Source organism: Archocentrus centrarchus, chromosome 1 (genome assembly GCF_007364275.1).
Source record: "Archocentrus centrarchus isolate MPI-CPG fArcCen1 chromosome 1, fArcCen1, whole genome shotgun sequence".
Classification (NCBI taxonomy): domain Eukaryota; kingdom Metazoa; phylum Chordata; class Actinopteri; order Cichliformes; family Cichlidae; genus Archocentrus; species Archocentrus centrarchus.
Window position 1 is genome coordinate 2689263 of NC_044346.1, and position 139460 is coordinate 2828722.

General features: G+C 41.7%; 5 protein-coding genes, 1 long non-coding RNA gene and 1 pseudogene across 9 annotated transcripts in view; 3 read left to right on the top strand and 4 right to left on the bottom strand.

Annotated features, from left to right (window-relative positions):
• Positions 1-1577: 1577 nt before the first annotated feature.
• LOC115789572 (equilibrative nucleoside transporter 1-like) lies at positions 1578-23666 on the bottom strand. The gene is made up of 13 exons (XM_030743049.1): positions 23346-23666; positions 16202-16372; positions 12260-12341; positions 11950-12122; positions 11622-11761; positions 11404-11538; positions 11192-11289; positions 8950-9028; positions 5983-6041; positions 5611-5719; positions 5361-5446; positions 4613-4812; positions 1578-3007 (listed from the first exon to the last, which is right to left on the bottom strand). The coding sequence occupies exons 2-13, from the start codon at positions 16225-16227 to the stop codon at positions 2896-2898; spliced, it is 1299 nt and encodes a 432-aa protein (XP_030598909.1). The 5' UTR covers positions 16228-16372; positions 23346-23666; the 3' UTR covers positions 1578-2895.
• On the top strand, positions 20561-22493 carry LOC115789693 (uncharacterized). Its single transcript, XR_004020717.1, has 3 exons — positions 20561-20660; positions 22177-22276; positions 22422-22493. It is a non-coding gene; the product is annotated as an uncharacterized LOC115789693 (long non-coding RNA).
• Positions 23667-24176: 510 nt separating the features above from the next.
• Positions 24177-34950, bottom strand: LOC115789641 (VIP peptides-like). The gene is made up of 7 exons (XM_030743146.1): positions 34919-34950; positions 32266-32373; positions 31918-31998; positions 30068-30172; positions 28728-28859; positions 26693-26798; positions 24177-24476 (listed from the first exon to the last, which is right to left on the bottom strand). Exons 2-7 carry the CDS (start codon positions 32361-32363, stop codon positions 24468-24470), a joined length of 531 nt encoding a protein of 176 aa, XP_030599006.1. The 5' UTR covers positions 32364-32373; positions 34919-34950; the 3' UTR covers positions 24177-24467.
• A 13913-nt stretch (positions 34951-48863) lies between these two features.
• On the top strand, positions 48864-93805 carry LOC115784908 (ral GTPase-activating protein subunit beta-like; annotated as a pseudogene).
• Positions 93806-108677: 14872 nt separating this feature from the next.
• On the bottom strand, positions 108678-116260 carry pgap4 (post-GPI attachment to proteins GalNAc transferase 4). 3 transcript variants are annotated; one of them, XM_030742620.1, is made up of 3 exons: positions 116145-116217; positions 115877-115978; positions 108678-113471 (listed from the first exon to the last, which is right to left on the bottom strand). In XM_030742620.1, the coding sequence occupies exon 3, from the start codon at positions 113237-113239 to the stop codon at positions 112049-112051; it is 1191 nt and encodes a 396-aa protein (XP_030598480.1). In that variant the 5' UTR covers positions 113240-113471; positions 115877-115978; positions 116145-116217; the 3' UTR covers positions 108678-112048. The 3 variants fall into 3 exon arrangements, with proteins under 3 accessions (XP_030598480.1, XP_030598396.1, XP_030598315.1); XM_030742536.1 differs by lacking the exon at positions 115877-115978 and having other exon boundaries at positions 116145-116260; XM_030742455.1 differs by having other exon boundaries at positions 115877-116170.
• A 9916-nt stretch (positions 116261-126176) lies between these two features.
• On the top strand, positions 126177-131087 carry LOC115784531 (myelin and lymphocyte protein-like). Its single transcript, XM_030735793.1, has 4 exons — positions 126177-126456; positions 127454-127621; positions 129113-129241; positions 129820-131087. Exons 1-4 carry the CDS (start codon positions 126367-126369, stop codon positions 129892-129894), a joined length of 462 nt encoding a protein of 153 aa, XP_030591653.1. The 5' UTR covers positions 126177-126366; the 3' UTR covers positions 129895-131087.
• Positions 131088-132952: 1865 nt separating this feature from the next.
• LOC115783825 (galectin-related protein-like) overlaps positions 132953-139460 on the bottom strand; it is a 14123-nt gene continuing 7615 nt past the window's right edge. For both annotated transcript variants that reach the window (XM_030734845.1, XM_030734842.1), the window contains 2 exons: positions 134456-134639; positions 132953-134247 (listed from right to left, as the gene is read on the bottom strand). In XM_030734845.1, coding sequence (XP_030590705.1) covers positions 134104-134247; positions 134456-134639 — 328 coding nt within the window. In that variant the 3' untranslated portion in view covers positions 132953-134103. The remainder of the gene's footprint in view (positions 134248-134455; positions 134640-139460) is intronic.

The following is a 139460-nucleotide window of genomic DNA, read 5'->3' on the forward strand; positions in this document are numbered from 1 at the left end:
GTGTAAATGATTTGTTGGTGAGTGACCACATCTGGCGCACGCATCAGGCTAGCCTGGCGTTAGTTAGATGGAGTTTGTGAAGCACTTTAAATTGCAGCAGCCAGTGTCTATCGCAAATAGAAGATGAGTAAACCCTATTTAGTACAAGAGACCACTGTTCATCAGAGATGGACACTGCCAGGTCATGCTCCCAGGTGAGTTTAAGGGCATTTGTTAGGCCAGCAGTTGGAGAGCTGATGATGGTGTAAATCATGGAAATCAATCTCCTTTGAGCTGGTTCACAAGCAAAAAGTCGGTCGAGCATAGACTCAGGAGGGCAACCGGGAAAGTGAGGAAAAAGGTGATGTACAAAATGTCTGATTTGGAAGAAACGAAATTAGTGGCTAACTTGAACTTCTCCATCAAAACTGGGAAGGATGTAAAAACTCCATCAATGTAAAGGTCGTTGATGGTCGTAATGCCCCTCTAAATTTGATATTCTAACATTAAACAATACGGGACAAAATTCATCTATGTAATGTGGGTCTAGGCAAAGCATTAAAGTTATTAAAGTTCATTTGTAGTTCTAAACATATTTAGGGTGTTTTTTCTTCACTTTTTGCCTCTCCAAAGAGGTTTTTCCTCTCTCCCTCAGCCTGGTAAAAGTCTCATTGAGCTTAAAATCTCTTTTTTCAAGAGAGACCTGGCCAAGAGGCCAGCAGAAGTTACAACAAATACAACACATAACAATTTAACAATTAAAGAAACAAATACAACTAATATTCTGTACAGACAAGTGAACATAATCATGCAAATCATGTGCAATAACAGATTATTACAAGATTAAACATTAAAAGCAGTCACATTGACCATAAAACCTGTTCTCTCGCTCCTTTGAAATGGACTCAAACTCCACCATCGTAACTACTTCTGACAATCTCAGCTCCAGGAAACAGAAGCAGTGTATTTGAAAGCCTTTTTTCCCCTAATTCCATTCTGACTCTGGGGACAAGCATTTGCATCACATTACGAGATGAAGTCTATACTGGTTGTGATTTTTACACACGTACACACAGATAAGAAGGAACCAGCCCAAGCAGAGATTTATAGATTAAAACTAACCAATGAGAAAGTCTGCGCTAGTCTACCTTAGATTTAATATTTCTGGCTTGATCCCAGGCAGCTTCTCTTTCTTTGAGGAGACTGGACAGCTGAGGAGAAATCCAAGGACTGTTTCTGCATTTTACTCTAAAGATGTTATAAAAGTACTTCCACAGCAGTTCTTCATCAGCAATGAGGTGGATTCTATTCCAGTTACTGTCCCATAAAGCAGTAAAAAAGCTCATAAACTGCATAACACTGAAAATGGGTCCAACAGCACACAAAGAATAAATATACAGAGAAACAGCCGCATCAATCAGACTCGGGTCAAACAAGAGAAACAGAAGAGGAAGTAAAACCAAAACATGACACATGAGAAAAGTCAACTTCAAAGTAAAACAGGAAATAATTAAAAGACATATCGATAACCCGGAGGGATGAAGACTAAAAGGCGATGACAGACAGAAGGAAAAACAAACCAATAAATCCAGAACAAGTTTTCTGTGAAGGTTTTTCATTTTTCAATCAAATAAATTCTAACATGAAATGAAAAGTTCAGCAGGTGATGCGATCAGACAGGTGAGACTAGGAACAAGAACCGGCAGAGAACCATGTGCCCGACCATGACCATGTATTCAAAATGATCACTAAGCATTCATGTTAAAGCTCTCCGAACAGGAAGCAGCTGCTGTAATGTACACTTTGACCTTTGACAGACTTCAGTTTGAAATGTTTTGTGTGGAAAGTATAATCAACATTATTTTGACATTTGACCCATTTCATTCGAAACATATGTGAAGAGAATCATTATCATTTACTCCATAAGCAGCGCCACGGAAGAGACAGTAAAGAAGCTGAAAACTGGAAAATATGTGCCAGAGTAATTAAAGGATGCATTCACTGACGGGGTGAGCTCGGTAGACCTTTCAGTCGTGCTTAAGTCTGTTTATTTCAGCTCTCATTTTTGACACATGAGCTCACCCCAAAAACGGTTTTATTATTGTCCTTTATTTTATAATTTGTTTTTTTTAATTATAAAGACTTCCACAGATACACAGTGCAATTTTAATTTATTAGGATCCACATTAAACCCACAGCTTTTCCTCATTACAACATTAACATGATAAAAACAGAGTGAGCTAAATCAATGACGTTGTGGTTCCTTTTAATACTTTACTGTCAAATTATTACTTTGCAGTTTTCACTGGTAAACTATATTTTGTTTTTTATTATTTCAGTGTAATCTGATTACTTACATGAGTGTGTGAATCAAGTAATTTCTCATTAATGTCAGTAGAGAAACCCTTTCATTCAAATGATCACAAGTTAGTCTTCTTTCATTAAAACCCTGCAATCTGGACAACACAATTGTTCTATGCTGCATGCTGGTCCCTGGAGGAACATTGTTTTGTTTCATTATGTACTTCATTATGTACTTGTAAATATCTGAAATAACAATAAAACCTCTCAACTCAACTAAACCCAGTTTCTGTGGAAATCCCTGATGCTAAAGCTCTAAGACCTCCGTGAAGAAGATGAACGTGAAAGTCAAAGATCTTTTAACCCGTTAAACTTCATTAAATGTCTCTAATGAATCCATACAAATAATGTTCATGTTTGTGCAATAAATAGTGAAGAGCATCCTGCAGCACCTCCATCAGGACAAAATAGAAGATGATGAAGATGATGCTGTTGAGCTACAAGAGCTGTCAACCACCGAGTGAAGGTTTTCTCCCAATCAAACCAGCGCACACAGCTCCTTTTGATTTTCAGTTTTCCTGCAGTAAAAGTGTTTGTTCCCTGATATTTTCCCAGTTAGACCAGAATTCTAACAAGGAAGGAGAGAGCAGCTCCTGAAGCCAAGCCCAGAGAGAGAAAGAACGCCATGATGGCTCCAGCTGTTTCTGCCTCATGAGGAAGAACATTCCTGTCGAACAACCAGAGAAATGTATTAGAATAAGATTATCCATCCATCCGTCCGTCCGTCCGTCCATCCATCCATCCATCCATCCATCCATCCATCCACTTATCCTTTTCAGGGTTGCGAGAGGCAGGGTACGCCCTGTACAGGTCACCAGCCTGTTGCAGGGCCAACACAGAGAGACAGATGACCATTCACACTCACATTCACACCTTTGGGCAATTTAGAGTGACCAGTTAACCTAACCCCAGTAACTGCATGTTTTAAACTGTGGGAGGAAATCCATGCAGACATGGGGAGAATGGAAACTCCACACATTCGAACCAGGACCTCCTAGATGTGAGGCAACAGTGCTAACCACCATGCCGCCCTATAATATAATATAATATAATATAATATAATATAATATAATATAATATAATATAATATAATATAATATAATATAATATAATATAATATAATATAATATAATATAATATAATATAATATAATATAATATAATATTAGGTCTGAAGATATAATACTGATCACAGCAGTCTAAGCAGACTCTCAGGCACCTCCTCCAGCTCCTCTGGAGGGACACTGAGGTGTTCCCAAACCAGCTGAGAGATACCATCTTTCCAGCATGTCCTGGCTCTGCCTCAGGGTCTCCGCCCAGTTGGACACCTCACCTCGGAGGTGTCCTGTTCAGGTGATGAACCACCTCAGTTGGCTCCTTTCCACATGGAGGAGCAGCTGAGCAACTCTCTACTCTGAGCTCCAACTGAATGACCAAGCTCCTCACCCTATCTCTGAGGCTGAGCCCAGATGTCCCCCATCTCATTATTTTGGTCACTGCCCACAGCAGCTCCTCCTTGACCCCGAATGGGCAGTATCTTGCCCAAGGATACTTTGGCATGCAGACTGGAGCAGCCAGGGATGCAGCCACATTACATGCTGACATGAAATGCAAAACATTATTTAAAAAAATGGCAATCAGACAAAGGACAAGGGGAGACAATAAATACAGAAGAGGGTGACTAGGGAAGGTGGAGATAGCTGGGAAACACACTGCTGAACTAAAATCACAGTGGATGAGACCGGGAAGAGAGGAAGGACTGACAAAGTAAAACAAGAAACACTGAACAAGGAGACGGGAATGCAGACATGACAGCCCACAGGAAGACAGGCACACCGAGAAAACAGACACCTGAATGAACACAACACAGGAGGCCAGATACAGGAGGAAGGAACGCAGAGGGAGAAGCAAGCTAAAGCACTAGGAACAGGATGTCATTAAATACACTCAAAGGGAAACATATAAACAATGTAACCATAACGTAAACCAAGAGTCTCAGAACAATTAAATAAACCAAACCACTGAGTCCAAAACTCAAAAATGCTGGGGAACAAGCCCGGGACCATGACAGATTTGGCACCAAGAGATCAGATCACCTCCACCTTCGACTGGTGCCTGATCCATAAAGCACTGGACCCTACAGCCCTCCTGCAGGTGGTGGGTTCACGGGAGGCTCTTTTGGACCCAGCCATAACACAAACTACTGGTTTAGTATCTATAAATCAAGGGTAACTTTAATGCACTGGAGTGTTTACTGTCAGCAAGATTCTTACTTTGGACCGTAGCACATACAGAGGCTTGCCAGGTACCCATTACTGAAGGCGAAGAGGATCATGTAGAGGATAAAGAAGCAGTCATGATGGAAAATGACTGGCAGGTAGGCACGAGGCTGAACGTTGCACAGCATGAAGAGAGGGATGAAGACCAGACGACACCCGATGGCCACAGGAAGTATTGCACTGTCTTTTCCTGGCTGGAAGCAGACGATGACTCATCAATTCATCATGTGAGGAGAAGGATTTTAAATTGAATTCTGGATTTAACAGGGAGCCAATGAAGAGAAGCCAATATGGGAGAAATCTGCTCTCTCTTTCTAGTCCCTGTCAGTACTCTAGCTGCAGCGTTTTGGATCAGCCGAAGGCTTTTCAGGGAGCTTTTAGGACAGCCTGATAATAATGAATTACAATAGTCCAGCCTAGAGGTAATAAATGCATGAATTAGCTTTTCAGCATCACGTTGAGACAGGATGCTTCTAATTTTAGAAATATTGCACAAATGCATAAAAGCAGTCCTACATATTTGTTTAATATGTGCATTGAAGGACAAAAATGACTCCAAGATTCTGCACAGTGTTACTGGAGGCCAAGGTAATGCCATCCAGCGTAAGTATCCCATTATCAGCTGCACAATGCAGTGGACTGTATGAGGTGTGTGGAGACAGATTGTGCAAAGCAGAGGGGGACCTGTTTGAGGCTGCTATTGGATGTTTATCATTGAATTGCTGACAGAAATCAAACTCACCCACATACAGATGGCTGTTAAGCTCCGCCCACTCCAGTCACACAGGTTAAAGAGCAGGAAGCAGCTGACAGGGATGAAGTACTGGTCTGTAAATCAAACACTCATTTGAATGCTTGCATGTAACAGTAGAACAAGAAAAATCACATGAGGCAGCTACCAATCACACACAGCTAAAGGTGGAGCAAACACCACCGAAGAAGGAAGGTTAACACTATTCGTTGCTCAGACAGGACATGAGGTGTTGACTGACCCCAGGAGCCGCCTTCAGCAAGTGTGGATTTGGTGTCGGCGGTGATGGCGGGAAAGGTGCCAATTGTGACGGTGAAGGTAAAACAGACTGACAGTGCCAAGATCCAGATCTGAGGGTCAAAGGTCAAAGGTCAGACACTTATTTAAAGCACAAAACTGCAGATTGTCGCGCAGGAAGTCACAAATGCCATAAAAAAACAAAACCATAGATTTATTTATTAATGATAAATTATTGATTCTGATTTATGCTGAACTGATAGGTTTGTTACTGCCGCAATAGAAACATTTCAGTCAGGCACTGATCATCTTCACTGTAGTTATAATTGATTATTGATTGTTTTCTGATCAACAAGATAATGCCAGTGTATCTGACCTTTTTAAAGATTTTCACCATGGAGATGTCCTGAGACTTCATCTGATCATCTGCTGCATCTATACATAAACAACAACAACAACATAAACAACAGGATAAACGACAACAAAACAACATAAAAATCAGGGTGAATGACAAAAAAACTACACAAATAACAGGATTCAGAACACCATGATAACAGGGCCCTATTCCTTCCTCCTAGTCTCATCCTCCCAAAACTGTACTGAAATATTTAAAACCTATAAAGCATTCGTTATGAGACATTATATCATTCTACATGTTTGCCTTTATTGGTAAAACTTTACATTCATTACAGACTTTGAAAGCTGCTCTGAATGTTTTCAGCTAAATATGAAACTATGACTGAACTCTGACCTTTAACAGTAACTCAGTGAAACATCTCTGCTGTGGCTGTCAGAGAGCTGTCACCTATCAGTGAAGCTGATCTTAGATCAGATTAGAAACAATTAAACTGGAAATATTAAAGTAGTTTTTCTGTAATTCTCACTACTCATTTTTATCCAGTAGTAGCAAAAATAATCCACCCTCCCAGTAGGGTGGAGTTTTGGTTCCTGCTCTTCGGCTGCTCATTCTCCTCATCCAGCTCCAGTACTTAAGGACCAGTGGTGCCATCCATTCTCCCCCAGATAGTCTGTGTTCCACAGTGGTAATCAGGCCAACCTTTACTCTCTCTCTGCGACCTTGTTTCTAGTGCTTACCCATTTTTTTCCTTATTCCAGGAAATCCTCCCCATCAGCTGAAGAGCCTCCATGTCCTCACCCTCCGTGTCATCACTGAGTGTCACTATTCTTATCTTACCTGTTTGGATCACTCGCCACCTGGACTTCCAACTGTTCATCACCCTCATGCCTGCCTGCTCGCCCTCCGACGCTTGTTAAACTCCAGACTCTCACAGCACCCAGTTTCCCCCTCTCCCAGCAACCACCTCCCAGAGACCAAGTAAGCCAGAGACATTTCTGATCATCTACATTGCTTAGGAAATATAGTTGAACAGACTTTAATTTCCCCTCTCTCTCCTCCTAGTGGCTCCCTGTTCCCTGGACCTTCCCTGCTCACTGTCTGACACAACCCAGTGCATATTGCCTAATCTTGTATTAAATAAAGGCTGTTCGCTGCAGAGCTGTTTTTGGGTTCTGCATTGTGGGTCCATTTAGTTACTGGCTTATGAGCAGTGACAAAAGTGAAATGAATGTGACTGATTGAACAGATATTCTTGGTGTGTGTTCTGTGTTTCCAGCAGTGTCAAAGAGACTCAGCAGCAGATTAGAATCAATCATTTAGACATTTTCTGCATCACCAAATGAATACATGGTGACAATGCAAAGTACAGTTTGAGCTGCTGTATCTTTACAGCTGGGCTTCATTCAGTGGTTTCAGTAAGAAGCTGCACATGTAAAATGTATTCCACCAGCAGAGTCTGTATCACAGTGAGGACATCCATCCATCCATCCATCCATCCATCCATCTATCCATCACTTATCCTGGGCTGGGTCACAGGACAGCAGCCTAAGCAGAGAAGCCCAGACCTCCTGCTCCCCAGCCACCTCCTCCAGCTCATCCGGGAGGACACTGAGTCATTCCAAAGCCAGCTGAGAGATATAATATGTCCAGTGTGGCGTGTAGCCCAGCAGGTAGAGGAGCTTACCTACTAATTGGAAGGTTGGTTGTTCAGTTCCTGTCTACTCCAGTCTACATGTCAAAGTATGCTTGGGCAAGATACTGTTGCTCTCTTTCTTCTCACCTCAACTGGATGGGGAAGAGCAGCAGCTCTATTCTGAGCCCACTCCAAATGACTGCACTCCTCATCCAGACCAGTAAAGCGTCTGTATTCCTACAGATGCAGCCACAATCCATCTGTCAATCTCCTGCTCCTTCGTGAACAAGACCCCAAGATACTTAAACTCCTCCACCTGGGGCAGCAACTTGTCCTTGACCCAGAGTGGGCACCTTTTCTGGCTGAGGACCATGGCCTCAGACTTAGAGGTGCTAATTCTCATGCCAGCCGCGTCACACTCGGCTGCAAACTGTTCCACTGCGAGCTGGAGGCCACACCTGATGAGGCCAACAGGACCACATCATACGCAAAAAGCAGTGATGAGATTCTGAGGCCACCAAAGTGAACACCAAAGCCTTCCACCACTTGGCTATGCCTAGAAATTGCCCATAAAAATTATGAACAGAATCAATGACAAAGTGCAGCCCTGACAGAGTCCAACAGCCACGGGAAATGAGTCTTACTGCTGGACGAAGCTCTCGCTACAGTTGTCCAGGGACTGACTGGCTGGCAACAATGGGCCAGGCACTTCATACTCCTGCAGCACCCTCAACAGTTAGGGAATGCTTTCTCCAAGTCCACAGTACACATGAAGACTGGATAGGCAAACTCCCATGCACACTCGAAAATCCTTGAGGATAAAGAGTTGGTGCAGTGTTCCATGACCAGGACGAAAACCACATTGCTCCTCTTGAATCCGAAGTTCGACTATTGGATGGACCCTCCTGTCCAGCACCCTGGCATAGACCTTATCGGGGAGACTGAGGAGTGTGATACCCCGACAGTTGAAGGACACCCTTCAACTGTCCCCCAGTTCCCCATCTTTAAGATGGGGGAATGGAGGGATTGGCACCCCAGTCTGCCAATCCAGTGGCACTGCCCCAGATCTCCATGTGATGTTGCAGAGGCATGTCAACCAAGACAGCTCTACAACATCCAGAGCCTTCAGGAACTCAGGGCGAATCTCATCCACCCCAGGAGCCCTGCCACCAGGGAATTGTTTAATCTATATTTTTAAAAAATGACAGAACTTAAACTGCTTAAAAAAGCTTTAGGACACACACTTTAGTTTTGATAAGATGGAACTGCAGTCTGTAATGATGAGTCATCAGTCAGACAATAACATGTAGAAACAACATGTAGACAAACATGGAGTTCTGTTTGTTTTGCACCTCTGTTCACCAGGCTGATTGAATTCGGATCCTCAGAGATCTGCTTCCGGTTTCTCTCCTGATAAAACTGGAAAAACTCCTGAAAACACAAACAAAATAAAATGTATTAAATTCTCACTCATGCCACCATGAAAACTATGTTGAAACGGGGCCAACTGAGGTCTGGACAGATTCTGGAGTTTGGATTTTGGAGATCAGAAGGAAGTAAATACGGAGCCAGACTGAGCTTGAAGTCAGTTTTCTGTTTTCTGTTTACCTGGCTAGATCACCAAGGTAACTTATGCTGAGCACATCATCTGGTCAGCAGCAGGTTATGTTTCTGTCATGGTCCACGAGTCTCTCTTTCTTTTTTGGTTGACAGGTTGTTAATTCCCTTTTGTGTTTCCAATCAGTCCCAGTCTTGTCTCTGCTTTTGTCCTTAGTGTCTCCTGTGTTGTGTCAGTCCTGTCTTCGTACTGTTCGTCTTCTGTCTCTGTGTCAAGTTCATATGCCTTAGTCTCGTCTGTGTTAGCTGTATTTCCTGTTTTATTTTTTAGTCTTTGTCCTGTGTATTTGGTATCACTCACTTTAGTTACATTGGCCATTTAATTTATCTTGTGATTTTATGTATTCTCTGTGTTTTGACCTCTGTAAAGTGTTTGGGTGTCTTGAATGGTGCTTACAAATAAAATGTATTCTTCTTCTTCTTTTTCAGGTTTACTTTCCTGATTTCAAATGTCTCGTTGTCCCAAAATGATCCTGAAACATGTCAGATGTATGTGAGCAGCACGAAGACGGCTCCGTAACAGCTGACACATTTCTATTAATGTGTTTGCTTCACGCATCAAACTCTCATTCATTATAAATTTCTGACCTCTGACCTTTAACAGGAACTCAGTGACGCTGACATTATATTAGAAACGCTCACAGTGGGAACATTAAAGCAGAGTTTTAATTCAGTAATGGCAGAAATAATGAAATCCTCTATAAAAATGAGGCTGTTACAGCCCAGCAGGACATTCAGGGTTTATTGAATCGCTGAAGAAAAGAAATGCTCACAAACTGCTGCACAGACAGTTTTTATTGGGTCCAAACTGACCCAGAGTCTGCTGCTATCTGGGTCTCTGATAGACGGTCCATCAGTAAACTGTGTCTGAGCTGTTTCTCCACATTTTTATCTTCACTTTCTGTCTCCTACATTTTGTCCTGTCAGGTTACAGCTGAATAAGGGTTCAGGTCAGAAACAATCCCAGGTTTCTTTTTAGCACTGCAGCCAGGCTGACAAAGAGTCAGAGCTCTGCTGAGAGTAGTCCTTTTTACCTTAACTAGTAATGACTCCATGAATTTCTTCCCAAATAAAAATTTTAGCCATTAGAGAAAAAAGATTACAGCCTTCCCACAGTCGCTGAGTCATGCAGCAGCCGTCAGAACTGCTGATATTTATGTGTAAAAGACCTAAAGAGCTAAATTTTTACTTCTAAATCCACAAATTGAAGTTATTCCATTTGACCCTCAGAAATTAAGCCTATGCCAAAGTTCTGTAAGAAACATCTGTATTTGCTTGCCTGCCTGCATTCCTGGGTGTTTGGGCCGTTCTTCACGTCACTTCCACTTTCCCACGCTGCTAAACTCAGTGATGTCATCGGTTCTCTGGTCCAGTGTGATTCAGCCATGAAGTGTCAGATCACAGAAAGTTACAGAGCGGGCTCTTCAAGCGCTGAGGCACACAGTGTGTAAAAGTCAACACTCTGCTGACTCAGTAACTTCATGAGCATTAAAAACTGTGTGCCCAGTAGCTTCATGGCTGGGCGGCTCCTGTATGTGTGATGTGTCTGTGGCCCGGGACCTCTGTATATCTCAGGTATGTGTGAGAAGGAATAAATGTCATGGTCTGTGGGTTTTCGGTTTCCTTGAGAGTCCTTTGTTTTGTATTTTCTTGCAGCATCATTTCCTGGTTTGTTTCTTTATGTTTTCAGGTTTTAGTTTCACACGTAGTTCTGTTCTTGGTTTGTTTGTGTTTTATTCCTTGAGTCCTTGTTTATTCCAGCCTCCCTTGATTTTCCATGTCTGGTTTAGCGTTTTGTCTTTTTGTGTCAAGTTAGTCATGTTTCCCAGTTCTGTTGTCTCTCTCTTCCTGATCTGTGTCTTGTGTTGCTGTGTTCCCCACCTGCTCCCAGTTCCCTCATTACCTGTTATATAAATTGTCTTTGGGTCCACGTTCTGCCTGCCACACTGTTTATTGATAAATAAATGTGTGACTTACCAGTTTAGGCAGCAGGATGTAGGAGAGAATGGACAAAAAAATAACAGCACAGGCTGTGATGAAATATCCAAACGCTGCATCCTGAAGCTCAGAACCACCTGTGGCCAGAAAAGAAGGAAAGAAACATATAAATGCCAAGCGTTTTATTTCTGTGTAGTAACTGGAAACTATCATGGTGTATTATTGAGGTTTTGATAGGATACTGATCAGACTTGCTATGGCGCAGATCATGGCAAAGGCAGCGAAGGTCCCAGCGAGTCCCTGACCGCTCATGATGGGAGTCGTATATGAAGTCGGGAGCAATCCAGCCATCCCGAACAGACTGCCCTGCAGCACAGCCCCAAAGGCTGAACAAACAAACAGATTAACAGACTGCCCTGCAGCACAGCCCCAAAGGCTGAATAAACAAGTAAACAAATGGCAGACTCACAGTTGATGATGATGATCTTCACCATGGTACAAGAGAAGAAGGTGAAGGGCTCTAGAGGAACTTTCACAAGGACAGCGGTGATGATGAAGATGAGCATGATCGCGATGAGACTGCCCATCACACGCAGACGCTGCGAGATTCTGACAGGGGAAGAAGGAAAGGATCGATTCAGAGAGAAGCTGCTCAGAAACAGGGATGCTGACACAGAGAAACACATTTAATATTTCCTTAATTTTTTTCTCTTAAAGTGATTGGGAAAAAGTTTCTGATTAAAAAGACAGACAGACACTCTTCTTCGCTGGTGTCAGTAGAGTGGTATTTTGCTTACAGTGAGAGCAGGAAGGAGTTGAGACACGCGCAGATCAGCAGTGGTAACATCGCACAGAGCGTCATCACGTTGTTGAATATGGCCTCAAGTACAGTGCGACCATCACCAGCTGCCTCCGTCTGATTGGCTGAAGAAATAATCGATGAAGAATCCTTCAGACGGCTGGTAAAGTACTGAGAAATAGACAGAGCATAAATCTGCAGTAAGAAGACTTCCACAAATACATTTAAGTCCAAAGTATGGCATCTTTTTTTGTTTTGTTTTGAAGAAAAAAATAGCACGCAAGTGGAAACAGGAAGCGATGTCGCACCTTGGTGGCAGTCATGAAGAAGTTCCACGGCAGCAGTGTTCCCAAACCAAGCATGAAGAAAATCAGCCATACCCCGAAATACCTGCAGAAAGACATTTTCAAAATAAGATGTTATTCTGAAGCTTTCATTGTGAAACACAAAGAGTCAGAGGCAGATGTGAAAAGTGGGAAAACATTAATAACAGATATAGGTTGATATAGATATTTCAGTGAATTCAACAGACCTGAGTTTAGATCTGTATCTGCAGAAAACTGTCAGAGTAATAAAGGTTTTCTGCTGGTGTATCAGCTGACTATCAGTTTAAGGTTGAAAAAACAGGATCTAACCAGTTTAAGGTAATGACTTTTTAAAGTAGCAGTTCTTTGTTAATTTTCTGCACCTCTGTGGTGCCCCCACTCAATGAACCTCCACCACATGTGTGCCCAGAGGTACAGTGACTCCATTTCAAACTTAATTTAATTTAATTACAAAACTTTATTTAACCAGGCAAACAAATTAAGAATAAGTAACTGTAGCCTGGCAGAAGGCAAAGCCTTTTAAGGGAAAGGGGATAGGGAGAATCAAACTAAAAATACAGAACAATGCATAAACAAAACAATACACAAAACATAAAAAACAATAATCATAAAATCACAGTACCCACGCTAAGTAATAAACACCCACATCATCTTCATTATCCATAAAAAGCTTCAAATGACTCATATTAATGGGAACTAAAACAAACGTAGACCGTCTCAATGTTTTCTGAAACAAGTTCCAGTTATTCTGAGCAGCAAACACAAACACCATGGAGCCAAAACGAGACTTGGTTCTCGGAGTCTTTATGAATAAATATTGTGAAGAACAAGTGTTGAAAAAACATTTTCTGAAGAATGGGATGAAGGCTGGATTGAAACTAAGTAAAAATAGACCCTGTTTAGGTGAGTTCAAGAGTTGTGAACTATTATTTAAACTTGCAGATACGGAAGCAGAAACACAGTAAACCTTTGTAAAAAGAAGCTGAAGTCTTATTCTCCAATTGCTTTGCCATTTTCCAAAATAGCTGCGGATCAGAGGCTGATCTTTGAAATAAATAGACTTTGATTGATGCGTTACTTGTGTTGCTGCAAAGGTGACAATAAACAAGCCAATTATTCTCTTGCCCCGTTTGCTGTGCTTTAGCCACGCAGCATTTTTTTGCTGCAGTATGATTGAAAACTCACGAGAGAACCAAGGATGACTCTGGTCTTTTCTCCATAGTCGATTTATAGGAGCATGGTGATCAATCACTATTTCAAGGTAGTGTCTAAACAAAGACTATGCTTCCTCCACTGCAGGGTCAAGGCCAATTCTGCCCCAATGAACTTTTGCCAAGTCATGTAAAAAGTCTTGGTCATTAAAGGTTTTAAGACTTTCTGAGTAATGCGCCCAACAGACCTAACACTCTATTTGCAAATGCAAGCAATAAAGCAGTGATCACTTATATCACTACAAAAGACACCAGAGTGATACATATGTGGATAGTTAGTAAAAATCACATCAATTAAAGAGGGCTTAGCTGTCTTCGTAGAATCATATCGACTTGGTTGGGATATGCGTTGACACAGATTTAAAGAATCAATTTGTTCAGTAACTGAATCAGGTGGGTTCAACATATCCCAAATCACCTAGCAAGAGAAATTCAGATTGAGTGAATGGGGCCAAGGAGGTACTTAAAGATCGCAGGGAACAGCTTGGAGCAGAGGGGGGGTGATAACAACCTGCTATTGACAAAGAAAAGTTTTGTGACAGCTGTACTTTCAAAACCAATAAATCACATTGTTTGGAATAGATTTTTCCAGAACAACAGAGCATTGCAAATGCTCCTTTGCAAAGATGGAAACTCCTCCACCCCTGGTTAACCCACCTTGCTGATAAAGAGGGCACCCGGACAAATGCAAATCAGGTTAGACAGTAGATTTGCACAGGTCTAGAGCTGGGCCATTTTAGATAGATTTCTTGCATTAATATGCATGAGAGCAGAAGTCATCATAAGAAAGGTCCATTGATGGTGAAGAATTATTTGCAATGTTAAAGTTACTACATGGACTGGGGTGAACATTGATATTTCCTGAGATCAATAAAAGTAATAGAATAAGTGCACGACTAAAAATAAAAAAAATCTTCAAGCAACTAAGTTTCTTAAAAACAATATTTCATAATGGTATAGCAATTCTTTTATTTTTACAGGGCCAAATCACAACAAACAGTCGCCTCAAGGCGCTTTATATTGCAAAGTAAAGACCCTACAATAATTACAGAGAAAACCCAACAGTCAAAAATGACCCCCTACGAGCAGCACTTGGTGACAGTGGGAAGGAAAAACTCCCTTTTAACAGGCAGAACCAGGCTCAGGGAGGGGCATTCATCTGTTGGGGCTGAGGGGAGAGAGACAGGACAAAAGACACACTGTGGAAGAGAGACAGAGATAAGAACTAGTGCATTTACCATAGGAACCCCCCAGCAGCCTAGGCCTATTGCAGCATAACTAAAGGAGGGTTCAGGGTCACATGATCCAGTGTTAACTATAAGCTTTATCAAAAAGGAAAGTTTTGAGCCTAATCTTAAAAATAGAGAGGGTGTCTGTCTCCCGAATCCAAGCTGGGAGCTGGTTCCACAGAAGAGGGGCCTGAAAGCTGAAGGCTCTGCCTCCCATTCTACTCTTAAGTATCCTAGGAACCACAAGTAAGCCAGCAGTCTGAGAGCGAAGTCCTCTATTGGGTGATATGGGACTATGAGATAAGATGGGGCCTGATTATTCAAGACCTTGTATGTGAGGAGAATTATTTTAAATTCTGGATTTAAGAGGGAGCCAATGAAGAGATGCCAATATGGGAGAAATCTGCTCTCTCTTTCTAGTCCCTGTCAGTACTCTAGCTGCAGCATTTTGGATCAGCTGAAGGCTTTTCAGAGAGCTTTTAGGACAGCCTGATAATAATGAATTACAATAGTACAGTACTTTTTACATGTTGAGAATACACACTACACTTTAGACCAATAAATCATTAAATTGACCTTGAACACCTTGGTGTATGTGAGCCAAGTTTTAAGAGATACAATGACCCCATCCTACACCCCTACGAAATTTTATCAGAATTCATTCAAAAAAATTTCAGCTATTGTGTTTACAGTCAGAATGACATGCAAGAAAAGGGAAACTGCAAAATGACACAGTTTACACCAGTGAACATTTGAGGAGTGGGGATTGAGATTGTATTAATCTACAAATACCACCAACAAACTGAACTGGTCACATAACACAGATGTCTTGCATGAAAAGGCCCAAAGACCTTGTAAAGGACCTTCTACAACACTTTGGTAGCATCTGCAATCCTCAGGTCTGCACTTACCCATTCATATGAATTCTGGGTAAGTGTGCCTAAACTTTTGACTGGTATTGTATGTGTGCAATATCCATATTTATATACAACAGTTTCTGCTGAATATTTTGTGTTTTCTGTATGTGTGTGTTTTCAGTGTGTGTGCAGGGTGTGTTCTAGGCAATCAGTTTATCTTTGTGCTGCAGTCGTTGCTTATCTTTACACTGCAGCCACTTTTCACTCAGTTCACAAACGTCAACAATTTCAAACTTATGAAAACATTTAAAGATGAGAAACTAAAACCTAAACTAACTAAAAACAGATTTTTGGTTAAAAAAAACTGATCATACGAGTTAAACCTGTTCCTGTTCACGTGTTTGATTACAAGTTTTTTTTTTTTTAATGAAATATTAAAAGTTTAAGAACTTCTGATCATCTGTAACATTTGTTGTATTGATTACGAAATTTGTAATAACTCATCAACAACAGTGAAGCCTCCTTCAAAGAACGAATCATCTTGATCATTGCTGATTATTATATTGATCATTTTATCTCAGTGCTTTGTCCATAAATGTGAAAATATTTTTTGTTTGTTTCACTCACTTGTCTTTCGGTGAGTTGGTGGTCATTTTCCTCCGAAGAATCAATCAAGTGATCAAATAAAACTGATCAGCTGATCAACAGATGGACTGAATAACCAACAGAGCGAGGACTCAAAGGTCTAATGTGAATCTTGTCTGGAGGTCTGAGGGTCTGGAGGAAGAGGAGGAGGAGCTGTGGGTGACAGATAAAGAGAGTTTCAGATGCTTTGGTTAATGGGTTGATGTTCCATCCATCCATCCATTTTCTTCCATCAGTCAGGGGGGGGCTGGAACCTATCCCAGCTGCCATGGGGGCGAGAGGCGGGGTACACCCTGTACACCCTGTACCAGCCTGTCGCAAGGCTAACACAGAGCGACAGACAACCATGCACACTCACATTCATACCTACGGGCAATTTAGAATCACAGATTAACCTAATCCCAGTAACTGCACGTCTTGGGACTGTGGGAAGAAACCGGAGTACCCGGAGGAAACATGCAAGCTCCACACAGAAAGACACCGGCCAAGGTGGAATCGAACCTTCTTGCTGTGAGGCAGCAGTGGGTTGATGTTAACTTTATTTATTTATTTTTAATTGAAACATCACATTTTAAATTCCTAAAGCTGTGATGTCACAGATCTGGAGGCTTACAAAATAATAAAAAAAAACACTCAAACACAGTTTGGTTCAAAGTGAATATTGAGAACTTCTCTGGTTTCAGATATGAAACATTTTCCTTTGTCAAACTGACAGAATCATCTGTGACATGAAGCAGCAGACTGAATACTGCTTGGTTCACCCCATGGACAGAACAAACACCATCACCAATCTGACCAAGAGTCAGCAAAACAAATGTACCCTGACTATTTCTGTCACACTGCTCAAAAAATTAAAGGAACACTTTTTAATCAGAGTTTAGCATCAACTCAGTTAAACCTGTGGGACATTGACCTGGTCAGTTAAGTAGCAGAGGGAAAGGAGTTGCAGAGATGCATGGTAATTAGCTGGTACAGTGTGAGAATCCACGGTTGGTAAGTCACCGAATGTAAATGAGCCCACCATTTATAAAGTGAATAATTGTACACACACGAGGGAAATTCAGTTAAGTTTATTAGAGAAACCCCAAATTCTTGGGATGTTTAAAAGAACTCAGGTTAGCCTCCTCCCATTATAGCCACACACACTAGAGAGATGCTACAATCAGGTATTGCCAGACCCTAAGCTGGTGCAGTGGGTCCTGAGTTCTTCCTGGTGTACGACAACGCCTGGCCTCATTTGGCAAAAGTAAGCAGTTTCTGGAGGATGAAGGAACTGACACCACTGACTGGCTGACTAAATCCAACAGAACACCTCTGGGACATTATGTTTTGGTCCATCTGATGCCGCCAGTTAATAATAATAATAATAATAATAATAATAATAATAATAATAATAATAATAATAATAATAATAATAATAATAATTATTATTATTATTATTATTATTATTATTGTCATATACAGGTAACAATGCATATCACTACCAGCAATGAAATTCTTAGGCTCAGGCCTCAATATTTCACATAAAAACAAAAACAAAGCAATACTGTACAATAACTAACACTTAAATCAATACAGTAAATTATATTAAAAAAAGACTAGAGAGATAGAATAAATATAGAAGTAAAATGTGGAGTACTAAAAAAATACTGTATCGGCTGTAGTGCAAACAGTCCAGTATTTCAGCAGTTCAGTAGTCTGATGGCTTGCAGGTCAAAATTGTCCCTCAGTCTGCTGGTCTGAGTCTGGATGCTGATGGCAGGAGAGTGAATAGCTGGGGTGGCTGGGATCAGGGAGGATCCACTGGGCCTTCCTCCTACAGTGCTGTCTGTAAAGGTCCTGGACAGCTGGCAATTCAGACCTGTTAGTACATCGAGCTGATCTGACCACCCTCCGTAGAGCTTTGCGATCCAGAGCACTACTTGTACCAGGTGGTGATACAGCCAGACAGAATACTCTCGATGGTACATCGATAGAAGTTAGTGACTATTGTGGAGTCCACACCAAACCTCCTGAGCCTCCGCAGAAAGAAGAGCCGACCAGCTCAGATCCTCGCTGATGTTGATCCCCAAGAACCTGAAGACTCGCTCCACCTCTGTCCCCTCGATGTGAATAGGGGCGTGTCCTCCTCCCTGCAGTCTCTTGTAGTCCACGATGAGCTCCTTGGTCTTGCTGACACTGAGCAGCAGGTTGTTGTCCTGACACCATGACGCCAGGCTCTCACCTCTGCTCTGTAAGCAGATTCGTCTCCATCTGAAATGCAGCCGATGATGGTGGTGTCATCAGCAAATTTAACAATGGTGTTGATGGTCCCCATTGTGGCTGTACGCTCATGGGTGAACAGGGTGTACAGCAGGGGTCTGAGCACACAACCCTGGGGGGCACCGGTGCTGAGCGTCAGTATAGATGACATGACTCTGACAATCCGCACCACCTGTGGTGCTCCTGTCAGGAAGTACAGGATCCAGTTACATAAGGAGACACTGATGCCCAGATCCCGAAGCTTCATGATAAGCTTGGATGGAATTATGGTGTTGAAAGCGGAGCTGTAGTCAACAAACAGCATCTGGATTTACGGTCCAGGTGGGAAAGGGCGGTGTGCAGAGCCAGTGCTATTGCATCGTCTGCGGATCTGTTTGGCCCATAGGCAAACTGAGTGGGGTTGAGTGTAGCAGGCAGTGAAGATGTGATGTGAGCTTTGATGATAGCACTTCATAGTGATGGGCGTGAGTGCTACTGGGCGATAGTCGTTATGGCCGCACACATTTTGTTTTTTCAGGACAGGGATGATAGTGGTCTTCTTGAAGCATGAGGGGACTGCAGATAAGAGGAGGGACAGGTTGAGCTCATGCTTTGAGAGCACAACCTGGGAGCTTTCCATGTGTCTTTTTTAAATTAGTCACACACATCAGCCTGAGGGATCTGAAAAGGACAGCTGTCCAGAAACTCCAGTTTACTGTGCTCCTCAAAGCGGGCATAGAAGGTGTTCAGCTCCTCAGGTCGAGAAGGAAAATGGCCTCGCTTGCTGCATAATTTTTTCGCTTTGATTTTCTGGGTGTTTTTTAATTCAGCCCTCTGTGGGTTGGTCATTTTAATTTCCATCAATTAATGCAGGATCCTTTCATTCCTAACACATTACCCAGTCCATATCAGTATAGATATTGGGCATGATTTTTTTCCCATTGAGATCCGATGCGTTTTCATAATGTTCCTTTAAGTGTTTTGAGCAGTGTAGATTTGAGTTGGAGTTTCTGTTATTTATATGGATGGATTCTGGTTAGATTTTTATTTAATCACTATTGTGTTAAATTGGGAGTTTAGTTGCTGCTTTGGTTTCATTGTTATCCCCTCATGTATCTTTTATTGAGATATTTCCCTCTGTCTCATTTCATTGTTCGTTCCTTTGACCTTCTGTGGTTTCTTTGTCATCTTGTTTAATGTGCATTCTTGTTTTTGTGTTTAGCATTTTGTTTTTTGGTCACTTCACGTTTCACTTTAAATGTTAATCTTCTTTTGTGTCCCATTTTAATTTTACTTCCCATCTTTATCTTTCCTTTTATTTCCTCACCTGTTTTAATTATTTTCACATGTATTCTGCTCCTGTGCACACTGTGTTCTTAGGATTATGGCTTTGGTTGTATTTTTTTTGGGATAAAGGTTTTCCTTGGGGCAAGATTGTGTGGGGTAAGTTTAATTGATGGTTCTAAAGTCCTCCTGGGTGCAAATTTTTGTCTTTATCTCTGTATAATTCCTTTTTACTGTATAATTCCTGCGACAGGCTGTTCCACCAGCCTGTCGCAGGAATTATACAGAGAAACTCAAGTCAAACTCAAGACCTGCGGGACAGATGTGGCCAGCGGGCCTTGAGCTTGACACAGATGAGGAAACGCTGTGCAGCAAAGTCCTGAAGACAGAACGTGTCACAAGCACCATAACACAGACAGTGAACTTTATAAGAGGCAAAGGTTTAAATTACCAGCAGTTTCAGAGGAAATAGTGCACTAGAGGTAAGATACCAGTAGCCTATATCTGGAGGACATTTCATCTTAAAGGAATAGTTCACCCTATAATGAAATGCAGTCATCCTACTTACGTATAATCTCCTTTAAAAATATTTGTTGCAGATGCATTGGACCTGTAAGCAGTACCTGTTTTCTGCAGACAAAAAAGGACAGTTGCTAAAACACTGTTGCCTAAAACATGGATGTTTTACTCCGCAACAACCTATACCATGTCTTCATATGGATTGTAAATGTATTTGTCCACACTGCCCCAACCCTGTTTAGTAACATGTTTTTCGCTGTGTGTTGTAGGTGTTTGTGGAGTTCAATAGAATAGTCACCAACAACCTACATACAGTGCTTTATCAAGATCTTCAAGGAAAAGAAAGGAAATGTGGGGACAGACCCTGGCAGAGTTGATGCAACAAATAGATGCAGTGGTAAGTCTAGTCTTCTTTTGTCTTTATTTACCATGCTAAGATGACATCACATAGTTATTGCTGTTTTGCTGCCCTTTCATGCAGAAACAATGGTTGGAAAGAATTGCTCACTTTCTGCAGCTTCCAACAGATCCTGTGGCTCTCATTCGGCATAGCTGCAGGATCTGATGCAGGCTGCAGGAAGAGAGCAAACACTATGATGTCAAACATGCAAAGTGTGAAATTACATATTTATTACATATTTAGAAATGATGTGACTCATCATTGAATGACATATCTAATTACATATTTTCAAAAAATATTTGCAGTTTCACCACAGTTTCACCACAGATTTGACTTTCTTGACTGAAAATGTATGTTTTAAATTATTAGCTGATTTTTAATTGTTGTCACAACTCAAAAGAGACCAAAAGATAGTATTTTTCTCCTCATTCACTGCCATTCATATTTTTGTCTGCACGAAGGTCTCATGAGGTCCACTGGAAGGGTTGTGACTTAGTTAAGCTAATTACTAATATGGTAGTACTGTACAGTGCTAATTAACTGTTGCCTCTGCAATGTAAAGCTTGGGCCACGAAACAGAAGGAATGTCCTTTGGTCTGAGTCCAAATTTCAGATTTTTGTTTCCTTGCACCGTGTCTTTGTAGGGTGGACAAAAGGTGAGCAGGTGGTTTTTACATGTGTGTTTCCCACTCATGGTGGAGGAGGTGTGATGATATGGGGATACTTTGTTGGTGACACTGTTGGTTATTTATTTAAAATCCAAGGCAAACCTAACCAACATGCCATCCACAGCATTATGCATGGCCATTTCAACTGGTTTGCACTCAGTGGGACCATCATTTGTTTTTCAACAACAGGATAATGATCCTACACCTCCAGGCTATGTAAGGGATATTTGTCCAAGAAAAATAATTGATCTGCTGTGTCAGATAACCTGGTCTCCAAAATCACCACAACCAAACTCAAATGAGATGGATTGGGATTTGAACTGCAGAATGAAGGAAAAGTGCTCTGCACCTCTGGTAACTCCTTCAAGACTTGGAAACTAATTTTAGGCGGCTCTGTCATGAAGCTGACTGAGAGAATGCCAGGAGTGTGCAAAGATGTCATTAAAGGTGCGACATGAGTTCCTGCATGGTTTCAATGTGATCACAGGCATCTCCTCTTGATCCGCTAGCTGCTTGTCTCCAGAATGCACTGAAATACACACAAATCTGGTCTTGGGAGACAACACAAGGGCAATAAACGTCAAACAAACACAATGGGCATAGGCTGTGCACCACAATATAACAAACCAGGTTCCAGCCAAAGGATGGGAGTAAGTTTCTGACTCCCAACCGTCTTGTCAGTGATTGGCTGGAATATGGGTTGTTACATTTGTTTGTTTGTTATAACATAAAATAACTTCTTCTCAACGCTAACACTTTTGACTGGTACTGGATGTGTTTAGAATGTTGTCATGTCTTTTACAGTTTGTAAACACTTGAGATTTATTTGTCACATTACTTTGCAGATTAAACTCTGCAGAAATTTCCCAACACCGACATAAAACTGCTGAGGGGAGCCGCCAGGAACAAGCTTAATGAGGAAAGCAAGAATTTCAAAAATATCCGGTAAGTTTAAGTGTATTTAACATTACTTTCAACAGTGAACACACGCACACATTCAGTTTGCATGCAATATCATTGTTGTTTTGGTTTTTTGCAATTAATCTTGAATATCTGTCACTCTTCCTGTTCCTGTTTCTTACACATATAGAGTTGGAGCTGGACCTGCAATCCCAGGAAATGAAGACTGAATTACATTTATTAATAAAAATATAAATTATATAAAGATTTAATGATTCTCTGGTTTTTGATTATTCTTATGTGGCTTTTTTTGGTAGCTAGATGGAAGTATGAAGTAGGATTTTTAATTACATTTGCTATTGCATTAGAATTAGCCTATTCATTGTTTGATGTATGTATTATTGCACTACAGTTTTGTGAAACAGATTAATGGAGCTATAGATTTAATTAAGAAAACCATATTTTGTAAAAACCATGGTAAAGTCATGGTTAGGAAAGACCATGGTTAAAAAAAAAAACCATGCTTTGGAAAAACCATGGTAAAATAAAACCATGGTAAAAATCATAGTAAAATATAAACCATGGTAAGAACCATGGTTCCCCCAGAGTTTCATCTCAGTGTTAGAAACTCAAAGTTAGAGCGTCGCTTCCTGTGCAAAACAATGAAAACATAAACTGAAACAAGTGCTGCCAAAACAGAAACCTTACTAGAAAACAAAAAGAGGTAGAAACAGAAATCAGGCTCAACATTAGAATAATAAAGAAATAGAAACAGGAATCCAAAAATTCAGAGCTTCAAACAGTAGAATAATAAAACACAAACTCAAATATATTTAAAGGAATCAAATACATAATCACAGAAAAACCCCGGGACAGGCACAAACTGCTTCTCCACAGGTTTTTTTCTGGTCCTTCTTGTGTTCTCCATAAAATGAGTTTGATGCCCCAGGGGACCTGCAGGCTACATACCACCTTACTGCTAGAGGGTCAAAGGTTCAGGATTTTTAAATTTGTCACCATTCTGTATATTAATGATTTAAAGTCAGAAAAATTGTACAAACTCTTAATAGGAAGTGTCTCTGTTTGAGGAAATAAAATAGCTGCAGGATTTTACCTTGAATCTTTCTGTAGGACAGCAGCTAGATGTTCTTTCAGTGTTTCCTGGAAGGAATGATAATGTTCAATTGATTTTTCCTTGTCAGTCACTTTTTCTTCCTTCTGTCCAAACCGATAAAAACCACCACTATTCTCGCTTTGTTCACTTTCGTGCCTCTTTTTCTTGTCTTTAGCTTTTCTCTCTAGACTGTTGTGAAATATTTCTTCCTCTTTGTCATGTTTTTTTTTAAATCCTCTTTTCTTTCTCACAAGTCTCCTCGGCTCAATCGTCTCTCCTCTTTCTTCAGCTTCAGCAGAATCACTTCTTCAGTCACCTTTGACCTTTAACTTCTGATATCAGTCAGTGCAGTGGACTTTGTTTCTGTGCAAATAATGAAAACATGATAGCAGAGCAGACCAACAAGACAGATACTGTGAAAAATATCTGACTCGTTATTTATGCTGAACCTGCTTTTGTTCCCGGCACCACAATGCAAGTTCAGCATACTCAGGATTTCTGTTTCCTGTCTGACTTCTCTTACCCTAACATCATCACATGAGGGTGGTTATTAGTTTGATTAATCAACCCAGGGTTTATTAATCTAGCTATGAGCATGTTGACATAGCATGTGACAAATCACATAAAGGAAGATTAAACCTATATTTTCCAAAATAAAATAACAAGGAAAAGCTTAATAAAAAATTAATAATGCATGGACCAATATTTTTAAATATATTAAATGTAAACATGAAGCAGCAGAGAAATTAAATATTTTATTGTATGCAGCAAAATGGTAGGTTAAAACATTTTTATTTATTACAGACTTCAGGTGTTTAGTTTAAGTCAGTTAATTAAACTTTACTGCAGCTTATTGATCAATAATTAACAGCAGCAGAGATCACGGTCAATCAATGACAAGGTGAAGCTCCACCTTAAACATGAAATGACCCAGTGATTTTTTTTTTTGCACAACGTGAAACACAATCATTCAGCACACGAGGATCAATACATCTGGATCAATAACAAAAACACAACACTGACAAAGGTCAGTAAAGAATGACCTCCAAAAGCTGAGAAGATGAAAAAAAAAACATGGCTGATAGGCTGATGACACAACTTCCTGTTTCTGGACTGCAAACATCACAGACCCTGAAATAAACAAGAGAGATAAACAAACTGATCAGAGATCAACAAACTGATCAGAGATAAACAAACTGAACAGAGATAAACAAACTGATCAGAGATAAACAAACTGAACAGAGATAAACAAACTGATCAGAGACAAACAGATCACAGATCACTGAAATATGATTTTTTAATCCAGGAAGCAGGTTTAGCTACAGCTCTGAGTTTGTTAACCATGAGCTGAGGTTTTCATTTCCAGAAAGAGAGTTAACTTCATATCTCTGTGAACTATATAATTATTCAAACAATGAAATGGTCATAAAATAGAAACGCTGCTCTTTATTTACCTTTTGCCATGGTGAATGATGATATCAGAGCTGCACGGATGATCCCTTTCTTTAGTCAAGCATCTACTTAATTCAGGGCAAACATACTCAGGGTTGATTGAACTAACTCTGATCAGCTGTTCGGGAGCAGGAAAATCAGAATTGCTGATCTCCATTTATTTTCAAACTCTGTTTGTTGAACATGCTTCCTGGAATACAAAGAAAGTTCAACATACCCAAGGTAACTTTCCGTTACCTGGATTCTCTCACCCCAACACGCCGATCACAATAAACGTCAAACAACGATGGTTATCAACTCATTAAGTTAACCCAGGGTTTCCCCTGAGTGTTCACATGCCACCTACTCCAGAGACATTATCAAATGTCCAGAGACATTTGATAATGTCTTGATATATCAAGCGATATCTTGATATATATATATATATATATATATATATATTGTGTCACAAAAATAGTAAAATTTCAAATTTTTTGGCCGCTTTTTACTGCCATGCCTGCAATGAATCATGGGACAGGGTAGACCACTGAGGATAAACGCAACCTGTCCTTAATATCTGGGGAGAATGAGGCTGCATTTGGAGGCATCTTCCAATTGGCACAGCCTTTATTACCTCACTGTGACCTAATTATCCTTAAATGCAGGCTTAGAATTCAAATGCTTATTTTACATCTATGTGTCATAAATCACAAGATTAACAATTTGCATGTCCATTTTATTAACAGCGCTGCATTTTACTGGTATGTTCTTTTTTTTTTTGGACTTTTTACCTTTTTTGGACAGGGAACAGTGGTGACAGACAGTAAAGTGGGAAGAAAGAGAGATAGGGGAAGATATGCAGCAAAGGGCCACAGGTTGGACATGCCTGCACCATAACCATGTGGCATACAAGATTGCCTACTCTTACACTGAGCCACCACAGCACCCGTATTTTTATGTTCTTTATAGATTTTTATTTGATAATGTCTCAGGAGTAGGTAGCATTCATATGGATAATTTTCTGTGAATAAATACTCATCTAACCCATGAAACGCCCCTTTTAGATTTGTCACATGCTGCCAACACCACCTCTTTCACATGAACACGCAGGGGAAACCCTGGGCTAACTTTAGCCGTGTTTCCATTAGTATCTACTCAGCGCGGCTCGACTCGACACAGTTTGAAGGTGTTTCCATTAGTACCTGGTACCAGGTACTTTTTTAGTACTCACTTAGCCGGGATTCCAAGTGATCTGAGGCGATCCGAAAATGTGATGCAGAAGAACAGCATGGCACCGATTGCCCAGGGAGTGTAGCTGCTAGCGGAGTCATGAGAGCAACTCCTTCACCAGAATCAACCCTGCCATTTTTAAAACCCACAGCAAGAAAAGCCGCAAAGCACCGATTGAATGCCCAGACCAGCAGTTTGCAGCGGTAGTTTTACAACACGAGAGCTGGTTAATGTGGCTGATCAAAGGAACTTTGAATTACCGTAATAATGCGACCGTTTGTCCTATCAGAAAAATTCAAACGGTTTCTGAAAGCTGAGAAACTGCAGTTAACAACCAGCATAGGATTATTATGGTAATTGTTGCTGGAAATCCACGGCGGCACTTTTGAAATAAGCTGAGTCGATTATGACATGTTCGGTGGTATAGGGTTATACTTAATGATAAACTTCATCCATTAAAATATTGTACGGGGGACTTATGCATGATGATTATATTAAACTATCAAACTCTAAAACTTTTAAAGTTTCAGAGTGCAGAGTTAAAAACAAAATAAAACATTTTTCCTTAAGTGAAAGAAAATTAGAGTAACACTTCTAAAATTTCACTGCAACTCACTGACTCTGTTACTGCAGTGTGCTTTGTGTGCTCAGCTCTTTCTCTGTATATAAACGTCCACATGACCTACCAGAGTCAGCTGATTGGTGATATCATTGAATACAGAGTCTTCATTGGTCTGGGATGAGGTGGCATCTGGACTGATGGAAACCTCCAACAGGGTTACATCGTCCACACTGCAGAAAAAAAAAAGAAGAAACACTGAAATGATCCCAAAAGCTTTTAGAATAAACAAATCTAAGGCAATAATAATCCATCTATTTATTTTCTTCTGATTATCCTTTTAAGGGTCACTGAGGGCCTGGAGCCTTTCCCAGCTGTCATAGGGCGAGAGGCGAGGTACACCCTGTACAGGTCGCCAGCCTGTCACAGGGCCAACACAGAGAGACAGACAACCATTAACACTCCCACCTGTGAGCAATTTAGACTCACTAATTAAGCTAACCCCACTAACTGCATGTCTTTGGACTGTGGGAGGAAACTGGAGTACCTGGAGAAAACCCACACAAACTCCACACAGAATGGTGAGTCGAACCCAGACCTTCTTACTGTGAGACAACCGTGCAAACCACCACATCACCATGCTGCCCGGCAATAATGATGTCAAAGAAATTTAAATCAAGTTCAAATGAAGTCTAAGTTCATTACACAGTGTGAAAATGAGAAAGATTCCATTTTAAGAAAACAGATCACATGGCTCAGATGGAAAATGAAATTAAAAAGAGGAAGTGAGAGAATCACACGCCTTTACAGTGTAGTTACATTTCATTTCAGATTTTAGGGATGAGTCCCTGTTATTAAATGAGTTAATGATTGAGCAACATATTAATTTATTCTGCCTTACATGAACCTGGCTACAGCAGGATGATATGAGTGAACATGAGTCACACTAACTGTCAGAATGGCTGAAGCACAGACCGAGGAGGAGGAAGTTTCATGGTCCTCAGTTTTTGGCCCTGTATTTTGAGTTTATTTGCCTTGGTTAAGCGTCTTTTCTTATTTAGGCATTCTTGTTATATTTTAGGTTGTATGTTAAGGGTGTAGCTTTGACAGGTGATGTTGGTTATTGGACTGTCTGATCATTTCTTAGTAACATTTACATTTACTTTAATGGATTACACAGCAGTGGGGAATACGTTTTATTACAGTAGAAGTCTTTCTGAAAGTGTCTTTACTATGCTCTTCAACGCCATGTCCAACACAGTGCAGAGCAGCTACCTAAACTCTGCTCCCAGTGAGGTCGATTATCTCGTCAATAGTTTTACATCCTCACTGTGTACGACTTTGGATACTGTGGCTCCTCTGAAAAGGAAAGATTCAAATCAGAAGTGCTTGACTCTGTGGTATAATTCACAAACGCACAGCTTAAAGCAGATAACCCGAAAGCTGGAGAGGGAATGGCGTCTCACTAAATTAGAAGATGCTCATTTAGCCTGGAAAAAGAGTTTGTTGCTCTATAAAAAAGCCCTCCGTAAAGCTAGGACATCTTACTATTCATCATTAATTGAAGAAAATAAGAACAACCCCAGGTTTCTTTTCAGCACTGTAGCCAGGCTGACAAAGAGTCAGAGCTCTGCAGAGCCGAGTATTCCTTTCACTTTAACTAGTAGTGACTTCATGGATTTCTTTACAGATAAAATAAAATAAAAGTTTTGCATGGGAGAAGAAGGATTTTAAATTCAATTATGGATTTAACGAGCAACCAAAGAAGAGAAGCCAAAATGGGAGAAATATGCTCTCGCTCTCTTTCTTACAATATTTCTCAATCAGGGGACAATATATTTGCGTTCTCTCCATCTCAATCCAAATATTTTTTCTTCCCACTTTAACTGGGAATTTGACAGAGAAATAAACATTTGATAAACTGACAGATATAAGTATATCTGTGATCAAGTTTATCATCCTCAGCAGTTTTAGCTGAAGCTCTGAAATATGCAGGTCAGACAAGGTTTCCTGCATGTGTTTCTAATGTGAAATGTTTGCGCTCCATCAAAACCACCTGACAGCATATTTTCAGGTGTAACACCTGGCACTTCCTGTTTGCAACTCTGAACAAAAAAACTAAAAACTTCTTTACAGTTTTGGTGCTGTGTGAGTGGTTCTACCTCCTCTTTCCTTGTAGCATGGAGTTCAGGTATTTCCTGGCCGCCATCTGGTTGCGGAAACGGCTGTAGCTGTCTGTGAAAATAGCATCAGAGTGCCGTTTGACCGGAAACTGGTTTTCTGTCAGGTCACCACTATGAAGAGAAACATTCAGAAGTAAGAAGTGGAAGCAGTAAACTGTAAAACTTATTTGAACTTATTTATGTGGCCTGAAAACAAACATGACCAAATTTTTATCTGCTGCATTTGAAATGCTCTAAACTTCAGAACAAAAAGGTTTGATGATTTCTGCAAAGAGGCTTTCAGGGATGGACAGAAGAGTTTCATATCAACACAGTTAAAAAAAAAATCCTCCCAGTTCTTTGACTTTATTCACAGATCAGTGTTGAAATAAACCCTAAAGTGTCTTCAAGGGAATACTAAAAGCCTATTTGTACCTAGAACCACCAAGGATATTATTCTGACCATCATAGAAATCAATATAAAATGATGCTGTAAATCATCGCATGCCTGGTGGCCTAGCATCACATACTGGTTACACACATTCTGATATGAAGTCTCCTCTAAGAGCCACAGTTATCTAAAGTCAGAAAGGACTTCATTTCAGTGGACTCTGCAGTTCCATGAAAACCTCAGCAGCTCTCAAAAGAAGCTCAGTAGCTGCTTGTCATATTTGGCAGTGTGGCAGGTAGGATGTTGACCCAAACGCAGCACTATGAGGCAAAACAAACTTGCCTCCTAGAGGCAAGACGGCAGTGTTGAGGAGGATGAGCAGCTGGGAGGGGAGAATCCCAGAAACTGGGCCAATGATTCCTCTAGCATGAGCAACTGATGAGAGGAAGAGCCTACCCACTCTGATCCCTGGGGGGCTCATGCGAAGGAGAGACAGCTGTTGAGCGATACAGCTGCTGTAACGAGGATTGGTTATGATTCTGATACAGAGTGTAGAAGAACGGGGCAGAGTGGAGGCTCAGCTGGCTGTGCAGAGTCACAGGGGAACCGTAGCTGAACTGAGCAGAGTCCAGAGGGTGGAGCACTCTCTGAGCAAATAAAGAGTCAAATCTGGAGCAGGGCAAAGCTGAGGAGGTTAAAGGCTGCAGACCAAGGTGAAGCAGTGTGGAAGTTACATCACTATAAGCATAAAATCATTTAAATGAAAAGTACGAATAAAAAGCACTGATCTGAAACTAAAATGCTATTCATTTAAACTAATTGAAACTGTTACTCCAGACAGTTAGAAATTATGTTTCCTTCAAAGGATGTCTAACAAATCATCATTTAAAAGAGTCGGGTGGATTAAAAATATCAGCCTCTTTACTGAATGATGCAAACAGTTTCATACTTGACCCGTTTGTCCATCAGTGACTCCAGATAATCTTTAGCTGTAAGCTGACTCAGCAGTCTGCTGTAACCGCTGGTGAACAGCCCATCCGCATGACGTGAAGATCTGCACAAAGAACAGCAGCAAGGACTCAGAGTGCTAACTCCAGTTTATTAATTTAGTCAACCATTCGATGAACTCTGACTTTAAATCCTCAAAGATTATTAAATGTGAAATATGCTCTCTGATTATAAATGTATGTAAATATAATACACATTCCAAAAATATGTTTTCACTATTAACAATACTCATTAAATCCATTCTAAGCATTAAGCAATTTAAAGATGATCACACATTGATATTCTGTGGTCATCTTTAACATTTCTACAAATACATTTTGGTACCACATCCTAGAACAGACACAAAGCATTTCCATGGTAAACAAATTAGATAAAGTACATACTGCACTCTGGAACAAGGGTGTAATAGATTACATAATGTATTTTTATTTCTATAATCTACAACAATAAGGGTACAGGAATGTTACTACATAATGCAGCTGTACTACATAACCTGCTGATATCGGTGCATTATGTATAGCATGACTATAAAGATGGGGTGGCTGTAGCTCAGTAGCTCAGTAGGTAGAGCAGGTCACCTATTGATCGGAAGGTCAGCGGTTCGATTCCTGGCTACTCCAGGTTACGTGCCAATGTGTCCTTGGGCAAGATACTTAACCCCAAGTTGCTCTCCGACCGTCCTGTCGGAGTATGAATGTGTGTGAATGTTAGCTAATTAAAAAGCACTTAGCTTAGTAAACATGGAAGTGCTTGTATGAATGGGAGTGCATGGGTGAATGTAAACATGTTGTGTAAGCGCTTTGAGTGCTCTGACTGAGTAGAAAAGCGCTATATAAGAACTAGTCCATTTACCATAAGGCAACCATGTTGTTTACATGTGAGCAATATTGCTGAGCAGTAGGTATGGCTTTAATATTGCTTAATGGTGAGTCATTGTCTTTACTATTTATGGCCATGAGTCATCCCTGACCAACATGTTAGCCGATGCTAAGCCAATAAGAAGTTGGCATCACAGGCTAATCAATAAGGCTGCAGCCAAAAACTGAGGTTGCTATAAACAGACAAGCTCTTTGGAGAAATTTGGGAAGTTGGTATAGCCAATCACACAGCATAATATGATCTAATCAGGCATGAGAACTCCTCAACTTCTTGTGGTTTTGGAGTCTGTAGACCGGAAAGGTAAAACCTCCCGGACAGACGCCTGGACGGGCAGATGGTATGACAACAATATCATCCCGCTTAATTTTTCATGGGAGGATAAAAAGTGTCAGTCAGTGAAAATAAACCCAAATTGAGATAAGTGGTTACCAAAAAAAACCCCATAAAAAACATGACTCAAAGATTTTATTATTCCTAAAATATTAAGGCTCATACAGTGAGAAATGTTTTTGGTTTCTGAGAATCAGTTTTTGATGTGAATGTGACTGACTGCAGATCACAGAGCCCGTTCACACTCACAGCAACAGTAAACTGAGAGGCAGGAATCAAACCTGTGGGGCAAATCAGACGTGAGAGCTGTGAGTCAGAAGTGTCACTCTGAAAAGGTCACAGCTTTATTATTAGTCCAAAATGTTTCAGCCCGTGGCTCCTTCATGGCCTGTATGAAAGTTTGGAGAAGATTTTCTTTCCACTGCTGAAGGTGAAGCTGAAAGAATCTAATCAGCTTTTATTTTGGTAGCGTATGGCGCACGAGCCAGTTGTTGATGAGCATAAACGTACATAAATATTCAAAATGTAAAACCTGTGATATTTGCAATAGGATAAAATGATGCCTTTCACGTTTTTGTTTACCTGGTTAAATCAAAGATGAGTTTCAGGTCTTCCACATCATGGACAGATGGATGTTTCCTGTCACCGCTCTCTGTCTGAGCTCTGAACAAAAAGCCAAGAGGTTGAAGGCAAAAATCTCAGATTCTTTTTAGCAGTGATTTAATTTAATAAACACAGACTGCCCATCACAGCCTCTTCACTCCTGTATAAGCAAGCTAAAGATAACTGTCTCAGAGAAACTGATGTGATTCTTAAATGTAAGAAATTATGCAGAAAATGTGATCAGATCTAGGATCAGTTCCTTTAGGTGATTTCACGTGGGTCTCTTTGACATGTCATAAATTTCTGCAGTTCAGGCGACCAGCTTACCTGGGGTAAAAAGCTGCTGGAGGCAGAGCAGCACACATTAAACCACAGAGGAAGAGGAGATGGAGACACATCATTGCACGTGTCATAGTGAAACACATCAATAACTTCCTGCCAAAAAACATAACAAACACCAAGAAAATCAAAAAGCTGAACAAACTTTGACAAAGACTTCAATGTTAATGCCTAATGATTATAAAACATCAAAGAAGAAGCACTCAGAGTGCAAACCTCCACTCTCTGGGCAGCATTTTTTTCCTGAGAGGGAATAGCATTGTACACTGCTCAAAAAAAATTAAAAGAACACTTTTTAATCAGAGTTCAGCATCAAGTCAGTTAAACTTCTGGGATATTGATCTGCTCAGTAAGTAGCAGAGGGGGTTGTTAATCTGTTTCAGCTGCTTTGGTGTGAAATTATGAAATGAAATTAACAACAGGTGCACTAGAGGGGCAACAATGAGACAACCCCCCCAAACAGGAATGGTTTTACAGGTGGAGGACACTCACGTTTTTCCCTCCTCATCTTTTCTGACTATTTTTTCACTGGTATTGCATTTGTCTTAGGTCAGTGGCAAATCAATATGCGCCATTGCCAGAAGGTTTGCTGTGTCTCCCAGCACAGACTCAAGAGCATGGAGGAGATTCCAGGAGACAGGCAGTTACTCTAGGAGAGCTGGACAGGGCCGTAGAAGATCCTTAATCCATCAGCAGGGCCGGTATCTGCTCCTTTGTGCAAGGAGGAACAGGATGAGCACTGCCAGAGCTACAACATGACCTCCAGCAGCCACTGGTGTGAATGTCTCTGACCAAACAATCAGAAACAGACTTCAAGAGGGTGGTCTGTGGACCTGAAGTCTTCTAGTGGGTCCTGTGATGGGTCAGCAATGGTCTGGGGAAGCATATCCATAGAGGGACGCACAGACCTCTACAGGCTAGGCAACAGCACCCTGACTGCCATCAGGTATCAGGATGAAATCCTTGGATTCATTGTCAGACCCTACGATGGTGTAGTGGGTCCTGGGTTCCTCCTGGTGCACGACAATGCACGGCTTCATGTGGCGAGAGTATGCAGGCAGTTTCTGAAGAGTTTCTGTCCCCCACGCTCACCTGACCTGTTAGGACTGGGGTAGGCTGGGGTGTTGTGTTTTGTCTTTGCTTTTTAGGTGGAGGTGTGGACATCCAGTGTTGCCACCCATGGGTGGAGTGGATGTTTCCCAGGTTAATTGTGCACACCTGCAGTCCATTATGACCCTGTGCATTTAAGGACTGACAGTAGTTGTGTATCTCCCCCAGATTGTCCTGTCCACGACTGTCCTAAATCAGCCTCTTAGTTTGCTCATTTTGCACTTCATGCCTTGGTTGATGGAGGCACTCTTTTTTTTTTATCGACTCCTTAGTTCACCCGGAGAAACTGTCATCCATGTCAGGACACCCACCTGCCATTCAGTCTAGAGCAAAGATGCAACTATTCATGCCTGGGAAAACTATGCAGATTTAAGTGTTTTTCTGTGACCTGTCTGCCTGCCTCTTTCCACCATCAAGACCTGGCCTCACACCAAACTCAGCCTCCCTGCTGACAGACCCTTTTCCATATAATCTCCGACATCTCTCACACCTTACCGGACCACCGCCTCAGTCTCTCGCTGCCCACTGTCATTACATCAGGTTATAGTAGTCAGTTTCATTTGTGCAAATAAACCTTTCACACTTCACGCCGGCTGTTTGAGTCTGCTTTCTGGGACCAGCCATAAGCAAATCTTGACGTGACCTAAATGACCCGATATGTTGTCAATAAAAACAGTGGCAGAAAGTAGCATAGTTTTTTTAAGCTCTACACAGATGTAATGTCACTTTGACCTTCTGATAAATTTATTGACCTTGAAGGAGAGGTCAGAGGTCAAATGTGTAATTTCTATATGTTGACAACACACTCCACACTTGTAAAAATCATAGTTTTTGAGCTTTAAGGCTTTTTGTCAATTTTGGATCAATAAATGATGAAGTAGACTTTGGTGGATGTAAGCAAGATTGTTAACATGACCCCACTCTGCACCCCTACAAAGTTTTTATCAGAATTCATTCAAAACCTTTTGTTTTCAGACAGAACGGCATGCAAACTGTACCAAAAACACAACCTCTGTGGTGGCAGTAAAAATGCTATAAAGGTTTTATTGTACAGAACAAATGTTTTATCTGTGAAAGAAAACTCAGAAATATTCTGAAGTGAAAACAATATTTTTGAAATTTCACAGTAAAAAAAAAAATTCAAAAAGACAGAAAAGCTGTGAGAAGAAAGTAAAATCTAAAATAAACCAAATATCAGCAAAACTAATTTAAATATTTTCATAAAATTAGATGAAATTAGATTTTATAAAATTATTTAAGTCAGGGAAGACTTAATGAAACCAAATTAGAGTCATAATTTAAGGGAAACATTTATATTTAAATCTGAAGCTTTTAAAACTGAAAATAAAGATGAGCTAAATCACAAGAATTAAGATTGACCTAAAATTACAAAAAAGGTCAAATAAAGAAAAAAAAAAACGTTGATGGTGGAGAATAATTGAATCAAGTTGATTAAAACAGCAGTATGGTTTAAAAAATATGATTCAATAAGAATTAAAATACAATGAGAGGGGGAAAAAAGCCGACTTACTGAAGCCGAGGAAGAAGAGAAGCTGCTGAAGGTCGAACTGATGCAGACTGATCCACTCAGACAGCCCGCTGCCCTTATATATGATGCAAGCTGGACTTGATTTATAGAGTTTATACACACACTGATGCAGCCGATGCACAGATTTGATTCAGATGGAAAAGATCTTCAGTTCATGTTTGTTTTCTCAAAACCAGTTTCCAACATGACTGAATATGTCATTTATATCTCTGCAGAAGTTTATGTAATAACACAAAATGAACTGAAGACAAAACTACGAACTCCAGCTGAGAAATTTCAAGCTGTAATTCACCCTCGAGTTAAAATAAAGTCAGATTGAATGTAAATGAGAGTCCTCTGACTCATGTATTCTGAATGCTTCCTTATAATGAATGTAATGAATGTGAAACCAGACGTCCTGTTGATGAACTCAGCCTGTTAACTCGCTCTGCTCAAAGCTCTCATTTCCCATCATCGCAGCCTGATGGACCAGGTCGTCCTCCACGAACCCTAAATCTGATTTATTTCAGACATGATGAAGATGTTGATGAGTTCAGTGGAACTCTAAATGCCCATGGGTACCCAAACTGGTTTTCCATCATCATTTGTTTCTGAAATATATATAAAAAATCTCTCCACCCGAAAGACCCTGACACATAGAAATGACGTGCATTCATTTCACATCCATGCACTGTGATAGATGGATAGATAGATAGATGGATAGATAGATAGATAGATAGATAGATAGATAGATAGATAGATAGATAGATAGATAGATAGATAGATAGATAGATAGATAGATAGATAGATAGATACTTTACTGATCCCACAAGGGAAACTATTGTGTTACAGCAGTGAGAAAATAGAGTAGAAGTGCCACGAGTGCAAAACTATACAACAGTGATAAACACAAAATAAATAAAATATTAAAATGTAGGTAAAGAAGAGTAATAACAAGACTGACATTGTGCAAGAGAGTAGTTCAAATTGCATTAATAAATAATCTGTACACTAGGAATCTAATGACCGCTGCAAGAAGATATAATACAGAAACGTGTGTGTGGGATCTAATGTCCTGATAGGTGTGTTCACCTGTCACACAAAGAAGAGTTATTATACAGTTTTATAGAGAATGGCAGGAATGATTTCCTGAAGCCTTCTTTATGGCAGCGAGGTTGAATCAGTCTGAGGGAGAAGGAGCTCTGCTGCCTCATTAGTGTGGAGTGAAGTGGGTGAGATGGGTTGTCCATGATGGAAAGCAGTTTGTTCAGTGCCCTCCTGTCCCTGACGACTCAAATGCCTCCAACTTCTGACCAATGATGGTTCCAGCCTTGTGAATTAGTTTGTTGATCCTGCTGGCGTCTCTGGCACTGAAGCTTTATTTACAGAATAGTGAAACCACTGGGGAAAGGGGGGACTGGGCCTGACCTCGAACGGGGAGCTGGAGTGGTGTCTGTGGAGAGGGAGAGAATCAATTAAACAGAGCCAGGTTGAGATGAGAAGGTGCAGGTGTGTATGGGTGCAGGTAATGGCCTTATTTAGGTGTGCAAACGAGCAGTTTGAGGGGAGACTCAGGGAGGTGAGCAGGGGTCTGAGGCAAGCTGCTCGGTGTAGGTGGAGAGTTTGCAGGTAGGTCACAAATGAACTGATTCCCCACAGGTGTGACCCTGACTGCCCAGGAGGACATCAAACCAGCTGATGTTGTCACCTGAAAACACAACACATGAATAAAACCCCACACAAGCCCCAAACCCTGACAATACCCTCACAACTGGTCACAGCATATGACTGCCCCTCCCTGAGCCTGGTTCTGCTGGAGGTTTCTTCCTGTTAAAGTGCTGCTCATAGGGGGTCGTGTTGACTGTTGGGTTTTCTCTGTTTTTGTAGGGTCTTTACCCACAATACAAAGCGCCTTGAGGCGACTGTTTGTTGTGATTTGGCGCTATATAAATAAAATTTAATTGAATTGAACTTTACATATGTGTGTGTGTGTGAGAGAGAGAGAGAGAGAGAGCGATATTGGAGGCAGCTTAGAGTTAGGTTTGAGTGTGACATCACTGTTCTGTGGTAATTGTTCTGTCTTCTTCACCTCAGGAAACAGAAAACATCAGAAGATGTTAATATGATTTACAACCACAATATATGCGCGTGCGCGCGTGTGTGTGTGTGTGTGTGTGTAAGGTCAGTGAGTAACTACATAGAAAACAGGAATAAGAACAACCCATAGAGAACATGAAATGACTAAAAACATAAAATAAATCAGTAGCAGGAAACCTGTTAGCAGATCGTTATGAACTTACTGAGTGAGTAAACACTGATCCTGATTACAAATACAAATGAATACATGTTAACATTTTAGTACCTCAAAGAAATATCAGTAAATGATCTAAATGTGTATCACATGTACGTGTGCATTGTGGATAAAACTGTTCACGTGTAGCTGTGGAGAATACTGAGCAGCATGTCATATTCAGGAGATCAAGAGGACCAACCAGACCGAGATCATCGAGAAGTCCAAAGAAAAAGAAGCTCAGGCCAGAATAGAAGAACCAAGAAAGACGTGAGAAACAGCTTATGTGGCTCAATATTTTAATTCTGTTGCTGTGAACAGAATTGACATTAAATTCAATTCAATTTTATTTATATACTGCCTCAAGGTGCTTTATATTGCAATAATTACATGACATGTTTATTTAAATATTTGCTGAGGTTCCAGGTTTGTGGCATGTTTGCATTCTTTCTTGTATTCCTCCTTGCAGTGCATTTATCTCTGTTTTCAGTTCCAAGTTGCCTTCGAGTGTAATTCCTCCCTCCTGTGTCGAGTCCCTTGTATTAGTTCATTTGTGTGTTTCTGCCTTCCTCATTCAGTTATCACAGCTCCTGATTTTGATGGGTAGTGTTCTCGTGCTTGTTTTTTAGTTGTGCTTCCTTTGTCTCGTCTGCTGTGATTTGGAGCCTGTTTCTCGTTCTTCCTGATCTCTCCTCTTACCCTAATTACCCTTTTGTATACATACTGCGCTTGTCCTTTTGTCAGAGTGTCTGTTCTCCTTCCTCAGCCCCACGGAGTTAATGCTGGCATGTTCTCCAGTTTTGTTTCAGTAAATTTATAGTTCTCAGTGTCTTAATTTATGTTCCACATTTATGAACCCAGCCTTCAGCCCACAGTAAATGGTTTTCCTTCAGTTGAACTCTGCCTGCCTTTCTGTTCTGCATTTGGGTCCTCACTCCTCACACACTCAGCCCATAACAGCAGCAGACGGGCGACCCGTCCAGGCTGATTGGATTTGGATTTGTGCAGATCTAGAACTGCTAATTGAAACATAAAAACTTCTACTGTTGAGATACGATGAGATCCAGTCAAGAACCTGGCCTGTTAAACCAACTGAGTCACAAAGGGTTAAAATGTACTGATCCACAGTGTGGAAGCAGCAGTGAGACTGAAACTGTGAATCACAATTTTCACTGGATCTAAGTTATGTTTGAGTATCGGTGTGATTGCAGCACATTTGAGAGATTTGTAAAACAATGAAATACAGATTTGAATGGTTGGTGGGGGTGGGTGGAGTAAAGAGGTACAAAACTGTAATAATTTCGTCTGGATATTTAGAGTTTATGGGTGAGAATGTGGACAGCCTGTGGCAGTAGTTTGGTCAGAATGTGAGGCAGCATCAGATAAATCAGTATGAGTGATATTTCCTCTGGTATAGAAACTTTGTTCTTGCAGAAAGAAGAAAAATTGTCACACTTATTTGTTTAAAGAAATACTGTTGGTTTTAGAGGAATTAAGTCATTTATCAGTGGATGAAAATAGAAAAGCAGAATTATACTGGTTATTGTTAATCAGCTGAGAGATGCAGGATTGTCTGGCTGATTTTATTTCATTGCTGTAGCAGCAAAGTTTATTTTTTCTGTATTTTCTCTCAGCTCTCCTACATACATACAGTGATATTCAAAAGTTTGGGCACCCCTGATGATTTTCCTTTGTAAATCATTGGTTGTTCGGATCAGCAGTTTCAGTTAAATATGTCATATAGCAGATGAACACAGTGATATTTGAGAAGTGAAATGAAGTTTACAGGATTTACATCTCTAGTTACATTCTGACTAGTCGAAATGACGTCAGATTTACCATTGAGCTGAATGGAGGCTTCAATTCAAGACATCTTCAATGAATTACTGACTATCTGAAACACCTATTTCAGGTATCTACAATTGAATTATGACTAGTCAGAAAGTTAATTTGAGATATCGCGTTTGTTATTCTGACTAGTCATAACTCTAATTAAAGACATCTTAAATGACACCATATTTCAAGATATCTTAAATGTATTTTTCGATAGGCAATAAATAGTTTTGACTAGTGCAAATTAAATTGTAGATATCTTGAAAGCAAATAATGACCAGGCAAAACTAAATTAGAGATATCTAGAACTGTAATTTTGACTAGTCAAAATGCCTTTTAAGATATCTCCAAATGAATTACAGATATCTTGAATTAGACGGCTTTTCTATTTAAGATATCTTAAATTAACATTCTGACTAATCAGAATGACGTTTGAGATATCTTGAATTACGGAGCATTTTGTTTGTTAAAACGGCCTGCCATAAAATCAGAGATTCTGTGCAGATTTCTGAAGCAGTCTTTAAGTACACGATATCCCATACTGAGGAGCTCTTTCTGTATTGTTGCATTTTATTACAATTTTGTCCACAACGGCCACCTGAAATTCTGCACAGGCAATTGTTTGGACAGCTCAGTACAGCACAAGGGGCCTTCATGCAATCGCTTAATTCAGATATCTAAAACGTAATTTTGACAGGTCATAATTACGTTTGAGAGATCTTAAATTGTAATTAAGGATGTGTGACCCATCAAATGACGTCATTTGAGATATGTTGAAAGGAATTTCGGATCGTGAAAATGTAATTGAAGATATCTTGAATTATTATTCTTACTAGTCAGTAATCTTAAATTACCATTCTGGATAGTCAAAATGCAGTTTTGACTAGTCAAAATGCAGTTCTAGATATCTGAAATGTAATTACGGATAGTCAGACGAAACGGATTTTATGTTAAAACGGCCTGCTGTGTTCTGTGTTGTAACCTTTCTGGCTCCTGGTGATGGGCAAAGCGAGGCTTGTATCGAGGCTTCAAAACAATCTGAAACCCATCTCCACAGTGACACCTGCTGGCCTATTTAGTTAAAGCTGCTGGTTATACCTGACTATCGATAATTATGATCAACACATGTTTAGGAGAAACAATGACTGTTAAAGACATCAGGCTGTGACTGCAGTGAACAGAGCACTTCAACAGACACTATTTTAACATTTGTGAGGCTGTTTCAGGTGGAACACGCAATAAACCATTTTATAAAATAAAACATACTGAGAAAAGATGCTATGTTTAGTGTGATAACCACTCAGCTGTCTTTGGGCTCCGTTGGCTTCGTTTTTTCCAGCTTTAGAATAAATAAGTTTGGATGTGTTTGGTTGACTTTTAAGCTTTCTGGGACTTTGTGCCATCACATTTGGTCTACACACGGTCAAACAAAGCTAGAAGCTGGCGTAGAGTTTGGCTTTATCTTCTATTAATTCAAAAATAAATGTTGAAATTAAGAAAAAACTCTTTTCCTACTTTTTATTAAATTTTCAGGGGTTAATTCTGACCAATCACAACAGTCGTTTTCACATCTTCACACTGACCAACACCTTCATAAATCTGAGGAAACACGTCATCCTCCGCTGAGCGACCTCTGAACCATGAAGAAGCTTTACTTTATCTGCATCCTGAGCTGCTGTGGATGTCACATCGGTGATGTGGTCGTGATGTTTGATTCAGCCTGAGGCTTTGAACCTGCAGCCTTTCTCCTGCTATTTATGAGACACCAGAAACCTCAGTGGGAATTAAAAAAACTTTTTTATCATGAGAATTATTAAGAAATAGAGCCTGGATGTGGTTTTTATTGATTTTTAAAAATTTTTTTTATGTATTAATTAATGTGAATGCTGAAAGTTGACTACATGACATCATCACTCACTGAAGAACATGAGCCACTCTAAAGGCCCTCCATAGAAAACCATTGGTATTTCTGAAATTTCATCAAACTTAAACTGTCACTCTTTAAAAACCATAAAGATATCAACAAACTGAGTGGTATCTGAATATCTTCAAGGTCTTGGGACCCGTTTAAAGTTTGAAATTTTTTTTCTAGCTTAAAATATGCCGAACTAGTTAAAGTGCCAAAGTAAAGTGGCTTTGAAGAGGATTTCAAAATTTCCCTATTCATTTCAAATGGCAAAAATAAAACTCATAAAAAAGTTAAATATTTTAAAAAGCATAAAAGTTGCAAAAAAGAAAAGTAATAGATTAGATTAGATTAGATTAGATTCAACTCATTGTCATTGTGTGCACAAGGCATACAGTGAAATATTCGGTCCAGATCACTCATCCAGAGACGAGCATCTGTGGTCATGCAGCCAGAGACCGGCGCTACTGTAGCATAATTCTAGCATAATATATACATATATATATATATATATATATATATATATATATGTTCTAGCATAGCATAATTCTCCAGAAAAATATGTTTCTGTAGCAACAAAGCCTGTAGAAGGAGTTAAAGACTGAAAGACGTGCAGAAGGATAACAGCAATGTGAATGCTTTACAGCTTTAAAACCATCATCTTAATAAGAACATTACAGTGACAGTAACGGTTTCTCTGGATGCTTTAAGACAGGGGTCTCAAACTTGCAGGCCGCGAGTTTGAGACCCCTGCTTTAAGATTTCTGAGTAGATTCTTTGCTGTTGTGTATTTTGAATGCAGCTTGCAGCACCATCTGTAGGTCAGAAGTCGTGCTCCGTGGTGACATCGACAGCTACGTCGTCATAGTCTTCGCTGAATTCCCGAGTTTCCTCATCATGCAGGGCTATCTCCATGCAGACAATCAGCGGGCGTCCTGCAGATGAGTGAAGACAGACTTAACACGACCACTTTAACCAGCTGCTCACTCCCTCAAAACCACCACCCAGCACCAACTACTCTCTCCTCAAAGTCCAGTCCTAGTCGAGAACTAACTTTAGCTTTAACTAGCCCAGTATGGCACATACTGATTCTGTCGGTGCTGTGAATGTTAGCCTGGGGTTTGTTCAGGGCTCCTGTGGGTGGAGCCCAGGGTGGTGTTCGAGCTGGTGCTTTGGATCGGGTCACTAATGAAGCCGTCATGTTGTGTAACTTTGAGCATCCACAATGCCACGGCTCTTCTATCAGATTGAACAGGTGATTCTGTGCATTCAGTTTTTATATCCAGTGAACTTAAAGTTACAGATCCACCCATGTGCACACCCACTTCAACAAAACTGCTTAGATTTGACCCAAGATGGCTGCTGAGTTGTGAGGCTTGCTTCTAGAAGAATGTGCTTAGCTCCATTCATTGAGGATGATCTGATGAGCATTTTCTCTGCCTTCAGATCTTTGGTTACTGAAAGATATATCTGAGAGCCGGTTTTTAGAAGTGGTTCCTAAACAAGAGCACCTGGTCTGGAGACTCCTACCTCAACCACTGTAGCCCCAATAGCTGACAGAAAAAAACAGGTTCTGCTACCAAAGGTCAGAGAGTGAATCGTACCTGCTTTCAGTCTGCTCGGAATTGACACCATGAGGATAGTGGAGATGGCGTATGGAAAGAAGACCACTAACTGGAAGATCGGCCGGACTGGAGGATGAGGAGGCACGTAGACTAGGACTGAATGAGACAGACAGACAGACAGACCAAATGTATTTGTGTTCTTGTTGCAGTTTCACTGATTGTTTTCACTTCCATCAACTCACCTGCAGAAAGAGTCAGTGCAGTCAGCAGCAGCACACACACACCTGCAGCAGGAGGACAGAGGTCACTGAAGGTCAGAAGTCACTGAAGGCTATTTTTACCATTTTTTTGCCTTTACTGGACTGAAAGCATGATTTGTCTTTTTTAAAAACAAACAACATTAGCCCCCCCCCAGGGCTAATGTGGCCACATGCAGTGCTGCTCAGTTGAGCCCCAGTGTGGGCTGCCCACACTAAGCAGAGAGGGCTCCACAGTGGGACCCACTGTAGACCTGCAGGGTGCCCACAGTATGGTCACAGGGCTGCCCTGATGGGGTTCCACCTTTCCACTTTCTCCCTCATATCTCAGGTCCCTGGCATCATATTTTATTATTCTCTTAAATTCAACTCACAGATCAAATCAGTTGTTAAGGGAAACTTTTTTCAGTTAAGACTTTTAGTTCAAGTTAAACCATTTATTTCTACCAGCGACCTTGAGAAGGTCATTCATGCTTTAGTCTCATCCAGGGGCAGGGGGAGCAAACATCACAATTGCAGCTGGTTCAAAATACTGCAGCTAGACTCCTAACAGGAAATGTGATCATCACCTATTCATAAATCATCGGGTTTCCTGTGACACACAGAATTGGTTTGAAAATGTTGTTGCTCACATGTAAGAGCTGTCATGGGTTTGCTCCAAGTTATTTAGATCCTTTACAATTTACGTCCCACCCTGCTCACTTAAGTCTGTTGATCAGCAGCTTTTAGGAATTTCAGAGTCCCAATTGGGCCCTCTCCGTTTCAACTCCAAATCTCTGGAATCATCTCCTTCAGATCACGTCTTCAGATCTACCTCAGGCTTCAAATCCCAGCTGGAAATCTCTTCTCAGGTTGCGTCTGGTCTTAACATATAGTGTCCCCAGTGCATCTCTTTGATTATTAGTTTTTTATTTCTTTGTCACTTTTATTATTTATGTCTCTATTTGCATCTTTTATTCTTATTATTTTTAAATAGTTATTTTAAGAAAATTATTATTGTTTCTATAGTTTTTCTTGCTGTGCAGCAATTTGGTCAGCCTCCGCTGTGTTCAGATCTGCTGTATAAATAAACGGATATTTGAATGCCAAGCTCAGTCAATTGGAGACCTGGCCCCACACCATTGAAAATACTCCTATAACTAGCAGGACCCCAGCAGTGTTAATTTTGACAGCAAATTTTGATTTAGTTTTAGTCATAATTTAGTCATTTGAATAGTTTTAGTTTTAGTCTAGTTTTAGGGGACGAAATTATCGTAAGAATAAAATATAAAGTTATTGTCTCGTTATTGTCATGAAAAAAAAGGGTCACTTATCCCCGGTTAGCTGTCCCCGCGCATGATTGCATGATTGCATGATTGTATTCCAGGAGCCAGAGCAGGCGACACAGAGGGAAATGCTGGCAAAGAATAAGAATCATAATGCATGTCGGCAGTAATAACACCCGTTTGCACCAATCAGAGGTCACTAAAGTTAATATTGAATCAGTGTGTAACAAAAACAATGTTGGACTCTGTAGTTTTCTCTCATCCACAATCAGACCAGGAGTGACATGTTTAGCTGCGTGTTCTTGAGTCGCTGTCTGTGTGGTGTTCTCACTCTGCTTTTATCTGTGATCATTTTCTCACATTTCTTCCTCTTTCTAGTGAACTCTGCTGCCACTCCCCTTACATCACATTCAACCTACGCAGAGCAGCAGCTGGCTAAACACAAGCTTACAGAAAATCTGTGAAGCCAAAAGCCTGCAGAGGCAAACACAAGACAGGTACCATGAAGTCTGCTCCTTACACCTTACACTCGTGTGTGTGCACTGTGACGTTGTTGAACAACTGCATGTAGACTGGAAGAACGCATGCAGCTCACATCTGTTGCTGAGGTGTTTCTATAGTATTTGACCCTAGAGTTTGACTTTCGGTGTAAATGTTTTCTGAGGTCACATGTTGGCTAAAATTAGCCATAAATCATCTCATAATTGTTGCATTTTAAATCATTTTAAAATATAAGAAGTTGGATTTGTTCAGAAAACTGTCCTCAGTGTTTCCCTTTTAAGGGCACACAGAAAGTCATTTACACAGTGATTTTATTGGCAGTGATAATAAATGGGCTTAAATATGCAACCAAAAGCAGATCATTTATAACGTTAAAGTCATGTTTCTGAATAATTAGCATAGATTAGCATTTGTTTGACTCACCGAGGAGCAGAGACACAGATGGACTCTTCATGATGTCTGGATGACAAATGAATATTAGTTTGAGTGACGCCTGCAGCTTCACCACTTCCTTTTTAACACCTATGTAAATCCACATAGTACAGAAATACAAAGATTGCCATATTGTGCTGCTAGGTTGCTATAAGTAGCAAGTAAGACAGAAGCTGAACAGTAAATTTCTAGAATAGTGTGTTCAGTGTGTTAGCTTTACAATAATAAGTGAGATATGACACAAAGACTGCAAAATAAACTGAAAAGATAAAAAAGAAAGAAAAGAGGAAGCCCAAACTGAATGAAAGTAGCTGAAGTGGGTGCTAAGCTATAGTGGTTTGACCAGTTCAACCACAGCATGAGAGGCTCACACCAGGCAAACTGCCCTCTGAACACCCCAAATCAGGAAACTTGTTGTTCAGTCCCATGCATAACTTCCATGTGTAGAGAGTCCCCCCACCCTCTGATCTGCTGATGTGAAGCCAGAAGCTTCAGTCTGATTAACTTTGAACCAAAATGTAAAAAAAGAAAATCTGCAAAATTAAAGCAACCCTCTCCCGGTCACACCTGAAAAACTCATTCATGCTTTTATTTATTTTTTTTAAGGTAGATAACTGTGCCTCCTCCCTTTCTGTTAGAAACCAGAGTTACTCTATTTCAACAACCGGTTCAGAAAGGAGCAGCTCAGCGTCTTACTGGTTTACTGAATCACATCCCCAGCAAACATGCCCGTGGGCCCCACACTGCAGGGCGCACAACAGGGCTCAGATGTGTCCACTGGTACATCACCAGAATGTTACTCCAAAAAAAAAAAAAAAAAAAAAAAAAGTTTCTTTTAGCCACTCCCTTATTCACAAGGGGTCATCACATAGTGGATTTGATGCTCCTCCTGACACAACCAGCAAGGGATTTCTGTCTCCTTCCACCCTCAGGGAGCTTTTGCTTATGTGGCAAAGTTCTAACCACTGCACTATATGGAGCTTCAATGGAGCAGGGTAATAAAACATGTTCTATGGTTTCATCTTCTTCACAATACTCATTTTTCCCAGTATGGTGTTTCCTTTTATAAATAATTTCCCAGCAAACATGCCCGTGTGGGCCCACAGTGGGTAGCTGTGGAAGAACTGTGGGGCTGCATGGGTGGGGCAAATCCACACTTATTCCACGCGGGTTAGGGTTAGACTTCAAAGAGCATCAGCTTCCACAGATACCTGATTTTCATGCTGCTCTAATCAGTCACTGTGGCTCAGCTTTAGCCGCTCTAAGGGCTAATGTGAGAGCCATACATTTACACCGATTTGAGAATCTTTGGTTACAAACATGGAGCATAGTTCCTGAGAGGGTTTCAGTGAATGTGACCGTGTGGTTTGTTAGTTTCGAGGAGATTCCAAGGTGGATTTAATTTTTAAAATCTTCACAGCCTCAGCATACAACAGCAGCATATTCTCAAAGTTTCCTGGAGGTTCTCCTAATGCTAGCTTCATATAAACTTTAAAAAAGCGCTACATAAAACAGGATATTCCCATTTTATGGGTTTCCAGCCCCATCACATGGAAAATGTAAAACAGTGATAAAAAATAAAATCACTGTAATAAGTTGTGCAAGTGACCAACAAGAGTGCGGAGTCAGTGAAGCTAGCAGTAGCGCTCAGAGGTATTTAGAGCTTTGCACACTACAAACTGCATTCACCCTCTAGCTGTTTCCATGTGTGTGCAGTTAATGGATGCATCGTTACTTTGGGGGTTTAGAACACCTCAACATGGGGAATGGGGATCAAAGCTTCCAGCTATGAAACAGCACTCTGCTACCAGAGAAAGAGCAGCCCAGCTGGAAGCAGTGACAGGAGTCGATGTAAAAATCTTGGTGCTTAAGTCTGGACTCAAGCACCTTGAACCTACTGTTTGTTGTGATTTGGCATGATATAAATAAAATTGAATTGAATTGAAAGTCTGACTGAAATGCTTTGGCATGACCTCAAACAGGCTGTTTATGCTTAAACCCTCCATTCTGCAAAGAAAAGTGGGCCAAAATTCCTCCCCAGCAACGTGAAAGACTCTGCCACTTATCACCAATTGTAAATGGTGTTGAGTAATAATCAATGTGAAGCTCATGATGCAAACTGATTTATGATGGGTTACATAATAAATATATAATTTAAATTTTAAAATGGCTCAATTTTTAAATGTGATGTAATGCACAGTAAATTCTTGTGTTACAGTTTGTTTATCATTGTTATCGTTGTGGCTTCACCTGAGCTGTCCCTCTGATATATTCATTCATTTCCTCCTGATTACTCCCAAATGAAAATCTCAGCATCTTCAACTCTACAATTCCCGTCCTTTTGTTAGTGCCACCACCTCCAAACCATTCATCATGGCAGGTTTCACTTTCCTTTCCCTCTCGCTGCTATCCTTATGTTAAAAATCACCCCGACACTTGTTTCCACCGACTCCACCTGCCTGCATCATCTTCTTCCAACCCGGTCTGTCTTTTGCACTGTTGCTTTGGTTGGCTGACCCCCAGGCAGTTATTTATTGCCACATCACTGCCTGTCCTTGTTGAATGTTTCCACTCCCCATCAAAGCAGAATCATTGTTTACTTCCTGTTTTAGTCAGGTCTGTTCGTGTTGAGTTTAGAGTCACAAAAATGTAAGAAAAAACTTGCTATGTCTGTTTCTCTTGGTGTTTTGGAGCCAGAGCACCATTAAATAAAGATTAGTGATGCTACGTAAGGAAAGGTAACCATCATCTTACTGTACCACTTTGTGATGTTGCTAGAGCCACAGCTTGGACAGTCATCAATCAGTTTTCTATTCTGTATTTTTTCACCCTCTGATTTTAGAAGGAAAGAAAAAACATATCAGTTGTTCTTGGGGCTTGGTACCCAATCCTGGAGAGTGGGGATGATGATCTCTCTTTAAAGGTCAAATGAACAGAATATTAAGGGCCCAGAACTATGATTTGACTCTCTGTAAAATTGGTTTAACTTTTTGGGGATAAATTAAAGTCACCTTTTTCAAAAACTGTCTGTGTCTTTATTCCTAACAAGCTAGATCCCTCCTAGTGATGTACACGATCCTCCCTCCTGCAGAGGAGTTTATGGTGAAAAACACAGTTTTTCCTTCTAAACCATTGTGGACGTGTGTTTTGTTTTATTTATTTTTTCCCTGCCGTAAATTGTGTACTCCCTATGAGTTAGGAGTGATGTGTTACTTCAGTTTAGTGTCAGCATTAACGTTGGTTTGTACCAGACTGTTGAGGTTTGGAGGGAGCTCATTCTGAAAACAAAGCCTTGAAACTGCGCCTCAGCTGATCCTGAATCTGGTCTTCCTCTTGATATGCTCTCCTTTTTTCACTTCTCTTTCCCATCACCCTCCATTCATTTGTGGCTGTTGGCTGCACCACCACGAATCTCTTTGTGTGAATGGGTTCCTCCTGTTGAAAGGGATTTTGTCCGACTCATTGACACCAAGTGATTCTCATAGGGGATTGTTGGGGAGAGATTAATAGGAGAAAAGCTAAGAATAAAAGGACAGAGCACAAGAAGAAAAACACAATGGGTCACCAACTGCTGCACCTGCTGAAAAACAAACAGCACCTGCAAAAAAAAGATAAACAAGCCAACACACAGTTTTGCTGTGTGTGTTTTTGTGTGTGTGCGTGTATGTGTGTGTGTGTGTGTGTGTGTGTGTGTGTGTGTGTGTGTGTGTGTGTGTGTGTGTGTGTGTGTCAGCTGAAGGTGACTTCATGTAACCACTGATTAAATACTGAGGTTAATGTGTCAGAAACAATGATTTCATTTCATGTCTGAGACACAGTAACAACACTGAACTCTCGCTGTACAGCAGAACGTGATATTTCTCTGTCTCGTTATCCAGTTGAGCTCTGATTTGCCAGCCATGGACCGATCGCTGTCAGGTGGACGGAGTCAAGTGAGCGTACTCAGCTGTTTTCCGCCTTCTGTGAGCAGAGATATCACTGTTGCTGTGGTGAAACCCCTGGGACAAGGCTTGGGAAACCCTGGCACCCGCAGCCTGCTCTGCACAGACAGACAGGTGTGTGCGTGACCTCTAACTAAAGCCAAATAAACTCAGGTGTAAACCTGTAAGGGTGGGGGTGGGCAACACAGCAGGAAGTGATGAATGTCTTGAAGCCCAGAGGGATTTACTATGAAGCAAGTTGGACACAGACAGGCTTTCTGACAAAACCTTATTTCCAAGAATGTTAAGTATTAATAAACAGAGAATGCAGCATTTTGCAAATCATTTAAAGATTAACTGAAAGAATACAAAGACAACAGTTTAGACTCTCCTTTGTTGTATTTTTTATTTAATAATTCACCAAATGTTTTTAATGGATGACAGATCTGGACTGCAAGCAGGCCAGTTTGACACTCCGATTCTGTTTTCTGTTTGGCATGGTCTTGATGAAATAAGCAAGGCCTTCCTTTAAACAGATGCCATCTAGATGTCAGCATATAAACCTGTATATATATATCTGTCAGTTTTTATGGGGTCCTCACAGTGTGCAAGTTAGCCATGCTATATCTGAGCCCATGCAATCATTAACAATGACTACAGAGTAAAGTCTGTTTCTAATAATGCACCACCTGAAAGTTCAAGTCTTGATCTTTGGCCTCGTCCTCTGCATACAGAGATTTCTAATGTGTGCTGGGCTTGATGGAAAGGAGCAAATTTACATTGAGAAACATTATCATTAAATTGTTCTGTTTGCCAACACAGAGTGGAGAAACTCTCCTTATCATCACCTCAGAAAGCTTCTGGAGTAATAATAATAATAATAATAATAATAATAATAATAATAATAATAATAATAATAATAATAATAATAATAATAATAATAATATGAAATCTGAATGTGCAGGTAAAGTGGACGATGGAGGTCTTGTCTTACGGCCTCACTCTCCCATTAGATGGAGACACCGTCAAAATCTGTGTGGACATCTACACTGATTGGCTAATGGCCCTGGTTTCCCCAAGATACTCCACCCCTCCACCAATCAGCAGAGATCCCAACCTGTATGTCCAGAAGATCCTCCGACACCTATCCAGCCTGTTCTTACCCAGGTAGATGATCTTATTTAGACCTGATCTCAGACCTGATTATTTTACTGATCCCATACAGGGATCTATTAAGAACCATTGAGCTTTGAATACCTGGTGAGTTTTTTTTTTTTTTCAGCTTTTCTTTGAGTCCAGTTAAATCACATAATACACTGCTCAAAAAAATGCTGCTGATGGGTTAAGGACCTTCTACGGCCCTGTCCAGGGTCCTGACATCTGGAGTCTTATGTTCTGCCTTTTGCCATATTGGGGCACCCAGGAGCTTTTTTGACTAAACTTTAGGGGCAACAGGCTACCAATGCAGTCAGTGGATATGGGAACTAAGACATCCTGTGCTGTGTGCTGTTGTGGAAAAATAAGTTGAGCCCTGAAACCAGACTGAATTTATGATGATTTATTGAAAGTAAGAATATAACCTTTGGAAAAGGATCAATACCGCACAAACAGTCTTTGCATCAGCATTGACCAAAGAGCAAAATAACCACAGTTCCTTCATAATCTTTGTGTTGATACAGTCTTGTTCTGTTAGCTGTGGGGAATTCAGTTTCCCACCACCATGTAACTTCAGCATGATACTAAGTGCGTCACGGCCTTGGACACAACCTAGAAAGAAATTTGTTTTCTACTTTGCACACTTGGTCTTTGTACTAGAAAATTACAATTACATACCAAAGAAGTACACAGAGGTTAATTGAGTTAAAAACAAATTTTCCATTACAGGGTGGACCCTGGATTACAGTTGACTGTCTCCATTTCATATGTTCCTCTGCTGCTGTCTTGTTTATCATATTTCTTCACAGTTATTAAAATGTGTTTGGAGGGTAGGCACCTTTTGTTTGCCATGAGGATTGCAGTGAGGCATTTATTCAGACATTGCTAGTTGTATTCATTTGTTCAGTTGGGCTGCTGTTTTGAACCATTTTAGTATTGTTACCGTAGATTATTTGTAGAAACGTCTGAGACTTTGGTCATGCTGAACCTGCAGTCTTTCTCCTGCTGTTTATGAGATATTTACACCAGACGCCTCAGTGGGAATAATAATAAAAAAAACTGACTTGTCATGAGAATTGTTAAGAAATGGATCAGCTGTATTCAATGGACGTGGTTTTTCTTCTTTTTTTTTTTTTCTTTACAGTGGGAATTATCCTGGCTGTGTAGTGTGTGGGTCACAGGTTGCAGCATCAGCATTATGAACGAGCTTTGGGGGTCCAGGCCTGTCCAGTCTAATCACTGTGCCCCTTCAGCTGAATTCTACTGATATACTTCAACTATAAGTCACACAAATTCATACAATTTGGCAATGAAAAACTTAAAGAGCCATGTCATCGGTAAGTTATTGCAGTGCAAGCATGACTGAGGAGGACACTGAGGGGAGGGTCGATGCAGGTCAGAGTTTGGGAAGTTCCCCTCAGGCCTGTTTGAAAATAATAAGAAGTTATTTCAGTTTGTGCAGCTACTTTTAAAGCTTGAAAATCACAAAACAAATGGAAATATGTTGAGGATATTCAACGCTCACAGTCAGCAGTCCTGGCGTGTGGTGAGTTCTTCAATCCACGCCTGTCATCTTTGTCTCCTGCTGTGCCTCTGTGATGGAAGCTGGATATTGTTGCACTGTTAGAACTGTCTACATAGAGGCTTTTTGGTTTTTAATGCCAAAGGGACTTGAGCCATATGCTGAAAATTTACAGCTGTTTTATTTTTCTCCTTGAATCCATGGGTGGGTTTTACTTGGATAATTTAGTGAATTGGCGCCTGGGCTGTGCGCTCTCTGCTGATGCAGTATGAGTCAGTGGAGCTCACCCAGCAGTCTTTCGAATAAGCCGATATTTAATGACATTTTGTATCTTGATGTTGAATGTATATTATTATTTTATTTGAATAAAAATAGGAAAGCTAATGGTTATAATGCCTCAAAATTAAAACTAAAAAGTTCACTAGCTTCTGTAGTTTATAGTACAAATACCAAAGCAACCACATCGTAACACCTACTGGTGTCATGATGATTTTAGCAATTTGTGACAAATAATATAGTTATTATTTTTTTATTAATTTGTTACAAATAATATAGTTGTTATTTTATTATTTTGTTTTCCTGAGTGGGCCATCCAGGTATTTTGGATTTTTTGTGAGTCATTATTTAATTTTGTTATTCCCTCTTATTTTGAAAGTTCAGTCATTCACCAGGTAGACCTGGTCTGCCTCATCCTGTTTCCACACCGGCAGGCTGACCAGATCCCTGCTGTGGCAGATTTCTCTGAGTCTGAGAGAATTCAGGTTCTCCATGTGTTCTATGTATTTCAGTCATTTCAGGCTTTCATTCTTGCTGGACCTCCACAGGTGCCCTGAGAACAGCAGATGAAGAGATTATCCACATTTTTCCAGTCCATATATCAGGCCATTTGTTACACATGGAAATATTATTTTTAATAATATGAACTTAAGTTACCGCACAGATTGCCCCATGCACAAAACTTTAAGTGAACTGTTGTAGTACATATTTTAATTCATCATGTCTAGACATGTTGCAATACTGGAAATTTCTTCTACATTATAATAATATGATACAATAATACATATAATATTCACATTGTTCCTCCTCAGAACAAAGCTGGATCTTGTGTAGCCTTGTATACAGATTGTGAGTAGATAATCATCATGTCAGAGACTCTGTTCAGCTGATGGCTAATGCAGTTTTCTAATCAGTCAATCACATGGCACCAACTCAGAGCATTTAGGCATGTAGACATGATCATTTTCAAACTGAGCATCAGAATGTGGAAGAAATGTGATTTGTTACTTTAAACACGGCATGGTTGCTGGTGCCAGACAGACTGATGTACTGGGATTTCTCTGCACAGTTTCTGGGGTTTACACAGACAGGTCCAACTGTCTGGATGAAAATGCCTTGTTGATGCCACAGATCAGAGAATGGCCTAACTGTTCTGAGCTGTTGGGAAACCAGCAGTAACTCAAATAACTACCCATTACAATCAAGGTACGCTGAAGAGCGTTTCTGAATGCACAACATTCTTGAAGCAGATGAGCTGCAGCATCAGAAGATCACACTGGGTGTCACTCCTGTCAGCTAAGAACAGAAAACAGAGGCTACAGTTCACACATGCTCACCAACAGTAGAACAAAGGAATGTTTTGCCTGGTCTGATGAGTCTGATGAGTGGACGGTAGGGTCACAATTTGGCATGTACAACATGAAAGTGGGAATCTATCCTGCTTGTATTGAAGGTTCAGGCTGTACCAGCTGAATGTTGTTTAAATGTTGAAATTGTGTGAGCCAAAATCTTTGAGAAATGTTTCCAGCATGTTGTTGAATCTATGCCACAAAGCACTGAGGCGGTTCTGAAGGCTAAAGCCAGTATTAGCAAGGTGTACCTAATAAAGTGGCTGCTGAGTTCAAGCACACAGATATGATAAAATGACAGACAACTTTCTACCTGCTGGGTCTCACAGCTAATGTTCTGTCTGTTCTGTGTGTGCATTGTTGCAGAGATGGGAGCTTTGGGCAGCCTGCCTCCCTCTGTCACATCAGATGAACTGGCTAATCCCTAATGCTTTTGCTTTATCATAAGTGCTGTGTTTCAACTCCATCCATCCATCCAACCATTCACTTCCACTTATCCTGTTCAGGGTCGCGAGGGGGCTGGAGCCTATCCCAGCTGACATAGGGCGAGCGGCAGGGTACACCCTGGACAGGTCGGCAGCCTGTCACAGGGTCAACACAGAGACATAGACAAGCATTCACACTCACATTAACACCTATGGCCAATTTAGAGTGACCAATTAACCTAAACCCAGGAACTGCATGTCTTTGGAGTGTGGGAGGAAACCAGAGAGAAGATGTGACTGATTATCCCTCAATATCAGATCTTTCTCCTCCCATATAAACATTACAGCCAGTAGATGTGTACTGACCAGATGTGGATCTACAGAACTGGGACTTTTGCACAGAAACCAAGTCCATATCATCATCTTATAATATACTATTATGTGTCTACAGAGAATGGAGTGAAATAAAAGACATGGCTCTATCCTCACTGAATAATTTGAAGCTATTTCTTTCCATCAGTCAGTAACGCTGTTTATCACATTTCTGCTACAATTAATTTGAAACAAGTGAGACGTGCTTACACTTCAATGGATGCTGCATAAAAATGTTAAACTGCAGAAGAGGTTAAGTTGACAGGAATAGTGGAACACCACATCAAGCAAAACACATCAAAAGGTAAGTCTTTGAATATATGAGATGATTAAAGAAAATAGGAATATTGTCCACTGACTGCACTTCTTTGACACTAGCTAACAGAAAACATCCCTTACTGTGATTATTGTTGATGTTTTCATTAATCTTTAATTGTCATGGTGCTGGGCCGTATGCCCAGCATTTTGTGTTTTGTTCTGTTTTCACTGGGTTTTGTTATTTTCTAGTTTTGTTTTGATCTTCCTTATTCATCGTAGTTCTGGCCTTATCAGTTGTGGTTTTCTAGTTCCCTTTGTTCCTGTCTCCCCTGTGTCTGTTTTTCTGTATTTTTCCCTGTTCCTTGGTCCATGTTTAGTTTTCCTCTGTGCCAGCCCCCTGTGTTAAGTCTGCGTGTACCTTGTTTGGTGTTTCCTGTTTTATTTTGACAGTCTTACGTTCCCTGTGTGTTGTGTGGAGTTTTGCTTCCTGTGTTTCATTAGTATGATTTTGTCCACCTGTTCTCCCCAGCTGTTTCCTGTTCTCCCTTGTCATTCCCAGTGTATTTCTTGTCTGCGTTTACCTCTGTTCCAGGTCGCGTCCTCCCTCATGGAGGTGTGGTTTTGGTCCAGTCTGCCATCTTGACCATTTCTTCAGTTATATTAAGTTACCTAGTTTGTGTGTATTTTTGTAAATAAATCTTCACCTACATTCAGTCCTGTTTTGGAGTTCTGCTTTTGGGTCCACCCTACTTGCCACACCACCCAACCGTGACATTAATAAGATTAATGTTTTTTTTAATTTATTTTAAAAGAGACCCCCCCCCCCCCCCCCCCCCACAAAAAAAATAGTTTGATCTTACATTAAACATTTTTCTTGCATCATTGTTGAATACAACACTTTTAAAGGGATTTGACTTCTTTATTTAATTACTTAAAGTTTTAGTTAAATCCTCTAAAACTAACTGATGTAGCTGGTACGTTCACCTCGTTCCCACATAATACTAGTCTGTAGTTTAGTTCTGTGTGACGTACAAGATGTCAGTCCCATTCTAAGAGGATCAAAACATCCTATGAATGTGTGCCACAGGATCCCAGACAGACTTTTTATTATTCTACACAAGCAGTACAGAGCCCCCCCCCTCTGTCACTAAGATGGACATCAGGAAAGAGACTGAACACAATGTGGAGTGGATGGAGAGGGAAGCGTGTCTCTCCAACCTCGAGGATATTTGACTCAGCCTGTTGGGGCAATCACCAAATCCTCCACCTCCACCTTCTTCCCCTGCTGGGCCTCCTCAGCCAGCAGCAGTCAGTCTGCCTGGAGGATTTGGTGGCTGGACCCTCCTGGGAGCAGGTCCTCCAGTAATTGAGCAGCAAGTTCCCCCAATGGCTGCTCCCTCCACCACGGTGCCAGCTCACCTAAGCAGTCAGCCAAGGACAGTTAGCCAGGGACAGGTAAGACATGCAGAGGTAGTGACAGGTGTGATTAGAGTTTTATTGATACTTAAAAGTGTTTGATGCTTCAGGCCCGGGGTTACCAGTATTTTACTGGTGTATAACTGTGGTGTGATGCTTTGCTGATCATTAAATGTAATCACTGCCGGTGAGTCATAATTCAAAAGGAATAATTGAGGAGAGCAAAGTGAAGCTTTCAAGAACAATAAAAACTATGGATGAATGTAGTTTTATGCAGATGTTCTCCTCCCACTGATCTCTGTACTTTGTGTTGTTCATGCAATCTTCTCTGAATCTGGTGAGGATTAGATCACCAAGGGTTCAGTCTCTCTGCACAGGCTGTTTGTTTCTGTGGTGTTCATCATGTGGTCTTTGAAATGCTGTACTTAGTGTCAGTATTATGGAATTTGAACCTTCTCCTTCCCTCCACAGAACCTGCTGAATCAGTGGCCTGCAAACGGCGTCCTCACAGCAGCCGCTGTTCCTCCTGCTGCTCCTTCAAACCCAGTAAGCTCCTGTTCTCACACTGTGCTCTTCCACATATTACTGACCTCTGTGAGCCTCAGCACAGACATTCAGGCACATTATGGTTATTCACCTGCATATTTCAATCCTCCAGATGTGTTTTCATCTCACAGATGTCACATGTTCAGTTTCAGTGTTGAAGTCTTAAAGAGAGGATAAATTCTGCCACCTTGTGGATAAATGATACTATTGCAGCTTGTCTCATCACCTGTTCTGTGCTTTGTGTTTCCAGTGTAACAGTGTCCTCCAGATTCCTGATTCCATGACCCAGTACCTGCGTCCTGTCGGAGTACTGTAAGTAAAACACACGCGTGAACACAGCTGCTGAACATCTGTATCTTCATTATCTCATATCTGTCTCTCTGTATCTGTGTAGGAATGGTGTGTTGGTGTGCAACTTTGCCACTTCTGCTCCTCCAATCAACACACCCTCTCCAAAGTAAGTTTGTTCTGCTGCTTTTAGACTTTTTTTTGAGTTTGACTGTCATTTATCTGCACATGCCTGGATGAATTATTGTAATCAGCCTCCTTTAATGGAGCTTAGATTCAGCTTTTCAGCTTTACTTGTGTTTTTAAAATACTTTCCTCATAGTTGTACACAGTGGTAACTTGTGCTCTTACTCTGTGTTTTACTCCTGTAGAAAGAGGAAGCATCATGATCATCAGGATGATGAGGACCGGGTCTACGTGAAGAAGCCACCCAATGTCTTCATGCTGTTTTTGAAGGAGCAGAGGCCAAAGGTCAAGGCTGAACTGACCAACAGCGGGAGTGCAGCAGTGAATGCAGTCGTTGGAGAGAGGGTAAGTGTGTAACTCTGCATAGATTTAAGCATCTGTTCATGTTTGATGCTCATGTTTGTGCATGTGTACCAGCTGCCCTGTAGTTATGTGTAGTAGCAGTGTGGATGCTGACAGTGTGTTCTTCTGTCCACAGTGGAAGTCGCTGTCAAAGGCCGAACAGGCAAAATATTATGAGCAGGCAGAGGAGGAAAGGCTGCTCCACACCCAACAACATCCACAGTGGTCCAGCAAAGACAACTACGTAAGTCCAAAGTGAAAGCATACAAGTCACACATGTCCACATCACTGCATGAAGCACTGTCACTGTCACTGTCACTGCACAGTCTGAATCAGCTCATTGCTCACAAGTCTAATGTGTTTGTTTTCAGGGCAAAAAGAGGAGGAGAATCCGAAGGTCCGCCTGCAGCACAGGTAAGAGAAGATTTCTGGAAACCACAGTGATTTTTTTTTCATGTGAAATGTGATGAAAACCAGTCAAAAATGGAATCTCACTGGATCAGATCAAAGACAGTAAATTCTGTGCATAACTAAACTTTACTACCAGAACCGCCTGATGTCCAGAAGACCTGAAATCACTGTGACTTTCATATCAGATGTCAATTTATTCAATATTTCCATTAAATGCTTCTTACTGCAGGTTTAGGAATCAAAAGTTTGTCTTGGAGGTGTATTTAAAAGTCTCAGAAGACTCACTGCATTTTTGTTTGTGTTGCAGCATCTGCACCGACACCTGTGCAGGAGGCTCAACAGGCCAGTGTGCCTGTGTGTGGCACGCTCCACTTGCCGCAGGAAACCAGAACCTCCCTGCTTCTCTGGCTTCCTCCCCACCACAGCAGCTCAGGAGCTCTTCCTTCATCACTGAGACTCCTGCAATGGGTTTGAGCTCAGCCCCTTCATCTACATCATCGGCTGCCTTTGCTGAACCCATTGAACCCCAAAGTGAGGCAAACTTACTCAGCAAGACAGGAGTAGAACTATTGTCTGTCAGTGAAGACCTTGATGCCTGCCTTCCTGCCATGCAGCCTCTGGAGCCTTTCTTTCTTCCCTCTGACTGCTACACTGAGCCTGACATCAGCTCCAAAAGTCTTGTGGATGCCTCTCTATCCACATTAGTGTCCTCTGAAGCTGCACCAGCTAAACCCGCAGCCACCTTGTTCAGCAACCCTGAAGAAGATCTGTTAGCATTTCTGAGCCAGACTGAAGTAGACTTTCTCTGCTCTGGACTTTAGTCACTTCTGGCTTTTGACTTTCTAAAGGAAAGTCAATTCAACTTCAGCTGAATGTTTTTACTTGTTAAGTTTCCTTTTTTTAGTTGTTAAGTTCCTTTCTTAGTTTTCCATATTTTAGTTGCTAAGTTTTCCATAATTTTAGTTGTTAAGTTTCTTTTTTAGTTGCTAAGTTTTCCATATTTTTAGTTATTAAATTTCCTTTTTTTTAGTTGTTAAGTTTTCTTTTCTCCTCCATGAATCGCCACCTTATCGTGGTGGAGGGGTTTGTGTGTCCCAGTGATCCCACGAGCTATGTTGTCTGGAGGCTTGTCCCCCTGGTAGGGTCTGCCATGGCAAATTGGTCCTGGGTGAGGGGCCAGACAAAGAGCGGTTCAGAAGACCCCCATCGAAATACCAACAGGGGAACTGTTTACCCTTCCAGGGAGAAGGTTACTGGGGCCCCACCCTGGAGCAAGGCCCGGTGAAGGAGCTGGAGGGAGAGCGCCTGGTGGTGGTCGGCATTAGCCCATGGTGCCCGGCCAGGTGCAGCCCAAAGAGATGACATGTAGGGCACCACTCGTAGGAGGTGTCGTAGGGGTTGGGTGCAGCGTGTTGGGCGGATTTTGTAATCGTATCACCAGATTTGCGGCCGCCTCTGCATCATGTGGAGCTCTGGGGTGGTGCCACTGGACTGGCAGACCGGGATGGTGGTCCCCTTCTTTAAGAAGGGAGACCGGAGGGTGTGCTCCAACTTTCGATGATCACAGTCCTCAGCCTCCCCGGTAAGGTCTATGCCAGGGTGTTGGAAAGGAGGGTCCATTGGTTAGTTGAACCTCGGCTCCAACAGGAACAATGCGGTTTTCGTCCTTGTTGTGGAACGCTGGATGAAGAGAAATTTGCATGTGTGCTTAGATTAGTGGTAGATTTAGAAATAAGGAAATGAAGTTCTCTGATTGTTATACATGTAAGTAGAATGTTTGCTCACATGCAAGATTTTAATAACAGGACATAAAGGGTAGAGGTGTGTGTCTGTTGTTTTTGTGCTCCTTTTGTTTATCACTTACTGTAAAGCAGAAACACAGGAAACAGGCAGCCAAATGGGGTTTGGGTAAACACAAGGCTGGAAGGTGACCAGAGGTCAAAAATGGAGATAACCCCCTAACAGCTGTATAACAGAAGAAAATACACCTACCCTTTTTATGACTTGTGTGACAGTAATAAAAGCTGGACGCAGGGAGAGAGAAGGCATCAGACTTCATGAACTGATGCGGGAATTGTATTAGTAGTCAGGGAGACGTAGCCTGGTCCGGAGCTCTGTATGTTGACCTCATTCTTTTGATGGAAAAATAAACGCAACTGGAAATGAATTGAGTGCCTCCTGCAGTTTTCATTAAACGAACACACGAATTTCATTTTAGAAATCCAACATGGACCAGCTCTTTATCCTCTCCAGGATATTCGAGTGTGCGTGGGAGTTTGCCCAACCAGTCTACATGTACTTTGTAGACTTGTAGAAGGCATTCGACTGTGAACAGTGTGAAGTGCCTGGCATGAGAGTCAGCCCCTCTAAGTCCGAGGCCATGGTCCTCAGCTGGGGAAAGGGTGGAGTGCCCCAGGTGGAGGAGTTTAAGTATCTTGGGGTTTTGCTCACGAGTAGGCTGCTGCTCCCATGACCCAGCCCTGGATAAGCAGAAGAAAATGGATGGATGGATGGATGGATGGATGGATGGATGGAAAAACATAGGAGTAGGTGTCAGTTTGTGGAAGCCGCCATATTGGACATCACTGTTCAAACTAATGTGGCTAAAGACCAGTCACATATGTTGTACACCTTATAAGTTACTTTTAATTTAAAGCTCACAAATAACTCTTTCTTTTGATATATGACCATTTAACCTTTGTACATGTATATTTTCATCATCTCTTTCTCATCATGTTTCTCCTCCTCCTCTTCATCTTCCACCTCCACAACCGCTCTCTCCTCCCTCATTTCCACCTTATCCTCTTCCTCCTCACCTCAAGTCACATATCCTGAGCTGAAGTCAGTGCTCTAATACATGAAAGCTTGCATAAACATGTATTTATTCCCAATATTGTTGCAATAACTTTTTGTCAGCAGGTCTCTCCTGTCTCTGGACAGCTGTCAATAATCCAGCTCAACAACAACAGCTGTTTATAAGCTAACATGCCAGCTGATGCTAGAAAAATCACACTTTCCCACTGATGAACAACATGATTATATTCTCACACTGTATGAGTTTATTAGCTCAGCGTTCACTGCTTAAATGTTCATGATAAGATTCATTCATCAGTGAATTGAGTGGTTTCTGGAGTGGACTCAAACATTTTGACCTAGGTGTAACTCTTACTGTTTTTCCTGCTCTGTTACAACATCTGACCTTTAGGGGTTCTCTGCCATTTTATTTATACAAATTTTCTCCTGTTTTGTGTCCAGCTTGGAAGCTTAGGCATTGTACACCTTATTTGGCTCTCTCAGCATAGTTTGCAGCCCCATATGTTGTTAAAAGCAGGGTGATCAACACTGACTACATTATCCATACTCCTGAACAGAGGTGCCAGAGACATCTGTTCATCAGCTGAAGCTGTTTCACTCCAGAGAAGATGCCCGGAAAGACCACCATCAAAAAGAGCAACTACCTCAGTTTCTGTGGCTTCATTCTCAGTAGAACAATAGATGGTTTAAAACTGCATGTTGACACCCAACAATGTGGTCTGCTGCCCAGTTCCATAATACTTGATCATTTTGATGCCTACATCTCTTACCTCGCAGACGGCCAAAAGGAGGGTGTGAATAAACTAGTAAAGTCACATGCACTCTTTTGGGAGATGTACCTTCTAGGACCACCATGTTGGAGGATGATATTGATGTGATGATCATCCTTTTAAACAACATGCATTTTCTTGTCCACTAAAATGAGAGATGGGGAGGAAAGAGGTAGAATTTCTCCTTGAAACTGTTTTAGCAGTCATAGCTCATGAAGCTGAAATGATGCCCCTTGTCTTTTAGCAGACTTCATTTCCTGTATAGATAGCAGAGGTGCAGTTCCCTACATTTGTTGAAGTGATACAGGCAGGTTCCTCTTACTCCCAGAGCTTCTGAAACTGTAGCTACTTCTGTTACACCTGATCACTTCCTGCAGTACACTGTGATGGCCTTTGACATGCGTAATGCAGCAGCCAAAAATTGCACTTAGATGATGTTGTGAACAGTAATGCAGCTGTCAGCCAGTTTCTTTGCACTCTTTACTGTTACACACTGATCAATGATGAATAATTTGTCATATTATAAGCAGTCACACTGATGGATAAATGTTTGCCGCAGTTGGATCATGAAGATGATGCAACTGTTTGAGTGAAGATGAGGCTGAAATGACTTTAAGACTCTAAAACTGAACAAAATGTATCTAAAGTGACATTTTAAATGCAGTCTGTGTTCTGACTACATGTTAAAATTTGTTCACAGATTGAGATTTAGTCATTAAATCATGTCAAATAAAATGTTGAGAGGTACGGTGTCTGAAATTCAGAGTCTGAGCCTCGACATTTTCCACTGAAAATCACCTAAACCAGAACCGGATCCACCCAAAGGTATCATAGGCTCCATAACTTATCAGTGAACTGTGTCCGATTGCACAGCAGGATGGATCCAAAACAGATAAGGATCACAAATTCAGACTGGAGCCGATCTGGATCAGTTTTGGATCCATTCATAGGAGCCTATTTTGTCCCGACTTATTTAAAATGTCTCATCCTTCCAAAACTATACTGAAATATCTCAAATCTATGATAGAGATAGTGTAGCTCCATCAAAGCTTTCACATTTATATTTTTATTTTTTCTGATAAAACTTTGTATTCATTCAAGACTTGGAACGCTGCCCTGCCTCAGTGTAACAAACTCAGTGTAATTTTTCCTCGGGTATTTACTCTCCTCTGGATATCTTCTAAAATCCTCTCCTTTTTACAAAATGCAGTGTTTACTCTGTTCTGACATTCTTTTAGTGGTAAACTAGAGATCTAAGACAGATAAAAGACATTTTATGAAAGGTTGACCTTATTTGACCTTGAAGAAGATTCAGAGGACCAAAGAAACTATATATAGCTCTATATAGGCCTATATAGCATTATTATTTTTGACCTTCAGATAACTCTGTTGACCTTGAAGGAGAGGTCATGTGACATGATATTTTAAATCTTTATATGACACTGTCTTTATGTGGAGAACAAACACCACACTTGTAAGAAACATAGTTTCTAAGTTATAAGGCTTCTCTCAATTTTTGACCAATAAGTCATTAAGTTGACCTTGAAGACCTAAGCAAAATTTTAATGGATTGTTAACATAACCCCACTCTACAACGTTTTATCAGAATTCATTCAAAACCTTTCAAGCTATTGTGTTTACAGACAGAATGACACGCACACACAAACGCTCCCAAAAACATAACCTCCTTGGCGGAGGTAACAAAACCAGAGGCATTACACTACACCAACCCATCAGGACAGTCATACATGTTGATACTAAGTCCGTCTGTTTAATGTAAATTCATGCACTCTATGCTTTGCTGCAGCCTGGCAGTAACAGCTCAAGGAGAACAGGGTATTCCTCTAGTTAAACCAGTTCTGACAGAAGTGTGACATGTCCCAGCTGACCCTGAAGGCAGCAGCAGAAGGTGACTTCAAGCTTCAAGTTTTGTTTCAGAGTGACTGGATTGACGGTCGCTAACAATTTCATGCAACTCACTTAGTAGGACTCACCTGTGCAGGTATGACATTTCAGTTTATTATGCCACATGGAATCAATTTGAGAGCTGTTAGAAAAATGTTGGATTGTCTTGTAATCAGTATTTAGTTTCTCTATTTCTTTAAAACAATATGATCCAGTACATTTACTGCAGTGCTACATTTCAGTGCAAGCTGAACTTCTTTTATTAAACAAAAAAAATCAGATTCTAGTGTGAAAATGGCTTCCAACAACATCTCATTCTTCATTTCCCTTTATCTGCTTCATCTCCTTTTCTGTCTATATGCAGTCATTTAGAGAAGGATCGACAATGTGGAGAGAAAATTCAAAATGAGACAGACTCAAAATAATAAACAGCCACTTCAGCTTATATAAGATGAATTTATATATTGTATAACATGACAGAAAAGTAGTGAGTAGTGCATCATTTATGAAGAAACATCACTGTAAGTTTATCTGAGCAATTTAACTTGTAATACTGTAGATAATTTTACAGTTGTACTTTTACTTGGCAGCTGAAAACATTACAAGCTCACATATTAGAGATTCATGTCACAATTTAATTGTCAGTGTAAAAATGTCTTAAATGCCAATTTCACTGTGAAAGATTTGCAGGTTTGTGTGAACTTCAAATTGTAGAATAAACATGTGCACAAAATGCAAACAGGAGGATCACAGGTGCGAAAATCTGTTTACCTGTTCTCACAGGTGACAGTTTTAATGAAGCTGCAGTTAGACTTCAGCAGTTGTGCCAAGAAGCTGGTAAACAGTTAATGTTAAGAAATCATGTGTGTGTGTGTGTGTGTGTGTGTGTTGTGTGTGTGTTGTGTGTGTGTGTGTGTGTGTGTGTGTGTGTGTGTGTGTGTGTGTGTGTCAGCTGAAGGTGACTTCATGTAACCACTGATTAAATACTGAGGTTAATGTGTCAGAAACAATGATTTCATTTCATGTCTGAGACACAGTAACAACACTGAACTCTCGCTGTACAGCAGAACGTGATATTTCTCTGTCTCGTTATCCAGTTGAGCTCTGATTTGCCAGCCATGGACCGATCGCTGTCAGGTGGACGGAGTCAAGTGAGCGTACTCAGCTTTTTCCCCTTCTGTGAGCAGAGATATCACTGTTGCTGTGGTGAAACCCCTGGGACAAGGCTTGGGAAACCCTGGCACCCGCAGCCTGCTCTGCACAGACAGACAGGTGTGTGCGTGACCTCTAACTAAAGCCAAATAAACTCAGGTGTAAACCTGTAAGGGTGGGGGTGGGCAACACAGCAGGAAGTGATGAATGTCTTGAAGCCCAGAGGGATTTACTATGAAGCAAGTTGGACACAGACAGGCTTTCTGACAAAACCTTATTTCCAAGATGTTAAGTATTAATAAACAGAGAATGCAGCATTTTGCAAATCATTTAAAGATTAACTGAAAGAATACAAAACAGTTTAGACTCTCCTTTGTTGTATTTTTTATTTAATAATTCACCAAATGTTTTTAATGGATGACAGATCTGGACTGCAAGCAGGCCAGTTTGACACTCCGATTCTGTTTTCTGTTTGGCATGGTCTTGATGAAATAAGCAAGGCCTTCCTTTAAACAGATGCCATCTAGATGTCAGCATATAAACCTGTATATATATATCTGTCAGTTTTTATGGGGTCCTCACAGTGTGCAAGTTAGCCATGCTATATCTGAGCCCATGCAATCATTAACAATGACTACAGAGTAAAGTCTGTTTCTAATAATGCACCACCTGAAAGTTCAAGTCTTGATCTTTGGCCTCGTCCTCTGCATACAGAGATTTCTAATGTGTGCTGGGCTTGATGGAAAGGAGCAAATTTACATTTACATTTACAGGGTCAGCATTATTGTTAAATTGTTCTGTTTGCCAACACAGAGTGGAGAAACTCTCCTTATCATCACCTCAGAAAGCTTCTGGAGTAATAATAATAATAATAATATAATAATATAATAATAATAATAATAATAATAATATAATATGAAATCTGAATGTGCAGGTAAAGTGGACGATGGAGGTCTTGTCTTACGCCCTCACTCTTCCATTAGATGGAGACACCGTCAAAATCTGTGTGGACATCTACACTGATTGGCTAATGGCCCTGGTTTCCCCAAGATACTCCACCCCTCCACCAATCAGCAGAGATCCCAACCTGTATGTCCAGAAGATCCTCCGACACCTATCCAGCCTGTTCTTGCCCAGGTAGATGATCTTATTTAGACCTGATCTCAGACCTGATTATTTTACTGATCCCATACAGGATCTATTAAGAACCATTGAGCTTTGAATACCTGGCAATTTTTTTTTTTTTTTCAGCCTTTCTATGGCACATAGTTTGATTTAAATGTAATTATAAACCTACAGAGGACTGAATTCAAAGACCAGTGAAAAACTGCTGCAGCAGGCTAGTACATGTTGCAGAAATTTCACTGCAGCAGCTCAAAATGGTTGTTGGTAGTTTGTATGGCCCCCGCATGCTTGTATTCATGTCTGAGAGCATCGGGGCTCCTAATGAGACAATGGATGGTGTCCTGGGACCTCCTCCCAGATCTGAATCAGGGCAACACTGAGCTCCTGGATTTCAATCAGGTGAGCATGGGGGCCAGTCAGTGGTATCAATTCCTCCATCCTCCAGAAATTGCCGACATACTTTCTCCATATGAGGCCGGGCTTTGTTGTGCACCAGGAGGAACCCAGGACCCACTGCACCAGTGTAGGCTCTGACAATGGGTCCAAGGATTCCATCCTGATACCTCATGGTCATCAGGGTGCTGTTGCCTAAACTGTAGAGATGCAACCATGAAGGGATGCACAGACCTGTCCACCCCTCCATGGATATGCCGCCCCAGACCATCAATGACCCACTACCAAACTAGTCATGCTGTACGATGTCACAGGCAGCATAATGTTCTCCACCGCTTCTCCAGGGCTTCATGTCACCCTCATGAAGTCTGTTCCTGATTGTTTAGTCAGAGACATTCTCACCAGTGCCTGCTGAAGGTCATGTTGTAGCTCTGGCAGTGCTCATCCTGTTCCTCTTTGCACAAAGGAACAGATACCGGTCCTGTTGATGGGTTAAGGACCTTCTACAGCCCTGTCCAGGGTCCTGACATCTGGAGTCTGATGTTCTGCCTTTTGACATATTGGGGCACCCAGGAGCTTTTTGACTAAACTCTAGGGACAACAGGCTACCAATGCAGTCAGTGGATATGGGAACTAAGACATCCTGTGCTGTGTGCCTATCATTAAAAAAAGTTAATGAAAAGCTGAACTGTTTTGAGAAGATAGCAGATGGTTATTTCTGAGAATGAAATCCCTCCTTTGCTCTTCATATGGATTGTGTACCTGCATGCAACCAAAGACTGCTTGAACATTGGTCAAAGTCAGACTAGAAAAAACTGCAAACAGAACCAGAAACCGTCCTGTCCATAAATCTTGTCATATCCTACAGATTCTGTATATTAATGTGCAGTTGGTGCTAGCACAGAAGTCTGGGTCCTATACATAATCAGTCTGTGGGCCTCCTTCCTTTCTTGATCCATATTTCTCACCCATCTGATTTTTTTTAACAAATAACAAATTTTGAACATTGTGCAGTGGTGATTAAAGAAACCTGTAATGAACTTCATATGCCACATTTAATAAAACTCTATGATATGTCCATAAGTCTACACAGCCAGAAATCTCCTCACATTTCAACACTCATTTCTCAACAAACTGTCCTCTACAATTACTGCATGCTTACATTCGTTTTGCTTGAAATACAAGCTTAAGAGTGCATGACTTTCATTTAAGTATTTATGATTCACACATTATAAAATGCAGCCTTGGCTTTCTAACATTTACATTACTTTATATTAACTATGTTGCATAACAAAGAAAACTGTACTTCACTAGAGACATGTTTTATTTGCAGAAACAAACAACAAGAATCACCTTTCCTGACCTGCAGTGTAATGGTTCAACAGCAGATTATCAAGGCACAGAATAATTGTAACTAATTATCTTGATAACTGCAAAACTTTAAATAAGTGCACAAACTTATTTATCTTGGTTGAGTAGGATTACCAGCAGTATGTTAAAATGCATTAGATTAAGTCAGGTTAAGAGCTTCAGTCTTATAGTAGATATTTTCTGTTAAAGGTAGAGATGTTACACACAGCAGTCTAATGGGCTTGCTGATATACTGGGTGGTTTAGTGATACATTTGTGTGAGTATACACAGTTGTGTTGGTGTAGTCCTTGATAGTGTTTTATTAGAACTAGCAAAAGCAAAATAAATGTGTATATTGCCATATAAACGACAACCTCTGATCATTTTTAAAAAAAAGACTTTGTCCTCACTGGATTTTTATTGCCCCCCCCCCCCCAGGTCAGACCAGACAAATCCGGCCTACCTGTCTCTCTGTCAACAGGTGCTGGGTGCTGTTAAATCACTGGCCAGAGACAGTACCATGATGAGCAGAGACACCTGGGAGATTCTGCTGCACTTCTTGCTTCGCATCAACCATGCCATGCTAGCTCCACCCACTACTGCAGGTGACACAGTAATCCCACCCACTGCATATCTCCTTCCGTCTCCTGTCCATTTCTCCTTTCTTTCACCCACCCGTCTGTCATGTTTCTCATCCGTCTTTCTTCACTGGTCCTCGTGTCTCTGTAGGGAGGGTATCGGACCTGTTGATGGCAGTTCTCTTGGAGGTGTGGCTACTGTCTTGCTCTCGGTGTTTTCCGTCTTCCTCGCTATGGCAGACATGCAGACAGATGTTGAGCAGCTGGAGACATCAGCCTGCAGTGGTAGAACAATGGAGCAGAGTTGTTGCAGCTTTAACTTCTAGGTTCAAACACATCACAGACTGTGATTGAATTCTGTCTGGCAGCAGCCACAAAATACTTACAAGGAGGTGTTAATGAATTGTTGTTGTGTTGTGGTTGTTGTTGCTGAACTGTATTTTTTTTTTTTATCATTATTCTTGGTGCAATGTTGTTACTGCATTGTGTTGCATTATCGTAATGTGCTCAGGTTGCTGCAGCAGACCTTTGGTCCATCCTTCCCACACTTTAAAGTCCCGGATGAGGATGCTGCTCTGATCCCTGCTGACATGGATGACAAACGAATCCCTCAGACCTGGTTCAGGTTCCTGCACATGTTTAGGTAACAGCTGCTTCAGAAACACGGCCAGATGTTTGTAACTGGACGTGTGATTTGTGTGCTCTTTGACCCCCAGTAATCCGGTGGAGCTTAGTCGCACAGTGGCTGTTGGGCCATCTCAAGTTTCACAGGGGGAGCTGTTAAGAAGAGGAGACAGTCAGCTGCCAAACATCTTCTTTAAAGCCATGAGTGGAGTCAGTACTCTAGTTAATGCCTTCCTGGGTACGCTGATTTCTATCGTACTTCTGAACCCCTCACTTTCCTTTACTGGGCTTCTGCCTGCAGGCCCCATCCAGGGTCAAGTCATTTTACACTCCCTTGGCTGACTTCTTTTTCAGTGTAATACAAAGGGACACATAAATAGTGTTTTAGTGTTATTACATTAATTTGAAGCATAGAGATGTGTATTTAATGTATTATCACATATTTTTATTCTCAAAGATCTACCTACATGCCTGAAATTTGAATTTTTGTGGGCATTTTTTCTGTTTTAATTTTACTATTTCTCAAATTAGAGATAAATTCTGGGAATACCAAAACAAATAACAGTCGATATATTATATGTTTTATATGTTATATATGTTAATGAAACATTGAGGAATTTATTGTAAGATGTGTTGTTACAGGTGTGACCGTGGCAAAGAAAGAACCAATAGAACAACTGCCAAACACTGGTATACACCCATTACATACACTCTGCTTCACACGAGTGACACATTACATATACTGTTAGGTCCAAAAATCAGCCAAGATCTGACTGAATTACATACTTTCATCTTTAATTCAAGGTGTGTAGCAAAGTATTGCATTGTTTATGAATTACAGCCATTGTGTAAATAATCCCTCAAAAGTAATTTGATAAACTAATAATTTTAAATGACAGTTTTTTCTCATTTGCAGTAAATCCTTTGCAGCCAACGACTGCCTGAAGTCTATAGCATTTCTTTGCCTTGAGAAACTCTGGGGTTGCTGTAGCAGTATGCTTCAGTTCTTTATCAGTTTGCTCTGTGAATCCCCGTCTGATTAGTTTGCAGCATTTAGCAGAATCTGAGCGCAGAGTACAGCTTTACACTTCAGAGTTCATCGAGTTTCTTCTATCAGCAGTCGCATCATTATAAACGCTAATGGTCCGGTTCCGCTGGCAGTCATTCGTGCCCGTGCCACAGCACTGCCTCCACCGTGTTTGGCAGATGATGTGGTAGTCTTTGGATTGTGAGCTGCTTCTCTGCATCTCCATACTTTTCTCTTCGTCATCATTCTGGTACAAGTTCATCTTGGTTTCAGATGTCCAAAGATCCTTTTTTACAGAACTAATCTGGACGTCCTGTTCTTCAGTGTAACCAGTAGTTTGCACCTTGTTATAAACCCTCTGTATTTATATTCATATGTCTCTTGATTGTAGACTTTGACAGCGATAAGCCTACCTACTTGAGTGTTTTTGACTTGGCTAGATATTTTGAAGGGGGTTTTCTTAACAAGGAAAGATCCCTGTGATCATTCACTCTAGTTGTCTTCTGTGGTCTTTCAGGTCTTTTGGTGTTGCTGAGCTGATCGGTGCATTCTTTTTTTTTAAGAATGTACCACATTGATGTTTTGGTCACTCCTAAAGTTTTTGCTATCACTGATTTAATAAGTTTATTTTGGTTTTTCAGTCTCCTTCACTTGTATCAACCACTCTTTGGACCTCATATTCTTCCAGTGAAAAGCTACCAAATGAAAGTTAAACAACTGGAATCAGCTTTAGACCTTTTATCTTAATTTTCATGGAATATCAAATGAACTGGCCTTGAAACTGCTTTTCAGTCTCTGAAAATGACGGACTGTGTATAGAAAACATCTGTATTTCCTAAACAGTCAATGCAATATTCCTGTTAAACCCCTTGAATTAAAGTTGAAAGTCAGCACTTCAATCACATCTTGATAGTTTGATTTCAGACTGTAGAGATATACAGAGGCAACATAAAGTACAATCATTCAGCTTTAAACTCATAGCGTTTGACAAAAATACATCTATTAGGATCCATTTTTATTGATAGTTTTTTGTTTTTGTTTCTGTGTTTCTTCAGGATTGACAACAAGGCTGCATTTCAGAGACCGGCTGCCTTCTCTCGGTAATCCAAACTGATCACATTAATCCAATCAGTTAACTAACCAAAGCAGAGCTGAGAGTAATCTGAGAGGTCTGTACCATGAAATGAGATTAGCAAGGCTTAAAACAGTAACTGCAGGTTTAACCCTGGATTTCAAGGTGATTCAAGTCTTAACAGGATACACTGCCATGGTTATTTATGCTACACAGCTGACGTGCTCCTACGCTGGTTATATTCAGCATAAGAAATTATTACAAACAAGGCAGTGCTGGCTTCAAATCACTTCTCTGGAAAATAAAATCACTACTCTTAAAGTAAAACAATCTGCAGTGTCTGTAGGTCATCTAAAGTTTTGTCGTTCACTGGCAAACATCTATAAGAAATAACAGATACTTTATTCCCTGTTTTTTTCCCCCTTTGGCAGCAAATTTAGAGTAATTATATTGTTCTATAATTCTTAGTATAGCGATATAATCCTAAATTGGGGGACCTAAGACTTGTATTTATTTTTTATAGTTGTAGTGTTTGTTATGTTTGTTTGCATCTGTTCTTGAATTGCTGTCAGACCCTTTAACACAGCTGCTAAAACTGTCTTACATGCCGTATGAATGCATTTAAACACGTTCATTTCTGTCGCGGTCCTGGGCCGTTTGCCCAGTGTTTTGTGTTTTTTGTTGTATCTCTGCAGTGTTTCTAAGTTTGCTTACAGTTAGATTCTCAGTTTGTTATAGTTTTCAGATTTCTGTTATTAGCTATAGTTATTCTATTTCATTCCTGTTTTCCTTCGTTCCTCTTGTCTTCCCCACATCTCGGTGTTTCAGGGTCTGTTTTGTCCTTCTGTGTCATCGTCCATTGCCTCTTGTGTGCTCTATTCTTAGTTTTATTCCCCGTGTACTCTTCCTGTTTTATTTTGACAGTCTCCTGTTGAATTTTGCTTCCCCTGTCTCATTAATATCATTCAGTGCACCTGTCCTTCCCAGCTGTTTCCACTTGTCCTTCATATCTCTCGTGTATGTATTGTCTGTGTTTTCCGTTGTCCTTTGTCGTGTCGTGGTCATGTTCCCTGTAAGTTGTGTGTACTTTTGTTAATGATTTTCCCTCTTGCATTGAGTTGCTGTCTCCAGCTCCACTTCGACTCTGGGATTTAGTATTTTGCATTTTGTGTTTTGGATTTTGTATGAAGACCCAGCATTAAAGCTGCACTTTCAGTTTAAGTCTGTTTGCCTCTGTGTCCTGCATTTGGGTCCAACCCTGCCTGCACACACAGCCGACTCCTAACAGTATGATGTGACAAGTCATGGATCCAGCAGCTTTCCTAAGTTTGGAGGAATTTCAAATTCAGCTCCTCATCTCCTGTGGACAGTGGATATTGGCATTCTATGAGGGGTGCAGACAAAAGATCTGCAGTTTGGTCCTGGCCTCCCTATATTGACTTATTGCCATCATAAATTAAAGACTTTGTTTCCTCATTCGAGCTTCCATCTCCTCAACTGCCACACTCCCCAGCCACGCTGACAGCTACGACAACTCACCACAGCAGCAGCAAGAGCTCGAGCCTACAGTCATAAGGACAGTTTTTATTTTGGGGCTCTCATCAGTCATCCTCACACCACAGTCTGCCAGTCCCTCCTTTTCACTGCCACCCGTTAACCGTCCTAGGAGGAGGGGCGTTCGGCAGTGAAGGAGGGATTATTCTCCACCAGCACCAGGTTTACCGCACTGGAATCTTTTGCACAATTCCTGGGATATACTGTTGCCACACCACCCAGCTCTCCCGCAGTGATGTCACCTGGCCTGCCGGTGGATCCAGCAGTTCTTGCTTCGCTAGCTCCTGATGTCGATGCACCTCAACTGAGACTGTTGGGGAAACTGACATTCCTGTGAGTAACCCTGCCTCGTATCTGGGTGATCATTCTGTGTTTTTGAGCTGGCAGATAAAAAATCTGTTCTGTCAGAGCCAGTGAACCATAACATTTTGAGTTTTGTTTTCAAGCCACACAGCAATCATTTTTCATGTTGTAGTTCTGAGCCAATGGATTATCCTAGCATGAGTGACAACTGTAGAGATCCTAGATCCTCCTCTTTTTGTAGATTCCTTCTCTCCTGAACACAAACAATGACTATATTCCTTGTTGTGCTGTGCAACCTGAGTATGAGGGCAGTGTTTCAGGATATATTTTCAAGCCAGTTATTGAAAGTGACTGCGCTGCACATGTTATGTTGCCCTCTGAGACTGATGTTAGTGTGTCTGGCTCTGAGACAGTAAACACAAAAACTATTTTCTTCACTGTTATCTATAGAGACTGTTGTTCCTTGAGAGGCTGCATGCTATGCACCTGTGTATACCTCCCCTGAGACTGCTGTTTTTCCTGAAGCCCCAGTTGTGCCTGCTACACCCACACCTGTTCCTCAGGTGGGGGTGGTTAGGTCCCAGCCAGCCCTTGCACCCGTACTTCCTCCTCGTGTGAAGGTAACCAAGGCTCATCCAGTCCCAGCACCTGTTCCTGTTCCTTGGGTGGGGACAGTCAGGTCCCAGTTGGGTCTTCAGCCTCTGAATGTAGCAGTTTGCCTTGCTAAGCTGGCTCAGTTGCCAAGTGGGGTGGCCGCATGCCATGCAGAGTCACCTGCATGGCCTCCGTCTTCAGAGTCTTTGGCTCCGCCTTTCAAGCCATTTGCACAGCAGCTCCAGTCGTCCGAGGAGACTGCTGCATGCCCTGCTAAGTATCTTGACTATTTTGATATTGGAGTGTGAGCTGCTGCAGCCCCAGTCAACAAGAGAGATTGTTGTGTGCCCTGCACAGCAGTTCGAGGGGTTCAGGTATCCTGGTTCCCTATTGTCACAAGCCAGCCCTCAGCCGGTGACAAAGAGGAGAGACAAAACCAGATGTGTTGCCAATCATTATCTTATTTACCACAAAGGAAAATAACAAACATGAGGTAAGAGGACCAAACCAAGAGCTAGAGGTGTCATTCCTAGGAGGGAGAGAAACAGATCATTAGCTCAGGCCTACGTAGCCCTTTAACGCCGGGTGATCGCTGCTGAAGTGCCCGTTTCTTGCCCTCAATAGCGGTGAACAGCTGATTGAGACGTGGCGTATCAGCTCGGAGTCGGCTGATCAAAGGAACATTGATCAGCTGGCGTATTACCGTAACTCCGCAACCGTTTGTCCTATCGAAAAAATGCAAACGGTTCCTGAAAGCCCAGAAATTGCGCGTCACAGCCATATAGGGGTATTACGGTATTTGTTGCCGGAAGTCCGCGAACGGCGGCACTTTTGAAGTATGTCGTGTCACATGGGACACATTCGGTGTTGAAGGGTTAAGCCATATGGTAGGCCCAACACAGGTGTAACTCGATCAACCTAATGGCCCACTCCACCACTGAACCTCTGCAGGAGAAAACCCTGCAGCGTATACAAGAAAGGGAGGGGCCATAACACTCTTGTCTTATCTCTTGTGTATACGTTGTCTGTGTTTTTACTTGTCCTCTGTCACATCATTGTGTATGTTCCCTGCAATCTGTGTGGTTTTCCTAGTGTTTTATTTTCTTTTTTCCCTGTCTCTTTGGCGTTGAGTCACTGTCTCCAACTTTGCTTCGACTCTGGGATTTCCTTCCAGTTTGTTGATATTGTTCACAGATAAATGTTGAAATAAGCCTATCCCAGCTGTCAGAGGGCGAGAGGCAGGGTTCACCCTGTACAGGTCGCCAGCCAGTTGCAGGGCTAACACAGAGAGACAGCCAACCAATCACACCTGTGGACAATTTAGAATCACCATTTAATCTAACCCCAGTAACTGCATATCCTTGGACTGTGGGAGGAAACTGGAATACCTGCAGAAAACCCATGCAAACATGGGGAGAACATCCAAACTCCACACAGAATGAAAGATATAAAAGGAAGAAACCTCATGGAAGACAGGGGAGGGGCAGCCATCTGCCACAACTGGCTGGGGTTGAGGAGAAAGAAAAAAGAGCAGAGGGAGACAGGAAAAAGACACACGTGGGAGACTGCAAGAGTTTAAAATGAACTGGTAACGATTAAGTGCAAAAGTTCTGTAAAAACATACGGAGAGTGAAAAGGGGGTGACTGAAGAAGAAACACTCAATGCATCATGGGAAGCAAACATCAACCTAGGCCTACTGCTGCATAACTAAAGGATGGTTCAGGGTCACCTGATCCAGCCCTAAATGTAAGTTTGATCAAAAAGAAAAGCTTTAAGCCTAATCTTAAAAATAGAGAGAACCCAAGCTGGGACCTGGTTCCACAGAAGAGGGGCTTGAAAGCCGAAGGCTCTGCCTCCCATTCTACTTTTAGAAACCACAAGTTCCTAGAGGGGCATTACCTGGGGACTCCATAGTTCTCCTGGGAGACTTAAACGCTTATGTGGGCATAAACGTGGGGACGTCTGCAAACTGGTAATTGGGAAGAACAGCCTGTCTGATCTGACAATGGTGTTTTGTCATTGGGTAGGTGTGGGTTGGCCATAACAAACACAATGTTCAAGCATAAGGTCTATGCTTGAACATAGACCTTATGCTAGTGTAGTGTATGCTAGTACAAGTGTATTTGGTAGCAGAGCACCTTAGACACCAGTATACCTGCCACATTGACTGCTTTGCATGCTGCCAGTGAAATCATCACACAGCCACATCCATTTATGAAACCATTAGGATGCAGGTATCCACAGCAGTATTCTCCTGAACAATAGGTGTCGCCGCTCAGACAATACCTCCACATCAAAACTGGTATAGGAGAAGAAAAAGTCTGTTGAGAGAGATTTTGTTATGTCCATGGGTTCAGGTTTTTTTCTTTCTCATGCTTTATGGTGTTTGACCTCTTGACCCTGCATGTAGTGGAAATGTAGGCATGCAGGAACTCCCTAACAGAGGGAGTTCTGGTTTCTGTCCTGGTACCTCTGTCTCCGACACCAACGAGACCTGTTTGTCCAAACTGCAACACATCTTTCTGAACTGTGTGAGACTTGTATAGGATGACTGGGAAGGGGCTGAACAATGTAATGTGATACTCTAAGATTTTGTATAAGTAAGATCTGGGTACTTTGTTTGTCTAAATTCCTCATTGCATCACTGTGTGCTCTTTATTGACCAAATTCCTTATTGCAAGAATACATTTTCTAAAGACAACTCTGGCAGTAGACTCTTATTTATTCAACGCACTAAAATTTCCACAACAAGTCAAAACCAGAAGCAAAGACATTAAAGTATTTTTCCACAAAATCTCATCTTTTTAAACTGTTACATCTCCCTCTGTACAATCTGTGACTCTCTAAGCTTATATACTGATGGATCATTAAAATGGCAGTAATAACCACCACTACAATCAGCCCCAACTGGTCACAGGAGATACAGTAACTGCCCCTCCCTGAGCCTGGTTCTGTTGGAGGTTTCTTCCTGTTAAAAGGGAGTTTTTCCTTCCCACTGTCACCAAGTGCTGCTCATAGAGGGTCATTTTTACTGTCGGGTTTTCTATGTATTATTGTAGGGCCTTTACCTGCAATACAAAGCGCCTTGAGGCAACTGTTTGTTGTGACTTTGCGTTATATAAATAAAACTGAATTGAATTGAACTGAATTGAATTACGATCATACACTCGTGTCTTGAATGTAGTTGGGGTAGCACCAGCACACTAGGTTACAAAAATCAAGAGGTGTGACAGCAGATGTGACGTCAGGTTTGGTATCAGGTTTGTCGTATGGTGCCATTCGCGAGGCGCCGTACCATGGGTGTAAAGGCCTCATTAGTCCAGAGGTCAATGATTTACTTTGTTGTCATATTATATAATTTGAATCAGGTATTGGATGGCCAGTAGGACTGCAACTTTGGCAGTTGAAGCAAAAACCTGGGTGCGGGAGGTGTTTGGAGAGATTATAGAGGACTTTCGGCAGGCCTCAAAGAAGCTCCAATGAGCCATCCAGCAACTCAGCAAGTGAAAGCAATACTTGGCTCAGGCTGTGTTTGGTCGAGGAGGAGAATTGCTGACCCAGACTGGCGATATTCTTGGATGGTGGAAAGAGAACTTTGACAAAGTCCTAAAGCTAGCCAAAACATCCTGTGATGTTTGACCATGTGACAGAGGGAGAGCCTGAATACTCAGGGAAAATCTTACCAATTACACTGGCAGAAGTCACTGGGATGCCAGGTTTGAATGAGATTCATTCTGAGGTTCTAAAGGCTCTGGAAAATGTGAGGCTGTTTTGGTTGACGCGCCTCTTTAATATCGGATAAAGGTCTGGGACAGTGCCCGTGGAGGAGCAGACTGCGGTGGTGGTTACCATTTTCAAAAAGGGGCCCGGAGGGTGTGTGGTCCAACTGTGGGGGTATTATGCTGCTCAGTCACCGAGGGAAAGTTTATTCCAGGGTGCTGGTAAGGAGTCTTAGGAAAATGGTAAAAACCCTGTAATCGGAAGTAGCAAGCAGATTCTGTCCTGGCCATGGAACAGTGGACCAGATCTTCACCCTTGCAGGACTTCTGGAGGTATCATGGATGTTTGACCATCCAGTCTACAATTATTTTGTAGACTTGGGAAAGGCTTGCAACTAGTTTCCCAGGGAGCATCTCTGGGTTGCACTGCAGGAGAATGGATTCCCAAGATCCCTGGACCATTAGATCCTTGTTTAACCAAAGTGAGAGCTCTGTCCACATCCTTGACTCAAAGTCAAGTAAATTCCCCACCAGGGTTGCCAATACTGTTTTTGATTTTCATGGACAGGATATCAAGCCATGCTTTGGGAATCTTAGAAACATATCTCTCCGTTCTGTAGATGATGTGGTTCTGTTGGCTTCATCAGAGTGACCTCCAGTATGCACTGGAGTGATTTGCAGCCATGTGTGAAATGGCTGGGATGAGAGTCAGCACCTCCAATCTGAGGCCATGGTTCTTTACTGGAAAATGATAAAATGCTCCCTCTGGGTTGGGAGAGAGAGGCTGCCTCAAACAAGGGACTTCAAGTATCTTGGGATCTTATTCACAAGTGATGGGAAGATGGAGCATGAGTTGGACTGGCAGCTTGTTGCCGCATCAGCAGTAATGCAGATGCTGTACCACACTGGCATGGTGAAGATAGAGAAGAGCTGAAAGGCAGAGCTTTCAAAAGCTTTTCAAATTACCAGTCCATCTACATTCCAACCCTCACCGAAATGGCCAAATCTGAGTATCAGATGGCTGGCTGTAGAGGAGACAGGGAGAGGGGCGAGGTGGTTGTCAGCTGGAGGGTAAGAAGCTGCTGTCCATCCAGTCCTCCAATTCAAACTCAGGAACTTATTCAGACCAGCCAATCAGCAGTCTCCACTCATCTCAGTCAACACAACTCATCTTGTGTAAAAATGTAAACACCCACACACACTCTAGTGGGAGGAGTCAAACATGTAAACAGGCACATGATCATGAATCAAAACAATTACCTATGGATATATTTCTTCATCTCCTCAGCAATGCCACCATTTTCTGGGCTGTTGATGTCGTCTTACTTGGTACAATCTTTGCCTCGTGACTTTTTTCTTTGAATTATGATTATCAAATTAGGAATAGTCTATTTTGTTCACAAGTGGCACACTGAAATTTATGATTGCCCACTCTGATACACCTACAGTACGGGATGGGATGATATTGTCATTATACTGTCTGTCTATCTGTCCGTGAGGTTTTACCTTTCCGGTCAATAAAATTTGGCATATGTGTTCTCTACCCTTCAAAGATGTGCAACATGATATTCATATTCCTGGATGTTTTGTACCCTTTGAATACTCTGCCTGTATTTATCTGAAGTGGAGAATAAACAACATGGAGGATTTCAGGCTACTAATGCTATGATAATATATGCTAATAACATGCAGCCTCTTTCTCATGCCTGATTGGCTTAGCCTAATCATGTGATCATATTGCTGCGTGATCTAGGATGTGGTTACCAAAAAGCATTTTTCAGAAATGTTAACGATAATCACAGAATATCAATCTCTTACAGCATGTTTAAAATAGTTTTGATTTAATGAAGATTGTTAATATTGAAACATGTTTTTGCTGGAATATGTATTATATCTTTATTAACAGAGATATGAATTAAAAAATAACATTTTGTAAAATGTATTTTATATTTTCATTAATGGCAGGAGGATATCCCATTGGTGATGGGTCTTGGGTTTTTTTTAGTACAAATATGAGGAAAAACGTGCACGCATGCCTCCGTTCCCTTTTTCTCTCAGGTATTTCTCGACCTCGTTCTGGCAGTGCCCCACCCACACCAGTGAATGTTCTGAACATGCCCAGCTCCCCACCTACCAGTTCTTCCCCTCCACACAACAGACAAGTGAAAGCAGCAAATGTTTCTAAGGCAACCAGCAAGCCTCCTATGGTATCACAGTGTTTGTTTTTCCCCTTTCCTCTTCGCTTCTCATGCTACATTTCTTGGTATCTTTGAACCATGATCAGACCTATTGCCTCTTCTCTCTCCTCAGAGTCCATCGTCCTACCGGAAATCTGTCTCCGAGCTTCTTTCTTTCTCCCCCGTTTTTTGTTCTTCTCCCCGACCCTCACCCTCACCCCTCAGGTGTAACGTGGACTCCCTTTTACACCTGTTTGGTTCCTGGCTGTTTGATGGTGCACTGATCAACAGAGACTCTGGTCTGTCTGGGCAGTATTGTGTCTGTACAATACAGTATAACACTTAATATACTCATTTAGTAGGGCCAGTACAGTTATTGCATTCATTATGTACTCTTATTCTTATTGTCCTAGCTCCATGTCTAACTGTGTCTTATCCAGAGGGTGATGTTGCTGTGATGTCAAATGGGTGGGTGGCGGGTCGAGCTGAGGCCTGTGGGACACTTTGTAGGATCTTCAGCTGTAAGAAGACTGTGGAAGACATTCAGTCTGTCTACCTGTCCAGGTACCTGCTTGGCTGTCCAGAGCTATTCACATGTCTTTGGGCAGTGTAATGATTATGATTGCCCTCTCTTCCACTGCAAGGTTCTACCTGGTTCTGATGCAGGGTCTCCAAGTGTCAGAGAAGGCCTGTCCCCCTGTTCTGGCCTCCATTCTGCTGAACTCCACCTGTCTGTTTTCCTGTGACCTGAGTGGAGTTAACATATTGCTCCTTCCCTTCATCTCAGCTCTGGAGAATGTGCTTCTTGACAGGTACAAGTACTGCAAATACTGTAATTTGTTTAGTAAAAACCACTATTTATCATTATTTCCAGCAAGCAACTCTAGGGGTCGCCCATGTAGCTGTGTGACCAGCAGCAGAGACGAATCAGTTCAGGGGGCTGGCAAGGAGGCCGGCAGTAGAGGCAAAGCAACTTTGGGGGTCTCTATGTTGGATGGCTCAGGAACAGAAAACAGAAACTGTTTTCTGTGAGTGGTTGTCTGTCTCTCTGTGTTGGCCCCACGACAGGCTGGTGACCTGTACAAGGTGTACCCTGCCTCTCACCCTATGGTAGCTGGGATAGGCTCCAGCCCCTGTGACCTTGAACAGGATAAGTGGAAGAGAATGGATGGATGGACAACTAAGTGTATGAGTCTTATCATGTGCCATTTAACAGTTGCTGGGAATAATCCTTGAGCTGGGTTAAGACTTCCTCCAGAAAAAAGCTTGGATCTGCAGAGTCCATGGTATGGCCATGTCATTCTGTCACATTACGGCAGTGTGGCGGGCAAGCTTTGGACCCAAATGCAGGACTCCAGAGATGGAAAGTAACTCAAGGGCAGGTTTATTAAGGAACTTGTACATCAAAAAAACAAAGGCATCAGCCAAACTCAAGCTAACACTCAAGCTGGAAATGACAAGACAACATGGAGCAGGGAGCCACACTACTATGAGGAATGACATGACAAAGAACAGAGGAAAGCTCAGGGCTTAAATACACATAGGGGTAATTGGGGAAAGGAAAACAATAGGGAACACAGCTGAAAGTAATTGAGGAAATCAAAACAGAGGAAGCAAAACTGAACGCAACCCACACGAGACAGAAGACTAATAAAATAAAACAGAAATGTTAAGGCAGGCTTATTGGCAAACACCTGATCATCTCAAGTGTCTCTCTCACTCTTTGTCTCCCCCAGAGAGCTGCTGAGGTTTAAGAGTTTTGTTACTCCATTGGATTTAAGGCGAGCATCCATCCTAGTCCTCTTTTCCCTGCTGCCCGTCCCCATGCACTTTGGATCTATCCAGTTAGAGGTACTCTCCCATGTGCCTAAAAACTTTTATATTCTTGTGCAGAGCTAAGACGGATCATTGTAGCAGTAGTGCTCATTGTGTTTCTTAGGTTTTACAGGATGGGAAGTTAAGTGCTGATGCTACACCAGGTAACCTCCTGTCGCTGAGGCCCCGCCTTACCAGTGCGCTGATTGGAGGTCTGCAGACAGAGACAGACACCTGTAACACACAGCTCATCCTGGGTCAGTTCCTGATTCCTCCCCAGCTTTTGATCCTGGGGTTTGTTTTCAATCCCAGAACCTCATGTCTGAGTGTTTGATGTGAAAGACTCTTCCATTTTCATCACTTCTGATCTGGGTTTTGTATAGTGGCCATGTTGAATCTGGTTCAGGAATCAGCTATGTTAGAGACTGCAGGACAAGCTCAGCAGGTGAATGTACTTATATCTACGGGCATGTACTCACATTTGCCTTCATTTCATGAGACACAAAGTGTCATATTTCTTCTGTGCTTTTGCTTCCAGGAAACTGAGACCCTGCTTACCGGGGCCAGTAGACCCAGACAGGCTGTGGGAGCAAGTCAGACCAGTGCAAACCGATGGACCAGAGGATGCAGTAATTACAATTAATAAATCTGAATTTGAATTTGTTTTATATTATTAATCCATAATGTCTGGGGAATTGACCATAACCATGTGTGTCCGATAAGATGCAGTGGCAGTTCTGTGGGTTCAGTTTGTACGTTTGCTGACTCAGCGTCTGACTTCTCAGTGGAGGAATGATCCAGCAGTTTGTCTGTCTGCACTGGAAGTACTGGGAGGACTGGCCAAGGTACACACACACACCCACACACCACCACAACACACACACACACACACACACACACACACACACACACACAGAAAGAGAGAGAGAGAGAGAGAGAGAACCTTCAAGTCATTGTTTTTTTTAGAAACTGAAGGTTGGCAGGCTTCCACTGGGACTCTTTCTGCAGCTCCCTGAACCCTGTATTATCCTCCTGCAGGTGGAGGTGCGAGTGGAAGAGTCAGAGAGGATGCGAGTGGTCAATTCGGTCTGTACCTACATTGTTTTTCAGTGCAGTCGTCCTCCTCCTCTTCACTCCAGAGATCTGCACTCCATCATCGTTGCTGCTTTCCACTGTCTCAATGTCTGGTTAACACAGCACCCCACACTGCTCGACCACAAGGTAACTGACCACAGGCAACTGACCACTATGTATCAAACTGATATCTAACTACCAGGTAACTGACCAGCAGGCGTGTGTGTGTGTGTGTGTGTGTGTGTGTGTGTGTGTGTGTGTGTGTGTGTGTGTGTGTGTGTGTGTGTGTGTGTATTCAGGAGTGTTTGTTGGAGGTCCTGGAGATCATAGAACTTGGGATTTCAGGCAGCAAGTCTAGACAGGAACAAAAAGTCAGATGTAAAGAGGAGAAAGACCTAAACCCAGCATCTCTGAGGGTGAAGGAGGCAGCTGAGACCACACTAAGCTGGTGAGCATAACAAACAAGATTCTGCAGATTACGGAAAATACAGCATGTGGCATAAGAGCTGACTTGTATTTTGGCTGCTTCTTAACAAGGAACAGGAAGACAAAGAGAATTTTAACATAAACCCCTTCTTGGATTCATGCAGGTGCCATTCTGTCATTTAAAAATTTTGTTACTGTTCATCCAAGGTCACTTGTAGACGTGGTGCAAGACTGCCAGCTCCAATTTGCGTAACTATGGTATGAAAAGATTATTGTTAAGATGTTTCATGGTACAAAGTTTAGTGTTCCTGTCCATTCTGGAGAAAGACCATATTTATACCAGGGTGGCAAGCTCCCACTCTGGGTTATCCTCAAGTAACACCTCAGATGCACAGTCAGAGTATTTAACTGTTAAGTAACACAAGCAGTTCATGTGTGAGTCGACAGCACCCGTCTCTGAGGCACCAACCTCTTGTGGCTTTCCTGCTTTTTGCGTTCTGTCTGGTTGCACCTCCAGACTCTCCCCAACCCCTTTTCTGCTCTTCTGACTCGCACCTACTTTATAGACAGAGAGGTTGATTAGCCTATGTACTCCAGGTGTGCCACTCTCCCCAGCTGGGACCGCTCCCTAATACATTCTGCCCCAACTCTCCCTCCTAAAGCCAAGCCTGAAAACCACACCCCATGGGACTTAGGTTGGGGAGCTATCCAGCCCAACCAAAACCCCCTCAAGGGACAGAGGAAATGAGCCACAGCTACCTGCACCCCCTGAACCTTGAACTTTAAAAGGTTCCCAAGCCAGATACCGCCAGGTTATCCAGGCACTGGCATCTTTCACGTGGTGAAGCCACAGCAGCAGAGCATGATCTGAACAGAGGGTGAGTGGCTGCCTGTAGTAATGTAAGGTGTCCACCACCACACACCAGATCACTGGGCACTCTTTTTTTCCACCATGCAGTACCGGGGCTCCAGCTCTGACAGTTTGCGGCTGATGTATAGCAGTGGGCTGTGTCACAACCCGCCTCAACGCCTGTGACAAAGGGGAGACCACACACAGACATGGGGGGTTATTGAATACTACTTTGCTACTTTTATAATGCACCTGAGCTTGACATGCATAGGTGTGCTGCATCTGAAATTGGGTCAGCTACACCCACTAGTCACCTGAAAAAGACACAGGAAAACAAGGCCAACCCAGTGGCCATCACAGCTGTTGACCCCACAAACCTGATGACACAAAATGGCTGCCAACCCTCTGTTCAAAGCATCAGGCTGTAGGATAAAAGGGAGAGAAAAGTCAGGACTGTGGAGCAAAGGTTTCCCATAGTCAGTTCTTTATCACGCCAGCTGACACTGCTCCATCCACTGGACCATATCTGAGGCACCTTTCCTGGTGAGGTCAGTCACTGGACTGGCCAGATCTGTAAAGCTTGAAATTAACCTTCAGTAGTAACTGGCCTGCCTCAAAAACCTCACCTATTTTTTTTTCTTGGGTTGCGGACAGGCTGCAGTGGAAATAGTTTTGTCCACTTGAGGGTACACTTTCCCACCACCCAAGTGGTACCATAGATCCTGTACCTCCCTTCATCCAACTACGTCTTTGGGTTGGCAGTGAGTCCAGCCTGCCACAGATACTTAAGCACCACAGCCACCTGCTGAATACATTCCACTGAGGTGTTGTTGTGGATGATGATGTCATCCAGGTAGGCGGCAGCAGACCGAACTGGTGGCCCGGCCACCTTCCAATGCCTCTGTCCCTGAGGCATTTGAAGGTAGCTGGGGAGCCAAACATCCTCATAATGAAGTGAGGTGGGAATCATTGAATTTGGTACCTCAGGCCACCTCATCTCTATCTGTCGCCAGGAGGTATGACTGTGCTGCCGCAGAGCGCATCATGTGACCATCAATTTCTATCGCGTGGTCTAAGGTAGAATGTATGGTGTCATCATGAGACTGCTCCAGTGGAAACTCTTGTATAGAATGAGTCACTGGAATCAGTGGGGTCTCCTGAGAAGCCCGACAGATTCCCCCAGCCTGGTAGTAGTGTTGAATAACCTCGTGTCACCACTGAGCACCCACAAATACCACAGGTCCCTATCTTTTTTGAGTGTACCCCACAAGTTTATTAAACCCAGGTCAATCCATCCAGAGAATCAAGGGGTATGCAAGGCGGGAGCTAACCACAGCCTTAACGCTATCTTGGGCAACATGCTGAACCACAAGTTGCTCTCTGGTGCAACCTTCAGAGTATGAATGTGAGCGAATGTTAGGTAGTAAGCTGTAGAAGGAAGTTCTCGTATGAATGGGTGAATGCAAATGTGTTGTATAAAGCGCTTGAGAGCTCAGCTAAAATAGAACAAAGCTATATAAGAACTAGTCCATTTACTATTTACCAGGTCCAGTCTAAGTGTGTCTGTACTTGTCTCAGTGTTATGCAGGTTTCTGGGGCATTCCCTTTTGTCAGTGGGTTGCTAAATGAGGATGCACTGGGTCACTCTTCCAATCTGAGTGACAGCAGTCTTAAGAAGTTCAGATTTTTGTGCTGGAAAGTCCATGATCCTAGCCTTTCTGGAGCAAGCACTGGGACATGAACAGGGTAAGAGTTGAACAACTGATCCTAGCCAAAATGGCATACTTAAAGGCCTTAACACACTGAGCGTGTTGCGACAAAATTACATGAAATTCAAAATTTTCCGGATGTGAACTTGTCTTGTGACATATATACACAACGAAAGCGTTGCAATGTTGCAATGTTGCAATAAATTCATCCTCAATAAACAGACTAACGATAATGAGCTGGTCCTGATGTTTCTAAACATTTCAAGGATGAAACTGAGATTCTGGGTTCCTCCAATTCTCAAGAGAAGAGAATTTCATGGTTTCATCCAGTAGCTGAAGCTATCACGATCGCTTCATACATATTTCAGGATGTCAGTGGGGCAGTTTGAGCTCTTGTTATTGTTGTAATTTTATAGAGCCGACTGACCCGGAGCCATGTCTAGCTGTGTGTATGAGGTAAAATAGTACTATTTTACTATTGCCATATCATTGTATATTCACTGCCAGTGCAAGGTTTTGAGCTACGAGCTCACTTGTTGCCAAATATAGTGGCAATTGTGTTCAGCATCATATTATTCATAATACAAACTGCTATAGTTTTTTTGTGTTTGTTTGTTTTTTTTTAACGTTTTAAGGTTACATTTTTACCTCCTCAACTTTTCTGACTGTTTTTCACTAGTTTTGCATTTGGCTAGTGTCAGTGTCACTACCGGTAGCTTGAGGCCATACCTGAAGCTGTGGAGATTGTTATGTTGCCTGTAACAAAATGGTGAAACCTTTCAGAATTTAGTCAGTTTAGCTGACTGAGTTTCCACACAGCACATTTACCTGCCTGGATGACTATAACAATCTTCTTCCTTCCTCTTTGCTTTGCTCTGTCTGGAGGTCACTGAAGTGCCCTCTCCCTCACCCTCTGCCTGATCAGATAGCTCCCCTGCTATCCTGTCTCTCCCTCATCTTGGCCATCTAGATTCCTGTTTGTGCTACTGACAGTTAACTAATCAGAGTTAAATGTTTAAGCAGTGAGGAGCAAATATATCAACTTGTATACACAAGCCAAAAAATGAACAAATAATCAACATTACGAGTTTAACGTAAAACAATGTTATGATAGCTGAGTTATCTAATATTAGCACAAATCAAAAATGGCTGCCACTCTGCCAAATACTGAGCTCAGAATCATCCCACAATTGTTGTAGTGAAGCTCCTCAGTGATCCTCTTGTAAAAGCCGTCTTTATAATAGTTATCTTTATCATTTCTGTCTTTTATCATACGGAACAGCATTCTGCATCACAGCAATCAGATTTTCTGCCATGTTGAAAGTTATAATTGCGTCACCCCTAGATGGCGCTGTGGGTCAGATATGTTTATGTGCGTGTGAAAGATCTGAAAATAGGAGCTTGAGCTGAAAAAAACACCATAAATTTGTCCTGTGAAATTTCAGTATGAACTGCAGCTTATTATTTTTAATTATATTTTATTATATTTTAGTGCATTAAAAATATATATATTTTTAATGCACTAAATATTTGCACGAATTTTCTACGTCCGGTGTGTAAAGGCCTTAACACTGACCTCAGGAACACAAGCAGTACTCCAACTATACTGTTGTGCAAACAAATACTGTAATATTTAACAAGTTTTTTAGTATTCAGAACTACATGACACATGCAATTTTTTTATTTTTTTTTTGGAGATCTGAAGCTACCCATTGATAGTTTTGATTGTGTTTTTCTGAATGCTGAGTGCAGCACAGTATCCATCAGTCATTGTGGTGATCAGGGGACCGTCAGGACGTCACACCTGGAGTTTAGAGCTTTGCCCAAAACCCCGAGAGGGACAAGCTGACACACAGGTGACCACTTCCAACACTGACACAATAAAACTGAGTATATGCAACAATCCTGAAAATGTTGTACATACCTTAAGTGGGCTTTACCATAGACTACATGTAAAAGATGGATGTTGCCACTGTGGGTTCATGAAGTCCCATTGTGAAGCCTCAACTTGAGTGTTTTAGCTTGTTCCCCCCAGGTTAGCTGAGTCTCAGTAGTGGATCCCGTCTGATTGTTTTCAGGAACCCCTGATCCCAGAACAGCATGGCATGGCCCAGGAAGATGCAGCAATCCAAACTGATATCAAACAGCAGCTGCTTCCTGAAAAGTTTGATACAATCCCATCAGTTAAAGCAGACCAAAGCATTCCAACTCTGCATGAGACCATTACTGATGAGGTAATGAAGAACCGCATCTGACCAAACCCAGTGTATGCTCTCTCTTTTTTAAACAGAATTCTCAATTATAGTGGGTGATTATCTTTTTCCTGTACATGTCACCTGGGCTGCTCCTCAGTAAGTAGTTTTTGCTCTACTTAAAATTTGTATATTATAATAAATGACTGCCTTTATTAGAATATACAACAGCAAATTTAAAGGCAGTTTTAATAAAAGGACAATGATACAGCTAATTTATACTTTCACAAAGTTATTAGTTATTTTGGTTGCAACAGCTTTGCAGCTTTTAGTCCATATTAGGATTCTTAATATTTGTTTGTTTTTTGTTTCCTTGTTTGTTTTGAGAAATGTGCTTTTCTAAACGCATCAATATAAATATGTGATTGGGTATCTGTTGACATCACCGGCCCTTTTATGTGAATGTGCTCATAGACAGACTGAGAAAAAGATGGATTGTTAGGTGTAGCAAAGCCAGTTGACAAAAGGATGCCCCCGATATGTTGAACTGGTCTTTTAGTACAGAACCAGGTTAGATGTGGCAGGTGTGGGACAACTGTAAATGCAGGTGTAACCCTTCCTCGGCCAGGTGCAGCAGCAGCTGGAGCATCTGCGAGCAGCTTTGAAGAAACAGCTGCAGATTGAGGCCCGACCGCAGGTGAGCGGTCGTTCTGCCGTCATGATGGCCTGCAGACCTCCTCCTCCTGTCATCAACTTCCAGGCGGCAAGACTGTTTCTGTCCCACTTTGGCCTACTGACACCTGAGAGTATAAAGGTAGGGAGGAAAAAAGGAGAAGAGTTTAGTCCATAAGATTTTGAACAATAGCACAATTTTTGTAATTTTCTCTCTGTACTCCACTACAGTGGATTTTAAAACAATCAAGATGTGACTGAAGTGCAGCCTTTCGGATTTAATTCAAGGGTTTAGCAAAATTTAACATATATAACATTTAACATAAAAGGATTTTGGTTAATACTTTGATCAAAATCCTTTTCAGTCGGTGACTGTGAAATCTAGAACCCATGGACAGCTCCAAATGCCATTTCCTCCTTTGAGATGCTCTGCCAGGCCTTAACTGCAGCTGCATTCATTTGCTGCTTGTTTGCAGATCTCTCTGCCTTCAGTTTTATCTTCATTAATGTAAAACCATGCTTTATTGGGTTGTGTTGCATTAACCCATCGAAGAATATCCCATTTCTTTGCTTTGAGAAACTCTTTGGCTGCTTTTGCACTTTGCTTTGGCTCATTATTTTGCAGCGTTTGGCTGAACCTGAGCAGAGATTATAGCCTTGTACACTTCACAATTCATCCTGCTGCTTCTATCAGCAGTCGCTTCATCAATAAACACTAATGGCCCAGTCCCACTGGCAGCCATATATGCCCATACCATAACATTGTCCCCACCAACTTTGACAGACAATGTGGTATGTTTCAGATCATGAACACTTCCTTTTCTTCTGCATAATTTTCTTTTCCCATAATTTTGGAGTTAATCTTGGTGTCATCTTTTCAACTTTTTTTCAGAATTGTGCAGGCTCTGTTAGATTTTTTTTTAATGTATTATTGTTTCATTGAAAATGCACTGTGATGTACAGAGGCAAAATTAGAAAAAAATGTGTCATTGTCCAAAAACTTAGTAGCTCCAGATAAGAACAGCATGAAATCAGCACAACTTGGGAAATCACTATCTCCAGGTCTGATTATATTACATGGTAATGGTCTTAGGCAACAGGTAAAGGAAAACGAATGCCTCATTTTCAGATTAACCCCTTCTGTGCTGAATGGGCGATACCCACTTTTTTAGAGGCCTGAGCACTTAAGTACCTGTTTATCTAGAATCTGATTGATGAGCCCATAGTTTTGACATTTGCAAATAAGCCATATTGGTTATATATGCAGCTGGCAAAAAATAAATAAATAGTGAGGCCTTCATGCAGATCTGCAGCCGTGCAACCTGAATTTACTCCTTTTATTGAATTTGGTCCTGTAAGGAGGTCAGCATGTCCTGTCTTCTTACCGATCCCACAGATTTCTTTATTGCCATTTAATCAGTATTGGATGGTATTACAAAACATTAAAAACAATTACAGGTATCCTCTGCGGATTCAAAAAAAAAGGTCCTCAAAGCAGGGTCAGAAGGAGTAGTCACTAAATTTCAGGCCAGGCCCACCAAAATTTGCTTACATTCTCAAGTACATGGGTATTTGGCAATAATACATATCAGCACAGGGCACACCCATTGGAGAGTGAGTTGATGTGGATGAATGTGTATCATTGTGCATTTGTTGTTTGTAAGTGTGTGGTGTGTGTGTGGTGTGTGTGCATGCATGTATCTAGGGCATGCCTTGGCCCCTGTGGGACATATTTGCTCTCCACTGGTTTGTTGCTGCCCACCAAGGAGTGGAACCCTTGGGGGGGGGGGTGGGGGGGGAGGGGGGGGGGGGAGGGGGTGGTGGGTTCTGGGCACATTGCTGGGTGTTTTGGTGTGGTTGTTGGCCTGCTGCATTGGGGGTTGTGGTTTTGGATGGCTCGTGCTGCTTTGGCGCACGGGGAGAGGCTCTGCTGGGCGGTTCTCGGGCCCTGCCCTCAGCTCGTGCTGGGATGGACAGTCTGTGGTGGGGTTAGCCAGGCTGCCCATTGTCTCTGGTTCTCTGGGGCTCTAGCCTTTGGCTCTTGGAACTTCAGCTGGGAACTCCAGCTTCTTCAGGATCGTTCACACGGTTATCATCAGGATGTCTGTGCTGTTTGTTGGGGGGGTGGTGTTTTCTTACAGATGCAGCAGTTGGTGACCCCCCCCCCCCCCTTCTGTTTTGTTTTCTCTTTTATCACCCCAATCTCACTATCATTTCTTCTGCCCCTCCCTGTCTGTTGGCTGTGGTGTTGTTGACAGAAAGACAGAGGCCCTGCACTGTAAACCCGGATAAGTTAATAAACTTTAAGGTAACTCATTGCCTTAAAGTTTTTAAGTAATGAAACAGTTGAATAAGTGCAGGGGTCTATGTTCAGTGTACTCGAGACATTTTGGAATGGAATGAAAGATCTAAGTTGAATCTACTAATAACAGAGTTTCAGTAACTGAAGATACTTAGTTTGAGCAATCACCACCCATTTATTTAACTCAGCTTGTTAAGTAAGCACTACTCCATTTCCAGTTGAACTCAATTTTATGTTCTAATTGATCAAACTTATCTTTTATAGTTCATGAAAAAATAAAATGTCATTTGATCAGTCATTCCCCCTATCCTTTTCATGGTCGTGGGGGGGCGGGGGCTGGAGCCTATCCCAGCTGACAAGGCAGTAAGATGCAGGATACACCCTGTACAGGTCACCAGCCTGACACAGAGAGACAGACAACCATTCACACCTGTGGGCAATTTACAGGGACCAATTAACCTAACCCCAATAACTGCATGTCTACAGATTATGGGAGGAAACCCACACAGACAGAGGGAGAGCATGCAAACTCCACACAGCAAGAGGCCCAGCCCAAGGTGGAATCCCAGACTATTAGATAGCTATTCTAGCTGTGAGGCAGCAGTGCTAACCACCACGCCACCATGCTGCTGCTCGTTAAGCCAGTCTGTTTAAACTGGTATAAACTAGATTTTTAGCAGGTGTAAACTTGATGATATTAAGTTGTTTGAACTCAAACCCATGATTACAATAAGATAGACCATCAAAAAGTACAGTCTACTCAACATTAACAAGTAATGTTCACATTCTACGCAATTTTAAGTAGCATGAACTCAGTATTTTTAAGTGGAATCAAAATCTGGGTTTAGTGTGTTTACACAACACAGTTTCCAGTGGAAACGGTGTTGTTTTGATGTTCTTCGGCCTCCCGTTTACACGGAGATGTTTCAGAAACGATTTGCGTTTACACACAGATGTCTGCTTTTCGCAAAGCTTGTTTACGCAACACACGCATGCGTGGAGGGACTCAGTGGGATGCGCGGCAAAGTTTTTTGAGAAGCTTTGTGTGGACTGACGACAGGTTGGATTGCTGCTGCACACAACACTAAATTATAAAACTGCAAAAACACAGGAAAATATTGACTGGGAGTCGTGCCACTCAAAGTACGCAGATATTTAAGTTAAGTTCAAAAGACAGAGCCGCACAAGAAGCACAAGTGAATCCGCCACTGCACTTGTTCATCTATTAGCACATGCGCGGAAAACTGTGGCGGTCGCAACCGTAGTGCACATGTGTGTACACAAAGATGGAGGCTGGAGCATTTCTGAAACGCTTCACTATGGACCCTGTTTCCATTGTTTTCACTCTGTTCTCATGTAAATGGGAGAAGTTCTATTTTATATTTTAGGAAGTGTGACTTCGTACTACATGGCACTGACCCTCCAATCTCATTGTACATTCTGTATAACGACAACAAAGGCATTCAATTCTATTCTATTCCCTGCAAAGGTGTTTGGCACAACAGCGCATGTAGACTATAATTAACCTGCTGGATGAGACAGGTTAAAAAGAATTTAAAAATATCAGATTTGGAGATGCTGATTTCCAAACGTGTGCAGATCTTTTCTGGAGTCACTCTGACGTGACTGTTCATGATTGTGCCTGTGTCTCTGCAGGATCCAGGCATCAGTGGTGTTCCAGCTCAGCTTGTGGCCCTGGACTCATCTCGTCCAGGTTTCTTTGAAAGCCTGAGAAGTTTGGACCAGCAGCCATCAAGAATCTGTGATTCCACCTTTATCTTCTACATGAGAGCAGGCCAGAGGACAGCGGCTGAGGTCATCTCCTTAGGGTTTTAAATGACCTTCTCTTAGCGGCTGTGTTTGCAGCAGTGTGTGTTTTAATGGCAAATGGCAAAGCCTTTGATACAATGTTTTAATTAGAATAATAATGATCTTGAAATTGTGTTGGCATTTCAGATTTGGCTTTAGGTTAATGTCTGTCTTCTTTTCTTTCATTTTGCATGGAAAATGACACTATCAGACCCATTTTCAATTAATTATGGCATTTAAAAGATTTGCAAAATAAATTCTGCTTTGTTTTTTTGGAAATCTGTTTTTGTATTATTAGTAAGATAATTGTTATTGTTGTTTGTAATATCTGTAGCACCTGTCTGATATAACCTGTCTGTAGGTCCTGAAGAATGTGGAATCCTGCTGCAACGTCCAGTCGCAGTTTCTCGACTTTCTGTCATCTCTTGGTTGGCCGGTGGAGGTGGGGCAGGCGGGCAGGATCGGCACCAGCAGCTCTGGTATGTGTTCTGATTGGCCCATTGACAGCACACTCTTAGGGTTATGCTATTCTCGCTGAAGCAGATTCATTATTTTTCTTTCTCCCAGAATTTTCTGCTGTGCTCGGTGACAGTGGGGGGGGTGTGTTTGACGGGGAGAGGTTCGTCCTGATGTTCACCGACAGCCTGACAGAGATCACCTTCATTGTCCCATCACTGTTACACAGTTAGTGTCTGATGGTGTCACACAAAGGGATGATGGAACACTGCATGAAGCATTAGTGGAAATTTTAATCCAAGCTTCTGACTGGCAGGGGTTGTTTAGTATATGACCTGAGGAAAGGGAGGAATGTTGGTGCATGTGATGCAGTTCTGCTCAAGTTTGGTGGGTTTTGGGGATTTTTGGTCTTCAAATCAACACTTCTGTAATTAGTCCAGTAATAGTTACACCACATTTAAGTAACAATGTGACTCAATGAACATCAGTCGACATAAAAGTTATGCCCATGTTAAAATACAAGAAATAAAATTCACGCCCATTCAGGTAAAATCTGTCATTTTTGACAAGGAAAAGTGCAAAGTTGTCAACATATGAAAAGATTCTCAGTAACCCTTAAAATTATTTATGAAACTGGCAAATGTGACCAAATCTGATGGGACTCACTGAATCTTCAAATCTGAGTGTCCATAAAACATATAAAATCATTCAAAAGTGAAACTTAATATTTCTGATAAAACTTAATATTATTAAATCTAACATATACAAGGACTATAAGGAGACATGTTACCATATAGGGTTGTGGGTAATATCTATATGAACGTACTTGACTCACTTTTTTTCCTTGGGACTAGATAATTGGTCCAAGAGTTCAGAGGAGGCGTTATCAGCAGCTAAGTCACCATTCAACCTACCGAGTCACTCTGAACCCAGCCCAGACTTCATGCCTAAAGCCAATGTAAGGACCTTCAAAATAAAAGCTTTTTCCTCCTGGTTATCTCTCACCTGTCTCTAACCTGCTTACTTGTCTCTTGTGTCATTCCAGAGTTATCCAGCTGTGACGTCATGTATCGGCTCTGAATGCAACTTGATGATAGTCTGGGTTGAAAGGTTCGAGGACATTGGTAACTATGTCTAACAAATTTTTCTGATGAAATATTAATGTAGGTGATCTTAATATAATCCAGTTCTGCAGTTAACCGAGGACAAATGTATTTTTGTATTTCAGAGAACTTCCCTGTGTCTCTTCTGCTGTCACATACCAGGTCACACACAGAGATGAGGTAAAACGCTCACTCACACGCATTCTTTGGAATTATGAAAAAAAAAAAGTTAAAATATGCAAACACACTTTTTTTCCCCATCAATCTGTCTGTTAGTACATCCAACATTCAGCTGATTTTCATCCATCCTCTGAAAACTGGACTGTACCGAATCCACCTCAGTGGAAACGCCACCAGCAAGTTTGGTTTGATAGTCCCGTTGGTCAGCGGAAGTGTGGTCAGCAAGCGGGCACTTGGTATATCTGTCTCTTTGTCTTTATGCCTTTGACCGCCGTTATGTCTGTCTGACTGTCTCTGTGTCTCCAGGTTTATTGGTTAGGGGATGGTGATCAACTGTTGCCATCGAAGATTGTTAGAAAGTGACTCCACCCCACCACCTCATGTCAGAAGGAAGCACATGATCAATGACATCACTCTTCGCTACACCAGCCAGCACCACCGACCTCAGCCCTTCCTTCTACTCCTCCCTGTTCCATGAACCCTGACCTCTATCTTGTTTATTTACAGCTGAAACGTGTGAGGTGTGTGATTAACTCAGCCAATCAGAAGAAATTCTACTGTCTGTGTAACAAAATAATTACAAGGATTTCTAATGAACAATGATAGACTGATGTCACCAGACTGATTATGCTATATGCACCTTTAATAAATAGCATATGTTTAAAAAAAAAGTCTCATGTCTAACCACCTAGGGGTGAAATGTACAATACTTACATGAAATTAAAAATAAAATTTTCACTATGAAATAAACATCAAGCCAGAACAAGGGGATGCACCGTTGCAGCAACAGCACAGCCTGCAAAATGTGAAATCATCATCATCCCCATTCTCACCAAGTTTCAGTAACCTCTCCCCTTGTTCACCAGCGCTGGTGCACACAAACATAGTGCAAGATGCATTGAGCCCAGTGTTGATAGGATCGAGGTAGCTGGAACATGGTAAACATGGCTGCTCCTGTGAGACAGAGAGGCCGGTCGAGGCAACTCAACAAATGGTAAATGGTAAATGGACTAGCTCTTATATAGCGCTTTTCTACTCAGTCAGAGCACTCAAAGCGCTTACACAACATGTTTACATTTACCCATGCACTCACAGTCATACAAGCACTTCCATGTTTATACTAAGCTAAGTGCTTTTTTAATTAACTAGCATTCACACACATTCATACTCCGACAGGATGGTCGGAGAGCAACTTGGGGTTAAGTATCTTGCCCAAGGATACATTGGCATGTAGCCTGGAGTAGCCAGGAATCGAACCGCTGACCTTCCGATCAGTAGGTGACCTGCTCTACCTACTGAGCTACAGCCACCCAACAACTTCCTTCAAACTGATGGAAAAGGTACGAGGCTGTTAATGTGTGTGGAGAAGTTAAATGACGCGTTTAAGATGGCAGTGACTGTTCAGAAATCGTCGGCTTGCGTTTTGTTGTGTCCTATTTGTCAGAGTTTGATGACTGGGTTAGAGGTCTGACAGGTTGCATTTTACTGTGTTGCTAAAGAGTCTGTCTTTATCGATCGGCAGGCATGCACACTTCATCATTCTACATGCAGATCTACAGCTCTGTTCAGTACATGCTCACAAAGCAGCTGGAAATGTTGCAATGACAGAAGGGATGAGAAAATCAGGAACATTTCTCTTTCAAATTCAAACTTTTTCACTTCCACCTCTTCTTAAAGTCAATAAAGAGCTCTTTCACTGATGGCATGAAGTCGGCTTTAATATGGGCTGTAGCAGTTTACAGTAGGTATCATTACAGCAACACTTCCCGACAGTATTCCGCTACCTTTCGACATCGTCTGCAACCGTCGAACTAAAATACAACATAAACTTCCGTAAGACGGTGCAAAAGATAAAATAAAGACATAAAACAATATAATATCAAACATACCTCGCTGGCTGACCCTTTCTTCGAGGTAGAAATGAGGTTGTTACAAATGATTAACTTAGATTGGCTTTCCTTAATGCCACTTCCTTTTCTGTTCATACTTCGCCAGAGGCGGGGTGCATCTCTCTCAGGTGCCCCAGCGGAATAAAAAACCCGTAATTTAGTTCCTACTAAGAAACTCCAAAAACAAATGTCCTAATGACACAAAATATATGCATAATTCAAAATGAAAAACAAAACTGAAACTATGGCAGTAAAACTCCCACCAAATCACCAACCTACTGTGATTTCAATTCAAACATATAACATCATAATAGAAACATATTTACATTTCAGCATTTACTCTGCTTCCAGTAACAACACAGTTTTGTGTACTGGCCTATCAAGATACACTGGTTTGACAGTCCTTTTCCCATCCTCATTCAAGGTTGAGTCACTGAGCAACATCTTCACCTTCCTGATTCTTCCATCTGTGCTTGGATATACCTCTGTTACTCTTGCCAGCTTCCACTTATTCCTTGGGGAATTCTCCTCTTGCAGAATAACAATGTCATTCACTTTGGCATTCCTTTTATTTCTTTGCCAGATTTGTCTCTGTTGAAGATTGAGAAGATATTCTTTCTTCCACCTTGCCCAAAAATCATTGGCTAAAACCTGAACTTGGCGCCATCTCTTCCTTAGGTACAGGTCCTGGCTCACAAATTCACCAGGAGGAGGCAGAATAACACTGGACTTCATCATAAGAATGTGATTTGGCGTGAGAGGCTCTAAATTGGATCATTAGGTTTTCTACTGTTAATGGTCTGCTATTCACAATAGCCATAACCTCATAAAGAACGTTCTGAGGGAGGAACTATCGAGTCTCTTAGATGCTTGATCCAGAATAGCAGTCAAGACACTTCTAACAGTCCTAATTTGCCTCTCCCAAACACCTTCCATGTGGCTTGAAGAGGGGGGTGTTCAGAACAACTCACATCCATATTGTTTCAACTGTTTCTTTATCACAGGTCCTTCAGTGCATTCAAAAACTCTCGCTTAGCACCAACAAAATTAGTACCTTGATTGTCTTACATGTCCACGAATAGAAATAAAACAACGTAATGCATTAATAAAAGCATCAGTAGAAACATCATCCAACATTTCAATATGTATTGCCCTGGAACACATGCATGTGAAAAGAAGACCATACTTTTTAAGTTCTTTTCTACCTTCTTTTACATAAAAGGTCCAAAACAGTCAACACCACAGTAGGAGAATGGGGGTGTTGTTTCCATTCTATCCTCTGGTAGGTCTGACATCTGTTGATCTTGAGTATTCCTCCTGTATTTTCTGCAGGTTGTGCACTTGAAGATGTGTGAAGCAACTGCACTGCTGCATCCTGTGATCCACAGTCCATTGGAATGCAGCTCGTTAACAGTTATTCCTCTTCCTTGATGCTGCACCTTTCGTGGAAGTGTTTAATCAGTAAAGAAGACACATGACTTGATTGGGGATAATGGCAGGATGTTTGATATATGGGTGTAGGACTCGCTCTTGTTAAACGTCCTCCCACCCTAAGTACTCCCTGCTCATCAACAAATGGACTTAAGCTGTACAGTTTGTGTGTCTTATCCTTGCATTGAATGTCCTTTCCTTGAGTTAAGTCCTTGATTTGGTGTTTTCTTGTTCAAGTTTTATTATGAACAGTTCTGCTTCTTGTCTATCCTCAACACTTGTGCTTTCACCTTTTGTTTGCGTGACTCCTTTAAAAGCTTTTATAAATTTCCTTAGGCAGGCAATAGCTTTAACAGCTCTTCTCCAGTCTGAGAATTTGGTGAGACGGTCAAGTATTGTTCTCCTTTCTTGTACATTAGTGCAGAGCACATGTCCTGTTTTTAGCTCTGGGTCATCAGGAATGACTTCTATAACCTTGTCAGTTTCAGTAGGTAGTTCACTTTGCCACAAAAACTTTGGACCTTTAAACCAGTTAGATCTGAGTAGCTGTTGGACACTTAGTCCCCTTGATGCGTGGTCTGCAGGATTACTTTCAGATGGTACATGATGCCACTGATGTGGGTCTGTGAGTGACCTATTCACAAAACACGTGAAATCTTTTTGCATCATTATTCACGTATCCTAACACCACGTTGGAATCTGTCCAGAAATGTTCTTGAAGATTGCTTATCTCCAATTCACCTTTTAACATTACACTTGTTCTTGCTGCAACTACTGCAGCCGTTAACTCAAGTCTAGGGACAGTAGTGACTTTGGTTGGGGTTACTCGCGCCTTTCCCATGACTAGAGCACAATGAATATCCCCTTTGGATGTGACTGTTCTTAAATAACTACATGGTCCATAGCCTATCACACTAGCATCTGAAAAATTGTGTAAGTCACACTGTGTACTGTCTGTGTTTTCAGGTAGGATACATCTTTGTATTCTCACCTTTGACAAGTTTTGAAGATCTAGGAGCCAGGATTCCCACTGTGTATAGAGCTGATCCGAGAGTGGCTCATCCCATCCAACTTTCTCTTGACATAACTGTTGCAGGATCTGTTTTCCTTTTAGGATGAAGGGTGCCACAAACCCCAGTGGATCATACACAGATGCTACTGTGCACAGGATTCCTCTTCTTGTCATTGGATGTTCTTTGACTGTTATTCTGAACTGAAACTCATCCAAAGAAATGCACCACTGAACCCCGAGTGCTCTTTCCATCAGCGGCTCTCCAAGTGCTAGATCCAATTCCTTAACACTTTCAGCACATTCTTCTCTTGGCAGCGACTTTATCACCTTTTCACTGTTTGATATGAACTTGTGTAATCTTAGTTTACCTGTGCTACACAGCTCTCTAGCTTCTTTGACTAGTTTCATTGCTTCTGCTTCTGATGCAACACTTACAAGTCCATCATCTACATAAAAGTTTCTTTGAATGAACTTCACTGTGCTTGGAGAGAATTTTCCCTCGCCTTGTGTGGCTAGATGTTTTAAACCAAAGTTGGCGCAACCAGGTGAAGAAGCAGCACCAAACAAATGAACCTTCATGCGAAAGACTGAGGGTGGAACGCTTAGGTCACCATGCTCCCACCATAAAAAGCGTAAATAGTCCTGGTCCTGAGGTGTTACATGAAACTGGTGAAACATACGTACCACGTCGCACATTACAGCTACTGATCCCTTCCTGAACCTACAGAGTACTCCCACCAAAGTGTTTGTGAGGTCAGGCCCTGTAAGCAGGTGTTCATTCAGCGAAGTGTCTTTATATTGTGCAGAGCAGTCAAAGACTACACGGATCTTGCCGGGCTTTTGAGGGTGGTATACCCCATGGTGGGGAATATACCAGGTGGGGGTATTACAGAGTTCTTTCTCCATTACTTTCTCTGCATCACCACGTGCAATCATGTCCTCCATGAAATCTACATAATCCGAGTAGTACCTTTGGTCCCTTTCGAATTTGCATTTTAGACTGCTTAAGCGTTGCATTGCACTTGACATGTTATTGGGAAGATTTGGTTTGTCACTTTTAAAAGGCAGAGGCATTTCATAATGTCCATCCGGTTTTTGCTTGATTCCTTCTTGTAGCCTTGTTATAAAGCAAATGTCCTCCTGTGAAATGCTTGACTCTTCCACTGCTCTCTCTGTAAAGTCTGACTCAAGTGCTTTGATTAAATCTGGGCAAGTAACTTCCTTTATTCGTGTCTTACAGATGTAATGAACCTTATTCTTTAGCTTTGTGGTTGGCTCAGTCTCTGGTATTACTTGTTTTACAGTGATACTGTCACGTCCTGGGCCGTTTGCCCAGCGTTTTGTGTTTAGTTTATTTCCTGAGCTTCTCCTCCCAGTATGTTTGTCTTGTTCCCCGTGTTGTGACTCGTCTGCGTGTTCCTTGGTTTATCACTTCCTGTTTTATTTTGCCAGTGTGATTTTCCCTGTGCTTTGCGTTTAGTTGGCTTCCTCTGTGTTATTAGTTTCATTTGCCTCACCTGCTGTGCCCTACTGTTTCCTCTTCCCCTGATTACCCATTGTTTATTTAAGCCCTCAGTTTCCATGTGTTCTTTGTCGCGTCATTGATGTTGTGTCCCTACGTGTCCCCGTGTTCCAGTGTTTCCTGTGCTCCCTTCGTCTTCCTCCCAAAAGGTTTTGTATTTCTTTTTGTCCGGTCCCAATAAATTCCTTTAGTTATACCCATCTCTGGAGTCCTACGTGTTTGTCCTTCCTCGCCCGTTTCCTCCCCGGCCATGACAGATGCGATGACTTACTCCAATTTCATCACTGCTTGCATCACATGAATCACAGTAACTTATGATGCTCCAGCCCAAATCTGTTTTCTGGGCATAAGGCTGATTTTCTTCACCACATACGACTTCCCTGGGCATTAAGGCTTGTGTGCAGTTGTACCCTAACAGGAGTCCTATTTCACAGTCCAGTGGTGGAGCAATATGTTCAGTGAGATGCTCCAAATGTGGCCATGCCCTTGCCGTGTCTGGAGTAGGAATATGACTACGATTAGCAGGTATAAAGTCACGTGTGTAAGCAACTGGCACAGTGAGTTTCTTTTTGGAAAACAGTCCTCTTATTTGCAGAGCTTCAAGTTTTGTACATGGTACAGTTGTTTTCTTGGATGACATCGTAGAAAGTTTGAGCTTAACTTGGGTTTTAGTTGTGTCCAGATTGTTCGCTACTTCATTGAGAATAAATGACGAATCACTCTGTGTGTCCAGCAGAGCATAGATAAGTAATTCTTTGCTTGGTTCATTTTGCGTGGATACATAGACAGGTACTATTGCAGATGTCTGTGTATTTTGGCTTTCATGAGTCACTCTATTGGACGTACTCTCGCTGACTGTGCCTTGTGACTGTGTTACCTGTTGCTGTGATTCCTTTGATTCACTTGCTTGTTGTTCTTTAGGCTGTTCTTTCTTTGTCTCCTGTCTTTGTCTTTCTTCATGCAGGCACGTGGGATGTCGTTTCGAGCATGTGTTACATATCATCCGGTTGCTGCAGATCTTGGAGAGATGGCCACTCTTTAAACAGCCAAAACATAGTTTTTCACTTTGAATGAACTTGACTCTTTCAGTAACTGGTTTCTCAGTGAACTTACGACACTTGTATAAGCTGTGTCCTGCCCTTTTACAAAACACACAAGAGACTATGCTTCTTTCAGTGGAGTTAGTTGTGAAGATTTTCGTTGCATCTTGCCCCTTATAAATAGGTGCAAGTTGAGGTTTTATCTTTGGTTTGTCAAAGTCACTTTGTCTTATAGCTTGGTATGATGTAATGGGATTACATGCAATACTTGCCTCCATTGACAGGAATGTTACAAAGTAACTGAAACGTGGGAACTGTCTGTGCTCCAGCTGGTACTCTGTAGCCTTTCGGTTCCATCTGTTACTTAACCAGTCTGGTAGTTTAGCAACAAGTCTTTGATTTTCAATACCATCATTGAGGACGTTGAGATTCTCATTGGTAGTCATTGCAGATTGGCAACTTTGTAAAAAATCCACAAACCTTCTTAACTCTGCGCTATCCTTTCCCGTGAGCTTCGGCCAGGCATGCAACTTGTCTCTAAAGGCCTTAGCGATGACAAAAGGCTCTCCATAACGTTCATCGAGCATATTCCATGCTGCCATATATGAATCTTCAGAGCCAATCAGAAAATAGCCATCTAAGGCTTCTTTAACACATCCACCTACATACTTCTGTAGGAAAAATATCTTTTCTGCAGTGGGAATGTTCTTTCTTTCTATTAGAGTCTGAAAGGATGCTTTCCAATACTTAAACTTAAGTGGATCCCCACTAAATACTGAGGGCTCTGGAATAGGTAGTCTGTTAGCTGACATAGCTTCTGCCAAAACCTTTACAAGCACACCTGTGTTCTCGTGCATGATGTTTAAATCTTGTGGTATTTGTGAGGGTTGATTAGCAGCATTTATGAACTCAGTTACCTTTGTGTTTGCAGGGTTTAGAGTGATGCTTTCTGGCTTTACTGAGAAGTAGTTTTCCTCATAAACTTGCAATCTTGCCTTTGCTGCATTGAGTCCTTTCAGATTTTCCAGCCTTTCAATTTCTCTTTTTAAGTCCTCAACTGACTTTCTCCTTGCAGCACTTTCATCTTGTTGTCTTTTTATCACAGCCGCTTTCTCATTTTCTCTTTTTAACTTGCGCTCCCTTTCCTCTTTCTCCTCTAGAAGGCGCTGTGACATTGCAGCAGCTTCTTGTTCTGCATTTATGCGTTTGTCCTCTTCTTCGAGGATTTGCATCTTTTCTCTATATTTCTCTTGTTCAGTCATTAGCTTAAGCACAGCTCTTTTGGCTTCATACTCTGCTGCAGCCTCTTGTCTTTTGGCAGAGGAGCCATTAGAGATAACTGTACTGGCTTTAGATGGGCTATGAACTGAGACACTAACAGAGCTAGAAGATGTAAATATAGAGCTAGCATCAGGCCATACACTCTCCTCCTGATTTGTTCCTTCAACATGAGATTTGATGTTTTGCAAAACTACCTTAGTCACTGATGTGCATTTGTCTAGCCTGGAACGCATATCATGAGGTGGTCCATCCATTGCTCTATATTGATCATAAATATCATTAAGAGCAGCTACTTCTCTTTGTACAATGTCCATGTGACCTTCAAGAATGTCAACTGGATCTCTTTTTATAACAGATTTTTTAGCAACTTTGATTAATGCTTTCCATCTGTCGTAAATACTTTCAAAGTAACGTTGCAGCCCCTGTAGCTTTTCTTCATGGAATTCTCTTCCCTTTTCTGTAAGTGTACGAGGCCTTTCACCTCTGCGCTGCTCTCCTTGCTCAATTTGCACTGAATAGGTTTCATCAACTTGCTCTGCTTCTGCAGCTTGTTCTGCAGTGGCAGCTTTAATTTCTGTTTCATTTGTTTCTGACATTTTGTTTTGCTTGAAATGCTATGCACTTGTTACTTGATGAAAAATCTCCTTTTAACTTGACTTAAGAAATTAACTGTTAACTTGGTTGCATTATTTCCCTTCTTGTTACCTTGTTGTGCTGCTGTTCTCAGGCTTCATACAGCTCCTTATTGTTCCTCCCTCCTTGTGTCACTTTCCAAACATGAACTTAAATGTCTGGCTTCTGGACGTCTTTATGAAGAAGAAACTGGTGAATCTGTGAGTCCATTAACATTTGCAGCAGCTTGGTCCTTGGTGCAATAACACGATGTTGCCACCAGGGGGCCGGGAATTATGCAGCTCCGAGTTCGACTTTCACTTCCACCTCTTCTTAAAGTCAATAAAGAGCTCTTTCACTGATGGCATGAAGTCGGCTTTAATATGGGCTGTAGCAGTTTACAGTAGATATCATTACAGCAACACTTCCCGACAGTATTCCGCTACCTTTCGACATCGTCTGCAACCGTCGAACTAAAATACAACATAAACTTCCGTAAGACGGTGCAAAAGATAAAATAAAGACATAAAACAATATAATATCAAACATACCTCGCTGGCTGACCCTTTCTTCGAGGTAGAAATGAGGTTGTTACAAATGATTAACTTAGATTGGCTTTCCTTAATGCCACTTCCTTTTCTGTTCATACTTCGCCAGAGGCGGGGTGCATCTCTCTCAGGTGCCCCAGCGGAACCAAAAACCCGTAATTTAGTTCCTACTAAGAAACTCCAAAAACAAATGTCCTAATGACACAAAAATATATGCATAATTCAAAATGAAAAACACAAACTGAAACTATGGCAGTAAAAAACTTCCTGAAAGGTAATAAACACTTTAAAAAAGAGATGTAATGTAACTGAATTAGTAACTGAATTTAAATGATCACCTTTATCGATATGACCCTACACGCCATACAAATGAACTCTCTTGAGATTGATTTATGGTTGTAATTTTTGAAAAAGGGGAGAAAAGAGGGGTAAAATAAAATTTTAAAAATGTCTTTATTTTACTAGAAAGAGGTTCACTGATTTATTGAAAGCTCAATCAGTGAATCACACCCGACTCTCTGTCAGTGCTCTGATTCAGGATTGTTTGATTTTCACCTTCACACCAGGCCTCACTGCAGTCAACCTGAAATAAAGCAAAGGGTGGAGGGCTGCCATCACCATTTTTAGAGGTTTGAGACTTTCAGCCACTCCCCAAGTTTATCTGTCACATTCTCCACACATCTGCTGCTCTCCACTCCTCCAGTGAATGATTGACTGTTGGGTGGTGCCTTAGTTGAACTGGTTAACAGCAGATGTTGTTGGTTTGCTGCCTCACCAAACTCCTCACATGCCCAAGTTTTTGCTTCAGCTACTTAATGCTGTTGAAGTTCTGTCTGAGGTGGGAATTGAAGAGCTTGTGTAGTGAGGCCTCTGCCAGACACTCCCAGCCTCGCTAAGCATCCTCTCCCACCACCTGAACCAATTCAGGTGACTGCTCAGCTCTTCTCTTCATGTGAGTGTCCAGAACATACAGCTGCAGATCTGATGATACATTTATAAAATCAATCATTGACCTTTGACCTAGGGTCACATGAACACCCTTATGTTCAAACATTGTGTTTATTATGGACAAACTGTGGTTAGCACAGAAGTCCAATAACAGAACATCACACGGGTTCAGATTAGGCAGGTCACTCCTGCAGGTCTCACTGTCATTGCCCACATGATGGTTGAAGTCCCCAGTAGAATAATGGAGTTGTCAGGTAACCTCCAGCACTCCACCCAGCAACTCCAAGAAGGCTGGGTACTCTGAACTGTTTTTAGGCACATAAACCGACATGATATGGAAATCTTATTCTTTATGATCTGAATGTTTGATTTAGCAAAGGATTTTCACCAGATGCCCTTCCTGACACAACCATTTATCCAGGCTTGGGATTGACACTGACAGTACACTGGCCAGCCTATTTCAGCGTAATTAAGGGATGGTCTGGGGTCACCTGATCCAGCTCTAACTATAACTTTATTATTTACTTTATTAGCACAATTAGCCAGAAAATAAGTTTATTTTACATCTCTGTGCGCTAAAACTGTGCGCTAGTAAAAATGCTCTGGTGCTGGGGTCAAGAAACAATGCTATGTTTTAGCTTTTTTTTTTTTAAAGTTCTCTTTACTAAAACAAAAAGGTTTACGTGCACTTGAAGACATTTTCTCTTTCTGTTACACTGCCTTGCTCTCACGCTGCCTCTTCTTACTGGAAGTTGAACACTTATCTGTTACAATATGAGAAAGTTAAAATGAAAATCTCGAGGCTGATAAAGAAATTTGGGAGAAAGCCAAAAATGAGAATAAATTTGCTATCAACTGGGAAGTTTCCAAATTGAATCTGGTATCTTTTAAGAAAATTTTGCAGTTGCCACCACAGACACAGTCTTATTTCTCTTAACAAAAAGAGATGCTCTGCCCCTTTTGTATAGTCTGTATTCAGGAACCAGTCTAGCTTGTTATCGAGGTGTAAACCTACATATTTATATTTTGTTACCACCTCTATGTCCACCCCACAAACTTTCACAGGCTGGAGAGGGGGCCTTAATCGGAAATCTACTATCATTCCCTTCGTCTTAGAGGCATTCAGTATGAGGTGGTTTTTGTGACTCCAGTCGATGAAGGCTTTAACACGATCCCTATATTCAGATTCCCATTTATTCCAGATACACGCCATAATGGCGGTGTCACCTGAATATTTCTGGATGTGGCACTGCATTTGAGGTCTGCTGTATACAGCAAAGGAAAGAAGCCAGGACAGTCCCCTGTGGAGCCCCCGTGCTGCTCATTAATGTCCCAGAGACACAGCTCCCAGGTAGTCTGTGATCCAGGAAACAAAGGAAGAATCTACACCAGGGCCCTATTCCAGGAAGCATGTTCAGCAACCACTGAGTTTAAAAACAGACTCTGAGTTGATCAACTCTGAGACCGGCAACTCTGAGTTTCCCGTTCCAGAACAGCTGATCAGTCAGTTCAATCAACTCTGAGTGTGTTCACCCCGAGTTAGCACATGAGTAACTAAAGAAAGAAAGCCATCATCAATGGAGCGCCCACACCAGGATTCACCATGGCAACGTGTAAATAAAGAGCGGGGCCTCCGTTGTAATTCGATGGATGGAGGATCGCGCGTGTCAGTGTGGAGCGTGATGAGTCACTTTAATCAGCCTGACCCACTCTGACATCATCATAGACAGAATAAAAGTTTGTTATCAAATATATCATTTCTTTATGATATCTGCTGTCATCATTTACACAACTTGAATCTTCATCAGATGAAGCTGAATCCTGATTTCACATTTGATTTAAAAAATCTAATTATTCAGCCGACAAACTGCAGGAGACAGAAAGTGAAGATAAAACTGTGGAGAAACAGCTCAGACTGAGTTTACTGACCGACCTGTGTGTGAGAGACTGAGACAGCAGCAGACCCCGGGGGAGCTGACCTCAGGTCAGTTTGTTACTTAATAAAAACTTTTTTAGCTGCAGTTTATGACAGTTCAGTTTATGGTTATTTAATCGTTTTAATAATTTATTCAACAAAAATGGAATCTATTGATGGAATAACTTCACTTTATTAATTTCTTTTTATGGAAAATTTCATTATTTCTGCCATTACTGGATAAAAATGAGATTTACAGAAAATCTACTTTAATGTTTCCAGTTTAAGTGAGCTGGAAAATAACTGGAGCCTGAACTGGATCTGAACCTTATCGGGTCTGAATCCGTGATCCTGATTCATTTGGATCCTCCTGCTGTGCAGATGGACTCGGACACAGTTTGTTGCTCCGTTATAGAGCCGATGATCACCGATTTAAGTGATTTTCAGTGAAAATATGTGGAAATCCATACTCTCAATTTTAGACACCAGAACTTTCAAAATGCTGACATTTAAGTCACTCTAAATCCATTTAGTTCAGTTTTCAAGTCTTAAAATCATTTTAAGACAAATGATTATGATCATTGATCAGTGTGTTCTGCATCTAAAGCTTCATCCAGATCAGTGTGGTGTAACAGTGATGCTACAGTAACTACAGTAAATGTTTCAGAGGAACTGACTGACAGTCTGACTGTAAAAGCTTCATGTTACGTACAAAAATAACGTCTAACTGGGATTTCAGTGCTTGTAGAAACACAAATGTCTGCAGATGAATTCGCTCCTCTGATCGCTTTGCAGCACTTTTATGAATGAGGAAATGAATGGGAGTGTCAGACAGGGGGCTCACGTGCAGCAGGAGGGGAGGAGTCAGAGAGACACTCAGAGGTTGTTGGATAAAACCTGCCAGGTTAGGGTCACAGAGTCTGTTACCATGGTAACTTACTCAGAGTTGGAGTTAGCTCTCTTTCTGGACCTGAAAACCCGAGGTGAATGGTATTGAAAGCGGTTAAAAAAAAAAAGAAGATAATTAACATAAGTGCCAGATTCCCCCAGATAAGCTCGGTGAAGCATGTAGAGGACAGCATTTACTTCAGTGTGTTGTTTGGATGATGATGATGATGATGATACTTTATTGATCCCACAATGGGGAAATTACAGTTAACAGAACACTGATCCAAGAAGACAAACAGAACAAACATGGGGAGATGGGTGAACTGTGGCCACACTGCCCCCTTCTGGAGGCGCTGCCATTAAAAAGACAGAAACAATAGTGAAAACATATAGGGATGAGTGAGGAAAATAAATCATCTCATACTTTGTATACATATGCACATACACAGTATAAGGTTACAAAAACCTCTGCGACAGAGCAGAAACATATAGCATGGGAGCACTAGGGTGGGGAGGGATGGACAGGGGAGCCAGTGGAGGCGAGAGGGGGGGGGGGGTCGGGCTACTGTGGGGCTGACTCAAACTCCCTCCTCAGCTAACAGTTCTGATAAGACGTAGAGTTCATCAGGGTCAGGGAGATCAGTCCAACACAGGTCAGAAGAAGACAGGACAGCGGGGGGGGTAGAGCATCTGTTTACAAACATCCCCGAGACAATTTGATAAGCGGCAGTTCAAGGCCGCCAGGGACTGTTTTGGTACAGACTGTACTGATTCATTTGTTGACAGCCTTCAGTCTTACTGGCACCTCTCTGTGGCAAAAAAATCCAATTCATCCGAATCTTCTTGGTTCGTTCCTTCGCCGTGCAGAAACACATACATACATCTCCAAGATCTTACCCCTCCGAATCAGCTCCAGATACACAGAGTGAGTTTGAGTCTGTAGCCTTCCCACGTTCCCGTCATAAGCAGCCTTACCAAGGCCAGACAGCTGCCTAGACTTCCTGAATTGCAACGACAAGCCAGGTATCTCCAGGTCCAATTCAGAGAAACCCCAGTGTCAATAAGCCAAATGTGAGTATTCCATTGACAATACAGCCAGGCACGTCATCTTCCACACCACACAGGAACCATAACGTAGCCAGCTGGAATGTCCATTGATAAGAGGGAATAGGGTTCTCCTTCCCCCAATCTCCTCATGGTGAAAATTTGATCAAAACAATGGCGTTGAGAGACCAGCTGACCAGATCCATAATTATAAATTCCAGTTCAGAAGTTGCGTGAAGAGACGCTCTAAAGCAGCAAAGCAGGGGAAAAAGGAAGAGCTGGGGAGAGAAGAAAAGTGTGACCGTCTCCGCTGAGAGCTGAAGAGGGAAAACAACTACAGGTGAACAAGTTTGTCAAATTTCAGTAGGTATAGAATCAGTTCCAAGGTTTTCACGTTGTACGATGTAAGGACCACCGGTCTGTGGTCGTTTAGTTCAGCTAAACTCTTTATTTTTGGTACAACACAGGATCTTTTCCACCACCCGGCTGTAGACTTACAGATCCTGTGGAGAGGTTCACACAGTTGGGCAGCAACAGTCATGATTTCTGACGTAAACAAACGTCGCTGTTTTATTGTCACCTGGCTTTAATCCCGTGTCCATGTAGCCATGGTTACTAACAGCAATCAACTTTGCGACCACCTTCATGTTGATATAGTTTTATGATACTATCCTGATATGTGAAACACCAAAAGAAAACAATGAGTAGCAGAACTGTAAACAGTAAACATAATGGAATAATATTATCAGATTATTGTGTTTTTGATCAAGTTATAAATCAGAAAGTGAGGACTGTTTTTCACAGGATCCTATGGAGTCCTGTGAAAAACTACATTACCTACAGCCCATCATTAAATAGCTTATAGAAGTAATCTGTAAAACCTCTCACATCATGGTGGAGGAACTGTACACAGCTGAATGCTCCAGACCAGCAAACTACCCAAACGTCTGCTTTCATAGAGTTGGTCACACTGTGCTAAGGTCTGAATGCCAGAACTCCATCTTTACTAGAACTCATGAGGTTTGTCCTTGTTAGAAAAGTAGCCGCTGTGCTAATTGTTGTTGTATGAACAGAGATGTGTCTGTGTAAAGAGGAAATCCTGTTAGAGACAGAAACCAGTGTGCCGTAAACCACCTATTAAATGTTCCCGTCTCCATGGCCTTTTCAGAGAGAGGAATTTGAGAGAAAAACATCACATTTCAGTCCCGTGGAAAGTCGTAGAGCCTGTTTTCTGTCATTATCTTAGTCTCAAGCTTGTGAGGTTCACGGTATGATTCTACTTGTATAAAGAGTGACTTGCTGGGACGGCCCAGGATGCATCCTCTGATGCAACAAAGTCAGTGCTTGTAAATAAACTCCAAACAGCCAAAAACCTTCAGACGCTTTGATTTTAATTGTAAAACAGTGAAAGAGTCTCAGTGCAAACAGGACACGTCAAAATCCAAACCAGAAGTAAAAATTCAAATACCAGAAACTCAAAAGGTTTTTTTAGCTTGAGTACAAAAATATCACTGCTCTCATTTAGCGTCAGAGCTCACCATCATCACGTTACCTGATCACAGTCAAAAGAAAAGCAGCTGGAAAACAGACAGCAAAAACATCTCAATGCAGGAACTGAGACCAAAAAAAAGTTACATTTCCATTGTGTTAATTATTGATATGGTTTGTATTGTGATGAACAGCTGCATTAAAGAGAAAAACATTCCAACTTCACACAATTTTAACAAAACTTAACTGTTTGTAGGTCACAGAGATATGAGGAGCTGAAATCCGCATGTGAGAAATCAAAGCAGAAAGGAAGTGCTCTGCACAGCTACAGTGAATCTTCTTTCAAATGAAATATAAATATTGCAATTCAATATTTAATATTTTTCATGAAACTCCAAGATTTTCACTTATATCCTAACTGTGTGAGACATATAATTATTTTTAAACTGCTAATCAGAGTCATAAGAAGAGATCAGGCCAGTAATCAGATTATTATAGTCACAAAAATTAAAAATGGTCAGATCAGGTTTGGCAATTAATACTTAGCAGCCCTTTACCAAAGAAATTTTGTCCCATCAACAAAAAAAAAACAACAATAAAAGAAACATTTTATTTATGCTTTCAGATTCTATTACTCTGCTAATGAATTAACACACTTAAATTTAGAGGAATGTAATAAAATCATGAAGATTTAAGTAAATAAGGCAAATTTGTGATTTTGTGATGTAGAAATAGAAGTGACTTTGTTCATTCAGGGAGGCGGGGCTGTTCACAACTGTCCAGCAGGCTACTCAATATAGAGCACCAAAATATGAAAATATGCGTCCTGTAGGAGACTCTTCTCTGACCAAGAGTCACTTTGATGCTCTTGAATCATGAAGCCACAGCCTGCAGCCAGTCGGGTAACAGAATCACTGCCAAACAGAAAGCTTTCAGCACCAGAGCTCCCAGCTGACTCCATAATATGACCTCCCATAAAACTACAACATACCACGTTTACACTTCCTTGTGTTTAAAGAATGAGGTGTGGCCTGTTGATGAGTGACCTTTGAGAGCTGTTTCTGCTACCGCTGTACAAAGCAGAGCACTGCTCGCTGTTTCTCCACATTTTCAGTCTTAGCTCTTCTTTAAGGCAACTTCTGTTCTCATTTGAAGCTACTAACAAAAACGTATCGTACCTTCAGAGCCACCAGCAGCAGCAGCAGGGATAACACATGCTGGATACTGGTTTTAAATTTGGCTGCTGTCTCCTATCAGATACATTTAGAAGCAAACATGACATCAGTAAAAGGTTATTTCAGGTGCTTAATGAGACGCTTATGTTGGATAAACACTCACACATGCTAACAGCAGTTAGCAGTTAGCTCAGTGCCTTTCACTGGCAGCTGGTCTCTAGTCCACACTCTAGTTATGAAGTGAACTCTTGTTTTTATTTTCTTCACTCTCACTGGTCTCACTTGCTCACCTCGTTTCACAACACAATTAGTCTTCGCTGCGAGATGCCAAATTTCATCAGCATTTCACAATATCTGGTTTCCACATTTATTCGAGTATCTTCCTGTGTGCATGACTCTTAAGGCTAATCAGCTCTATATCACAATGCAAAAATAGAGTTCCTTTATTTTCATATCTTCTACATGAACAATTAAATGGTGAGGACGATCATATTCTGTTAACTTCAGCCCATTTTATTAATATTAATCCCTATTTAGGAATGTTTTTCAGGGCTTTAGTTTTAGATGGAAGATTAAAAATACAGAATTAATGGAAATGTTGCTCAATCAGGTAGCTGTTCGTGAGATTAGATTTACAACCCATGGCTTGAAAACAGAAGGTGTTTTTGTCTACCGTATAAAATCACAGGCAGTGTTTCAATAAGTGCACTTCACTTCAGCGATAAACGTGCCCTTATCGGTGTAAACCTTCTGTGTAATGTGTAAAAGGTTACCAACAGTAACTGTAAAACTGTTCATTTAAATGTTGCGTGGAAATGCCCCGTGTCAGAGTGCATGTACTGACAGTGTTATACTGTACACTACTGTAGGGCAAGAATGTGCTGCAGAGGTTTGTGTGATCACCAAAAAAGTAAAACAAAAAAAAACTCCACACCCAAATCACAAACTGTAACCTCACACATGAATCAGTCTTTCATAGTAAATCATCACCTGGATTAAGCCAAGCCTCGTGTTTGGTGACCACACACACGCGCACACACACACACACACACACACACACACACACACACACACACACACACACACACACACACACACACACACACACTCATAAACAACTATTGAAAGAAAGAGGCAGAGAGAGACTCCACCTTCAAAGAAAATCTGTGGCAAACAGCATTTACTGTTAGCAACTAGGGTGGAGCAATTGATACAGAGCAAATCCCAGATGGAAAGATATGGATATATTGAGCTCTTCTACAAAAATTAAATCATTTTTTCTGCTCTCATGTTTGTATTTGTAAAAGATGAATGTGAACATGTGAACATGACTGCGGCAGGTTGAATGAGCGATAGCGCTCCACGGTAGCTACATTTTAGAAACTTTAGGTATAGTCTGATGAGCTGTTCTCTCCTAACTGTAAGAAACTGAATAAAGTTTGATTAAAAAAAAAAAAAAATCATAATGATAATCAACTTTGTTTCATCGTGATCCTTCAATAGTCTCATTTTTATCATATTACACACCATATTAAATAAAGAATCTATATCTCTGAAAAAGGAAAACTTTAGGCATTCTGGCAGTATCTGTTATTGTTGTTAAAAGTTAAAGACTGACAAGAAACGTGTAATTAAAAACAATTTTTTTTTTTTTTTTGCCTGATTAGTGATACTGATCAAAGGAGTTTTCCAGGATGGTGATACAGTATGGTGCCTGATCTGGTCGCACACAGCTCGGTGAAAGTGGATTTGATGATTTGCTCATGAAGAGGTGGCATAGGTTTCAAGGTGTGGGTCAAAAGTGTCACTTTCTGCCATCTGACAGTTATATAAAACAGTTTAAGACTTATGGTGAGAGCATGTTTGTGTGCTTTCAACCTCATCAGAAGTTGTTCTGAAAAAGCATAACCAGCCCTTACACAGACCTTGTGCCCTTGATGCTTCACCAAACCGACACTCACTGAGCAATGTGCTGAAATTTCTGAAAAGTCCAGCAGCTGGTAAAAAGCAGAACAGAGCGACGGGAAACCTGATTAAGCTCAATCTGAAACGAAAAAGACATTCACCTTCTGGTTGTGTCAGAGGAGCCTGGGCCGGGGTGGGTTAGATCTGACTGAGGAATAAGCGCCAATGTGGGTGATGAGGTTGGGTTCTACACTGTGAGATCTCTGCCCAGGGACTGTCCTAGTCATTTGATACAGAACAGTATCTTTGGCATTCCCTTTGTAGCAGAACGAACTGTCCAGATACTCAGCCACCCTGAGTGAGGCATTGCCGGGAAACAGCATGGCTGGGGTGCAGCACTCGGTAGCTGGGGAGACGGCATACAGCTGTGGGGAAAGTCTCCGGACTTCTAGAAGGTAATGCCGCCCCAGCAGCTCTGCAGCAGTCATGATGTATAGAGTGAAAAAGAGGAGATGGGTAGGTGACAGGGTGAATGAGAAAGAACAGGGGTTCCAGTAAGGAAAGCTGAGAAGAAGGGCCGTTGCTCCAACCAACCCAAGCCCCACCCACTCCAGAATGCGGTATGGCTCAGGGTTCCAGTACCGCTGTAACCTCTCAGGGTGATATAGCTTGATGTAAAGAGTCTGGAGAGCAAACCTACGTGACAACAAGTCCTTTAGGACAATGAAAAAGTCATTTCTTGGTAAAGCATCATCTTCCAGAACAACTGTATTTTTAGGCTTCATCAGCTCCCATCCCTTGTGGAGACAGAAGACGTAATCCCGCTTCTCCTTCTCAAAGGTGTTGATTTGTTCCCAGTTGCTCTGCTGCTCCTGAGAGGAACGCCGGACCACCCTGAAGTGGCCTTCCAGCAGTTTGGCATCCTGGTTTTCCAGGGGGCCACTTTCAACATCACAGACCAGCACCTCTGCACACTTCCGCTCCCCACAGCTTCCCACAATGCTACTCAGCTGCATCATTACCTGGAGCAGATAGTGGTAGGCCTGCGCCTCACTCCGCCTGGCTGTCACCACCGTGACCAGCAGTTCAGGATGCTGGGTGATGTTGCTGAGTCTGGATGATGCTGCAGTGGAAGAGCTTTGCCAGAAGCGCAGAGCTTCCTGACCTCGTCCTAAGCTTTGCCGCAGGACCGCTTCACTCATAGAATCAAGGTACATGGACTTAATGAAGTAGTAAGAGTACAACAGCCGATGGCAGCACAGAGGAAGTATGACACAAAATGTGATGATGGACAGGACGAGAGCTTGTGTGACTGTGCTGGACCATCGCAGGTACTTGCTCAAAAACCCTTTCCATCGACGCATTGGTGAATGTGCCAAACAAAACCACGTGGTGACAAAGAAACAATTCTAACAGACAGGATCTGTCCTGGAGGATTTTTAGTGTCCCAGTATACTATAAAGTCCAGCCGCACTTACCGCAGCAGTGAAACTTAATGACTGCTGTGATCTGATAGCTTTGTGCACTGTTGGCTCTTCTTGCAAAAAGAGGTAAGAGTTTCAGCTCAGTCCTTGTTGTCCATTTCTCCTCTCGCATCTATAGAGAGAGAGAGAGAGAGACAAGGAGTTTCTTTCTCAGTTATTGTCATCAGCTGTCCAAAAATCAATGAGAGGGTTTCCACCAGTGTATTATAAGCCCAGTGAAGCCCCTGAGCTAAGCCGACCACCCAGCTGACAAATGGACTAGTATTTTGGGTTTTACTCCTTTAGCAAAAAGCCAATGTATTTAATTATTATACTGTTCCCATTAACCCATATACACATATTAAAAGAAAAATGCATAAGCATTTAAAAAAAAAAAAAAAAAAAAAAGGCAAATTTTTATGACTTAATATCATTTTACCTGTCTAAACGTATATCTGTCCATTTATGTCCAGTAATTTAGGCCTCAGACACACAGGCCTAGAGACCTGTTGGTAACTACCTGACAACCACTGGCTGTGAGGGACAAATTTCCCAACTGGATGCAAGTGGTTGCTGGCAGTCACTGTGAAATCGATGGCTAAAGCCCCATTCACGCAGGCCCAGAGACCGGTCAGTGACCCCCTGATAACCACTGGGCACTAAGGAAACATGTATATTCTATGGCCAGTTAGTGAATGCTAGAGGTTGCTGGCAGTGACTAGCATGATTTTGGTCAGAGGGGTACACAATGCTGCACCATCATCTGCGTTGGTTGTTAGGTGGGGTTGCTAGTAGTTTGCATGGAAGAGGCCAACTTGTCAGCAAACACTTGAAAACTACTTGCTAAGTGGTAGTAAAACTGTGAAAAGTGTGACGCAAATTGGGAACGAAGCGCGTTCACCTTCACCGTCAAAATTACACCCTTTGAAATACATTGGTTGCAGCAGAAAGGAAAAACCTTTACTTTGAAGGCAAACATTCTCCATTTCCAGTTTATACTGCTTTTTTCCTCAATTTTTCTACCACTACTCTGACAGTAAATGTTGAGTATTTGCAGATAAGTCAACATCTTCATGCAAACTATAAGGCAACCACGGCAATCTGCGGGCAACCAAAGCCATCACAAGGACATTTTTGGTGCAGCACCCTGTTTGTGACCAATTCTACCTAGCAACAACTGCTAGCACTCTCCAGCAGCCACGTGGCATTTGCCAGATCTAAGAACCTTTCTGGCAGAAACCTTGACTGTCACTGTTTATCATTTTTGCAAGTTTTATATGACTGAGAACAGCAGTCTTATTAGTTTTGGTTCCATTGAATCAGGTTAAATATAAAGGATGTCCTTTGCTTATTATTATGGCATAACAATACAAGTAATGAACATGGCAGCATACATACAAATTTCCTCAAGGACAAATTTTGCCTTCTTCTTGACAGGAAGAGAAACAGCACAGCATGTATGAGCAGAATAAGAGGCTGAACATCATTCACAAAGAATTCAGTATCTCTGTACATTAGTTTTAATGCGTTCTCGTAAAATTCAGCCTTGGGATGTTAGAAACACATGAGGTGTCTGTCATTTTTCAATAATTTCCAAAACTTTATATAGAATTTTTGACAATCTAATCATCATTTTGAAACATTCTACTTTCCTGAGGGAGAATATTTTTTTATCCTTGTCTTGGTATACTTATTTATAACAAAAAACAAAACCGTTATTAAATTACATTACGTTAATGGGTCAGTCCATGATAAAACCACTCAAACCCCTTAGAATCAGCTCATTTTTTTTGTACATTTGCTTGTCCAATGCATGGGTTTTTACCATATCACTCTTACAGTATGATATATAACTGAATAACTGAGTTTCAGTAGCGACGTTATATTTAATTTATTTATATATTTTAAGGCTTTACAACCCCTTCCCACGCTCATATAAACCTTCCCCACTCTCTACTACAATTTGAATGAGGAAGATGATGAATTATTACTTAAAGACGTAGGCGTAACTTAGCTCTCCGTCCGGGTGTTACAGGAATACCTATATGCCGCAAAATCCCGCAATTAGTGAAAACTCCGCGAAACTGAATTGGTAACATTTAAAAACAAAAATCCGCGATACAATGAAGCCGCAATAAGTGAACGAGGGACGACTGTACTTTGGTGTGGGCTGAAATTCAGCACTTTTTAAGGTTACAGTGTATAAAACTGTCACTGCTACATATCAGACTGCAGTCAGCTGAGGTCTGTTTTCGTACCCCTCCCAAACATGTTTGAGGCAGCCAAGAGAGCTCAAAAACACTGTGTACCCCATAATGGCCGAGGTAGCCGGGGTGTTTTAACACTATTTGTGTATAAAAACATTTTTGTACACGCTATATTTTAACATACACATCCTGGTCAAAAGTTTTTGTGGAAACTAATAACTAATCACTTCACTTTCTCGTCGTGGTCGCTTTATTAAAGAAAAAAGTGAAGGGAAACCAGATTACAGATATGGGAAGAAACAGTCTGTTTGGGCTTTAAACCGTCTCTTACCTCTGGATAGAGACCATAGATAGATCCATCAAAGTAAAAACATGTGGATGGAGGCTCGTTTGACGCGCCGGGTTTAACTGTGCTGCTCGCGCCGTCTCAACGCTGGAAAACCCGGATCAAAGATCACCGTTACACCGTATCAATAATCCGCGAATGATGAGGGCCTAGCCACAGAGCAATGTACAAGCTAACCGGCGAAACGTTATCCTTTACAATCCAGTAACTCAGAGAGAAAACACAGCAATAAATGAATAACATTCATTCTTACTCGCAGAGGTCTTGCTGTCTGTTCCCCACTAACATGTCCGAACGTCACAGCAGCTACAGCAGCTCCACAAACACACCCGCAGGAAATACCGTAATACTGCGACTACAGTCACAGGGATGCGCCTTCCGCCGCTCCTCATTCCCAGCCTCAGCAGGAAACGCAGCATCTTTTATACACTTGGTTTTAACACATGATAGGTCAGTGTCAGAAAGTCATAACACTACACACAATAAACACTGCGAGTGATAAAATAATACAATACAATAAACCGTCGTGAAGCTGTAAATGAGTGTGTAGTCCAAATTTATCAGGCTACATTTAAAAACAAAATAAATAGAATAGAATAGAACAGAATAGAATGCATTTATTTTTCATTATACAGAATGTACACTGAGATTGGAGGGCCGCTCCTGTTTCAGCGCCACACTGTGTAAAGTTCACACATTAATATATAAAATAGAAGGTATAAAGTAGATAAATATATACATATAAATTAATGACTGAAAAAAAAATCCAATGAAGCTGAGAACACAGCTGCTGGGCCAATAACTACGATGGATCCGAGTGTAGAATCAGTGATCTCACACACAAACACACAAAACTATTTACATATTTTATTTTGAAAACAAAGTATTTCAGGAGTTGCAGAGCACTTCTGGGGAATGGAGCTCTTTCCTGATTGAAGGAGTGGAAGATCCGCTGGGGAAGAAGGAGACAAGAGTTATTCCCAAGGTCCGGGTTCAGATGGCGGGAACTGAACAGGTAGAGTGAGAAGGCTTATTTGGATTTCTGAAGGGGTCAGATCCTGAGAGGAGGGTGAGAGCACTGGTTTTTCCAACAGATTGTTTCCTTGGGAGGGTGAGCAGGCAGGACTTGCAACATAACTTTCCAGTTTCCAGTTTTGTAGCTCAGGAGGCAGAGGTTGGTGGTTTGATCCCAGGCTTCTCTAATCTGCATGCTAAAATATCCTCGGGCAAGATACTGAACCCCTAGTTGCTCTCCGATGCAACTGTCAGCGTATGAATGTGTGTGAATGTTAGATAGAAAGCACTGAAACTTAGAAAGAAGTGTTTGTATGAATGTGTGTGAATGGGTGAATGAGGCATGCTACGTAAAGCGCTTTGAGTGCTAGAGTAGAAAAGCGGTGCCATGTTTGCACATTTTCGAATGAGGAACCGCCCACACCCATATACATAAAGGATGTATATGTGGAAACGCAGGTCCGCTCTTAAAGGGTTCACCATTCCCTGGGAGCCAGCAGGAGCGCCGGCACCTCGTCAGTGGAAACGTGATAATTGTAAATCAGAGTAGTTAAAAATCTTCCAAAATTAACTAGAGCTGTTAATGGTATTGTAAAGAAACAACCTCTATGACTTTATGTACAAAATATCTGCATATGGTGCTATACAGTATATTAATAACAACTGAAGTGAAAACAGGGCCAGACCATATCTATATTTGTGTAATACCTATTTGTACCACAAGGTGGAGCAGCAGGTCATTGTTTCATTTATTTTCACCAGCAGTTTGGCAAAGTGTAAACAAATATGTGCCAACTAGAATTACTCAGTTGTATGTCTCTGCTAACCAGTCAAGTATCAGTTTACCTCCATGACTTTTGAACTTTCATTCATCCTTTTTCTGCTGCTTGTCCAGGGCCGGGTCACAGGGAGAAGAATCTAAACTTAGACTTAGACCTAGACTTTCCTCTCCCCAGCCACCTCCTCCAGCTTTTCCAGAGTCACCAAAGCATTCCCAAGCCAGCCAAGGGATATAATATCTCCAAACTGTCCTGGATCTGCCAGTCTACCTCACCCATAAGGCACCCAGCAGACATCTTAATCAGATGCCCAAAGTGCCACAACCAGCTCCTTCTGATGTGGAGGAGCAGCAGCTGGATCCATCCCGAATGACCAAGCTCCTCATCAGATTTCTGAGGGAGAGCCCAGTCACTCTACAGAGGAGGCTCACTTCTGCCACTTCTAACTGTGATGGCTGTAGGTGAGGGTAGGAGCATAGATCAAATACTAAATCGACAGCTCCACTTATACATTCAATTGTTTCGTCATCAGAACAGATTTGTACAGCATCATCATCACTGCTAAAGACACTCCCACTTCACTCTTCACTCACTTGGATCTCGGGACATTTGGCCTTTTAGCTATAACATGCCATCACTTCATCACTTTACTCTTCAAGATATTTGTTTGAAGAGCATTCAAAACTGCAGTTTGATTGCTTCATGGTCCAAATTAGCCACATTTAAAGATATTATCTCTTAGCTTTCCACAGATAACACGAGGAAGAGAATGTGACAGACAACCTGAAACCATGATGCACCCGGCCACGGCTGTCACCAGTGTGGGCATTAAAAACATGGTACAAAAGAGGTAAACAGTATCTGTAGCTGTTATTATTAATTTCACCAATGATGTTTTGTGAAGAATCTGGGGAACACAGTTTGTTAACCTTTAATGTGTATTCCTAGGAATTCAGTGGTAGATTCTGTACTAAAGTCTCAGCTGACAGGAGTCCATCAGCTTACATAAGTACAGCGAGGTAACACTAGCACAGTTACACTTTGCTTATTAAGCCAAGCCATGTCAGGCCCCGCCAAGCCTAGGTTAGAGAAAAAACTATTAGTCTTTATTGCCTTAAATGACCTCATACCTGTGAGACACCTGCTGGGCTGGTTTACTGGTTATTCACAGTCACGAAATGAAAAGCCGCTGCCACTGACATGTGACAGGCTGGCATGCTGGGAACTTAATTTTATTCTCAGTCCAAGTAGGCCAAATATTGTCACCTTTTTGTGGTTTTCATCATGTTATCACATACAATTTTGTTTGCAAAGGTTTCAGGGAGAGTATTTTAGTTTTATAAGCAGCTGCATCATTTATGTTTTGAAATAATAGTATTTGAATGAATGTCAGTTGTAACAGACATCAGGACCATCTTTATGTACTTTGATACCTAATCCTTGTAGGTAACAGGACTGAGGCAGAGAATCAGAATCAGAATCAGAATCAGAATCTTTATTGTCATTGTACACAGAAGTTGCACAACGAAATTTAAAATGCATTCCTTTCTAGGTGCCTCAGACAATAAATAATAAAATAATAAAAATATGAGTGATAAAAATGATTACTAAAATACAGTGCACAATAGTAAATTAAGACGAATCTAGCCCCAATACTCACACCAACGCACGCACACAGTCAGCACTACCACCCCACATCACTGTCAAAACCACACAGAGTTCAGTTCAATGATAGCCCTGGCATAAAAAAGAGAGTACAGAGAGGATTCTGTACAAGATTGTGCAAAAGTACAAGACTTTGCACCATCCACTAGGATGCCTACTCATACTGCTGGGGACTGTTTGCCTCCTGGTGTGTAGTCCATCAGACTGACCCCTGTGAGGCCACAGCCAGGCCATTCTGGCAATTTTTGCAATCCTAGCTGGAGGTGGGCAAATCTGCCGTTACCCTGTGTGGTACAATGGCAACAATTCAGGCAGCTCATGTTGGTCAATCAGCACTCAATAGGGATGAATCATCTCTGATCTCCCAGAATCTTAAACGTGTCCAGAGGCTTACAGTTTGTAGGTCTGGACACTCGGTTCCCCCGTGAACCCATAGTCCTCAGTGCTCTTCAGCGTCCTGACTTTGAGCCCCTCAAATGGCTTTCCCTTAAAACAGCTTTCCTGATAGCTATAATATCTGCTAGGAGGATTAGTGAGCTCCATGCTCTGTCAGTTCACAGGGATTGCTTCAGGCTTTTGCCAAAAGGATTGCGGTTTATCTGTCGGGTTAACCCTGCATTTTTGCCAAAGGCTCTATCTGAGTTCCCCCTGTCAAGGTCTGTTGAGCTATGGTCACTTTCCACTAGTGGCTTAGACCAGAGGGTAGCTCTACACCACACTGGTGCCCTGGCCGGACCTTGACAGAGTATATCAGGTGAACATTTAGGAAGACAGACAAGCTTTTTTTCTGCTTTAACCCTGGGGTCCTTCATGGGCCTTGTGGAGGGGTGCTTCCCTCTCAACCATTTGTGCAGTTGTAACATGTGAGTCCACATTTTCTAGATTCTACCATCTTAATGTAAAGAGCGGTTACTCCAAGATTGTCTTTCACATCTTGCAGGGTCCTGACCTGGTTGGCATACAACTACGTACATTTGTAAATAGTTCATGTACTTAAGCTGTGGTGGCTGGGACACTGGGCTGCACTGACTCCTCTTGGTTCTTGAGTCTTAAAGAGTTACCCCATCAATATGGAATACGTAACACCTGTAAAACTTGCTGGGCTGGTTTACTGGTTATTAACAGTCTTGGAGCAAAAAGCTCATGCCATTAATGCAATACTGCTCCTTCAAGGAAGACACCCAGACCACTGAGTCACAAAACAGTCAGGTTTGCACACTAAAGACTATGATCTCATTTATTGGGGAAGGCTGGGACAAAAAAACAAACGAGTTCTGGCTCAGACTGACCCACCATAACTGATCACACACTGAGCCCAGATTATGTACATGTATCATGTATCATGTACATGATACATATACATGTATGTGTATGTATCAGCTGTGCCACTCCCAAAAAACAACAAAGAAAACTTGGCATTTTCAAAATCCCTTAGATTGCTCAGCCTTGAGTGTTGTGAAATGAGCTACATTCATCAGTGCATGCGCCACCCTATTATTACCTATTATTACCCAGGATCACGGGATCATTTGGAGAGCTAAAACAGTTACCCTTGACCTTTCTTTAGTGCCTGATTTCTGTGGTGGAATGGAAAGCAGAAATAGGTCTTCAGTAGATTTCTGGTCCACAGGGAAAGTTCCTGTAGTCAGTGACTTTGAATATTTGCTAGATCCTGGTAATGTTTTCTGTTATGCTTCTAGAGGCAGAATTAACTCCGATTTTTATTTGTCCATCACTTTGGCCCAGAAATATCCTAATGACACTGAATACTCAAATAAATATAAATCAGTATGATTTTTATTAATATTGTGGCTGTTTAGAGGACCCAAAGCCTCTGGAACACACAGACAGGACTTTAGATAGTTACAAGCTAAAGTCATTCCTTAATTCAGAAGCCTATTATGTTAGTGTTGATGTTAGTGATTGTGGAGCTAAGAATAAACCTGCTGGAGAGAATACCATGAAGATCACTTTGAGCATGAACTGAGGAACGTAGTATTAATCATCTTATCATGAAGTATTCAGGGCCTTGCTCGTTGACCCATAGATTAGATGTCTCCCAGCAGGCAGCTCATTATCTACTAACAACAGCAGCAGAAGGGAAACTAATAAATTTGCCAGCAGCTCAACTTTACATGGAAACTGACTCCTCCAGAGCAGGGTGGGCTAATAGGTGGGACAGAGCAAGACCTGGAAGCAAAAAGTGCTTCCCTTTATGATGTGTTTTTAATGCCTAGCATGACAACCATGCTAGCAAGACTGTACTTTAGTGTAGCAATGCGCTGAGCTAAATGTGACATCAACATGCTAACATTACATTATACTAAAAGCAGCCAAAGCTAAAGGTGTGTCACAAAAGTTGTGGAGAGCAAAACTGAGTATAAATCAGAGTGAATGTTGGACCTTCATTAAGAGGATACCAACATCACTCCTTAGACACAGCTGCTGATGTTATTCATGTCAGAGCTTGCAACTGACACTGCTTTAAACATGGATGGTAGATGGAAAATCTATTTAGTTATGATGAACTTTTGATGACTGTTATGCTAAGTTAAAATTAAAGCTAAAAACCTTCATTTAAATACAACAGCAGGCATGTTAGTGTTAGTGGAAGCACTAACTGTTCACTGCACATGTGCAAGTTGCAACAGAATGGTTGGTGTTACAAAAATGTTACAGAAGCTTGTGTTTCCTACTTTGATTTTGCCTGTTTCTATCTGCACGTCATTGCTTTGAATTGCCCTGAATTTTTACAGCATCCGCTACAGTTCTGTCACAGTGGCTACAAGTTCAGAGGAACTTTATTTGATGAAGCATTAAAGTGTTTTGGTTCCTGCTTGGACCTCTTTTTTTCTTGGGGTCCTCGTCTCTGCTGACAGAGTGTTGTGTGCTTCGGGAGTAGGTTTCCCAGGCAGGTGGATCGTGTGACAGCTGCAGGAAACCAGATCCAGTATGTCAATTATCAGAGGTGTTTGTCCAGCAGCTCACCCGCCCAAACACCCAAGACTGAGGTGCTTCACATTTCCATGGATCTGTTGTTTGCTGTGTGAGGTGTGCGAGGGTCACAAACAGAACTCAGTGATTTGTGTCAACTTAAAGGCCCACTGGCAGATTCACACACACACACACACACACACACACACACACACACACACACACACACACACACACACACACACACACACACACATACACAAATAAAACACACAACACACTTGGCATCCATTTGCCAAGTTCATGAAGTTGCTCTAACTGGGCAGTCATATAAAGACTGTTAAGGCAACAAAACAAAAAACAAAAACATGCACACCACTCTTTTGATCTGTGGGTCGGGGTTAGGGGGTTAGGGGTTGGGGTTGGGGTTAGGATTGAGGTGGCTCACATGTTAACACATCTGTCTAGTGATTTGTATTATTTGTCTCCAGGTTCTGTTTTCGTTGTGTTTCTAAGTTTGCTTATTGTTTGGATTCTTCTATTATTGGTTATACATATTTATATTGAATTCCTGTTTCCCTTTGTTCTTGTCTTCGCCTTTTCTCCACGGTCTGGTTTATTCCTCTGTGTCATTTCTCTTGTCTTGTGTTTTATTTCCGGTGTTGTGACAGGTCTGTGTCTCAGTCCCCGTGCTTACTTATTTCCTGTTTTTCAGTTGCTGTCTCATGCTCTGTTTAGTTTACTTCCTTGTCTTGTTCTGTGCTTACGTTCAGCTGTGCTCTCCGCCTGTTGCCTGTTCCCAGATTATCTCTCTGTGTATTTATTGTCTCAGTCTTCCCTTGTCTCTTGTCAGAGTCTCGTCATTGTAAATGGCAGCGTTTGTTTCCCAGTTTAGGGTTTCCTTAGTTCCTGTTTCCCTGACTTTGTGAGTTTTGTTATGTTAGCCGCCACAATATACACTAATTTTCTGTAAGTCTCCATCTGCCTGCCTCTGAGTCCTGCAGCCTCACCCATACACACCTCACACGGTTAACTTCCACGCACCGTGACACCACCAGAAATCAAAGGGTTTTTTTTGAGGGCTGGGAGGAATAAATGGGCATTTTCACATCTCACATTCCTTTATTTATAACTGCTGCTATAAATGTCAAAAATCACAATGTCTTCTTTTTACATTTCTAATTCTGGATCTTTTCACGACACATAAACCCAAAATAACCCACAAATCTGACACACAACACCTGCTCTAGTAAGACTTGAAGAATCTTTTTAAACCTGTCTTGTTTGGCAGGTTTTGTAATCAGAATTATTATCTGAATGCTCTGTTGTGTCGAACATGTTCACTCTTCCAGGACGAGCTCTCTAGATTCTCTATGCACAGGACTGGAAAGGAAAAGGTGTCATGGTCCGGGGTCCACTGGACCCCGTGTTTTTGGTTTGCTTAATTTTGTCTGTTCTATTTTGGGTTTTGATTGCGGGGTTTGGTTACATTTTGCTTTCTAGTTCCTTATGTTTTCCCGCTGTCAGGTCTGCGTCTTTGTTTCCCTCTTCTGTCTTCCTGTTTTACTTTGATAGTTGTCTGGTCCCTGTCTGTTGTGTTCAGTTTTGCTTCCCCTGGTCTCGTCAAGGTAGTCAGCATCACCTGTGTTCCCACCTGTTTCCTTTTCCCTCATCAGCCCTCCTGTGTATTTAAGTTTTTTGCATTCACCCATTCAGAAAAGCACTTCCATGTCTAACATTCGCACACATTCATACTCCAACGCTTGCATCGGAGAGCAACTTGGGGTTCAGTATTTTCACCAAGATACTTTGGCAGCTCAGAGCAGCCAGGAGTCAAACCCCCAACCTTCTGATTAGTAGGTGACCTGCTCTACCTCCTGAGCCACAGCCACCCCTGTGCCATAGTGTTGGGCAGATTCTTTTATTGCCATTAAATAGTTGGGGACATGGGATTTTCTGCAGTGATGAGGTTTATTTGTTGTGTGTCGAAGATAAGCATCAGCCTTCATGCATGAAATAAAGGACACTCAAAACTGGCCTATAATACAGGAATGAGGATGACAAGCAGGGAATTATGAATTTATGTAAAAACAACAAATAAATAAAATATTTGAAGACATTTTTATTAGTCCAGTCGTATTATTGCTGCAGTGACGTGCAGTGAGGCACTGTGACGGGTGAGGCACTGACTTGTCTGGAGTCAGATGTTCACATATATAAACCCAAAATAGAAGCTTATATTTCAATTTTAAGTATGCTGATGATTAATTATGCTTTAATCAACTCCATACTGTTAAACAATGATAGCAAGAAATACAAAATATTTAATGTAAGTTCACAATATTTTTTGTGTGGTCCCTCTTTTTAAATAAATAATAAAAAAAAAACATGTGTTGTCTTTCCTTTATTTGAAGATGAAGTCCGTGCGCCTGTCCTTCTCCACGAATATCTCCGTTACTTTGTTGCACCAATAGGGGGCAACAAAGTGCACTGCAACACTGCCCCCTGTCGGTGTGGCACAGTACTTTCTGCCTCACCCTGTGTATTTTCACATTTCGCATTTATGACCGATCACAAAGAATAAACAAAGATTACATGCTACAGAACATGTGTAATGTAATGTATATTGGCGATATAAATAAAGACACCAATTAGCATGCACTCACTGCTTTTCAACTGCTTCATTTATTGTATGTGACACAGCGCCACCAGAGGTGAGGCACAGCACTGCACTGGCTCGCCCCGCATTTCTTCCATGTGTTTGAACCGACAATGCGTCAATTCCGCGATTTTAACATTTAAAGTGTTGAAATAATTCAGAAAATAGTTTTATAAACAGTATTAAAGTGTCTAACCAGATACTTACTCTGGATGGCATTACTTTGGCCTCCAGTAACACTGTGAGAAATCTTGGAGTCATTTTTGACCAGGATATGTCCTTCAATGCACATATTATACAAATATGTAGGACCGCTTTTTTGCATTTGCGCAATATTTCTAAAATTAGAAACATCCTTTCTCAGAGTGATGGTGAAAAGCTAATTCATGCATTTATTTCTTCTAGGCTGGACTATTGTAATTCATTATTATCAGGCTGTCCTAAAAGCTCCCTGAAAAGCCTTCAGCTGATCCAAAATGCTGCAGCTAGAGTACTGACAGGGACTAGAAAGAGAGAGCAGATTTCTCATTGGCTTCTCTTTATTGGCTCCCTGTTAAATCTAGAATTTAAAATTCTTCTCCTCACATATAAGGTCTTGAATAATCAGGCCCCATCTTATCTCAAAGACCTTATAGTACCATATCACCCAAATAGCGCACTTCACTCTCAGACTGCTGGCTTACTTGTGGTTCCTAGGATACTTAAGAGTAGAATGGGAGGCAGAGCCTTCAGCTTTCAGGCGCCTCTTCTGTGGAACCAGCTCCCAGCTTGGATTCAGGAGACAGACACCCTCTCTATTTTTAAGATTAGGCTTAAAACTTTCCTTTTTGATCAAGTTTATAGTTAGGGCTGGACCAGGTGACCCTGAACCACCCCTCAGTTATGCTGCTATAGGCCTAGTCTGCTGGGGGGTTCCCTTAATGCATAATGTTTTTCCTTCCCACTGTCACCAAGTGCTTGTTCATAGGGGTCGTTTTAATTGTTTGGGTTTCTCTGTATTATTGTAGGGTCTTTACCCACAATACAAAGCGCCTTGAGGCGACTGTTTGTTGTGATTTGGCGCTATATAAATAAAATTGAAAATTGAATTGAATATTATAGAACAGTCAAGTGGTCAAATGTATTTTCTCTTATCACTGTTGGGATTTTACTTGTCATGATGACAGGGGAGGCACTGCCTCTCCTGTCTCCCCTATCTCCCCGGTTGTCATGGCGATAAATGAGTCAGTGCCAAACACCGCTATCCGTCTCACACTGTCCCTCCATCATTGTCAGTAAAGATCAGAGATCAGTCCGCACTGTCGGGCGTGTCTGCGCTGCGCAGATGGAGATTCCGGTTTTTGTCTGTTGGCTCCACCTGGTTTAAACCGCAGCAGGTTTGAATCCGATTCACTCTAAGCAGCAGCAGCAGCAGCAGCAGCAGGATGGCCTCCAACACTGGGATCGCGGCAGACCTACCCAGCGGCGCCAGAATATGTACCACCATCCCCGACATCCTGTACCTACCAGAACTGGTAAGAAACAGCGACTGTGGAGTTTTGGGTTTGTTTTGTTTTGTTTTTTAATATAAGAGAGGAACTTTCCACTGTAACGATGTCTAATTTCAACGGTGCGCACGGAGTGCGCGTTTTACGCAGCTAATTCTCAGCCAGCTTGCTGTCATTGTCCAGTTCGTTAGCTTAACCCAATCTATTAACTGAAATTGAAAGGAAAGTGTTAATTATGCAAGTTGAGAGCAAAATAATCTTCCTACTAAAATGTTCTATTAAAATAATAGTAAAACGAATTGTATTCAGTGACTGTGTCAGAGGTCAGACCTCACAATAGGCAGACAACAGACAGAACAGGTTGGATTCCTACCTGTGTAACGGAAGATGTGAAAAGAAAAAATGTTTTCATAAACCTCTTTTAACGTCAGGAAATGTGCAGGAATGCTGCAGGCATGCTGACATGCATGCCCTAAACCAGGCGGAAAAAGTCAGAGCAGGTGGAATGCAGACAGTGATGCAGCATGCGGGGGTCAAGCTCCCTGACTAATGCTGTCAGTCAGTCATTAAAGGTGTAGAAGGAATGAAGGCGGCAACACCTGCTCTGTGCTGCATTCCCCACTAGAAATACAGGTTCTACAAACCTGCAGCACAAGCTGTGGCCGCACACGGTCTGATGACAGGAACCGTTCTAAAGTTTAACAGAGACTTTTAGGAGCATCTTCTTTTCATCTGTGTGTGCTCACCTGGCTCCACCAGCATGTGCTTAGCCTAGGTTACTGAAACAGCTGTCACTGACAACAAAACATAATCTGTAGAGGGATGCCCCTCCAAAAAGTTAGAACATCTTATATGTGAAGATTTTCTGTTTCACATCAGTGTGAAAGGAATCTCTGGGTTTTTGACTTTCTCTCCAAGGAGAGACTGACAGCTTGATAGCAGATTAATCAGTAATGAAAACTATCACATGCTCATGCCCTCCTGGAGAGTTTTCCTCTCATGTATATTTATGGCGTTCTTGCAGGTCTTTGGTGGTCTGGTGTGGATCTTGGTGGCGTGCACGCTGGTGGTGCCACCGAATCCTCTGGGCTGGGTCATGTTTGTCTCCATCTTCTGCTTTGTCATGACTTTTATCTGGACAGTGGTGTTCGCCTGTGGGTCGCATCACAGCAAAGCCAGCTGGGCAACAGCAGTAAGTCCCCCCCCCCCCCCCCCCCCCCCCCCCCACACACACACACACACACAAAACTTTTAGTTGTACTTGCTCACACGGGGTTGTCTGATTATTAGTCTGTGTCCTGTTTATGTAGATCTTTCATCCCTTTTGTGGACTTATTTCCAGTAATGGAGAAAGTACCCCAGGCAGGCAGAGCATCTGAATTATTAGCAATTTTTCTGTGATTGTTTACAGTGGACAGAAACCGAGCAGTCTCATATCTGCTTGCTTTCAAAAAGGTCTGTTATAAACTGTAGTGAGCATTTCCTAATATTATTGTATTAATACTGATCATACAATGATCAAAATAATGGAATATTTTCAGAGGAAAAATGGACATTTATGTTTGGAGATAAATGTAATTAAATGATGGTGGATATACACCATATGACTTCATCACCAATTGTGACACATGCTCCACTATGCAGGAAAAAAAGGCAAGAAAAGAGATTTTTTGTAGTTTAATAAGGAAACTGTAACCTTCCTCATGATTTTATATGTGAAGCAAACATATTTAATCTAAATGATTTCCCTTTTTGAACTGGAATGCTTCCTGTACGCTCCCTCTGCCGTTTTTGTCGACAGCAAACTGCTGTGAGAATTGTTTTCGTGTGCTTTCCACGGCACTCTGACTTTTGGGAATCTGTAGCTGCAAAACAAGTTTTTTGATGCAAAAGCATAAATATATAAAGAAATTACAAAAAATGATGCAGCAGCTGATTCTTAGCAACATAAGTGATACATTGTTACCAAGATAAATTATATATTTTGAGGCATATTTTCTTTTTTGTTATAAGATCACAGAGATGAGAGATACTGCCACTGTTTCTCAATCAGTGGATGAAGCACAATGGCTCACGGACCAGTTTCTGAGAGGATTGTGTGACAGATTGTGTACTTTGACTCTATCCCAGTACAACCTGTCATGTTATGCTGTGGAGAAAACAGGTTTCAGACCTGAATGCAGAACAAAGGACTCAGGAATGGAACAAAAACAAGCCTTTACTGTTAGCCATTTAAATTACCACGTCAGAGTAATCCACAGGAAATGCTGACTAGGGAGCAACATTCCTAGGGTAATCAGGAATCTTGGGAAACACAAAGCAAGGGAGGGATGGAATACAATGAGCTATAACCAACAACAGAAGCCTGATAACTAAAACTAAGAACATGAACACTAAATACAGAGCGAAACCTAAACAAGACATCAAGAACAAAAGCCTGAACACGGAGATGCACACTAAACCAGACATGGAAACACAGGGGAGGCAGGAATACACGGGGCTTCAGGGAATACAACATAAACCGAAACCATGAACGGAACTAGATAAGAAGCCAAAACCGTGGAATATAAATTTAAAACTAGAAATTGTTGGTCGCAGACTCAGGGACCAGAGCTGCTACATGGCAATCATCGCGTAACAATGAATGTATCTCATGTTGCTGTTTTTCTCCCTCCTCTGTCAGGACTTTTTGTATCACGGCATTGCTGCATTCTTCTACCTCAGCGCTTCAGTGGCACTGACCATAGTGACCCTGGATCTGAAAAAGAAAGAAGGGGAAACAAAAAATTACAAGTTTGATGTATCGGCAGTGGTGAGTCTCTGTGTAGTCATTATAGTCTCTATCAGCAGTGGAATCAAGTGCTTATTACTTAAATGTTACCTTCAACTCTGCAGGACAGATCCAGACTAACAGTTTCAGTCTGTATGCTAAGCTAAGCTAGCTGGCTGGAAGCCTTGGCATCGTGTTTATGAGGGCGGTTTCAATGTTGATGAGTCTTGATGAGTCAGCAAAAACGGGAATCAGTCTGTTTCTAAAGCAGGCATAAGTGAATGCAGTTACACAAGTATAAACCATTAGTGTACTTTTCCTGTCATGCAGACTAGCCTGAAACATCTTCATCCACGGGAAATATTTCACTGCGTGTGAAAAGATCCAGTAGATGTGCTTTGACAGTCAGCTCTATCACCACAAGAAATGACCTCCACAACATCATCAAACACAGAGGTCATGAAGCATTTAGCTTCAGAATCACCTGGAGGAAGTGCGATAATGTGTTGTTATGTTGTTGGTATTGTGTTGGTTTCAGATCAGAAGCTTAAAAGATCCAAAGATACTTTGAGCTTTTGCTGACCTCCTGACCTTTCCTCTGATGTTCTCTTTTTTTCCAGGTTTTCTCATATGTGGCGACTCTTCTCTACTTTTTCCACACAATCCTGTCTGCCATGCGATGGAAATCTTTCTAGAAGTTTCCTCCCAGTAGGCCGTCGTGAGCAGGAACTGATTTTCATTTTGTACATACTGCAAAGCTGTGGCATGCTGACATGAAAGTGGGTGGGTGGTGCTGATGGTGATGGAGACTGTCAAGTTGTTGTTCCGACTTTTCCCTCTGCTAGATGAAGGCACCATCTGGATCTTACAGTGTCAGCCAACCCTGATGGTTTTTGTCTCAGAGTTGCCTCATTTCTTCTGCTAACTTCCAAAATCCCACAGTATCAGTACATATAACCACAACTTAAAAACCAGGGGCTACATAGGGTGTAGGTTCATTTCTGTCAGGGTGTGGGTACAGGACATCTGTGCTGCGGTGCCAAGCACTGAGATGCAGAGAGTTAATCCTTTGGGACAGGGCTTGTCTCTATGGTCACTCAGTAAGTCACCTCAGACTCTCGGTCTTCTTCCCAGAGCCCCTCCTGTGCAGTCTCTGTGCTGGGGCATGTATTCTCATTGGGGCAGAGTGCTGTTGACATTGCCAATGGTGAGTGTTCTTAGTTTGCAATCATTTTTAGGAGTGTGGCTCATATCAAAGTGTGAATTTCATACACACTGACATAAAGTGTCCCACCAAAACGCTGCTGTATATTTAAATGATCAGTGCTAATTATAGTCTGTCAGTGCTTTCAGTATTGTGGCTGTTTCTCGAGCTCTTATGACATAGATGTGAGAGACAGCACCAGAGAACAAAGAGTAGATGGGATGATTGTACAGCCAAACATAAAGAGATTCATCATCAAACTGAGCCAGAGACGCACCGACCAGCTTAGTTCACCTGTGTCTGCTTTTTTTCTGCTTTGCTCCTGCTCTGATCACCTGAACCATCCTGCTGCTGCACTCCAGCTTTAATTCATTTGGTAATTAATTTACCAATAATTAATTTCAGGTTTCCATGGGTACATTACTCCTTCTGTTATTTGGTTATGATGTTTTTTCCTTTAAAAGCTTCAGGTTTATATGATTCTACTCTTTGCTGACTAAAGAAAGGATCAGGTGGGCCAGCTTTTATATTTTTGTAGGTTTAACATCGTCAAATAGAAAAAAATGGAATCAGTTGCTGATTTTTACAGGAAAATGAATCAGGATGTTTATTTTTTTTGGTTTGTTTGTAATATGAAGCCTTTTTAACTGGAAACAAATTTTGGAACAAAGTGATTTAATTGAAATTGAATAAATGTGCTTTTGTCTTGAAATCTGTGAAGTGTTACTATATTACCAGCTGCTGCTGTGAGTCCACTGTTGTTTTCATAAAGTAAATGTAAGACCAGTCAGGTAAAGATTGTGGGTTTGGTTTAAATATACCCAAAAAATGATGAAAAATGATGCTAAAGTAGACCGAATGCGAATGTGAAGAAGTCCAGACCGAGCGTGCACACCACAATTCTGAGAACTTGCTTTTCTATCAGTGTGTGGATGGATTTTTTTTTTCCCAACATGATCCAGTCATGAAATGTAATCATACAGTACTCTGTATATCAGAGACATACACAGCTACCATAACATCACCACTGAGCTGAGAAGTGCGCGAGCATTAGAACCCTTAAATTAAACGTGGGAGTCTGTGAGGAACCGGCCTTCAGTATCTGTGCTGTTATGTTTCCTTCAGGATTCACCTGTAAACAAAACAGCTACAAAGAGACACAAGATGGAAAAGATAGTAATGGACACTTCATGGAGTTTTATTTTCTGTTTTACCACAGCTGAGAACAGCATAGAGCAGAAACATTGATTTACTTTATAATATGTAATAACAGTAGCATTTATCCTGAATAGCAGCAACCATATTTGAAACACTTGACTGCTTTCATGAGATCTTTTAGAGCAATTTTTTTGGCATAACCACCCAAACAATAAGATCCTTGCACAGACATTATAGTTTTATTTCTGTGTTCATATAGAGGATCAGATCGTTGTGGACTCTTCTGATGGCTGTACAAACCTAAACTGTCCATCAAAATGTGAAAGTGTAACATCCAGATGTTCAGGTGTTGATATTTTTATTGTAACCAGCAGCTAAGAGACAAACTGCCTTACCATAAACAAGGTGTGTTTTTACCCTGACATATTAATTTCATGGAGAATTGCATAATCATAACCAGTACTAAAACCTCACCCTAATCTTAAACCAAGTCTTCTTCACCCGGGTTGTCCTCATGCAGGCTGCCTTCATGTCTTGAAAAAACAAGTCCACACAGACACACACAGTGTGAGGCCGGTTGGCAGTGTGGCAGGTCAGTGATGTATAATTGACGAGAGAAGGCAGGAGTGATGATAGCAGAGCATCTTCATGAAACTGAAGAAGCGAGAGGCCCTGTGAGGCTGCGGTCTGTCTGAATGACCCTAATCACAGACAACAAACAGCCGATAAACTTTATGGACACAGATCCTCTCACGTCTGTTTGGTCTGTGCCTGTTTTTGGGATCGTATTGACATTTTAGACCGCAGGGATCGTCCAGCTTTGTGTCTCAGTTGACATGGATAACATTAACCTAGAGTGTCTGAGAGCCCTGCTGTATAAATGGAATATGACAGGAATATGCTCAAAGCTAGCTCTATAGTTTTCACAGTTTGGTGCAGAAACTCGGACGGGCACACACAATGCCCTCAATTCAATCCCCTCCAAAAGCTTTGGGATGCCCCTCATTTTTAACTGCTTTCCAGAACAATATATAGATTTCTTATCTGACAGCACAGTCAGCACAGTGATCCATCTTTTTTCTTCCACTTATCCAGTTCAGGATCTCAGGGCTGCTGCCGTAGGGCCAGAGCCAGGGTGCACACTGTCGCAGGGCTTCAGCAGAACAATAGTGTTAAAATTTGTATTAGCTTAGGCATAAAGACCATTTGCTTGTTTTCAGAGATCAGTAAGGACCTTTGGGGAGATTACTGTAAAGGTCATGATCACGGTTAAAGGTTAGCAGTGTTATAATCATTGGCAGGAAATGCGTGAGATAGAAGATAGAAAAGATAAGAAGAATTTATTGTCATTATATGTCAAACATACAATGAAATAACAAGAGCAGCGACCTCCGGCATTTAAGTCTGATGTTTGCTGTCCGATCCTGCAGCCAAACGTCTGTGGTCATCCGACACGCTCCTGAGAGATCATAATTGTTTTGAAAGAGAAACTCTAAATCAAATTATTATTTCATCATGCAGTTATCACTCTCACTATCTTCACTCTTTAATGTAAAGGTATAGCTTTATTAACACATTGTAACTTATTCTCTGTTCATCATATGAAACCACCAATATTATTTATACTTCACGTTTCCCTCACAAAAAAAGAAAAAAGAAAACTGCTGTTGAAGCCTCGTTTGTACCAATAGCCTCTGCTGCCACCTTATGGTCAAACTGCTGCACTACAGGTTAGTGATTCACTCACCCTGCTGTTAATAAAAGCAAAAACACATAACAAAATACTAAAAAAACATAATGGCGTTGATTCCATTATTTTTAACAATAAAGCTGACAATAAAAGGCAGCTGTTAATTTCATAGTCAACTTTAAGATAAAAAAAAAAAGAAGTGCAAAGTAAAAATATCCAAAACTATTACACATTTTTACTACAGCCTTTAAGATATCTGAAAATTGCCATTCAAAGATTAGATTTTTATTTATTTATTAGGGAAACTGAAACATATAAAAGCTGACACAATATCTAGAAAACATTATTTATTTATTTTACTAACCCAAAGAGGTCTTTATTGTTTTACTTAGAAAAAATATGCAAACAAAATCCTGTAGACAGGATTAATTATGGGTGGTCATCACAAATTTTCAATGACACAGTAATTACAATCACAAGTAATTAACAAATGTGTTAATTACACAGAAATAAAAATGCCCACGTGTTGTGCTCTCAGGAGCGTGTCATGTTGTGTTGCAGCTCTGCAGGAAATTAATGCAGAAGTTGAAGTTACTCAAAAGTAAACATTCATTTAAACCAGCTGATATTTGTTTGTACAATGAAATTATGAATCACAAATTAATATTCAGTTGTGTGAATCTCGTTTTTGTCCTTTTTTTAACCTTTGGATCATGAACACAGAGTCTGTACAGCAGTCTGGTACCAGAATGCCTGGAGTGAATGAAGGGGAATCCTGGCAGGTTGGGCCCCATAAAACTGAAATTCATGACCTCCAACGGTGCTTCTGAGCAGAGTGTTATGTCCTTCACTTCAAGCCACTTTGGTGATAGTGATGCTACCTTTGATCCATAAGGTGTCGATGTCAGTGAGTGATGTCACTCTGTGGTGAAAGTAAAACAGCTGCTGGCCGTCCACAAACACACGAAATCTGCTCTGTTCACATCGAATCTCAATCTGAGGACAGAGTGGACGCTTGGTTAGTTTGACATTCAGGGGAGCTGAACTTCCTCTTCATTCACTCCTTCTTATCACTGCTGACAGTTTTGTGGCACCCAAAATAATATTCGTGGAACATGTACTACTTAGTGCTGACATATCTTACACGTGTAATTTACATGTTTGGCATGAACTCATAAATGCCTTTACGGTAAGTTTATGGTACCTTGAAGGGCTGGACTCTGATGAAGGGGAAGTAAGGAACAGTCCTATCGATGTCTCCCCAGGATCCAGACACGCAGGCTCTTCGTAGGACTTGTCTGTCCCTGAATCGAACACACAGCTCCAGAGCCACGTCAGGTGGAGGCTCCCTGGATGTGCCGCAACCACACGTCAGGGCGATGTAGAACCTAATAGAGGGATGGATATGTGACGCTGATGAATCTGGCCAAACTTTTCCTTAAATGGTCAGTAATAGAAAAAAAATTATGAACAGTGGTTTATCACAAGGTCTGACCCGCATCATGCATCGTTTTGGACACAAACTCTGGATTTCTGTCTGTAGGGAAGGTGATGTGATCTCAGTATGTCATTGATTTTAATAATATCTAGATGGAGGTCCCTTTTTACCCCTCACACTCACAGAGACGTGTGTGTGTGTGTGTGTGTGTGTGTGTGTGTGTGTGTAGGAAGCCAAAAATGTTTTCATTAGTCTGATAGATGATAAAAAACCATCAGTAGAATCATCAGCAGATGGTAGTAACGACCATGGAGGCAGAGTTTCTCAGACCAAAACTCTATAATTTTAGAGACTCAGTTCTGGATGCCTGTGACCTTTGGTCCCTCAGGCAGACCTACATTAAAAACAGACCTGCATTAAAAACAGACCTGCATTAAAAACATACCTGATTCTGGGCTCAGGAACACTTCCAGAAATCACTGTCTGTGAACACAGTTCATCCACAGATGCAGGTCAAAGGTCCATCACGTAAAGAAGAAGCCACATGTGAATATAATCCAGAAACTCCGCCATCTTCTCTGGGGTCAGGACTCGTTTAAAATTAAAAGTATTTGATATTTTTTCCATCCATTTTCTTCCGCTTATCCGGGGCCGGGTCGCGGGGGCAGGAGCCTAAGCAAAGAAGCCCAGAGTTCCCTCTCCCCAGCCACCTCCTCCAGCTCATCCGGAGGGACCCCAAGGCGTTCCCAGGCCAGCCGAGAGATTGAATCCCTCCAGCGTGTCCTGGGTCTACCACGGGGCCTCCTCCCGGTGGGACATGCCCGGAACACCTCACCCAGGAGGCGGCCAGGAGGCATCCTAATCAGATGCCCGAGCCACCTCAACTGGCTCCTTTCGATGTGGAGGAGCAGCAGCTGTACTCTGAGCCCCTCCCGGATGGCCGCACTCCTCACCTTATCTCTAAGGGAGAGGCCAGCCACCCTTAGAAGGAAACTCATTTCTGCCGCTTGTATTCGCGATCTTATTCTTTCGGTCACTACCCAAAGCTCGTGACCATAGGTGAGGGTAGGAACGTAGATCGACCGGTAAATCGAGAGCTTTGCTTTTACGCTAAGCTCCCTCTTCACCACGACAGACCGGTGCAGCGTCCGCATCACTGCAGATGCAGCCCCGATCCGTCTGTCGATCTCCCGTTCCCTTCTCCCATCACTTGTGAACAAGACCCCGAGATACTTGAACTCCTCCACTTGGGGCAAGAACTTGTTCCTGAGCTGGAGATGGCACTCCACCCTTTTCCAGCTGAGGACCATGGCCTCAGACTTAGAGGTGCTGATTCTCATGCCGGCCGCTTCACACTCAGCTGCGAACCGTTCCACTGCGAGCTGGAGGCCCCCCCCTGATGAAGCCAACAGAACCGCATCATCTGCAAAAAGCAGAGATGAGACTCTGAGGCCACCAAGGAAGAAGCCTTCCGCCACCTGGCTACGCCTAGAAATTCTGTCCATAAAAATTATGAACAGAATCGGTGACAAAGGGCAGCCCTGACGGAGTCCAACACCCACAGGAAACGAATCCGACTTATTACCGGCTATACGGACCAAGCTCTCACTGCGGTTGTACAAGGACTGAATGGCCCGCAACAACGGGCCAGACACCCCATACTCCCGCAGGACCTCCCAAAGGACACCCCGAGGGACACGGTCGAATGCCTTCTCCAAGTCCACAAAGCACATGTAGAGTGGTTGGGCAAATTCCCACGCACACTCGAATATCCTTGAGAGGATAAAGAGCTGGTCCAGCGTTCCACGACCAGGACGAAAACCGCATTGTTCCTCCTGGATCTGAGGTTCGACTAACGGACGCACCCTCCTTTCCAGCACCCTGGCATAGACCTTACCGGGGAGGCTGAGGAGTGTGATCCCCCGAAAGTTGGAGCACACCCTCTGGTCTCCCTTCTTAAAGATGGTTACCACGACCCCGGTCTGCCAATCCAATGGCACTGCCCCAGATCTCCACGCAATGTTGCAGAGGCATGTCAACCAAGACAGCCTTACAACATCCGGAGCCTTCAGGAACTCAGGGCGAATCTCGTCCACCCCAGGGGCTCTGCCACCAAGGAGTTGTTTATCTGCCTCAGTGACCTCACCCCAGTGACCCCAGTGATGGTCAAGTCATCTCCCTCGTCCCCAGACTCTGCTTCCACTACAGAAGGCATGTCAGTGGGATTCAGGAGGTCCTCGAAGTATTCCTTCCACCGTCCGACTATAGCCTCAGTTGAAGTCAGCAGCACCCCACCCGCACTATAAACCGTGTGAGTGGAGCACTGCTTTCCCCTCCTGAGTCGCCTGACGGTTTGCCAGAATCACTTCGATGCTGTCCGAAAGTCTTTTTTCATAGCCTCACCAAACTCCTCCCACACCCGAGTTTTTGCTTCGGCCACTGCCTGAGCTGCATTCCGCTTAGCCTGCCGATACCTGTCAGCTGCCTCCGGAGTCCCACAGGCTAACCAAGCCCGATAGGACTCTTTCTTCAGCTTGATGGCTCCCTTCACCTCTGGTTCGGGGGTTACCACCACGACAGGCACCAACCACCTTGCAACCACAGCTCTAATTTATCTAGTTTTAGATAGATAAATTAAGGATTTGTGAAATTTGAAAATCATTGCATTCCATTTTTTTATATTTTACACGGCATAGCAGTGTTTGTGGATTTGGGATTGTATGCAAGATAGATGTAGGTCAAAAATGCTGGTCAGACGGGAGGATTATCCATGCACAATTTATTTGACCTTTTCTGGGGTGAACTTCTAGTTCCAAAATGTGTCCAGTGACAATTTCCATGCATTGAGGGATGCATGCATGCATGCATGCATTTTAGTGAGTCTGTTGAACTTTGTACAGTGAACTAAGGATCTTGGGATTCTGGGCTTGATCTGGTAAAACTGCAGAAAATTCAACCTGTTCAATAAGTTTCCAGATATCAGTTCTTTGGAAACTGATATCTGGAGTTTTAGCCTGTTGGTAGCAGTAGAGGTGCACCCAGAAACTAACAGCAACCATTAGAATTATTCTCTGAGAGCAGCAGAGGTGGGAAGTAACAAAGTACAAATACTTTGTTACTGTACTTAAGTAGAATTTTCAGGTATCTGTACTTTGAGTACTTTTTTTTTTTGACAACTTTTTACTTTTACTGCCTACATTTATATCTGTACTTTCTACTCCTTACATTTTCATGATGGGCTGCGCCTTCAAACATCAGATGGGTTTGAGCCTAAATGGAGGAAGAATAACACAGAGAAGATGATCCTCTATCCCCGGGGCTTATCCAGGGGAAATATATTTATTTATATTTGTATAAATGAAATATAGTAGGGTTTTAAACTCCCATCTTATTAGTTTGTAATTATTGAAGCTGTGTATTAAAGGTAGTTGATTTACATTGGCTGGTTTAAGTGCAGAGGCCAGTCAAATGGACTTAACCATCTGTTGTGACTACATGGGGGGGTTTACTGGTTTACTCAGTTATTATATAGGTTGAACTGTCTCTCATTTGGTCTGTTGGTTGAGTTCTGTTATTTTGTTAAGCATATTTTTTGCGTTTTGTTTAGTGGACCTCTTTTATGGGCCTATTGATTTCTTATTTTCATGAGTTTGAATTTGTTTATATCATTTTTGGGTACAACATGATTTATGCATCCATACTCAGGGGTTACAGTGGACGTACAGATGGCCATATTGTGGTCACTACAGAAGAGGAGCGAGCATAAAGAGAGTAATGTTTTTTAGACGGCAGCTAATTTCAAATCCAACGTTTCTATCAGCTCAACAAATATCAGCAAACACACAAACTGTTTACGTGCGGTTTGTCACAGTGTGTCGGCGAGCTGAAGGTCCAGCTGCTGCTCCAGGGACAGTAAAGAAAGAGAGAGGTTCACTCAGAGATGGAAGAAAGAGGATTTAAAGGTAACGACTGCTCAGGGACGACTGATAAACTGGAAATTCAAAGCTAACGTTCTCGTTTTTTTTAAAAAAAGCACATATTGGATCTGCATATGAAGTTATGGTTTTTTAATACTGTGATGAAATGTGCTGCAAAACAAACTGAGGTTCACTAACTTTGTGTTATTCAAAGGCTGCATGAAAATACTGCAGTTTAGTGCAGGATGAACAGGTCAGTTTGCTGTACTGTGGTGAGCTGTGTCAGCAGCTGTGCTGTTCATGCTCAGAGTTACAGGTTACGTCGCTGAATCCCACCTTCATACCAACTCTGTACAGTCCAGTATAAAGACAGCAGAAACAGCATACGGTCAGTGTAGAGGATGGAAATCAAGACGGCTTCTGAAATAAAGAGCAGCAGCAGCTGCTGCACAGGTCAGCTGATCACAGCCTGCACACAAAGAAAATCTACTGGATTTCTACCACAATGAAATGATTGTGAGCTCCAGTTCTTTTCCCCACGCTGAGCTGCTACAACTGATCTCAGGGTTCTCCAAATCCCACCCTGAGCCCTGACTGCACTCATGTTTCTGTTTAGGTGTGGAGCCAAAGTAATGTAATAATATTATTTTACTATTATATTTATATATTGTGAGGTCCAGTTATCGTTGCACAAAAATTGCTTCAGTGTCCTTCAGAGAGCTGCGTTTACTTTGAGCCTGTACTTTTTCACTTTTACTTGAGTAAAGAAGTTAATCAGTACTTTAACTTTATCTTAACTTTAAGTATTTTTTAACACCAGTATCCATATTTCTACTTATGCACACAATGTCTGT

Coding starts and splice junctions, on each gene's coding strand:
- LOC115789572 (XM_030743049.1), bottom strand. CDS start 16,227: ATGACCACCAACTCACCGAAAGACAA. Junction 12,342..16,201: donor ACCAACTCACCGAAAGACAA/GTGAGTGAAACA, acceptor GTCTTTCTGCAG/GTATTTCGGGGTATGGCTGA. Junction 11,539..11,621: donor GAAGATCATCATCATCAACT/GTGAGTCTGCCA, acceptor TTGTTTGTTCAG/CCTTTGGGGCTGTGCTGCAG.
- LOC115789641 (XM_030743146.1), bottom strand. CDS start 32,363: ATGTGTTTCACTATGACACGTGCAATGATGTGTCTCCATCTCCTCTTC. Junction 31,999..32,265: donor CCAGCAGCTTTTTACCCCAG/GTAAGCTGGTCG, acceptor CTTTTTGTTCAG/AGCTCAGACAGAGAGCGGTG. Junction 26,799..28,727: donor ATGCTACAAGGAAAGAGGAG/GTAGAACCACTC, acceptor TTTTTTCTGCAG/TGTGGACGATGTAACCCTGT.
- pgap4 (XM_030742536.1), bottom strand. CDS start 113,239: ATGCGTCGATGGAAAGGGTTTTTGAGCAAGTACCTGCGATGGTCCAGC.
- LOC115784531 (XM_030735793.1), top strand. CDS start 126,367: ATGGCCTCCAACACTGGGATCGCGGCAGACCTACCCAGCGGCGCCAGA. Junction 126,457..127,453: donor TCCTGTACCTACCAGAACTG/GTAAGAAACAGC, acceptor GCGTTCTTGCAG/GTCTTTGGTGGTCTGGTGTG. Junction 127,622..129,112: donor AAGCCAGCTGGGCAACAGCA/GTAAGTCCCCCC, acceptor CTCCTCTGTCAG/GACTTTTTGTATCACGGCAT.